This window comes from Esox lucius, chromosome 12, assembly GCF_011004845.1.
Source record: "Esox lucius isolate fEsoLuc1 chromosome 12, fEsoLuc1.pri, whole genome shotgun sequence".
Taxonomy (NCBI): domain Eukaryota; kingdom Metazoa; phylum Chordata; class Actinopteri; order Esociformes; family Esocidae; genus Esox; species Esox lucius.
This window is the reverse complement of record NC_047580.1, coordinates 20,427,392-20,556,700: the sequence shown is the minus strand read 5'-3', so window position 1 is coordinate 20,556,700 and position 129,309 is coordinate 20,427,392. Positions and strand designations below refer to the sequence as shown.

Here is a 129,309-nt window from a genome sequence, read left to right as displayed (position 1 = left end):
AGGCATTGAATACCACCAGAGCATAGTAAAGGTGCCATATTCTCTCAACAAATTGTGAGAATATGGCACAACTGTGAATCTGTCAAGAACTGTCCTTCCTCAAATAGTTGCCAATGGTGCCTCTACCAAATATTTACTGAAGGGGGTGAATATTTGAGCAATACATTTTTGACTGCTTCATTTTTGCAATTTAGCAAAAATAATATTTTTGACTTACACTGTGTTGATCATGTGTTGAAGTCTTGATTAAAAAAAATGTTGACTTAATGTTGTAACACAATAATGTGTGGAGAGGTCCAAGCTGGGTGAATACTTTTGAGAGCCACAGTATACACACTGCAGCCCATAAGAATTTGGACAGTGACAAGGTTTGTTGTTTTGTCTCTGTACTCCAGCACAGTGGAAATGAAAAAATTACTTAGTGGAAGTGGAAGTGAAGGCAGTCATCTTCAACTGAGGGGTATTTACATCCATAAAATGTGAACTGTTGAGTACTCAGTCCTTTTCATACATAGTCCCTCAAATTAAAGATGACAGTCTGCACTTTAACCTCTTAGCCATAAGAACAAAACTTGCATCACTATAAAAAAGTACTAACGGACTGCACTATATATACATATATACATACAAACATACATATATACATGAAAACATTCAATACATGCAGGTTTTAGTGTGATTGTGAATTAGCATACAATAGATTAATCCAATTATAGTTTTCTTTACAATACAAAAACACAGGTTAACATAAACAATATAAAGTACAGAGAGATATAAAAACTATTTTCAAACAAAACAATCAAAGGATGTATTTGATCCTATTGTCCAGCAATGTCCAACATTCATAATAACAATCCCTACTTAAATCTAGATACTTCTCCTTTCTTCAATCAAATATTGACAACAGTTTTCTATACTTAACGTATTGTGAAAAGTTTCTTAGGTCCAGTGTGGATCTAAGAAAATACAGCTCTGGAAAAAATTAAGAGATCACTGCACCTTTTTCTTTCCTTTCCAAAAAAGTCAGAAAGGAAGGTTTTGAGTGAGGAATAGAAGTGTTAAATATAAGAGACCACTGCAAATTGAACGCTTCTGTTCCTCACTAAAAACCTTCCTTTTCAACTTTTTTGGAAAGGAAAGAAAAAGGTGCAGTTGTCTCTTAATCTTTTCCAGAGCTGTATATAAACACTGTTTAGAAAACAATGGGATAAATACCAAAGAAATATGAAAAAAAGGGATGGAAAATGACACAAGTACAATAGAGGACATTTCCTCTGGCATGAGGTGGTGGGACTTTTCTGAAAGAGATCTAGGCTGCTATATTTACATACAGTTCCGGAAGAAATTAAGGGACCACTGCACCTTTTTCTTTACTTTCCAAAAAAAGTTGTAAAGGAAGGTTTTGAGTGTGGAACAGAAGTGTTCAATTTGCAGTGGTCTCTTAATTTTAACCCTTCTGTTCCTCGCTCAAAACCTTCCTTTTCAACTTTTTTGGAAAGGAAAGATAAAGGGGCAGTGGTCTCTTAATTTTGTCCGGAGCTGTATATTTGTACCATTTCTAACCTGAGATGCAAAGTGCTAGGGTGATGGCTTTCCATGCCTACAGAAACACCAGAATAGAGGAAAGAGTAAGTGGCACTAAAATACTGAAGTTCAGACTGAGAAAAAAATAGTAGAAAATGACAGGCACCCTTGATAAATATGAGCACAAATAAAAATACAAATACTTTTGGGATACTGTGAATGAGGGATAGACAGTAAGCAGGTGCATCCACACAGACGAGGTTCCTGAGTTAATTACACAATTAGCAACTCTTCTTGCTTGGGCTCATGTATATAAATCCTGGGAAAGCAAGCGGTGCCATTTACTTTGAAGACAATTGGCTAGCCAAAGAGCTCTCAGCCAAATTGAAAAAGGGCCGATGGTTAAGCTATATTTAGTATGCACTTCAGTGATGAAGATTGCTCAGCTTAGTGAGATTTCACAATAAGCCTTTTTATGGCATTTTAGTGCCATTATCCTTGCAAGTTAAATAATTAAAAAAGGATAATTTTGACAGCTGTCTGTTTCGACCCCCATTACTTTTTAAACAAACACTTTCTGTTAGCAATAACATTAGTATAAACATGTTTATAATTGCTTATAATTTGGCTCAAATTGTTGTTGTTCATCTTTATCAAAGGTGATGATCATTTTGGATTTGATGTTCTATGTCTTTTTACTCTAACGTAAGCTTCAATCTGTATTAAGGCTTGTTAGAGGCCCAATTCAATACCAAAGATGTATCTGTAAATCTTTCTAGAGAGGCCAGCAGCAGTGTAAGGCCACATTAAAGTGTGATGCTTCATTTGGTACAAAAAGGGTCTAAGGCCATAATCTCTAATAAAGGTCATGAAAAAGGCCACATGATTCTAAAGAGAAATGGGTAATAAAGCTGAAAGCAGTGTAGAGAAATTGTGAGAATGAACTTGTAGCAACAACATCATATTTTGATCTAAACTACCATTCAAAAGTTTGAGGTCCCTTAGAAATATCCTTGGTTTTGAAAGAAACTTAGAAATGGCCATTAAAATAACATCAAATTGATCAGAAAAACAGTGTAGACATTGTTAATGTTGAAAATGACAACTGTAGCTGGACATGACAGATTTTAATGGAATATCTACATAGGCGTACAGAGGCCCATTATCAGCAACCATTAGTCTGTGTTCCAATGGCATGTTACGTTTGCTAATCCAAGTTTAGCATTTTAAACGGTTAACTGATCATTAGAAAACCCTTTTGCAATTATGTTAGCACAGCTGACAACTGTTGTGCTGACTAAAGAAGCAATAAAACTGGCCTTCTTTAGACTAGTTGAGTATCTGGAGCATCGGCAGTTGTGGGTGTGTTTACAGGCTCAAAATGGACAGAAATGAAAGAACTTTCTTCTGAAACGTATCAGTCTATTCTTGTTCTGAGAAATGAAGGGCTATTCCATGCGAGAAAATGCCAAGAAACTGAAGATCTCATACAACGATGTGTACTACTTCCTTCACGGAACAATCTCTAACCAAAATAAAAGTGCATGTGTGTTTTCATGGAAAACAAGGACATTTCTAAATGATCCCAAACTTTTTAACGATAGTGTACTAAAATTCTTATTGAGTTCTTATTATTTGTGCAGCCCAAAAGCTTCCCAGAGTGAAACCGAAGATCATTTAATATGACGATACGCAAAAACTGGATACGCCCAAATGTTTCTTTAATCAGGCAGGACAAATTGGTCTGTTTATTGCCTCCATACCACAGAGGACTCGCCCCAAAGCAAGACACGGAATTGGCAAATGTTTAGTATTTGAAGCTATAATAGGGAAGGTTTATTTCTCTTTACCCGTTTTAACACAAACGTTTGGCACACCTACTCAGTGATAATTGCAAAATAAAAATGGGCACAAGGGGGGTCTTTCTTGGGGGTGACAATTATGTATTGCCTTGTAATTTATTGGTCATAATGATATTTCATTAGAAGTATGCACCCATTGATCATTTTACCAGATTTTATCTGAGGTATTGAAATAGAAACATATACTAGGTATGGAAATGGAACTAGGCCTGTGATTATGAGATTTGTGAATTGTTTATTAATTCAAATTATGTATTTTACTTTTGATAACCACAGCTTAAAACTTAAAATAAACAAGCTGTAATTAGCTTTATATTTAAACTATATATTCTGGTCTGCCCCTTTATATCATGCCATTATCATCTTCCTGGATCTAGTCCATTGGTCAGTTGCTTAAAATAAAAAACTAAAGAACTGCAAGAAAACTAAATCAGCAAAATGTTAATTGCCCAGGCCATGATGGGGACCTCCATTTTTTTACACCCACTACCACAGCCTGACTGACTGTCACCACCACTGCTGAAAGAACAAAATCCTACGGGATACACTGAAACATTGACATGTACTACATATTGACCAGGCAACTCTCAACATCTAAAGTGCAAAGAAGGTACACCCACTCAATATCAGTGACTACTATGCAAAAGATAAGATCTTATGAACTAATTTGCTCCCGTTTGTGCTTAAATTAAAAAGCAGCACTGAACATGAACTTCACACACAACCCCAATTAACCTATTAGTACCCTCAAACAAACTCAAACATCATGGCCAAAACCCAACAGCAAAGTGCAATCTTGCATTTGAAAACAATTAAGTCACCCCTCTTATCCTTCTTGTTGACAGTGTATCAATGCTAGGTTAGCCTATTCCAATACTGATATTGACCTGTCAAATCATCATGACTATAAGACTATATTAAACCCAATGTTAAACAAAGATGTGCAACAAAGGCTATTGATGTAACTGTAACAGTCCAAGTGGTAAACGACATCCCTCTAAGTCATTAAAACCTGTGCATTGGAGTGAACAGTTAGGTTTCGAGGTATTTGTTAAAAGACAAAAACAATCTGGAAACTAAAGTAGGTCTGGGTTCAAGGAGAGATGGGCAATGCACATTTGACTATGGATTGATTATAATACAATATAAGTGAATACTTCACAAAGCTGTAAATATACACTATAAATGTAGTGCAGAGGATAAGGTTCAAATAGAAATCTTCCATCTTAGCTGCGTTCAGTTTTTTTTTCTGGGACATACAATTCGAAGGAATGGTGCTGGGGTTGGGGAACGCTGTCAACATGTCCACTGTACTTGAAATATCACACATTGCTTCAAGCCATACATTGGCAAATTCACCAAAAGGGGAAAAATGTATCTAAAAGTATTTTCAAGAACATTTTGTATCATTCAGTACAAATACCTCCAGAAAACAGCGGATTATAAAGCAAAGTGAATGCACCTTCTGTTAGCATACAACCTCTCAATCTAGAGTAAAGAGGGAACTTGAGGGAACTGATGTCTCAACGATATGAGAAAAGTCAAGCAGAATTTACATGCATTTGTGCAAGGTTGAGATTTAAACTGCCATTTGTCCACAACTTCTTGTGATTTAACAACCCCTTGTATACTAAAAGGATACAATTTATAATGTACACAGAAAGAGTGTACCTCTATCTATATGGCTATTATCATATTTACCGTATATGTAACATGCTTGAGGTGTATTCCTTTGAAACTTAGTCAACCAATTAAAATTCAATTGAGTACTTGAAAACGTAACCATCTGGTTATAATGATCCATTTGCTATCTACTTCCATGATGGACCACATTTGAATGTGACCGATCGTAATGGCAGTAGCTTGTTGCCAAATCTGTCCATCCACCTGACACTCTATATGTCCATCAGCACCAGGGCTCTCTCTGGGCACGTCCCCTGGCCAGACTATCGCTCCTCTGCCACGCGCTCCTCATCAAAGCCAAGGCCTCGCCACAACGCTTTTGCACAGATGGCTCCGACACCGTCCTTCGAGGCATACCCACCTGAAACATTACAAAAACGTAAAAAGAAAGAAAGAGGGTGAAAGTGTGAGAGTGAAAGACATACAGGGAAATTATGATGATTTATTACTCTCACTTTAAATTCTTTCCTGGCACATCTCCAATCCTTTCCTCTTCCGTCTTTTGTTCCCTTACCTGGAAAATGTCTCTCCAGGCACTCTCTAGCCCCTCCAACAGGCGATCTCTCTCATCACAGCTGCTGAAGTACAGTACCCAGGGAGGTAAAAACCTAGCCCGGTCTGATGCAAACTCCTTTACAGTGACAGAGCAAGAGGCAGAGAGAATGTTGGAAATGAACAGAGAAAGATACAAAGTTTATTGCAATGCCTGTCAATGACTTTCTACTTTCCTTTCAAGGACTAATAACCTGGTTAAATTCAGAGGAAAACACAACAGGAAGCATTCCTTGTAATTTAAGAGTGCTCTTTTGGTTAACCCTTGAAACTTGTGGAAATTGGCCTGTATCAGAGAGGGCTACTGAAATGTTTCTTAGAGAAGAAATATGAGACGCACATAAAAAAAAAAGGTTCTACCATGGTTATTCAAGTTATTTTTGTAATTATTCTCATGCAAGAAGTTACACAACAGTTCATCTGCCAAAAGACTGAATTAAAACATTAAACTAATGTATTTGTGCATTTTACAGTTTTGTTGATAAAATCTGAACACAACTGTAGCTACACTCAGTAACAACAAAATACTCATGGACAATATGAAATTGGAGCAACATAAGATGAAACAAGAACAAGGGTTTGGGTGAGGCTAACTGGTGTCCAGCCAGTGGACACACTATCCTAATATCAATGCACTGACAGGAAAGACACTTTGAGCTCACCTAGCTATTCTCTTGAGAAACTGAAGCAAGCAGATCTGTAGTTTTTGTATTAAACACGGCCCTGCTCTTAACTGTAATTGCACTGACAAGTCATTAAGGGTAAGTGGCTTGCTCAACCTTGTGTACTCAGGGATGTGATCCAACAGCATTGTATTTTTTACTGGCCCAACTGGGCCTGTAGTTCTCAACCTTGATTCTAGAGACACAGAGTACTTCTGAGTTTGGTAGATCACCACATTCACTCTGCCCCAGGTCTAATCGGTGCCTTATTAGAGGTTTGGAATGAAAAACTGCAGTACTACTATGGGTCCAGAGCTCTGGAGTTGACAAACACAGCACTAATCCCAAAATCTGCACAATGGCTATCTGATCTCACTGACCACTTTCATATTTCAGACAGACCTTGTTTGGCTACATATTTAAAGACCAACCTGACCACAATAGCCTAGGTTCTATCAGTGACTGTGGTGCTAGTTGACGAGTGGGTGGAAAGCCAAATTTGCAGAGTGGGTGTGAGGCATAATTTGCATTGCCCTGGGAAGTGGAGGCATTGTAAATAGGAATAAATTATGAGCAGCATATAACATGCTCAATTTCTTAAAATACCTAATCTCAAAAAAGGTCAGAGACCTTTTATAGAACCTTAGAAGCCTCCTGTGTTGGTAAATATCTGATCGAATAATGCCTGGCTGAGCTTTACGAACTGTGGTCTTTTGGTCAGACGGCTCACAATCCATTTTATTTTATGTTTTATTATGCTTCTTTTGGGCCAGCGGATGGAGTTTTAGGATATTGAATGCATCTAAAAATGTAATAATAAAAATTATTTTGACTTATCCAAGTTTTTGTATACACTGGGAAGGAAAAGGAACGATGAGTGTTATCAAGACCAATTTCAAGATTTTCATGACCTGCGAGGTCAAAGACCTTCAGCGTTTGGTGCTTTCATTGAGATGGACAATATTTAGCCGGGATCACTTTGAGAGTACTCGACAAAATACAGTACTACAATTCCATGGCTCTGCCCAACCCTTCATCACCCTTTGATTTTACCTTCCCCACAAATCTTTTAAAATGTACTTTTTAATATTATTAATCCATCACCATTTTTATCTGCAAATGCTATCCTTTCCTGTTCAATGTTTCTTTTATTTCTTTTGCAAGCCATGGCAAATCAGTTGCTGATTATATGCCATGGGTTGACGAAGACAAAATCATGAATGTAACAACCATTCTATTCCCTCACTTCGCAAAATGTTGCATTTATGGAAACTTGAAACTGATGAAGTACCGATAAACATTCCCACATTACCATTTTTATAATTCCTATCCAAACTACACTAACATATTTTGTGTTTTATTAGGTTTAAAAAAATAAGTAGTATAGAATTCCAGACAAAAATGCTAAATGTCTTTAAAATAATACACTGTGTTAAAAACTCTGGAAAAAACCCATCTAGAATAGATGGCACATAAGGGCTGATCCTGTAAATAATTTTTGAATAATGGAAATGTGAAGTGCACATTTGGACAGGTGTGTAATTAGTTTGTATGATATCTACACCATATTTATTACATATTAAGTCAAACATAACATTTGCCAAAGTAACACAACACTCTTTGCAAATGGTCCTCACCCTTAAAAAAGTTGACACCTGAGCTCTGATGTCTACAGCATACACATTTAGGCACTAACTGACCAAGCCAGTTTTTCCTCCCAAAATTCATGATATCCAATTTCTAAGTCCCTGCTTTGTTGCAGCAACTCCCTGCAGATGTGTCCTCCGAAGCATATCAAATGCCCTTCTCATTCTTATGCGGCTTGCTCAACCAGGACTTACTAAAGCAAGGTAAGGCAACCATACTCAGTAACTACTCTCCAAATCCAGATGGTGCTGGCCAATTACACCACCCTCAATGGGGCCCAGAGGCTAATTCGTAAGCAAGATTCAAATCCTTGCAACGCGATGACGTAGCCAATTACAAAGCATTGACTTTACTGTTGCACAATATAGGGGACAAAACTCTGTCATTTTCAATGTATTTATGGCCTGGAGTGTAAAGGGTTACAGGATTAGATGTTCATCCTAACACAAGGCGTTTTGTAACGCATGTTCTATGGTACAAATTCAGAAAGGAACAAGGACTAGAAGGTGCGGTCACTCACAACAATGCAGTATTCCTTGTCGTCGTCCAGGCTGACTGCCGTGACGTCAGAGAGCTCAACTTCACCCAGCGAGCGGAAGAAGCTGGTTTGACAGTCCTGGTGGCATGTCAGCAGGTTCCTGTCCGTCAGCACCAGACAACAGGGTATACACGGTGTGGGGGCCACACCCTGGGGTATAACCTGCAGAAAGAGGACGTGTTAAAGCTGGAATCCATAGTACTAAAATTGTCATGTCCATTTAAAATATTACAACAAAGATGTTACCTCAAAAAAAAATTGGTAGGTTCTGGTAAAATTTAGCAAAACGTCTCAACAGACTTATATGGGCATCACACTATGAATGCTTTTACACATAACTTGCATGATAAAATAAAGATACTTACCTTAGCTTTGCCTGTGCACAATTTTGGTATGAATTAAACTGAAATCTAATTTAGGATAAAGAACTACATTGCGTGAGAGAGTTCAAGCAAACAAAGCTTTTTAATATAGTACAGTATTTTGCTCTTCGTGCCAATACGGTGAGGAAATCGGCATGGATAGCCATGCTTACACATTTTACCAAAGTAGTTGCAAGTGGTCCTGAGGATTAGAGTGCCTGCCATTTGAATCACATAGCGCTGTAAAGGGAAGACATGAACTCTGACATCATGTTACTGTACTGGATTGGAACTTATCGTTGTTTAAGTACTTTAGAACTAACATTTTATTAAACTATACTAAACCCAAGTTTGGGGGATGAATGACATGGTGTGGGACAGTTAATGAAAACATAAGATTTTAATGTAAATGTATACAGAGGTTTATAATAAAGCAGGGTATTTTGCTCTTTGTGCCAATAGCCTGGCAAAATCAGAGTAGTCAGCCATACCAATCCTTTTTTTCACCAGGATTTTAAACAGGCTTATCAGCCAGAGGTGGGGTTTTCACATGGGATGTGGGTGATGTATGAGTCTCTGCACATAGGCGTCCATAGCTCCAGTTCCAAGACCTTACACCAATAAATAGGGACGTTTAAACGCAGCCCAGCGGAGTTTGAATTTTACAATCTGATAATAGCATACACGAGGCTTTACATTTGAGAATACAATGTGTGCACAAAACGCATTTTTCAATTCAATGCTTTCCTTCGACTCTCCAGTGCATGTTGGGAGTAGTTGCCTCAATTCTTGGTTGTAACTAGGGTTGTAACCACGGAGCAGATATGACAAGGCCGGTACTTGCAGCACGCACTGATGCCCCTCACCCCTTTAGAGACGGACTGACAGAGCACCAGCATCCACTCGGCCATGTCTCCCTCGTTGTCGGCGCTGAGCTCCAGAGGAGGACGCTCGGTCAGGATCACCTGGAAGGCATGTGCCCGCTCTGTGCTGTTGGATCGCCGGCAACCTCCGCAGTGTTCACCTCTGAGACAGAGGGACAAAGAAGATGATCAAACAAAGAAAATATGACATCTACAACAGCCTGCCATTTCTTTTAAATAAAGGCTAAACAAACCCAAGGCAGGCCTTACCCCATAGTGAAGGACATCAGTGGTGTAAATGGCTAAACAAACCCAAGGCAGGCCTAACCCCATAGTGATGGACATCAGTGGTGTAAATGGCTAAACAAACCCAAGGCAGGCCTTACCCCATAGTGATGGACATCAGTGGTGTAAATGGCTAAACAAACCCAAGGCAGGCCTTACCCCATAGTGAAGGACATCAGTGGTGTAAATGGCTAAACAAACCCAAGGCAGGCCTTACCCCATAGTGATGGACATCAGTGGTGTCCCGTTAGTCTTCTCTGAATACAGGTACAGAATCCCATTGCTGCACAATGACACAATAATTCCACTGACATTAATATATCCTTAATGTCGTTGATGGTACACACAAAGAGCTTTTCATGTTATAGGTTCATATGAAATGTATGATTTCATTATATTTTGACATTATATATTTCAGCAGCATCAAAATCAGAAAACTATTTGCATCCAAGCTTTAAAACTTGTTAAAAGCATGTGTACAACAAAGTTAGATAAGTAGCTATGCTGCCTGGAAGGGCATATGTATGAGGGGTACAAAAACACTGATACACAAACACATAACTCATGCGAGTTTCCACTGATCTAGTCACTGTAAATACCTGTCTTAAATATCTAAACCTTAGCTAAAGCTAGAGAGGCCTGCAGATCCTTGGACACTGTTATAGGGTTCTTTGTTATAGGATTCTTTGTGATTTTAAACCTTGCTCTTGGAGAGATTTCAGTAGAATGGCCACTCCTGGGAAGTTTCACTACTGTCCCGAACTTTGTAAACTTAGACATTATGGCTCTGACTGTGGTTCGGGGGAGCCCCAGAGCCTTAGAGGAAGATACACATCAACAACTGTTTTCAGGAGCCGGTCAGAAATGTTTTTTGATGTGCAACTGGAACCCGTGTGCTGACAACTTCCATCATATGACAAGGGTCAGGGTTAGTCAGATGAACAGGGCATTTAGAAAGTATTTAGAACACTTCCCTTTTTCCACATTTCATAACATTACAGATGTATTCTAAAATGAATTCAATAACTGTTTCCCTACATCAGTCTACGCACAATATCTCCCAGAAGGAACTTTCCACCAATCAGGTCTTTATGGGGAGTGGCCAGATGGAGGCCACTCCCCAGTGAAAGCCACATAACAGCTCGCTTGGAGTTTGCCAAAAGCCACCAAAAGGATTCTCAGACCACAAAACAACATTATCTGGCCTGATGAAATCAGGATTGAAGCCAAGAGGCACCTCAGGAGGAAAACAGGCACCGCTCATCACCTGGCCAATAGCATCTCTATGGTGAAGGATGGCGGTGGCAGCATAATGCTGTAGGGATGATTTTCAGGGGCAGGGACTGGGACAATTATCAAGATTAAGGGAACATTTATGGAGCACAGTACACACAGGTCCTTGATGAAAACCTCCAGAGTACACAGACGGGGATGAAAGGTCACCTTATAACAGGACGACAACCCTAAGCACACAGCCAAGACAACGCAGGGTTGTTTCGTTGGTGGCACACATGAATCTGATGAAACATCTCTGAAGAGACCTGAATACGGCTGTGTAGCAATGTTCCCCATCCATACAGAAGCTAAGATTGTAGAGTCATAACCAAGAGGACTCAAGGAATTAAACGCTGCACCTTAGGCATTGTTTTTTTTTATTTTATAAACAAAATAACCTCACAAAGCAATAACCTGTTTTTCGATGTTAGTGACAATTTTTTTTGCTCAATCTTTTTACTTCTCTTGATATTCCAATTCTAAAAGCCTAGGACTTACCTCAGTACGAGGTAACCATACATGCCCTCAGTACGAGGTAACCATACATGCCCTCAGTACGAGGTAACCATACATGCCCTCAGTACGAGGTAACCATACATGCCCTCAGTACGAGGTAACCATACATGCCCTCAGTACGAGGTAACCATACATGCCCTCAGTACGAGGTAACCATACATGCCCTCAGTACGAGGTAACCATACATGCCCTCAGTACGAGGTAACCATACATGCCCTCAGTACGAGGTAACCATACATGCCCTCAGTACGAGGTAACCATACATGCCCTCAGTACGAGGTAACTATACATGCCCTCAGTACGAGGTAACCATACATGCCCTCAGTACGAGGTAACCATACATACCTCAGTACGAGGTAACAGCTCTTCCAAAGCTCTTTGCCAAGGTAGTTGGTCCCAGTTCTGTAGAGTAGGGGGCCCTCTTTGGTGTTGGAGGTCTCCGCAGTACCGACCAGGGCTGTCGAGGGGGTCAGGGTCACTTCCATAGGGTCCTCCCAGTAAACCAAAGAATACAAATGGATGACCACTTCAGACACCTACAGGGGAAGTATATACACATGTATCATATAAATCAATGCTCACTATGTGTTATACAATTGAGTAGGTCTTTGCCTTATTGTGACTCAAAATAGCTATGCCTATTAATGATCTTTTCCTGATCTGGTATTCTTAAGATGAGTAAAGAAACACTTTATTCTGCCTCAGATAGTCACTTTGGAAAACAAGGCAAAAGACCAGGCGTAGGCCTATTCATTCTTTGGAATTCCACTTGATGAAGCTGTCATTCAGCCCTAAATTCAACAGTTTAATAAAACTGCAGTGCTTGCACTAATGCGTGTGCGCAAAACTGATGTCTACACAGCATTACCTGGCGAGAGAAGTGTCAGTGTCAAAGCATCAATTGCTAATTGGGAATAAGAGATAATTGCTCTCATGCCTGAGCACAAACCAAGCAGCTATTTTGTACACAACCCATTAAACTTTAATTGGGACTTTTCCTTTCAAGCACTTGATTATACTTATTTTTTTTAAAGCTGTTGCTGCCTCAGCAACTCACCGCCTTCCTGAAGACAAATCAAACAAATGTCCCAGTCTGGTTTGAAACCCTATCAGTGTACTGAAGCCGCAATCATGGAGGTTGAAAATGATCTCTTAATGGCTTCAGAAAAGAGCCTTTGGACCACATTATTTCGGAGGGATTGGAAACCCACACTGGACAAGTGCCAGCCTGGTTTAGATCTGACCGGTTGAAGATCTGTTGATGACCAGTTGGATCAACAAAGAATCGTGATGGTTGTCAACGTTTGTCTAAGGATGGACAACCATTGAGGTAAGTGTTACTCTGGACCCGAATTTGTCTTTTGACAAACATCTAAAACATTTCAGCAGTTTTATACCCATTTATAACCAAAAAAAATCTGAAGCTTTGTTTATGTAGGAATTTGTTCAGGCGGTCATATCTATACAAACACAAGACCTTCTTAGTGTATCTCAAACTGTTTACAAACAGCTGGATGCAGGGTCTTCTCTTACAGAGCTCACTTTTTGCAATATATTCTGCCTGAATTATGTGGGAAATGCAAATGGTGCTTCATATCATACAAAGATTTTCACCATACCAATTTAAGTGGGTTTACAACAATATGGGAAACCAACAATATTTGATGGAAGTATTCAGATCTAGCTAAAACAGTAAAAGTTTGTGTTCCTAACCTCACAGTGGGACTCCTGGGAAACAAACTTGGTGAGTGCCAGTTTCTCCATGGTGGCATCAGTCAGCACGGAGGGGTAGGGTGGCTCCCTGCACCCCTTAACCATTGCAGACTTCAAGGCTGCCAAAAACCAGCTGGGGATGAGAGATAGAGAAAAAAAAGAATGGTGAGTTAATAGAGAAACATACTTTGTCAGAGGCTGAATGCCCTCACTTGAGGCTTCTTGTGTTTGCCTCAACCAACTTTTCACAACTGGAGTTGGGCAGTTTCTCCCATTCGTCCTTGTAAATGCTTTCAAGCTCTGTCCATTTGGATGGGGAGCGCCTGTGAACTGCTATCTTCCTGTGACCCAACAGATGTTCAACTGTGTTTTAGTCAAGGCTTTGCCTGGGCCACTCAAAAACATTTACAGATTTGTCAATAAACCACTCATTGTCTTGGCTGGGTGCTTTGTGTCCTTGTGGAGCTAAAAGATTAATCTTTACCCCAAGTCCTGTGAATCAGGTTTCCTTCTAAATGGCTCAAACACATTAAGATAAAATTCTACAAATTCACTTTTAACAAGGCACACATGTGAAGTTGGTTGAGAAAATGCCTAGAGTATATCAAGCTCTCATAAAGGCAAAAGGTGGATACTTTGAACAATCTAAAATAAAAATATGTATATGGATTTGTTTAACACTTACTGCTACCGTTACTACATGATTCCATATGTGTCTTTTCATAATTCTGATGTCTTCATTATTACTCTAAAACCGTTAAAAAAATACCCTTGAATGAGTGTGTTCAAACTTTTGACTGGTACAGTACATAACCACACACATACACTGTGGCAGTAAAGTATTTAGGTTTGATTTATAATTTATCCGATCAGTCAGGGAGAAAGTGCAGAGGAGGAGGTACTCACACAGTCAGGGAGAAAGAGCAGGAGGTACTCACACAGTCAGGGAGAAAGAGCAGGAGGTACTCACACAGTCAGGGAGAAAGAGCAGGAGGTACTCACACAGTCAGGGAGAATGAGCAGGAGCAGGAGGTACTCACACAGTCAGGGAGAAAGAGCAGAGGAGGAGGTACTCACACAGTCAGGGAGAAAGTGCAGAAGCAGGAGGAACTCACACAGTCAGGGAGAATGAGCAGGAGCAGGAGGTACTCACACAGTCAGGGAGAAAGAGAAGGAGCAGGAGGTACTCACACAGTCAGGGAGGAGTCAGCCGTGTCCAAGAGGAACTGCCGTCTTCTGTTGGTGCAAACCAGCATGACTGTCTGCTGGTCCAAGCCCACCTGAGAGGTGGACCAGGAAGAGGACAGCTCAGTGGACTAGACACTGACAAACTATTCCATCCAGCAATTTTCCCTCTTCTATCAAATTGTTAGGTGGTGGTAAATAATTAAGAAAGAAAAGGTAAAAGTTGCCATTTTTGGGATTAAAACCTGAAAATGGCCTGAACAGAAATATTTCCATCCTTCTGGAGATTAAGTTTCAGGTGCCTATAGGGTATGAATTACCTATCGACAGTGTTTAAGAAAGGAGAACTGAACCGTCTGCTCTCTGTACCAATGTCAAGAACTGTCTAAAGATGTAAAAAAAAAAAAATAATCCTCACACAGACATTTCCAATGTACCTCAACCAGGTCTTTGGGAATTCCTGTCAGCACATTCTGGAGTATTATCAAACATTTTACAGCCCATTGAACTCCGGTCAACCGCCCAAGACCTACCCAGAAGGTAGTCGACATCAGATGACATTGAAAGTTGGTTTCAGCGGATACGGCAAGCAATCGGTACAGGCCACTTAAAGTCCAAAATGTAATGACGGATAAACTGCTTTAAATTCTGACTATTATTACAGACCAATGCATTTGTTATCAAAAAAAACCCATAGATACTACATTTACAGTAGCAAATGTAGTATCACACACCTAGGCATTCATGGGTCTTTCTTTAGTTTTACTATTTTCCACAGAATAATAACATATACATCAAAACAATGAAATAACAAATGTCATAATCATGTAGAAACCAAAAAAAGTGTTAAACAGATAAAAATAAATGTAATTATGGTAGATTCTTCAAAGTAGCCACCCATTGCCTTGATGACCGCTTTGAACACTTTGCATTCTCCCCACCAGATTCACGAGGTAGTCACCTGGAATGATATTCCAAAAGTCTTGAAGGTGTTCCAACATTTGCTTGAGCACTTGACAACACTAAAGCTATACCCTGAAGATACCTTCAAGTGAAAAACTGCCAGTCACAGACAATACTGACAGTAGACAACATATCCCAGCAGTATATACTCACAGATACATAGTCCAACTCATTGTAAGAGATGGCGTCCTCAACTGTATAGGGCTTTTCCGCTGCGCCTGAAAATGTGAGAAAGAGAGTGTTAATCTGGGCCAATCATGTCAGAGAGAGAGGGAGAGAAGGTGCTAACCTTTTCTCAACAGGTAGATGTAACAGTCAGTCAGCAGCAGGTAGAGAGGCTGTAGGTCCCCCTCCATGTGACCCGTGCTCATCCTCACCATCTGGGAACAGAAAAGACTCAACATCTAGGACTGCCCCGCTTCATATGTATGTTTGAACGGATTGCAGCCACCCACCCAATAATAACAACAACTGCAAAGCCTAATAATCTGACTTGTTATGCACCAAAACATCTGAAATGTATGCATACACTGAGATGTATTCAGATGTTGGTGCAATTTGTTGAAGGAGCAATATTTCCAATTTTGCATTGTACTATCAGCACGTCAATAATATATTAGCAGTAGAAGAAGACAGTGTTTTACAATATCGATTCACCAGAAACGACTTTGTGTGCAAGTAAAGATGCATCCTAAAACGCAGACTACAAGCTGGACCTGTCCCCACCAAAAATAAAATATATAAAAAAATATATAATAATAATAATGACCTTGCTTTTAGTAGATTAACGGCATCCAATGCATCCCTGACCACATCAGCTAGATCTGAACATAATCAGATTAAAATCAGGGCAGTTTTTCCTCACCTTAAAGAGCTGCTCCTCATTCTCTCTGAAGACATGAATCATGAGCAGCAGCAGGTGATTGTTGTCCACCCTGAAACAACCACACAGAGTCAGCACAACAATGTGGCTAAAGAATTAAGTCAAACAAGGGTATCTATAGATCGGTCATACTGATTCATTCACCTCCATAACATTTGATTTGGTTTTCTGTTTGTGCAGAAGAAAAACAAGTATGTACAGTGGATATAAAAAGTCTAAACACCCCTGTTAAAATGCCAGGTTTTTGTGATGGAAAATAATGAGAAAGATCATGTCAGAACTTTTTCCACTTTTAATGTGACCTATAATTTGAACAATTCAATTGAAAAACAAACTGAAATATTCAAGGGGGAAAAATGAAAAATAAAAGTGACTCTGATTAATCACAAATAAAGTTCAGCTGTTCTAGTAGGATTTTCCTGACATTTTCTTAGTTGCATCTCAGAGCAAAAGCCATAGTCCGCAGAGAGCCTCCAAAGCATCAGAGGGATCTCATTGTTGAAAGATAGGGTAGGGTGGCAAGACGGAAGCCTTTTCTTACAAAGAAAAACATCCAAGCCGGCTGAAGTTTGAAAAAACTAAGTCCCTCAAAAGCACTGATGAAACCAAGGTTGAACTTTTTGGCCATAATTCCAAAAGGTATGTTTAGTGCAAAAACAACACTGCACATCACCCAAAGACCACCATACCTACAGTGAAGCATGGTGGTGCCAGCATCATGATTTGGGGCTGGTTTCCTCAGCTGGAACCAGGGCCTTAGTCAGGGTGGAGGGAATTATGAACAGTTCCAAATACCAGGCAATTTTGGCACAAAACCTTCAGGCAGTTAGAAAGCTGAAGATGAAGTTCACCTTTCAGCACGACAACGACCCAAAGCACAAATCCAAATTCACATAAGCATGGTTTCACCGGTCTTTGTGGTGATCTGAAGAGGGCTGTCCACAGGAGATGTCCTCCTGTGCACAAATCTCACAGATTTGGAGCACTTTTGCAAATAAGAGTGGGCAAATATTGCCACGTCAAGATGGGCCATGCTAATAGACTCCTACCCAAAAAGACTGAGTGCTGTAATAAAATCAAAAGGTGCTTCAACAAAGTATTAGTTTAAGGGTGTGCACACTTATGCAACCAGGTTATTGTGAGTTTTTAATTTTTCCCCCTCAAAGATTTCAGTTTGTTTTTCAATTGAATTGTTCACGTTATAGGCCCCATTAAAGGTGGAAAAAGTTCTGACATGATTTATCTTTGTCTCATTCTGTTACATCACAAGAACCTAGCATTTAAACAGGAGTGTGTAGTCTTTTTATATCCACTGTATTTGTGTTCATTGAAAGAAATGCAGTGGCCTCAGTAGGGGACTGAAATACGTTTTCTTTTTTTGTCACCATCTTCTAAAGGTTTGGATGCGAAATAAAACAATTATGAAGTAAAAGTTACTCAGAATATACAACTTTTTTTCTCATCATTTGCAAGTGACAATACTTTTTATACACTACCCCATTACCTCAATAAATTGGCTTCACCAGTGTTTCTGGTTAGTCAAGTTTGTTTTGTCACATTTCTGCAGAATTTAAAGGCTCTCAATGTCTAGCCTTCTTTCTGGCTTTTTGTTTGGATGAGGAAGAAAGCAGTGTTTATGAAGCACCTGAAAATATCAAACAGAAACAGACAAAACTGTAGGGTAGCCAATAACAGCCCCTACATAATTAGCTCAGCAACTGCAAACAGCCAAGGAAGACCACTGCACTGGAAGACGGAAGAACGCTTAACCTAATGAAAATAATTATAATAACCATCCAGGACATAGGCCTGAATGTGTCCACTTCACCACTACCCAGCTCACTTGCCTTCATTTACGATTTACCTGCTGATTGGGATAATCTAACTGAAATCAGAAATATATTGTGCACAGAAATATATTTTCTTCTATCTTTTAAAGTAGAAGTCGATGCCTCCCAGTGCACTGAATTGCTCTTCTTCACACACCAAGACAATGACTGTAAACATACTGACATAGCCACTATGGAGATTTTCCACATCCAAACAACTGAGCAAAGTTCATCTCCAGATTTAAATCCAATTGAAAATTATAGCAAAGATCCTTCAAAACAAACAACTGACATTCACTGCAGTACAGACTAATGCAGAGCATAAAAAAGGGGTAAATAACTAAATGTAATTTAATTTGAACATTATATTAATTTGTCCCTATAATTTGTGGCCTGAAATATAGAAAGATATAAAATATATATATATACACAACCTGAAATAAAAGCTGAGAATCTTTATGTTACCTCATAGCAATTGTTTGATTGCAAATCCAAACTTTAGGAAGCCAAAATAGGAATGGCAATGGTTTAGAACATAGAATAATTATGTTCATTACAAACCTAAATTAGGTGGACATGTAACTACAGTACGTTATAAATCCAGGAAATGGCGTAGCAAAATTCAACATAATGTGGTTAAAACGTGGTTCACCTAGGCAATATATAATACTATTACTTAAGAAAATAATTCTACTGCTCTATTGCTTATATATGACCGTTAATATGCTATCAATATACATCATCTGCCATCAAAATTGTGAATTTCCTCAAGCGATGCAAATATGAGCGTTTCTGCATTTCACCTGTATTAACAGGCTGTCCATGTTTTGAAACATTTACCTTTTTTATAATTAGTCTACCTATCCTGCAATGTCATAAGAAGGGCATTGTTAAGACATGTCCAATAGCTTATTGAACAAAGACAACCTTATCTACCCACCACTACTAAGACTGAGCAATCGGCAAAACACAAAGACCTCAAAACATTACTTAAATCATTTTTAGACAGTAGGCAATCAACCAATGACTTGTTTAAACTAAAATATTCCAGCTGTGCATAGTTATGTCTGAAACACCTCTAACCACTTACAATGCATAAGTGATTGTATGTAGGGAGTGGAAAAACACCCCAAAGTGAGGATTTTCCCTTTAAATAACCAACATCTCACTTGAATTCTGCAAGATGGGAGTTTTCTGTCAGATTGAGTCCTTCCTGTTCCCAATCCTCTTCAGTTTGTCCGGAAGCCACTCCGTTCTCCATAACCACTGCCTGCTCCTGTCCTAATGAGGGCTCCTGTCCTGACCCCGACGTTTCTGCCTGTCTTTCATTTTCATGGCCACCAGGAAGAGCCTGTGGCTGGCCATGCCCTGCAGTGTCATGGTGGCAACCACATGGGGCAGTAGTGTCTGGACTGTTGGGGGTAAAGCAGTAAAAGTCGGCAGGGGCCGGGGGGGCCTGCAAGAAGTTGGGGCTAGGGGCCAGAGCAGGGCGCAGTGGGGGGGGCCCGGCTTCAGGGTCTGGAGGCTCATCCAGTGAATCCCTTTGAAAGGGCTGATGCCCTGGCGGCTGGGAAACGGTCTCCGGGCATGCAGAGGAAGGGTTTCGGGGTAGAGAACACTTCTGGGGTTTCCCCCCATCCACCCTTTCGTCGTCTTCCTCTTTGTCTGGTCTCCCCCAGGCCTCCCCCACATCCAGAGCTCCATTGAGCCGGTCCATTACATCGCGCAGGGGCTGGCCCACGTTATCCATGGATGTGTCTGTCATCTCCGGAAGCCGAAGGATGCCCTCTTCCTCCTCCTGGCCATCCTCTGCCGTCCCCCTCCTTGCCCCCCTCACCTTCTCAGCTCCCAAACCCTGTGGTGGCCCCAAAGAGGGAGGCCACGAGTCTCCATCCTGCTCCTCACACCCAGCCTGGGCTCCGTCATCTCCTTCATCCTGCTCCTCACACCCAGCCTGGGCTCCGTCATCTCCTTCATCCTGCTCAGGAGCCAATATGTTCTGTTTATCGCTTACTGCGGAGTCACTGGAGCCTTTCACACCTCGACGTTTCTTGGCTGGCCTCCTTCGTCTGGCCATCCTGACAGAAAGGGACATGTTAAAATGGTAAGTACATGTGTACCGTCAGTCCCATTTTATAAATTACAATAATATCTCCCTACCCAAAACGTTCAGCCTGTATGAAATGCCAGTCTGTATGAGTTTGAGAATAAATAGAGGGTTTGTTGATCTGAGAACTTTAGCTTACAAACAAGGAGGTAAAGTGAGAATGTGCCATTTGGATTAATTCGAAATTAATTGTGTTAAGACAAAGAAAAGGTGTGGCTAGCAGAAATTTGTTAACTCAAGTTTGTATCCCCAGTTCTACGATACTAGGTTTGGGTGATTTTACAATACGATTGAAGATGATTGAAAGCCATGGCGACAATATCGCAAAACATTTTAATTACAGTGGACATCAAAAGACTACACACCCTTATTGAAAATGTTGCTTCTGTTTGTGTAAAGGCTGAAAATTAAGAGCAATCAACACTGGACCACCAGGACATTGCAAACATCAGGACGTCCCTCCAACATTATAACAAGCAGAAATCTAATTACCAAGAGTCCAATGGCAACCATAACAGAGATGACCTTACACATCACCCATTAAGCCATAACAGAGCTGACCTTACACATCACCCATTAAGCCATAACAGAGCTGACCTTACACATCACCCATTAAGCTATAACGGAGCTGACCTTACACATCACCCATTAAGCACGTTTGGGATGCTCTGCATCAATTACATTAGCTTGTTCCAGTTCCTGATAATATCCAGCAACCTCTCGCAGACACTGAAGAGGTTTATGACAACATTCCACAGGCAATAACGAGTGAGATACCCTTTCAAAGGCCACACTGAACAGCCTGATCAACTCTGCGCAAAGGAGACATTGCGCCCATTTTGCAAACACCTGCCACACCATTAACTGTCTGGTTTGCTGATCCACAGCACATAACCTAGACGATAACCTACATAACCCACGTGATAACCTAGGTGCTGCATTACCCCGGTACACCTACCTTTCAGGTCACGAGTGGTTCACCTGACGCCCCCAGAATTATGTCATAATTGTCATAAGGCAGAATTTATGCCTTTTACTGAAACCATAAATTCTGCCTTGTATCAGAGAATTCTAGGAGGGATCCTTATGAAGCACAGCATCTCCAAAACACTACTACTACCCCCACATTTGACCTTTGATATGGGGTCAATACTACCGGTTGCATATCTCATCTTCGCATCCTTAACTGTATCTGTTAATCACAGTTAAATCAAAAAGGCCTTTAGAAAAACACAAGCGTGTTTTAAAAGCATTTTAAATGCCAGTAAAACTTTACCTCAACTGAGTTTTGTTGAATTATCACTCAGAGCATTTTTCAGAACGATTCTGACGTTATTTCAATCACAGATTGTTCATAGTTTATAAAACCATCGCTTAAGTTACAAAAATGCTAATAAAAATTATTGGCAGCTGACTATTTTTGGACGCTGGTCCCTTTTGAACTTTTGCAAGGGCACAATGTTTTTTATCTAACACCAAGCCTATTCCAAAACATTTGTACAATTTGCATTTGCTTTTACATTTGTAATTTCATCATCTAATCTGTCATTTGGAAAACATTTCAGGCATTAGTAATAATAGAATTCAAGACTTGGTTTAGCTCACAATCCAACAGGTAAATCACTGATAAGTGCCACGCCAAGATAGACTGTTGATCTGTCATCATGTAAATCAATCAGTCATTGAATAGGATTTCTGATAGCAGGACTGCAGCTGAATTTAGTTTACTTCATTCAGGAGAGAGGCAGTCATAACAATAGCACAGATTAGAAAGGTAGGCTGAGCGAGGGAAAGAGTGTCCAGAAACCAACAGGTAAGATAGTGTTTATACACAAGATATAGTATTAATTCAAGGTGGTCTATAGGAACAGATTGGAAAACTTAAAGCTGGACTAACATGCCTGAATGAGATGTTACCAACATCATTGTAGTATTAGTCATTTAAAAAATTCACTTTGGTTATATTATCATCTATCTGAAATGCCTTTCCAGCTGAAAAGTCCCACCATGCCAAAAGGTATAATTTACCAACCTTTTTTTTTTTAACCAGAGTGTGTCTATATCTAATGTAGTCATGGACAAAGAGAATCGAACTAGAAGTGGATTCTAGAAACACACAGAACTACACAAGACATTTTGGTGAATATATTAACATTCAAATGTGTGTCCCCCAATATCAGAGTCACTCCTACACCCTTGTTTGTACGATACCATATTTGGGTCCTGCTCTAGAATGCACTATGAACTATGAGTGGTCAAAACAGACGAGACACCGGTATGGTACCACACAGAGGGGCAGAGCAACAAACGCAATTGAATGAACAAGCGAACATCGAAGCGGGAAGAGTGACAAAGATGAAAAGCAAACATCTTAAAACAATACTACGAATTTAAATGGAGAAATCGCCCCTTACGGGCCAGTGAATGTCTTTGTCTACTGGCCCGACATTACGTCTTACGGGCCCCAGGCCAACGGGCCACGGTTAATGTTGAACCCTGCTCCTGAGACGCTATGTGTGCGCGAATCCACCTGTTAACCTTGCTTTTTAGCATGGTAAGTTACACTTCTTTTTTGCTGTTGCTAGTCTAAGCCAAGCAGTAATGCCACCAGTCAAATTTCCACTTAAACATATTATAATAGCGGAATTAACAACAAATTACAGATCTTTCATGTTTAATGTTTATGAAAACATCTCTAACTACCTTGGCTCCCTTCTGCCTTTGCCTGTTTAAGTAACCTACTTTATTGCATTTGGTTGAATTGGGGAATCATTTAATAAACACTCATATTTGGTTGTGGCCAAAGACTTATTAGAAAAGCTATTTGTTTCCAGGCCCTCACCTGAACCCCATTCTAACCAACTTTTAGTATGAAAATCAAAGGCCAAAACCAGAAAAGGCACAGGTGTGATTCAGTGTTGGTTGACATGCCTGCAGCTTTCCAGAGGGGCTGAAGGGTGTTGTACACAGAATCCTAACATAGTCGTTATTGTACTTGGTGCATTGATCAAGAGCACAATGGTAGAAGATGGTAGAACTATTGGCTCAGAGACAAGCAACTTTCTATTTCAATTTACATGGGCTACAAATAGATTTGGCCAGTCATTGTGGTAATTTGAGGGGAGACATTTAGGGGCCATGACATACCCGGTTCTAAAAGACCAACTTGGAAATAGACAGCTCCTGCACTTATTAATTAGCAACTAAGCTAGTATATTAAGCTTATATTAGTAATAATTAGTGTTGTCAAATGATTAAAGTAACTGATCGCAAAAACCTGTAGTTAATCGCGATTAATCTGCAACATCATCCGTTTTGTATTCAGTACACTAAATAGTGTGGAATGCAATGTTTGGTTTCTGCCTTATGTAACAAGACCAAAAGTAAACTCAAATTTGACAAAACACCTAAAAGCACCTGTCAAGAAGAATTAATGGACAGACTTTGAAAAGTAGAGCCAGCTAATTCCCATGTAGTTTTAGCCTCAGAGGCCAAAGTAATGTCAGGGGTGCGTTCAGTGGTGTACCTGATAACCTCCAGCTCATTGCTGGTGCTCTCAGTGTCATCCCCAGCCGCTGCACTGTGGCAGTGTGGGTGCTGGCTGGCCGTGTGGACCGGCGTCACATCAGCCGAGGTGTTAGTGTCCGAGTCCGAGTTGAAGGGGTTGTGTCTGAAGGTAGGGCTACGGGGCGGTGGTGAAGGCATTCCTCTAGCTGTGATGGCTGCGGCAGCCGCCTGAAGGCTCACGGAGTCGCTGATGACTGTCTGATGGTTAAAGCCAATGGGACGAGGACAGCTGCCCGGGTCAGTGAGGTCACCCTCTATGGTGGTAAGGAAAAGGGATACAAGCGAACAGCCACAATGAAAAAAAATGTAATGTCACACATACAGTATGGCACTGATACTGTACACATTCTTGATTGAAATAAATAATAACGGATACTGGTGGGGCTGGGGTGGGGGAGCACAAGCACACATCTCACAGGAAACATGAGAAAAACATATGCCAGAAGGTAGGCAGAAAGACACAAGCTTATGAAGTGACACATGCCTTGGTTCAACCTTCTCACCATTGATTTTGGGCCACTGGTTGTGAAAGTGGCCTTGTCGAGACAAAACATGTCCTAGAAAATTGTGCACTTGGCTCAACTAAGCCCACACACTCATCATCATACTTTTCTTTTTCTGAGATTGGAGTCAGAGGAGATTTAGAATGAGCATAGCAGCTTATTGACATCCACGGGTGAACCAGAGATCTGCCCCATTCAGCACGAGGAGTCCCCGGTTTAGCGGTCCCAGCATCAGCCAAACATTCGTTCAAGATTTTTCCTGACTTGATAGACGAGGTGAAGGATACCCAGGTGGGTCAGGGGAGACGTAATCCACAGAACTGGATGGCAGGGAGAAGACAGGGCTGGTTGACAAGTGTCTGGTGAACTGAAAGCTCGCTAGCTACCTAACGCCAAGCGAAATACAGTGCAAGCCCCACCCTCCAGTCTTGGAAGACCAACTACAAGAGGTGTATTTGAATCAAAGGGGTGAAGGTGCATTCTCTCAATACTATTACTATACTGCAGGCCAAGGTGGAGAGCTCTAAAATAATTTTATGCCACAGACAACTTTAATCTTCATATGTCCCGAGGTACCATGCTAGAGTCGGTTAGACAAAAATGCTTATACATATCCGTGTGGAAGGCAACCTGTTGAATTGATGGTGACCATGATAGCCAGCATTTTCCTGGGACTGTTTTGGATGCAAACAGTTCAGCGCTGGGAGATTTCCATCTGCTTCGAGCATTAAAAAAGGCATGAAGCATTTTTTCCTATCAACGAACACTGGCCCCAAGGCGAAACCAGGATTTGGAGCCTGTGGATCTTGGGATTCTCCATTTCAAAACCAAAATGCTGATGGCTGTAGTCTAACTTTATGCTGCGCACTGTCATCGCACTCCTCCTGTATTAAATATGCCAATGGCTATTCCACAGTGATACTTAGTCCAAAATTTGACTTTATCCTTAAAGGGGCTTCCAGTCATGCTCGAGTCCATACTGGCCTTAAAATGCAAGATGGTATAGGGGGCCACATCCAAGTAGGGGACATCCCAACCCCCACAAAGAGATTCCGTTTGGATTATGGAAATCAAATTGTGCTTCCAAGTTGGTAAGACAGATCTAAACTATGCTACCTTACATTTAACACGCTTTGACGATGTTACTTGGTAATGTACAAAAGTTGTTATAATATTTATATAGCGATGACATACCAAAATAACAACACAGCTCAAAAATGAAAGGTTTGGATCACTTGGAACTTAAGGTAATAAAACCTTGAATTGGAAATAAAAAAAAATCAATTTCCATATCGAATTGAAAATCATTCAGACAACTTTTCTTTTACTAAAATAACGTAGTTATGGTAAATAATTGTCAGTTACATTATATGAATTGTGTTGTCCCTATCCATAACAAAGTTCAATACAGCAAGTTACCCCTTTTCCTACTCAGACCACTCCCATACACTAGGTAATGTCGAACTATTAGAGTACATATTTTTTTACTGATTTCCTTTATATTTACAGCTGTATTTGCTGTATATTTGCTGGCCTCCCATTAAAAGAAATCAATCAATTTGGTTTCTACCATTTCTTTCTTAGCATTAACTAGCTGCTTGTTCTTCATCAGTATTGACATTGCAGTTAAGGTACTCAAATTAAACCACTGTCTACACACACAAAAGCAGCATGCATTCAGCACACCCTGTGGCACGGAGGACATGCATGATGCAGTGAGCGGGGAGGAAGGTGGGATAAAGGCTGAGGACGGGAGGGAGGACAGGAGGGGTAACCATATCCCACCTTCCCAGTCAGCAGTTGGCTGCAACATGGGGAAGATGTCACCGAAATCATAATCTAAAAAGGAGGGATAAGACTCAACATTAGAACAGGAATGCCCTGGAGACAAAGCAACAATGGCATAAACTGAAAATGTGACATGAGAGAAATTTGATACACATGATGACACAGTTAAGGGAAGGCCGACAGAAAACTAAAACAAAATGGTGACTGAATGGTTTATGGATAGTCAGGGGAGATATGAAAGCATTCACACCATCGAGTTCATAATGTGCTTTGGTGAAGAGAACTTCAACATGAGTGTTAGGCTCTTCTACACACTAAACTCCCGAGTTACTTCAGAATCAATACCCGATTATATCAGCCTATGAATTAGGCTAGGGCCATCATATAAGGCAATAAAGAGACTAGGTAGAGAGAAAAAAAAACAACGTACAAATAAAATGATAAGGAAAGATAAATGGAGAGGTGGAGCCCCTGACCTTCGCTGGATGGGGCGATGGCGCTGTCATCCCACTCCAAGTTGGTGGAGGTGAGCGAGGTAAAGGAGTGCATGGACAGGCTGTCTGAGCTGGGGAGACGCTCTTCGAAGTCCAGCAGGTTCTGCGGCTTGTAGTACTCTGGCATGTAAGGGGCCACATCCAAGTAGGGGACATCCTAAACCCCACAAAAAACATTTGGGGACTGAGAACGTTATTGACATTACATTGCAGATCTATTTGTTTTAATTAGGTAATTCTTTGGTTTTACATGCAAATCAAAGTCTGTTTACTTTTTATTTTGTTTAATCTGATGATACCTTATTTTGTTAAAGTTCAAACTATTCTTATTTTTTTACATTTGTAGATTATTTCTATGAATTGCAATGGATTCAAAGCCCCGTGTCTAACCTAGAAGCTACACTACAGCCACTGAGCGTTTGATGTTGCCATCCGCCAACACCCATTAAGAAATGTCTTATTTGAAATAAATGAAAGTTGCTACACTTCTCGTGTTGCAGCACATCCAATTGCAACGTCCAAGCTTCACGAAACAATGAGGTTCAATTCTCGATGGCTGAGGCATGCGTTTTTAGTCTTAATGAAAGTCTTAATTTCTGTTAATGTGAATGGAAAAAAAGTTGATTTTGAAATGGTACTGGTGTAGCAAGTAGAACATCTCTTTGAGGCTGATAGCAAGCCAATGCAACACTGTATCTGTGTTAAAATACTGACCAACTCCAGATCAAAGCGAATGAACTCAAGTCCAGACACCAACGTGAGGAAGAGCGTGAGGTGATCATGGCTGCACACCAATGCATTTCTGAGGGAGAGATTGAAAGAAGATGGCTCATTTATAATAAGGGGACTAGCTACACATCAGTCAAACGATGTAATGGGAATGGGAATCTGGGTCAAAACACTTACTTGAAGTAATACTTCTGCAGCAATCCTTGGTTCTCTTGGAACAAACGAAGGTAGCTTTCCAAAGAGCTCTCACTGAGAGCTAGGTATAACCAGGCACGACCTGACAGAAACAAGAGAAAGAAATATAAACTGTTAAGTGTTAAGGCCTTGGCATAAATAGTTAATATTTACTAGCAATTTCAGGTACTATTACTTTCTACCCTTAGCTTGCAAATAAGTGAAACAAGTAGGCCTACAAAGAAACCTCTCTGTAAAAGTAGAAACAAACTGTGCAAACCCACAAGGTAATTACTGTAATCCTGACCTAAAGTAACATAGACTTGTAGCATGTGACATAAGAGGAACTCACATTTACTAAACCAGTGACTAACACATGTCATTGGCCTTGTCACATTGAATAAAGTCTGCAAATTGATTAAAACAACAAATTAAAACGTGTACTTTTCACATGCAGTGCCTTGCAAAGGTATTCAAACTGCTGACCGATTTTCTTATATTAATGAATTACGAATGTAAACCTGTTGTTTTATTTGAAACACTGGCACTGAAAATTCATTAATGTATGGTGCCATTGATTTCATGTTGGGTAATATTTGAAACACATTGGTAGCATAAGAATTCAAGATGCACTAAACTTTAAGAAGAGTCACATTTTGCTGCAATAACAGCTTTACGTTTTTTATTAAGTATGTACCAGCATTGCACATGGTGTCAGAGTGATTTTGGGCCATTCATCTTGGTAGATTTGCCAAGGTTGCTCAGGTTTGCTGAAGCAGGTTCTCTTTAAATGTCGCATGAATTTTTCTCCATCCATTCTTTCTTAAAATTCAACAAGATGCACAGTCCCTGCTGATGAGAAGCACCCCTACAATATGATGCTGCCAACACCTTACTTCAATTGTTGGACGGTGTGTTGAGGGATTGGCAGTGTTAGGTTTTTGCCAAGAATAGCACTGAGTATCTTTGGCTCATCTAAACACAAAACCTTTTCCGATGCTTATATGAGCAATATGAGAGAAATCAAACCTATAAAATTAGATGCCACCTCCATGCCAACCAAATATTTGGACTAATTGCCAAAAGAAACATCTACTGGAGGTGAAATCCAGTTGTAGTTTTGCAGGTGTACACTCAGAGACACCAAATTCAACCAACTCTCACCAATTTTCCAAATTTGATCCTTAATTTTATAATTTTGTACCTTTCAAACAATCCTCCTCACTGTGCATGGGGGCAAAATGATCTTGAGTCCACTTTTCCACACAGGTTCCTTATGGGTTAAGTTGACTTATGATAGCCCAAATAGTGAAGATGGATATCTTCAGGCGTGCAGCAATTTTCTACAGCCACTGCCAAGTTTATTAAGGTCAACAACCAAGTTAGGATCATGGATAACCACTTTAGAGTTCCCAATGAAAATGCCTGAACAGACCAAAGGGCTCTAACGTTTTGATCTTTACAAAGGGATCTAATCATTCTCAAAGGCATTGTATGCGGATGAAAAATCTGGAGAAATTATAATTGTGTTCTCACTTCGTCCGAGATTGGTTGCTATGTGCTGAAGCTCTTCTATCTGCTGAACAGCTTCTCTGCGGGTCAAATGTAAAACCAGGACCCAGTAACCTGAGGAGATATCCTGTAAACTGAAATGCACAAAACAATAAAGTTAAAAAAACAAACCAATGTACAGTCAAGAGTTCAAAGCTCTGATCAGATCTGTCTCCCACAGACTTCATACCCATAGAGTAGAGCATGGTCAAGGTGTTCGCACAGCCGCTGTAGGACCCGGTCATGATTTCGAATGGCTGGGGTTTCATCCTCACAGGCAGCAAAGTAACTCTGTAACTGCACCCCGGACACAAAACAAGTGGAGCTGACAAGTTAATCAAAAATATGGTTATATCTTTCCAAAGTCATGAGACATTGAGAGGAGTAGGCAACCACATAATTCATTCAAGATTGACAGTTGTTAACAAACATGATTGTGCAATGTTTGTCCAGGATCTAGGAGACTAAATGTAAGATACGCTACAGTATCTGATCAACTAAATTGTATTATTATGTGAGTAGTTTTAGCATTAATCAGACTTAGGTTTTTCACCTCCAACATGCCATTTCAACAACACTAACTGAATCTAAAGAATGTTGGCTTTTAATAAAGTCCAGTCACCTGACCATCATGTGACTGAGACTCGGAACAGTAAGGAACAAAAAATGATGATTTGATTTTGAATATCATAGGGGGGCAACGTCTATAGCCCTGTCAGTGTGGCACAGTGCAAATACTTGGGAAAATGCGACTCAAAATGATACCAGACTTAGCAGAATTAAGTTGGGTTTGACTAATGTATGAACACACCCCGATTTCAACTGCTAAATGTTAAGGGTTTCACAGTATCCAATCACGCTTATCTCAAGCAACCTAAATGTGATTGGAAAAGTAGTACCAAAATATGCTGTACATTTCAAATATACTTTAAGATACCGTAAGTTTGCCGCTGAACAAAATAATTTTCAGAAACAACAAGGTCTGTTTACATGACAGCATCAATCTGCCGCATTAAGGCAGTAGCAGAGTTACTGTAATAATCCTTTGTCTCTCACCATGGAAGAAGTCTATTGCAATATAACAGTGAATGATAGCTAACTCCCCTGTAAACAAAACACGACATTTGGTTAGTTAGGACATTTTAAAGGATCTTACAGACAGACTGCAACTATGCTAGCCAAGAGGCTAACAGTCATATAACGATAACCATATTAAAAACGTTACATTTGGAAATAACTTGATCACTCATACCATACCTTCTTGACAGACAAAGAAATGTTTTCCAATATTCGGTCCTTGACTTTGAGTTGATCCATCACAGGTCCTGTTTTGCTGCCTGCAACTGTCAGCTGATTTCCAGAAGTCTCAATGTGTTCTGTTCTGAATGTTCTCGATTCAAAGCTATCGAATTAGCTAGATAGCCAAATATTTCCAATGCGAATCGCTATACAGCTTACGTTAACTGGCTGGTAAACATTGCTAGATACTTTGAGACATTAAGCAAGTAGCTGGCTATAACGTTGTGTTGGTTTTAGCTAATTAGTTTGCCACCTTCTATAGCATAGCTAACTAAGTTTAATGGCTGGCTATGGAACCAGCATTGGGTAAGCCCTATAGCTAAGCAGCTAGAATGAATCTCATGCTGTCTTAAGTTGGCTTTATCTGTGTGTCATTTTCGACTTACTAGCTATGTAGTAGTATTTTAATTTCCGAATTGTCTAAAAGTCAACTTGTCTAACTTAGCTACATGTATTGTAGCCACACAATTGTGTGTAAAAAATGAAATCATTAACAAGTTAGCAGTGTACATAGCCCGGCTGAATAAATTCAGTTCGACAATGTTGTTTAGCTAAGATGCTTTCATGAAATCTGGGAACTCGGAAAAGAACGAGGTGAGATCATGACGTCATGAACTTCAATGCGAAAAGTGACGTTTCATTCGCGCGGACAAGATTGCGATTGGGAAGTATTTCTTTTGAAATGGAAATCTATTCATCCCTGTCTGATTTTAAACATTAGCGACACACACATTTTACAATTTAAAACACTAATTGTATTTAAGAGAAAGCACAAGATTTAACATCAAATGCTTCGCATGTGTACACATACCTCGTGAATAAAGCTGATTCTGATGTACATTTGGCTAAGTGTAAGTCCATTGACTGGAATACTATAAATCATAATCCCTGTTCTCAACATTTAAAAAATACAGATCCAAATCGTCAAACTACATTCAGAAAACCCCTGACTCTTCTGTCAAAATCATCAATCATCTGTCATAGACACAGCCAGTCAATATATAAACACTAGGCTTAATCTGTGTCTGCGAAACTGGCCCTGGCTCAAATATAATCAGATGGGCAAATATTGTGCAAAAACTGTATGTCTACAATATATCTATCACTCTTCTCTACCCATCCTCACTACTCACACATCCTCTATATCGACAGGTGAAACCTTAGCTGCTTCTGTAGCCAAATCCCACAGAGTATGTTGTCAGAAATCACCCCCTGCAAAAATGTATGGTAGCCAGACTTTTTTTTTACAGTAGTACTTCTCTGTAAAGCAGCAGGACACTGAGGATACGGAGACTTCTACAGTGGAATGTTTATATTTTAATTGTAGTTTTAGGGATTTGTGTAACTTTCTTGTTGCAAACATGTTTGTCTTACCAATAGAAACAAGTTTTATTTGAAGAAAAGACTATTCAGTGCTTGTACCACATAAACATGTTTTGATCCACATTAAATGGTAAAAAAAAAAAAGGAAAAAAGTACTGAGATTTTTCAAAACAAGTGCTCCACCTGATACACTGACCTCAAAGCAACCACATCCAATTCTTGACTGAATTCAGAGATTTGCACAGATTATTTTTCAAATTTCTCTTATTTTTGTACAAAGACAATCTCAGCCACAGTTGACAATTTGCCTGCAAAGTCCTCAAATACAAGCATACATTCTCACCAACCCTTCCAAGCTCTCTCAGACGATTTCATGCTGACAAGAACGTCACCCTTCACCTCAATAAGGCAAATTCTGTATCTACCATCCATCCCATCTTATTTAATAAACGTTTCTCTACCATTTCCCTAATCAGACTTCTCCTTTTCTTTCATGTGAAGGAAGACTACGCTGAAAACAAAGAGTCCTGCCATCATGGAGAAAACACTGGCGTAGTAAGGGAAAGCTGAGGGGATGAAGCGCTCATACTGGGTGTGCTGCAGCGGACGAACCGATACCTATGGGAAAGGGCATGTAGAATATTCATTATATTCATTTGTTGCAAAACATCTGAACTACACCTGAAATACTAAAACCCTTCCATTTTAAATGAGTCAAAGCATGTAATAGTCCGTCACCTGAGTGGAGGAATACAGGTGTGTATAGCCTAGCCTGTTGTAGTCCACCTTGAACTGGAACACTCCATACACATCAGGCAACTTGAACTGGATGCTATATTTATCTCCTGTTAAGAAACAGATTTAAATGTTTTGAAAATATATATTTTTTTTTTATAAATGTATGACATCTATTCCCTAGTATGAGAATAACAATAAGCTAATAGCCCATATTATAAATTGATTATTATTTATGATCTTAAATTCACCCTTTTTCTTGAGGTAGGTCCTGACAAAGGGGTCAATTCTCACAAACTCCAACTGTATGTCTTCCCCATCAAAAGGAACCCAGCTGCCCTCAGACAGCATCTCAATAACAATGCTGTACTCCTGTTTTGGAGGAAAGGGACAGAAACATAAAATTGGCCACAGTAAAATGTTGGGAATGTCTAGTTAAACAGAAGAATTGCCAAGAAAAAGTGTCATCATGACTTAAACCATGGTAATAAGTGACCCACCACAAGGTCTGTGATAGTGTAGGCTGCAGGAGGGGTGCTTTCCCCAACAGGATGATGGGTAACAGCTCCCACCCGGAGTACGCCAGCCTCCTTGAACACCCAACGGGACAACGCCTCAGCCAACTCCATGTTCCCAGTATGAGCGAACCTACAAGAGAAGCAAGCTAGGCATTTTGTCTGTGTTTTTCTAATTTATTGTACAAGGGTGAATAGTGTACAACGAGAATCAGGAAAAAGACCTGCAGAGCAGATTATTATTAATGAGGGAGGGTTACCTCTGGGAGCCAGGAGTGGCTTTCTGTACAGCAGAGTTGAAGAAGGCATCGCTGAAAAAGTGCAGTGAGCCACTAAATACCACTCGGGCATTGTTCCTGGCCTGGAGCCCAGCAATCAGAAGAGTGTTCTTTCCAACAGCATGGGGGTACTGTCCAAAAAGCAGGAGAGTGTAGAGTCAACGAAAATGAGTTTCAACACACTTTTTTAAAAGGAAAATAAATGACAAATATGGAAACCATGATGATTTACTTGTGTGATAGGTCGGTCTGGAAAGTAGGAGTAGGAGGTTGAGGAGCCAGTCAGAATATCCAGGACCAGAGGGTTATCTGGGTCTGCCACCATGCTGGGAGAAGGAGTGAAGATAGTAATCATTAAATGTAGGAAACCTTGCACACTGGTGAATAGCAAACAAATACTAGTAACTCACTGTTATAAATGACAATAACAGTAAATGGTAGACTCACCCAACACCTTTGAAGAGGATGGGTTTGTCATTGGGGTTCCCAACGATAGTGGGTGCCTTTAGAAGATTCTCTGGATCAGCAACAATCAGCGTATGCTGGGGGACGGAAGAGAGGAAAAACACCTTACCTTTGGTGATCATAACCAACCTAAAATGCTCTGCAATTTAAATAGTAATTTAGTCTTTCCTTATTTACAATTTTAATTGGGAATCCAACATCTGCATGGAAATTATTTTATTTTCTTCAAAGTTCAAACTACAAAATTCTACCTTCTGCTTACCTCACCAGGGTCCGACACATCGTAATGGTGATGGTCAATGACAGCAGTCTTCTCTTCATCAAACTCAATCCCACATTCACTGCCCAGCTCTCTCAGGGGGTCACCTAAGGCAGATCAGTGGACAGTGGTATTAGTACCAGTGTAAATGAGATAGCCAGCAAAGTGCGTTGTTCTCACCAATGTCATTGAAGAATGATCCATTTGACACTAACCAATATCAGAGCTGGCAGCAACCAAGACATTGCCTCCCCCATCGATGAAAGAAGTGATGGTCTCAACATTAATGTTGCCTCCAAAGTCTGAAAGCAAAAAAAGTATTACATATTTTGTACTTTGGACCACCAAGACAAGTTATGAAATGCCATCAAGATTTTAAATGCAACATTAAATAACTAACCTTCAACAGATGGGGAGAAGATGATGAGGTGGTCATAGAGAAATTGTCCATATTTGATCAGGGAGAGAGAAGGATCATCGGCAGTCTTGAACGAAAGGTCAAAGCCACGATCTGTAAAGAGGAACATAGCTTCATCAGCCTGATGGGAATATGTATGGAAATTGGTTTGGAATTTAAAAGTATGCTTAAAACTAAGGCACCTTGTTTGTACAGCATTTTGTATCCATGTTTCCATAGATATGATTAATATACTAGTATATGTGTAGGAAAACAACGCTGTAAGGTAGTAGTATAATCAGTGTAAAATTCGATTTATTTGTTTAAGTGCACAGACCACGCAACGCGGTTTCCTTGTCATCAATATACAATTATGACTAGCTAGCAACTATTTTGGCCGAAATAAATGCCACACATTCAGCAGGGACACCCTTTCCTAATACAACATAACATTAGCAACAAAATGTAGCTAACTAGCGAATATGAGCTAACTTAAGGGACAGACGAGCGCAGTTTGCTTAATGCTAGCTCAAATAAACCCAATAGAAACATCTTGTTAGGGATTAAATGTAACTTATAATTGTTAAATCGCTACTGTAGGTAGATAGCTAGCTAGCTAACAGACAACGAATGACAAATGTATCTGTACTGTACACATATTCCTTCTACCTGCTAAACTGCGGAAGAAGATTGAATGGGTGTCTCTGATGTTGAGGTTGTCCAACAAAACGAGTGTCTTTCCATCAGCCAATGACATGTGCATCATGGACAATATCGTCAAGAAAAAAAAAAGGGATTCCCAAATGTTGGATTTGGTATGAGCCATGCTTACTGTCCGTTTTTTGCACAATAACATAAAACTACAACGGCTCGTTGGCATGTATGCTGTCTGCGTCGCCATTTGGGGTAAGAAGTCGACGTCAGCGTTAGCTGCGGACCAACCTTTGGCATCAGAATTCAGAGGAAGAGGCGGAGCATTCCAGCTGAAGCGTTCTCTCTCCGGGACTTCCTTCTTAAACAAGTATACTGCCTCCTACTGGATACATCTCTCAGAAAAAAACTGGGAAGTGGAATCCGATAAGGCAACGCATTGTTATTGAGCCTGATGTCTATGTTTATTTGTCTGATGTTTATATGTTTTTGACGTGACAAAAACTAAATATGTCTTAAATGTTGAATTGCCAATTATGCTTATTTCTTATAAAACGATAAGAAGCATTTGTAAAAGTTTTTTTTTTTTTTTTTTTTAAATGAAGTGGCCCATTACTTAATTCAAATAACGAGTGTGTCCCGAAATGAGAAGCTGTGTTTATTAAAACCCTAACCACTCTGTGGAAATCACCCTCTAAGTTTTGTCAGCAACATGTGACCATGGAGGGCACTCCAAGCAAGTGTGTAGTGGATAGGGGTTGGTTTGAGTTTCACAGGTAGACTAGACTTATTAGTTCTAGTGGCCAAGAAAATAATATATAGATTATAGGCATAGGCCATAAACCCGAAACTCTATCACCAATTATAGTTTAGATATTTTGGATGCCATGCCAAAACTAATATCATACAGCCATATGGAACTGAAGTGTTCTCAATGTTTCAAGGGGTGGAATGAGGAAAGGGGGTTACAAATCATTTTCCATCCATCCATCTTCTTCCGCTTATCCGGGGCTGGGTCGCGGGGGCAGCAGTCTAAGCAGAGATGCCCAGACTTCCCTCTTCCTAGACACTTCCTCTGGCACTTCCGGGGGGACACCGAGGCGTTCCCAGGCCAGCCGGGAGACATAGTCCCTCCAGCGTGTCCTAGGTCTTCCCCGGGGTCTCCTCCCGGTGGGACGGGACCGGAACACCTTCCCGGGAAGGCGTCCAGGAGGCATCCGGAACAGATGCCCAAGCCACCTCAGCTGACCCCTCTCGATGTGGAGGAGCAGGGGCTCTACTCTGAGCTCCTCCCGGGTGACTGAGCTTTTCACCCTATCTCTAAGGGATCACCCAGCCACCCTGCGGAGAAAGCTCATTTCGGCTGCCTGTAACCGGGATCTTGTCCTTTCGGTCATGACCCAAAGCTCATGACCATAGGTGAGAGTAGGGACGTAGATTGACCGGTAATTCGAGAGCTTCGCCTTTCGGCTCAGCTCTTTCTTCACCACGACAGACCGATACATCGACCCCATAGTTGCCCCGATCCGTCTGTCAATCTCCCGTTCCATCCTTCCCTCACTCGTGAACAAGACCCCTAGATACTTACTCCTCCACTTGAGGCAGGAACTCTCCACCAACCTGAAGTGGGCAAGCCACCCTTTTCCGACTGAGGATCATGGCCTCGGATTTGGAGGTACTGATTTTCATCCCAACCGCTTCACACTCGGCTGCAAATCGTCCCAGTGCATGCTGAAGGTCCTGGTTTGTAGGGGCCAACACAACGACATCACCCGCAAAGAGCAGAGACGAAATTGTGTGGTCCCCAAACCTGACACCCTCCGGCCCCTGGCTGCGCCTAGAAATTCTGTCCATAAAAATTACGAACAGAACCGGCGACAAAGGGCAGCCTTGCCGGAGTCCAACATGCACTGGGAACAAGTCTGACTTACTGCCGGCAATGCGAACCAAGCTCCTGCTTCGGTCGTACAGGGACCTGACAGCCCTTAGCAAAGGACCCATGACCCCATACTCCCGAAGCACCCTCCACAGGATGCTGCGAGGGACACAGTCGAATGCCTTCTCCAAATCCACAAAACACATGTGGATTGTTTGGGCAAACTCCCATGAACCCTCCAGCACCCTGTAGAGGGTATAGAGCTGGTTCAGTGTTCCACGGCCCGGACGAAAACCACACTGTTCCTCCTGAATCCGAGGTTCTACTATCGGCCGTATTCTCCTCTCCAGTACCCTGGCATAGACTTTCCCGGGGAGGCTGAGAAGTGTGATCCCCCTGTAGTTGGAACACACCCTCCAGTCCCCCTTCTTAAAAAGAGGGACCACCACCCCGGTCTGCCATCCCAGAGGCACTGTCCCCGACCGCCACGCGATGCTGCAGAGGCGTGTCAACCAAGACAGCCCCACAACATCCAGAGACTTGAGGTACTCAGGGCGGATCTCATCCACCCCCGGTGCCTTGCCACCGAGGAGTTTCTTGACTACCTCAGTGACTTCAGCCCGGGTGATGGACAAGTCCACCTCTGAGCCCTCAGCCTCTGCTTCCTCAATGGAAGACGTGACGACGGGATTGAGGAGATCCTTGAAGTACTCCTTCCACCGCCCGACGACATCCTCAGTTGAGGTCAACAGCTGCCCACCTCCACTGTAAACAGCGTTGGTAGGGCACTGTTTCCCTCTCCTGAGGCGCCCAATGGTTTTCCAGAATCTCTTCGAGGCCAGCCGATAGTCCTTCTCCATGGCCTCACCGAACTCCTCCCAGGCCCGGGTTTTTGCCTCCACAACCACCCGGGCTGCAGTCCAATTGGCCTGCCGGTACCCGTCAGCTGCCTCAGGAGTCCCACAAGCCAACCAGGCCTGATAGGACTCCTTCAGCTTGACAGCATCCCTTACTTCCGGTGTCCACCACCGGGTTCGGGGATTGCTGCCTCGACAGGCACCGGAGACCTTACGGCCACAGCTCCGAGCGGCCGCTTCGACAATGGAGGTGGAGAACATGGTCCACTCGGACTCAATGTCTCCAGCCTCCCTCGGGATCCAGTCGAAGCTCTGCTGGAGGTGGGAGTTAAAGATCTATCTGACAGGAGACTCGGCCAGACGTTCCCAGCAGACCCTTACAGTACGCTTGGATCTGCCGAGTCTGTCCAGCTTCCTCCCCCGCCATCGGATCCAACTCACCACCAGGTGGTGATCAGTTGACAGCTCTGCCCCTCTCTTCACCCAAGTGTCCAAGACATACGGCCACAGGTCAGATGAAACGACAACAAAGTCGATCATCGACCTATGGGCTAGGGTGTCCTGGTGCCACGTGCACTGATGGACATCCTTATGCTTGAACATCGTGTTCGTTATGGACAAACTGTGACTAGCACAGAAGTCCAATAACTTAACACTGCTTGGGTTCAGATCAGGGGGGCCGTTCCTCCCAATCACGGCCCTCCAGGTGTCACTGTCGTTGCCCACGTGGACGTTGAAGTCCCCCAGTAGAACGATAGAGTCCCCAGTCAGAGCACTTTCCAGCACCCCTCCCAGAGACTCCAAGAAGGTCGGGTACTCTGTACTGCCGTTCGGCCCGTAGGCACAAACAACAGTGAGAGACCTATCCCCGACCCGTAGGCGCAGGGAAACAACCCTCTCGTTCACCGGGGTAAACTCAAACACATGGCGGCAGAGCTGGGGGGCTATAAGCAAACCCACACCAGCCCGCCGCCTCTCACCATGGGCAACTCCAGAGTAGTGAAGAGTCCATTCTCTCTCAAGGAGTGTGGTTCCAGAGCCCAAGCCGTGCGTAGAGGTGATCCCGATCTCGAAAATAATCATTTTCTTTTAGTAGCATAGTCCAGTGGTGTAGTTGGGACTCAGCCTAGGCATTTACTGGCCCAATTTAACCCAGCTATCTAGCTAGGTGTAACAGAAGCTATATGCCAAATGATAACTGATATGTGACTTTCTCTATCAAAATCAATCACTGGTTGTAATTCTGTCAAATATTGCTGCTATTTAAATTAAATGATAATTCACTAGAAAAACATGTTTTCAAGCTAATCCAATTATTGTAGTTGGATTGTCAAATTCAAAGTGTAAAAATACCTTGATATTCTCAGATATTCGCTAAGAAAATATTACTTTGAAAGTCATTGTCTAACATACTGGGTGTGTACCGACAAACACCAAAGTGTTCTTTCACATTCAACCGACAAGCTTGATAGCTAACTAAGTGTATTGCTTGACTCCCACACAATTTTATTTAGACACATTAACCAGCACTAGCTAGCTCACTGTCCTCTTCAACTTTTGAATGAATAGCAAAAAAGCTACAATTTATGCCATATAACTGAAATTATGTTATCTACAGCAGTACTTGGGGATCAACATGGAGAATGTTTAGCTACATTGCTGCACTGAAAACCAACAACAATGTAATTCAGGGTGATTGTCTCTAAACAGCTGATCAGGGTAGCTACCTCCATTATAAATACCAAGCTCAGTTTGGCAAGTTGATACATAGGTTTTACATCATTTTGAAACTTATAACAACTCTAAATATGTTTCTGAGTGAATGTGATGATAGAGCAAGTCAAATAGCTATGATATATAGCTAATAGTTGACATGTCAAATTCCCTGGGTTCTTCAGAATCAGATTCTTCTGAAAACACTGATCCACCTGAGGCTTCTCACATGAGCCAGTACCTTGAATAGTTATTGCAGTAATTACACTCATGGCAGACGAGGACTGCAGGCACAGTTCAGATTTAGAAATAATATTGAAGTGATATTTCCCCAAAGCACTACTATGTACAAATTCTTAATGTTAGCAACAATACATGTGTGTCAAAAAACATAAGATCTATAAGCACAATCTACAACAAGCAAATTTGATTCTCATGGTAGAATCTCCTTCCTCAGAACTGGGCTATTCATAAAATACCATCATTTCCTGAATTCGTAAAAAAAATGTAGAAACCGCCTCCATAAGAAAATAGCAACCAGAGAATAAGACACTTGTTATTCTTGAAACAACTACTTGGATCATGCCCATGGTGTGTCCTGTGCCTGAGTATTTACAAGTAAACATAGAAAAGTGTTCTTTCACAATTTGTTTTCTTGTTGTCAGGAATTCACCCATTAGAAACAACAACACATCCTCATTCATCTCATTTTACACCATATCAACAAACAATAACGTTAAGTAACATTAACAAATTAACCTACCCTGGTTCAAACATTTATGGTTCAATATCATCATGTAAGATGACTTTCAAAAATGTATCCTTCAAATCATTAAGACAAGCCATTATGTTGCATATTGTAAAGTTAACTAGCTATCACTCAATACAATTTATTTATAAAGCCCTTTTTACAACAGCAGTTGTCACAAAGTGCTTTACAGAGACACCCGGCCTTAAACCCCAAGGAGCAAACAACAGTAGTGTTGAATTTCAGATGTTCAAAACCTGTAGTGTTGAAATGATGTTTAAAACCTGTGGAAGAGAGGCGTCAGTAGTATGGCACAGCTGGAAGTAATGCCCTCAAGAGTCGTAGACTTTTAGGAAGAGGAAACATTTTGACACCTTGAAATGTATCAGTGTATCTGTCGATAGGAATATCGCTGAAATACATCCGATGACTATCAATCAAGGAGTACTGGGACTACTCATAACATTTTCTCGTAGCTCAATTGGTATAATGTGGATTTAGTCAAATAAATCAAAACATTAAGACATTTACTATTCAGACCTCGCTCGCTGTTCAATCCACACTGTGATGTAATACTGTGGGATGTTTGGTGCCCAAAAAACATTCCTTGCTCTTTCTGGCCTAGAAATCTTTCAAGCAGGATAGGGTCCCCCCCACCCAGGCTGGTTCTTATTGAGCATTGTAGACATGCTTCTCTGTTCTGAATACATTTAATTCAACCTTTCCCACTGTCTGACTAACATATTTTCTGTATTAACAGACATGTATTCGTTTTTTGTAATTGATTTTAAAGAGCTACTGTAAAATATGGAGTTCTTTAATTTACTGGATTTAGTGGGCTTCCACTGGTCCAGCAGCCATTATTAAAGTCAATGTCATTAGGAACTTTACCCAGTAGCAGGATCTATTATTCAGGCTCTGCCAGGAGGCTGAAATGTATCCGCAATGGATCATACTGAAAGTCAATGACCCCAAACACACATAAACATTTCCAATTCAGCTAAACCAACAGCTGAGCATTCAATCAAATTGGATAGGTGGGAGTACACAGTACATGGACTCTACAAACTTGAGTAGCTTGAAAGATGCCTTGTTGGAAGGTACCGTCATTGGTGTATAGAGTAGACAAGGGCTGAGGGATTGAGTCAGTAATTAAACTTCTCTTTCAATAAGTTACACAATTATTGACTAAAGATTGCATATCTGCACTGTAGAAACTATAAATAGTGGGAAGGGTGCTTGTGTGTTCCATGTGCATTTTCCCTGTAACGGCAGATAAAAAAAACAAATTGCAGACAGGACAGTTAAGATTTAAATTAAATATGCATGTCATAGTCAATCATAATTATAGCCAACGTTTTTGCCTTGACAATGGTGATTTCATGAAAGGAGTTGGGGTAGATTGGTTGGTTGGATTAAGTGGACTCAGCCAGTCACTAGTAGATAAACAGTTATGTTATTCTGTATCTGTCTGCAATTTATCATGGCTCGCTGGTTTAGCTTTCAAGATTGCTGACGAACTACTTCATTTGTGTATAGAGAAACCTTACACAGTTGTTAAAGAAAAGTCTTACTGTGAACATGTGTAGTGAAATAAGTAAATTAGACACAAAGAAAAAAGTTCCTTCAAATGTAGGATATCATTATTATTAGAATTGTTCTATCAGATTAGGAGATGGCATGTTGCCTACAATATGGGCACCCCTGAGGCTGATTGAAATCATGGCCAAACCATCCAATGTAATATTAACCCATTAATTAATTTGAAAATTACCTTCCAAGTCACTGCTACAAATTATTGTGAGAATTACAACGCAGAAATATTCATGCTTAACACAGATTTCAATCAGGAAAGATTTTTCCTGACGTGTAGAATCCAAAACATTTCTCAACACGGAGTTATTTTCACAGTTTCCCCCCACAAAGACTAAGTATCTTCTGTTGGCAGGAAATAGAACAAATGTCAACATGCACAACATTTACATTGTTTGCCTGTCAACCATGGATGTGTTATTGCCAACACAAGAATCTTGTTTGACTGAAAGCAAAAATGTAAAAAAATCATATTAAGGTAAATGAGATGACAATTCTAGCATATAATATCCAAATCCATCTCACAAAAAAAAATGCTAGAAGCAACACACAAATGAGTGTTGCTCTAATTTCTGTACACTTCTGCTTTTAATAAAAAAAAAACATGTAAACTAAGTATATTAAATACTTCAACTAATAGAGTAAAATATACATCATATCTCAGTAAAACAACTACATTTACTACAGAACAGAAAAGCAAAAGTGGTATGACTGATACCGTCATGCCCTAGTATATGCTGTATAAATATTTTTAACATCCCATTTTCTACATTACATATTATAAACCAGGTACTTGGAATCCTGATTGGCTGATACCCGTGATGTATGACCCTATACCACAAGTATGACATCACATCACTTTTTACAGTGGTAATTACATTGGTAACTGGTTTATAATTAGCATAATAAGGAATCTCAAGAGTTTGTGGTATATTGCCAATAAGCGACAGCTAAGTGCTGTGGCTCTGCAATGTATAGTTAGTAGCAACATCTCTCAGCCGTGGTACTATATATTGTCCATACACCACACCCCCTTGTGCCATAATGCTTAACTGTACATGTTTAACATACAGTGCAAAATCCACCAGCATGTCACAAACTACTGCTACCACCTGAAGAGTTTCTAGAATTTAGAAAACTCATCCCAGATGAGGATTAAAAAGCTTTGCTAAATCTCTGCAAATTAACATTTATTATGATTTAGTAAACTTGTGATTACAAATCTCACTGTCGTTTTCCCACACATGGAGGGAAATAGTCATAAAATATGACTAATTACTCAACGCACTGTGACTTGGGGTGTCATGGCACACCAGACATAATCAGTTCTTCCCTATACTCAAGTGACACTTCTTCCCTAAGCCTGACTTTCACACTCCATCTCTTCTCCTTCGGTCACAGCCTTCTCTTTCCCCTGTGGCTGGAGGTCAGCTTGGGCCACTGCATCTCCCCCCCCTTCCTCCTCCAGAATTACCACATCCCCCTCACCCCCCTCCGCCTCCCCCTCCTCTGCCTCACGGGTGTGGAAGACAAGTTCCCCTCCCTGGATGACCTGCTCGGAGGTGGGTTGCCAAGTTGACGCAACGACGTCCCCCCCGACAGTGGGAGCTGTAGAAGCCGTCGCGGTATACTGCTGGTAGAAATCAGAGTCAGACTGGAACATGACCAGTGCCTGGGCCGTGTGGATTCGCACATGTTGGGCCAGTGAACTGGCGTCCAGGAACTTGTCGCCGCACGAATCACACGCGTACAAGATCTGAGTGTTTGGGTCTAGGTAAGAGACAAAAATATGGATGATGAGGATGTATGTGTATCAGAAAGTTATTAATTAAAACCAGTGGTTCCCAAACATTTATCATCCCAACAAAAATTATATCTGGTTTCATACTGAAAATCCTGCAACACTATCTACTTATAGCAGTAACATTCCTCCAAGTAATTAGTTGTGATTCTGAATTTCTTATGCATACCTATCAATGACTAGAGTTTGATTGTTTCTATAGAAATACAAAATAAAAGGTGGTCCTGGAAGAATTCTAAGGTTGAATATTTTATAAAGCGTCATGATTAGTGCCTTTTGGTGTTCAAATTAGTTTCCTAAGATGAGTGGCTGCTAACTGTCAGAGGCTGAAAGATGAGTCTAGAAAGATCACTGGGAAGTTAACAATATTGCCCAGGTTGTCCTTCAAATCAAAATGCAGCCCAATAGAACAGTTAACAATAAAGACTTGTTTTGAGGAATTGTGCTCGACCAAGTGCTATATTTACAAACCCGATTCCAAAAAAGTTGGGACACTGTACAAATTGTGAGTAAAAAAGGAATGGAATAATTGACAAATCTCATAAACTTATATTTGTATATGTAAGGGTCAAGGCCGGAAAACCATACTGGATGCACGTGATCTTCGGGCCCTCCGACGGCACTGCATCACATACAGGAATGATACTGTAATGAAAATCACAACACGGGCTCAGGAATACTTCCAGAAAACATTGTCGGTGAACACAATCCATCGTGCCATTCGCCGTTGCCGGCTAAAACTCTATAGGTCAAAAAAGAAGCCATATCTAAACAGGATCCAGAAGCTCAGGCGTATTCTCTGGGCAAAGTGTGGCAAAGTGGAAAAGTGTTCAGACAAATCAAAATTTGAAGTTCATTTTGGAAAACTGGGACGCCATGTCATCCGGACTAAAGAGGACAAGGACAACCCAAGTTGTTATCAGCGCTCAGTTCAGAAGCCTGCATCTCTGATGGTATGGGGTTGCATGAGTGCGTGTGGCATGGGCAGCCTACACATCTGGAAAGGCACCATCAATGCTGACAGTTATATCCAAGTTCTAGAACAACATATGCTCCCATCCAGACGTCGTCTCTTTCAGGGAAGACCTTGCATTTTCCAACATGACAATGCCAGACCACATACTGCATCAATTACAATGTCATGGCTGCATAGAAGGAGGATCCGGGTACTGAAATGGCCAGCCTGCAGTCCAGATCTTTCACACATAGAAAACATTTGGCACATCATAAAGAGGAAGGTGCGACAAAGAAAACCTAAGACAGTTGAGCAACCAGAAACCTGTATTAGACAAGAATGGGACAACATTCCTATTCATAAACTTGAGCAACATGTCTCCTCAGTCCCCAGACGTTTGCAGTCTGAAGAGGGGATGCCACACAGTGGTAAACATGGCCTTGTCCCAACTACTTTGAGATGTGTTGATGCCATGAAATTTTTCCCTTAAAGTGATACATTTTCTCAGTTCAAACATTTGTTATGTCATCTATGTTGTATTCTGAATAAAATATTGAAATTTGAAACTTCCACATCATTGCATTCTGATTTTATTCACAATTGTACAGTGTCCCAACTTTTTTGGAATCGGGTTAGTACATATTTACAACTTTTATTCAGAAACCTTGACATTTTCTTTTGCTAAAGACTACAATTCTTATTTGTGCTTATTAATGACCCATTTTAGATTTGACTGCATTTTTTCATTTGGTCCAAGGTAGCTCTCAGATTTGATGGTTTGTTATGTAAAGTAAAATGGTTGAATGTGCAACCCTGTTTCCTAAAAAGTTGGGACGCTGTGTAAAATACAAATAAAAACAGAATGCAATGATGTGCAAATCATTTAAACCCTATTTTTATTTGAAAATAATACAAAGACAACATACCAAATGTTGAACCAGAGAAAGGGTATTGCTTTTGGAAAAATTGAATGTTATTCATAAATGGTTGCACTATTTGCCTCACACAGTCTTTCAGAGTGGTGAACCCCCCCGTATCTTTAATTCTGAAAGACTCGTCCTCTATGGGATGCTTTTTTTTATGCCCAATCATGTTACTGATCTGTTGCCGATTCACCTAATTAGTTGTGAGATGTTCCACCAGGTTTGTTTTTTTGTATTACACAACTTTTACAGTCTTATTTTGACCCTGTCCCAGCTTTTTTGAAATGTGTTGCTGGCATCAAATTCCAAGTGGGCATAGATTTTTCAAGAAACAATAACATTATTCAGATTCAACATTTGATATGTTGTCTTTGTACTATTTTACAGCAAATTTTTACACAAAATTAAGAAACCACTGCACCTTTTCCTTTCCTTTCCAAAAGTTGAAAAGGAAAGTTTCGAGTGAGGAACAGAAGCGTTCAATTTGCAGTGGTCTCTTAATTTTAACCCTTGTGTTCCTCATTCAAAACCTTCCTATCCAACTTTTTTGGAAAGGAAAGAAAAAGATGCAGTGGTCTCTTAAGTTTTTACAGAGATGTATATTAAATATAGGTTTAAATGATTTGCACATCTTTACATTCTGTTTTTATTTCCATTTTACACAGCGTCCCAACTTTCTTCAGAACGGGGTTGTAGGCTGAGCAGCCCCCAATGATCCGATCATCAACATTTCCCAATTAGAACTTAACAATTACTGTTGTGAGACACCAATTAGGTTGACAGCGAAATCTGAGGGCTGAAAATGTATAATTTAACCTGTAATCAAATGACCAATGTTCACTGCAACCGCTTATTATAGAGACCTTTAAATATTTTAGTTGCAACTTTTCATTTCCACTTCGACGCTTCAAACCCGACCACTGGGGGTGCACTCTGGGAAAGACAGGCAAAAGCAATTCAAAGCAGCGTGGCCAGTCTTACCCGCTTTCTGCACCTTCTCTACTGCTTTTGTGATCTCTGCTTTCAGAGCCTCGGTCTCATCCACAGACCCCGGCGCAGCAACAGGCACCACTGGAAACAGACCCAGTGACAAAACATAGATGTCATTTATTATTCTGTCCAGTTCCGTTTTACTTTCACACAGCCACATATCCACTGAACACAGCCTTCATCCTAACCCTCTGAATTATATTACCCAGCATGTCGCCTGTCTGACCTGTCAGCTGGGCCACGGCGCTGCCGGCCAAAGCTTCTGTTGCCAGGGTGACAATGTCCTCGGTGGTGACTGTGACGATGTTGATCTCATTTTCATCCATCTCGGAGGCTGACCCGCCGTGGAAACCGTTGCCCTCATCCTCACTGTCTCCTCCGGCCACCACCAGGCGCTTCATCCCAGCCTTACCCTGGTGGACAGTCTTAACGTGCGAGCGCAGGTTGTCGACACGGTTGAACCCACGGCCACACTTGTCACACAAGAAGGGCTTCTCTCCTAGGTTATGCAGGGATAAAATAGTAAAAAGGGATGATGATTTGAAGGGTTAATAGAGAATAATGCAGTTGATGCTATACCGCAGGGGTAGCAGGTTGGAGCGGTACTAAAACTACAGCATTGTTTATATCACTGGAAATATTTTAAAAAGGTACCTTGAAATCAAAACTGTCTATATTACCTATCAATCTATTTTATATAGAATATACACGATACACCCTAAGAGCATTTTTACTATGTTCGTTTTATCTAGATGAACAAGACTTTGCGTTTTTTGGTGTAAACTGGAAAAATCGCATTTGTAGCACGCTACCTTCCAGAGTTTTGGCAGTACACTTTCCTGACAGATACTCCCCACAGTTACTGAGGTGTAAAGAAGATGTCCCACTCATTGTGTATCGGAGGGGAGTGAGGGGTGACATTTGAAGTCTGGTTATGCTGGGACAATTGCTATAGTCAAAACACATTCTTACACCCTTTTAATAAGGAAATCTTTGGAGTAAGGAGTCTGCCATCAGCAATGCTCCAACAGAACAAATGTAATCTTAATAAGGTTTCAATTTGCCTTACAGTCAAGCAGGACTATGCCTGGTTGCTGTCCCGAGGGGCCCCAAACATCATGCTGTGTCGAGCACATTCAAAGGTGTGAAGGCTAAATAAAACTGCGGTATGAAGAAAATGAGTGTGAGGATTTGCCTGTTGTGTTGAAGTTCATTGGTTTCACATCCAAGGACGTGTACACCAATGGTTTGTTGTTCTGTATGGGTTATGGTTCCAATGTCAAAGGTGTGTTTTAGGTGTCTGAGTGGCTAAACACATCAAAAGGATTAGCAAGAAGTATTTATATTATCATTGAAATAATACATTTGTCTGCATTCTCTGAGTAAAATCGTCACTGAATTTGGTCAGATCTTGTCATGATTTAAGAACCTCATACTAACTAAAAATGCAAGGTTTGTGACATGGGACTAGCTCTCTGACTAGACCAGGACAGACATGTTATGGTTTATTAAAACAATCTTATTACAAATTATGAATCTGAAAAATAAGAAAAACACCATACAGAATACAAAGGAATATACAACAGGATCAACATGAAATAAGACTAAATATAGTGAGACATGTTCGACAGACTCAGCAAGTGTATTGACCACATAACAGCTTGTTTCCTTGGTTTTTGAAGGAGTGAAGTGTTAAGAAAGTGTCAACCTTGAAGGTCTTTTCAAATTCGCTCCTGTTATTCCCTGCTCCGAGAGAATCTGAAGGATTCCTGACAGTAGTTCTTCCTACCCGTGTGAATGATGATATGCTTGGAGAGATCGCCGACATTGACAAACGCCTTGTTGCAGATGTGGCACTTGTGCGGCCGGATGTTGTCATGGTGACGGATGTGATTGGCCAACTGGCTGGACTGGACAAACCTGGAGATGGAGAGAGGACATCAATATGAAAAGGCCTCTACATTATATCAGTAGGATTACACTGTGTGTGTGTCTGGGTGGGTGTGTGAGAGAGAGAGAATTTCTACCTTTTGCCACAGCGGTCGCAGACATAGGGCTTCTCACCGGTGTGTTGGCGAACATGAGCAATGAGTGAACTGGCCTGGGTGAACCCCTTACCACAGATCAGACACAGACAGGGTTTCTCCCCTGTAGGACAGACACGCACAAACACACTACATTATTGTCTATGGTCCACTGTACAGGCATTCCATTCAGGCTACACAGTGCAATGTAAGACATCACGTCAGCACAGTCATTTGAATCCGTTTCCAACGCCGTTACCTGTGTGTATGCGCTCGTGTCTCTGCAGTGCTCCAGGATCGGCAAAAGCTCTCTGGCAGTGCATACAGATATAGGGCTTCTCCCCACTGTGCACGCGCAAATGTCTTTTCAAGTTCCCTAGGATTAAGAGGAGTGACTGGTTATAGCAACACAGATAGACTTGAACCTTTATTAATGTCTCCATGCACAGACCACACCTTTAATAAATGACAATTTAGGTTTGGTAAATATGAAGTTAGTAACATCAAAAAAGGTTGGATGTTAGGTGATTGTGGAAGGAAAGCATGACAGAAGGAGACGTCAGAGGTGTCCCAAAATGAGGTACTCTCAATGTTATGTTAGCAAGACAAAAAGTCTTCACTGACCACAAATTATGGAGGGCACTGTTTAAATAAGATAATGTAGGGATGAGTAGTAAATTAGTTGATTAGCAAGAGGGGAGAGTTAGTAAATTGTTTGAGAAGGAGATAAATTGTTTCGGGGTCGTACTTCTTCACCAACACCCATTCTCTCTAATATTTATTTGAATACAAGGCCAGAATTACACCATTTGTGCCTAGTCTGATGTTACCTGAAGTGGTGAACTGTTTGCCACACTCTTTGCACTTCAAAGGGCCATCTGTGATGTGGATCTTCAGGTGAGCCTTAAGATTTCCGGTCTGTCCAAGTAAGATCCAGGTTAGATTACAATTCAACATTTCAACACGGGGAGAGACAGGAACTATACACAGGACAATACAAAAGAAAATCCAGAAAGGCCTCCACAATTTTTACATGTAGGTCAAACTGTCCTTACGATCCCCAATGCAGACGGGTTGACCATGCATGCACGTGCTTGGCTTAGCGCTCAAGAAATCGCCCTAACCTGGTTGAAGCGCTTGTCGCAATGTGGACACCGGTGGCCCTTGTCGGCGTCATGGGTCTCCAGGTGGCGCATCTTGGCGGTGGGGTCTGAGAAGGCCCGGCCACAGTAGTCACAGTGATACGGCTTCTCGCCGCTGTGCACCAGCATGTGGCGCTTCAAATTGCCTGACGTGGTGAAGAGCTTGCCACAGTCCTTGCAGCTGTATCGGGCCTCACCGGTGTGCCGTTTCCGGTGTAAGTTAAGCAGGCTGATCTGCCGGTAGCTCTTTCCACACGAGGAGCAGCAGTAGGGTTTCAGTGGGCTATGGGGGGGGGGGAGAGAAAGAGAGAGAAAAACATTCCATAAGTGGGTTTAGTGAATGCCATTTAAAGGCGTTCAGATGGCATCATGGATACCGTAATTGATGATAATTTCTTGATAATGATTACAGGATGCTATGATTACGAGTTGAATGTTGATTTCAGGAGGCATATGAGAGAACACATCCAAATGTACTTTTCTAAACCAGTTTTGTCAGGATATTCAAGGTCCCTCTCCTTGATTTCTCCCTTGGAAACAAATCAGACATGCGGGGGACATCAACCAAGCCCCGGAAAAGTGGCATTAGTTCTGCATTGGACCCATGAGACAGAACGACAGTGGTATTGATACTGACCTGTGTGTTTTCTCATGAGCCTTGCAGGCAGCAGGGTCTGAGAAAGCTTTATGGCAGTCACGGCAGCTGAAGGGTTTCTCTCCCGTATGAATGCGGATATGTCTTTTGAAGTTCCCTGTGTGGGTGAACTTCTTTCCGCAGTCCTAGCAAATACATGCCAACATAATGAGTTAGATATGCTCTGCCTTGCATGAATATAAGATAAGGATATAAGATAAACACAGGACTTTGGCCAATTGTAAAACTTTGAATTTCTCCAAATAAAAGAAAGCTGGAGCAATGAAACTCACACATAAAATTCCCATTTAGGTTATCTCCTTGTTATAGAGAATGCAGCCAAATCTGTCACATTTTTAGATCCACTTCAGACAAGGACTTGTTTTTTGTGTAGGCTTTTCCTGATTCAGCATTTTGATACCTGTGTGAATCTTGTCAGGAAAAGGAGACGTTTGTCAACATTTTGCATAAACTACATCAATATAAGAGAAGATAAAAGTCACCTTGTCCTACAGATATTTATACAGTAATCAAAATGCCGAGGTAGTGAAAGCCAACACAAAACAGACCTCATTCAAAGTAATGAATGGTGAAATAGCTCGTTTTGTTTTATAGGGATTATGATGTGATGATTATTTCAGTTTATTAGCACATTTATTTTTAGGGAACATTTTTCTATATCATACTGGCCTACAATGGGTGGTCTCTAAATGTATTATGTTTTGTATCTGTTCTGATTATTAATGTCCCATATAATGTCATTTAATGTGTTTTCGAATCCCAGGAGGCATAACTGATGCTTTTACAGTAGCTAATAGAAATACTGATAAAGTATTAAGATAAGATAAAAGTAACACACTAACAGCAGCACAAATACACACTAACAGCAGCATAAAAACACACACTAACAGCAGCATAAAAACACACACTCAGACACACACTAACAGCAGCACAAACACACACACACACACACTAACAGCAGCACAAACACACACACACACACACACACACACACACACACACACACACACTAACAGCAGCACAAACACACACACACACACACACTAACAGCAGCACAAACACACACACACTAACAGCAGCACAAACACACACACACACACACACACACACTAACAGCAGCACAAAGCACAAACACACACACACTAACAGCAGCACAAAGCACAAACACACACACACTAACAGCAGCACAAACACACACACACTAACAGCAGCACAAACACACACACACTAACAGCAGCACAAACACACACACACTAACAGCAGCACAAACACACACACGGTTCTCACCCCACACTTGTGCGTTACAGAGCCATAGGACCGTGACTCGGTGCGGTCGGTCACGGCACCTGGCCCCAGCTGACCCCTGTCCTCTCCGCTGCCTGTGTCCTGACCATCTTCTCCATCGTCCTCATCTTTTTCATCCTCTTCACACTCTCCCTCCTCTTCCTCCTCCTCCTCCTCCTCCTCTTCCCCTTTCATCTCACGCCCTTCAACTTCTGTTTTTTCTTCTTCATTTCCATTCTTTGGTGGGCTGCTCCCCTCATCAGAGTCATTATCTACGAAGAGGAGTTGTAACCATCTGACACTGCAGTCCACAACAATCAAGCCTTTCTTCTTCTTCTCACTGATCCAAAATGACTGGATCGGACAGGGGTTTCCAAACTTATGAGCATTTTGATATTTGCACAATTCTTTCCTATGTCTAATACTTCAACAGATTTATAATATTGCATTTGAGGGAAGGTTTGAAAAGCACCAAAGAATATCACACAATAATACTATATATTACCCACTAAGCACAATATTTCAAAAATAAATACATCAATAATTTCCACATCTTGTGCTAATAGAATATTTTGTGAAGAAAACAACATGTCCATGTTCTGGTTTTGAAGGAAACTGACAGATTTCTAAGAAGAAAACAAACTGCTCTTTTTAATACAACCACATTTCACTGAGGATTACTGGCATAACCGTGGTTCTTTTCATAAAATGGCATTCTTGTTTTTTTTGCACAATCCCATTTTTCTAGCCAACTATGGATGAAAAGGTATATACACTCACCTAAAGGATTATTAGGAACACCTGTTCAATTTCTCATTAATGCAATTATCTAATCAACCAATCACATGGCAGTTGCTTCAATGCATTTAGGGGTGTGGTCCTGGTCAAGACAATCTCCTGAACTCCAAACTGAATGTCAGAATGGGAAAGAAAGGTGATTTAAGCAATTCTGAGCGTGGCATGGTTGTTGGTGCCAGACGGGCAGGTCTGAGTATTTCACAATCTGCTCAGTTACTGGGATTTTCACGCACAACCATTTCTAGGGTTTACAAAGAATGGTGTGAAAAGGGAAAAACATCCAGTATGCGGCAGTCCTGTGGGCGAAAATGCCTAGTTGATGCTAGAGGTCAGAGGAGAATGGGCCGACTGATTCAAGCTGATAGAAGAGCAACTTTGACTGAAATAACCACTCGTTACAACCGAGGTATGCAGCAAACATTTGTGAAGCCACAACACGCACAACCTTGAGGCGGATGGGCTACAACAGTAGAAGACCCCACTGGGTACCACTCATCTTCACTACTAATAGGGAAAAGAGGCTACAATTTGCACGAGCTCACCAAAATTGGACAGTTGAAGACTGGAAGAATGTTGCCTGGTCTGATGAGTCTCGATTTCTGTTGAGACATTCAGATGGTAGAGTCAGAATTTGGCATAAACAGAATGAGAACATGGATCCATCATGCCTTGTTACCACTGTGCAGGCTGGTGGTGGTGGTGTAATGGTGTGGGGGATGTTTTCTTGGCACACTTTAGGCCCTTTAGTGCCAATTGGGCATCGTTTAAATGCCACGGCCTACCTGAGCATTGTTTCTGACCATGTCCATCCCTTTATGACCATCCTCTGATGGCTACTTCCAGCAGGATAATGCACCATGTCACAAAGCTTGAATCATTTCAAATTGGTTTCTTGAACATGACAATGCGTTCACTGTACTGAAATGGCCCCCACAGTCACCAGATCTCAACCCAATAGAGCATCTTTGGGATGTGGTGGAACGGGAGCTTCGTGTCCTGGATGTGCATCCCACAAATCTCCATCAACTGGAAGATGCTATCCTATCAATATGGGTCAACATTTCTAAAGAATGCTTTCAGCACCTTGTTGAATCAATTCCATGTAGAATTAAGGCAGTTCTGAAGGCGAAAGGGGGTCAAACACAGTATTAGTATGGTGTTCCCAATAATCCTTTAGGTGAGTGTATATTGGTAGTAGCAAACCATTTTAAACAGAAGAATACATCAAGTTGCAATTTTAACCATCCATTAAGTGATATTTGTAACATAGGCCTTACAGCTATGTTGCCATATTGCAGCCAGAGTCGCATAGAGAGAACACACTTGACTGCGTATGAGGCAGTGATCATTTAAAAAGGCACCATTATGTGTAGCACATTTATAAGGCAAGTGAGTATTCTGATCATATTATTATTTCTATTCACATTTTCCCACTCCAAACCAGATAAACTTGAATGCTCATTGGACTGAATCATTTTCAGGTGATATGCATTTGTACAATGAGGGAGGGTGTGGCAGCAATGAATAATACCTTATATCAAGGTGTGCATAATTATTAGGTAGCTTCATGACCTCAGGTAAAATGGGCCAAAAAATAGATTTAAGTGACACTGAAAAATCATAAATTGTAATGCCTTTCAGACAGATGCACACTTGAAATGGCTAAATTATTGAGGCGTGACCACCAGACACTCAAACGTTTTGTTGCGAATAGTTTTTGGATCTTTTCGGGTAGAAAAGGTCCAAAAAGGTCAAACTCAACTCCCATACCTACTGCTAGTATCTGGAAGATACTTTCTTCAAGCAGTGGTACAGGAAGAAGTCCTCAGCATTCAAGAAGGCCATGTTCTTTATGCAGGACAATGCTCCATCACAAGTACTCCACTGCTTGGCTAGCAAGCAAGGGCCTCAAAGAGGCCTGAATAATGACCTGGCCCCCTTCCCTACCTGACTTAAATCCTATTGAGAACTTGTGGACCCTTCACAAACGTGAGATTTACAGTCAGGGAAGACAATACACCTCTTTGAACAGCATTTGGGAGGATGTGGTTGCTGCTTCTGCAAAAGTTGATTGTGAACAGATCAAGAAACTGACAGACTCCATGGATGGAAGGCTTATGGCAGTTATTGAAAAGAAAGGTGGCTATATCGGTCACTGAATATTTTTGAAAGGCCAGAAATTTAATTTAATTTTCATTTTGTGTTACTTATTTGTTGCATTTAAATTTTTTTTTTGAATAAACAAGTTGGAGTTGGAGAAATTATTTTAGTAATTTAGTTGCCTAATAATTCTGCACACTAATTGTTGCCTAATAATTGTGCACATTTATGTATTCGCCTGAGAAAGATTTAAAAAAAAAATCCTTTGTTAAACATTCAGGTTTGAGGTTCAATTATATTTTGGATTGACTGAGAGCATTGTGTTTATTCAACAATAAAATAAATCTTGAGGAATACGATTTGCCTAATAATTGTGCACACAGTGAAATTGAAATTAGCCAGAGTTTCATATCTGGACAGCCTCTCCCTAGTGGTGGTTACCAGAGATTGATACTGGGTGATTTTTTTTAGAATTGCCCAGTACCAGCTATAGCCAATGTTTGCAATGATGATAAATGTATGCTGTCTGTCTTTATTGGTTTTGGTAGATATAAAAGATCCACCACAAAGGTTTAGGACCTTGGAGAGGGCTCTCTGGGAGAAAGCATGTGTGGTGAGCAAGGCAGGGAAATGGAAGCTTTGAGAGGCAGCCCAACCCTTCTGCACCTGCCTCTTGTCAAGGCTGATTGGGGCAGCTACATAAAGAGGAAAAGCCACCCAAAGGTGAGAGAAAACTAACTGTGTATGCTTTGTGTCTATAGTCCACAGACACTAGAGGAAGGGCTAATGGAGCTTCATCGCCGGCTGAGCCCGTAAAGGGGAAACGCCAGCTAGAATCCCCAGAAGCAGTGTCCGTGCCTCCGTTGAGCTCCCGTTTTTGTTTTAAGCTACTCAGTCTACTTGTGTTCTGTTTAATAAAACTCCCTTGGGCCAGAACGTTGACCCGTCTTGTGTTGGCTGCTTTGCCACGCTACACTATCTACTTAAGCAGAACCTAGCAGATTTATAGTCTGGAGAGTTAAAGAGCTGAGAAAAGCCACCTGCTCAGCCAAACCAAAACATTTATAATCTATCCAGTCATGGCAGACTAGTGACTACACATAGAAAAGAAGGAAGGTCAGTCCAGTTGTGTATTTACCCTGTGAGATGTGGCATCGTGAAGCTCTCCTTGTCCTTCTTCTCCTGGTGCCCATGTAAGACCTACCAGCTTCAGATCTGATTGGAAACCCTTTGACAATAAAATACGTCTTTAACAGCACAGAAATGTCAAACACACAGAAATATAATCAATGAAAAATATGAATAAAAAACATTTACTGACTGGGCGTGTAGTCCACATCCGAGGGGTCATCCTGAAACTCAGCCACATCTTTAGTGACCATCTGCACTTCCATCTCCTCTTTTTCCACCGCGGCTTTTCTTGATATAGCATGGGTGGAGGTTTTGGGGGGTCTTCCTCTCCCCGAGGTCTGTGTGGGGGTTTGGTCTGGGGTCTTACTGTTGACTCGTCGATCATCTGGGGTGGTCTTCTTCGGGTCCTCTTGAATGCTCTTGGACCCCAAGTCTTCTGCTGAGGTATTTGGAATTGCCCCGTTAGGCGACGTTGTCTTTGATGGCTCCTTCTCGATGTCCTGCTGTCCTTCCTCAATCTTGTCTTTACGTTTAGGAAGACACCACGGGAGAGAAATACATGAAAATAAAAATCTGCTCAAGAAAACTTGTGAGCTAGCTTCAGCTATCAAAATGGTGACATAACATAATTGGTGTATGTGGTATTTCTGTGTATTAATAACCACTGTTTGTGTCTCAATGTGTACTGTACTCACGGTCAGTGAAGTCTTGTGTTGTCTGGGACGATGAAGAGACGGCAAGAGACTGGTAGGCAGAGCAAGCATTGACTATTTCCTGCATCTGAAGGAACGTGGCCACTGCCACCACATCCTCCACATTCTGTGAACTCAAACTCAGCTTGGCCGTGTACATGAACTCAAGGACTTGGCCCAGACCTGCCGAACCCACACACACATGACAACCCAAGCATGACGTTCAACATGGTTACAGATAGCACATTTTCAAACATGGATTTTAGGTGGTTACAGAAAACACATTGGAGGTACCCTCTAATGGCAAAATCTTAACTATATACCGTGGGAATGTCCCATGTACCTGCTGCGTTGCTGATGTCCAGGTGCACCACATCCTTCTGGTCCAAGAAAAGGGTGCGAAAATAGGCGCTACAGGCAGCCAGCACGGCCTTGTGGGCCTTGAAGTCCACCCCATCCACCACAAAGGTACAATCACATAGCAGGCCCAGCTGGCGCTGGTGGTTAAGCTGCTCCAAAACCTTTACACTGTGCCATGGAAAGTCCATCTTGGAGTCAGTGACTTGGAAAGCTGTTCGTGCAGCAGTCTGTGAATTGAAGGATTGGGGAATGATCTTCAATTGCCAGGTACAGTCACACAAAGAAAGTATCACTTCCTATTCTTTCATGGCATATATCAGTAGCAATGTAATTTTCCACCCCAACTACGCCTTAGCTGTTCTGATCAATAGTGCTGTACTGAATGACCAGTTGAAGAAAAGAGGGGACCGCAGATTAGTTGTTTAAGTACCACCACGCAAGTAACGAGTCACAACATTTCAGGCATTGGAGCAAGAGGGGACGGGAAGTTGCTGTGTTCCCACAAAACACATAACTCATACCTTGCTACAGAAGTCCTTTTTGATCTTCTTGAACATGGCCACAATCTAGATTCAATAGCTGGACTCCATTCGCAAAGTCAGACCCAAACCACTTGCCATAGCAACATTCCCTCAGGGAAATCACCATCAGAATGGTTTGCAGTTAATTTATAGGTGACCCAAAACTTTTGAACAGCAGCGTACATCTCTCACAAATACAAGTAACATCTCTGAAAAGTCAAGTAATACTCTCAAGGTTTACATACAAGTCATATACAATCAGATCATGCCTGACGTACCACTCTGGAGGATTACATACATCAGATACCCGTTTTTGAAATAGTTACACAATTTCTCCCACAATTATGTGCATGTTGCTATAACAAAATGTACACTGTTCAATGCATGGCGGTTTTATGCATACTTTTACCGGGGGGGGGGGCTTTAACCCATAGCTTTTAGCCCAGGGACCCACAGACCAGGCACAGAACCCCTCAAAACATATATTTTTTATTTCATGTCTTATTCCTTTCTCAGTTCATGGAATACAAGGCCTAGCATTAACCAAAGCAGTTACAAGCAACACAAAAATAAATCCTCCAATAAATGTTTCAGCAGCAGATTGTTACATTTACACAGAGGTTATTTCCCTGATAGCACTATAACTTGCATTACCCAAAACAGTTAAGAGCAACACAGAAATAAAAATCCTTCAATAACATTTTTAAAATGGGCAAGGGGGACAAGTGTCTCAAGTTTAAGATTGGTCAATAAGTCATTCCATAAGGCGCATAATTGGAAAAGGCAGCCATACCCAATTCTGTGGAGATTTCAAGGGCCTCAAGTGTACTCCAGGCATGAGATCAGGTTATATGAGTTATTTTTCTAATGTTGATGTTATTTCTAAGTGATGATGAATAAGAAAGTAGTTTATTTATAAGTGCTTTAAAGAGAGCATGTTGTTCTCATCTCAAGGACAGCAAATTAGTTTTTATCACAATTTGATATAAACTATAGTGGTGAGTTCTGTAGCTAGCACCCATAATAAACTTAAGAGCGCAGTGATAGGTAAGTGTGGATGACATAGCATGCATATAGATAATATCCCCATAATCTAGAACCTACATAGAGGTAGCTTGCACAGTTTGTTTTCTATTTGTGGAGGACAAAAATGTCCCTTTTGTATAGAGGAAACCTAGCTTGATATTTAGCCTTTTACAGATTTATCATCCATCAATGTCCCTAAGTATTTATATGCAGACATTTCATTAATTCAAGTGCCATCTAAACATAAGGGCAAGTGTATTTTCAACCAGCATTTTGGACCTTTTGAAAATAAAACATTAAAAAGGTATGTATTCATCAATTCTCCCACACTTCTTTTCTCGTCTTCAGATAAAACTATGCTTACTGAGTAAACCTGAGTAAATTAAACAAAGGTTTATTTGTAACCTATTTTCCTAAAAATAATGAATAACAATAATATTTGGTCAATGTCTGTTTAGATTAACCATTCAGTTTCTACAAGTTAACGTTTTGTATGCCTTATTTGTCGTATAAGACATAATTGGTCAAATCATTGCTCGTTAAAATCAGCTACACTAAATGACAGTGTTCAAAATGCACACAGGCGTGACAATAAATTCTAGGAGGTGAGGGTGTAGATTTAGGGGATGTCTACTTTGCGTCCAGGGAGGGTCAAAAGAGCAAGGATATGAATCAGGAAGTATGACTCTTCCGAAGGGTATTACAAAATGTTATTAGAAACGTTGCTTTACTTTACAAATATCTGCAATATTCCACTCAAAGAGAAACAAGCACATGCCTATAGTACACCTCCTTAAATGTACGTTATAGTCCTTTACGCGACAGAATGGGTATAGAAAAAAAAGTTCTGGAATTCATTTAAAACGACAAACTATTTGATAATGTTGTTTTGGGTTGACGATGCAGCGGATTGATTACGAATCCTTTATCCTTCTAACTTCGCTATCCGGGATTAATTTAGCGTGCCTAGACTTGCATGTTTTTTGCCAAACAAAATGGCGTTTGGTAAAAGAAAATCTTTCTGGTGATCCGTGGAACCTCGTGAACTTTAAGCATGCCATATTTTAAAATATCTGCTGTAAAATTACCTGTCTGAAAATGCTGAGTTATCCGGTCGAAACGCTTGTTATTGTGTTGTTTGGTAATAATTTCCACCAGCCGTTTATTATTTTCAATCGAGTTTTTCGGTGATCGATCTAGCTCCAAAGACTCGATTCAGCGCCATCTTCTACTCTCTGATCGATTGATAATGGCCGGGGTGGATGGTTTACAAAATGCGCACGCGCAGTCTTTAGGATGCTCCTTTACGGACACGACTGGTGCTCAAATTGATGACGTATTTGGTGGAGCTGAAAATCTATTGCGAGCGGGGCAGAGCCGAGTGGATGTGAACCCGGTGTGACCGTTTATAGCCGTTCCTATAATATGACGACCGAGAGCAGCGGATGATTGGTGTGTCGCTTTTCGTCATAAAATGAACCCACCAGATACAGTCACAGAACTGAGACATCCCACTCGAAGACCCGCCCAATTCGTCCAGACGGGTTCTCTCCGGTGTCATTTTTGCCCAGAACCCAAAGATGGGGTTTTGTCTCAAAAAGCGAGCCTGCATATTTAGAACAATAAGCAAACAGTGGCCACACCAGGATAAGAAACGTTACTCAGTTTAACGCTAGTTAATGGTGTTTAACAAAATATTCAAACTTGGCGTGATGTTAATGAGTGAAAATAATATAATGCGAAGAGGGTACACTAATGCCTGGCATGTGTGCAGTTTGGTGGCGTAGTGGTTAATGACAACTACCCGGGTTCGATTCTCAAGAGGCCGGCCAAGATGCACACACTTTATTGCGGCCTGGCTGAACTAGGCTTGCCTGTTATTATTTAATCAGTAAAAAACCTCAGTTCAAAATAGATTGCTTCATCAAACAAAATATATTAAAATACTATAATTGAGACAATACAAATATAAGATATATACATTTAAAAAAAAGGAAAAATAACCAAGCATAGAATGGATTAATCTGGAAATTAATTTCATTTTAACATTTAATATTTTTTGTTATTAACAAGGGATAAATATCTATGTCAATAATTACATTTAATTGAACATGACTGTAATTATGGTACCGATATGGAATTTATGTTTGTGTATGAAGTATTTTTCAATAAGAACAAATCAGTTAACAACAAAGGCAATTTTAAGAATGATTACAGTAGCATATAATACCTTTCATATCAAAAACATAACACAAATGTTTACTACACAAAATACCTTGCAACAAGGTATTTCCAAAAATCAATCACATAACCACATTCAACAAACAGATGCACAATATCTTCAGAGTTGCACAGATCTTATGTAGGATCTTCAACTTCTTTGATTTTGTTAGGTATTTGTAAGGCCGTGTTTATAAGTCAACAACCAGGCTTTTTTTCTTAAAATGTCAGAAATAAATGTGTTCCAGGAAAATGTACCTCTGGGTAATTTCCTTAAATACTTGTTACAGCAAAATGTATCCAGCAAACCAAAATCATCAGTACTGGAGTACTGCAAATACTTTGTGATTGTAACCATGGCTGATATGACTTTTCATTAGTCTAATTAGCCCTTTGGGGATGGCCTTTAAAACAAAGTTTAACTCCCTGAAAATTATTGGAAAGTAATTTTTTATTATTCTAGTGAAAATAGATTTTGGATAAAATACCCCTTAACTGTGAAGACCGCATAGAATGGAATTACATGTGTCTATTGGAAAAAAAGAACACTGTATACTTGACTTTTCCACTCTGCATCACCTTCAGCGCAGCTGTCTTCAGAGTCAGACATGTACAACCTAGCTAGAAAGTTACAGAAACAAGTTGAGGAACAAGTAACTTAACAAAAACTGCATCACTATCCCCTTAAAAACAATACATTTCACAAGTCTTGAATGAAATGGTGATTTTTCACTCTTAAAATAAATGTGATGTGAAACATGTTCAACAAGAAGCTTAACGAGATTGTGTAAAAAGGATGTACATCATAATTAAATACACTGTAATTTAGTGTTAGGTGGAATTAATGCATTTTTTTATGAGTCTGAATCCAGCTGTTAGAGAAGGTTTGAATCCTAAGCAACCTGTTTCTGTGTTATTGGAAATACAATAGATTTACATACCAGTACTAATGTAGTGGATCTCTGCTGTGTGCTTGAAAACCTTTGTAGAGCATCAGTGAAGGAGGCATTGGGAAGATGCTCATGAGAATTTCCTTTCAGTATCAGACCAACACCTTAGTTCTCATTTGAATATAGTTTTTGTTTTTTAATAGACCCATGAATTAGTTGGTAAATCATTGTGCTTGCAACCCCAAAGCCAGGGGTTCAATTTCCAGGGCCACCCACACATACAATGTATGCACACCAGACAGTAAGGCCACTTTGCATTAAATAATCTTCTATTAGGCATATATGTACAGGCATGTTCTTCTGCTCAGACATTGCTCATACCAATGCCTGGATAGGTATTTTAAGGATCAGCTAACCTCTTTATATAATATAGTAATATATCAGTGGTGCATGTAACATTTGCATGATGCATGCAAAGTGTGAGATGTGAGATATTATTATTATTATCAAGGCTGCAGATGACTGAAATACTAACTTTTGTATATGTGCCTGTTTCTGCAGTACGCCAATGAGATGGCACACAAAGTTTGGTACAATTGATATCTGTTTATGTCATCATGTTTAGCAGTATAATATTTAGTTATTTCTGATTAATTATTTCTCTCAAAAAGCTATGGGACATAATTCCCCTCCCTAATCTCCTCAAAGATCTGACATTATTGACAAAGATATGCATGTAAACCATTGTCAAAAAGGATGTTTTTTATTTCACATAAACCACAAAAAAACAAGGTATAAATACTGTTGTATGACAGTTTCGTTATTCATCTTTAAAATAGAAAAATGAAATTAATGGAATTTACCATCCTACACCTATGTTATACGTTAACTGGAAACTTGTTTGATCACCAAACACTACAAAATGTAAGAACTTATAGGGGTTCCCCCCAGAAAACAGTGGAACCTTAAAGAAAACACCAGGAACCTTTTGTTAATATTGTAGATTGATGTACACAGCAGGTTATATTCTCAGTAGGGGAAATACCTTTTTCTACTATTTCATTCACACAACTAAGATAATGTTTTGTATTATTATGATAGCAGTACACTACATGTGGAGTTCAACAGAAGAAGTAACACAATTGATGAATGGATAGGACATGTGTGTGTGTATATACATGCATGTATACGTGTATGTCGAGCAGTTGTGTGATAACGTTTAGAAAAAAAAAGAACAGAGTAGGCAAACTACTGTCAAACTACTGACACTATATACTGAAGGATGTGATGTGCGAGGAAGTGGTATAGCAGAAGAAAACATACATAAAAAAGATCCAGCTTCAACGGCAGAACTGACTGGCAAAATAATAAAGAAATGAAATGGGGAAAGAAAATACATTTCAGCATCCCAAAATACAGGCAGTGAGGGAGCGGGCGCATGTGGGAGTCCAGTCTGTCTGGTTAGATCTTTATCTCTGTGCGGAAGGTCTGTGTTAGCTCATGCTTGGATGGGTGTCTGCGGGCCTTGACAGTCAGTGTTCCCTCAGAACCCAGTGATGATGTCACAGAGGTGGGGTCCACATCCTCAGGCAGCTGGCACTTGTGGGTGAACGTGTTCATCACTGTACCGTCCGCCGCCAACTGTTCAAGAGTTGGTAAATATGAGAGAATTATAGAAATAGTTATCATATATAAAATGTTTCTCAGATATCTTAAGTACATATTTTCAAAATTTTAAATTTGGAGATTTGCCAACCTTTTCTGCATGAACTTCAATCTGGTTGTTTGAGGTGGTGACGATGACATCCTCTGGAGAAAAGTCTTGGACATCCACTGTGAACTGATAACTGTCACCCATTGTTTTGATCTTGCCTGTTGTCCCTGTCCGACCTAGAAACACAACCAAGACATTAAGGTTCAGCAGGTAATGTTTTTACTGAAGATATCATGACCTTCAGAAAAACGAATTATTTTCCTAGTAAGTGCAGCTCAAGCCCCCTAACCTTCAGATCATAACTTAGATGCTAACTTAATGTAACTTGATGCATCTTCATTACATGTAAATAAACAATACATTCAGTACTCCTTTGTGTATTGTGTGTTCTGCCTGGGTGCCCTTTCACTGAACATATTATGTCTTCTTTGGTCTTGACACCCGGTGTTACTGTGTGTGTGTGTGTGTGTGTGCTTGTTGCTATGCAACAGTCTGGCCTGTCCTCTCTCAGGTGTCCTCACACTCATTCTCTGTGTGTGAGGTCAGAGCATTGGCAGTGTGTCCAACATTCTCAAATGGTGGACGCCTCGATAGCCTCTAACATCCTGCCCTCTACTCTGTCACCAGCCACCCCTCTTTTTCCCGGAGGAACGGGCATGCCAGTCACAGCACCAAAATACCCTGCTATGCCCTAATGCTACTACCCAACAACCAATTACTTTTTGAATGGTTGGCTTTAATGTGCCAATACATGGTCAAGCCAGCATTCAGAAATATTACATATTACATTATCATCATCAACAGACAAGTTTATTTAGAAATTTCACTTGATTTTGAAATATAATATATTTATAAATGCATTATTAATTGAATTGAGAGAGAGAGTAAGGTTAAATGGATAGATCAGTAGATAGATAGATAAAGACACATATAGACTCATGTAAAATCAACTTACTGGGAAACCCCAAGGCATCAGTTCCAGGACGCATAAAAGAACCAAAGTCCTCTGCAAAGAGTCCCCTGCTTTTCTCCATGTATGGGTTGTTGGAGGAGGAGGCTGAAGAAGAGGTTTGCTGGAAGCTGCGCTCCGATCGGTAGGCAGAGGAGTTTGTCGCACTCATCGATGACTAATTCTGCAGGAGAGGTTGGAAAAGTATCCCCTTTAAAGGGAAAAAGAGAAAGGGAGGAGATCCCTGAAGTTCAGTCCTGGCCAAATCTACTCAGGTTAGATCAGTGAGAAGTTGGATGATGGGCAGATCCAGAAGGATGAATATGTATCCCCTCAGTTCAATATTTACCAATATCCCCTCCTCGTGTGGTTTGTAAGATTCTATTTTCTGTTCCTCTGTGTGAAGACGTGTTTGTGTGTGTGTGTCTGTTTCTGCCTTTCAGTTAACTTTCTTCGTTACTGTGTCCACGAGCATAGTCACACAGTGACAGACACAAGCTCTTATATATGTGGATCCAAGCTATGTTTTGTGATGGTGGGTCACGTGTGCGTTTCTGAAGGATAACAGTGAGCTATATTTATAATTTGAGCAAGAGAGGTTTGGTGTTAAGAGAAGACAAAGTGAGAGAGAGAGAGAATAGAAAGAAAAGAGACGGACAGACGGAGAAGAGAGAGGAGAGAGAGAATAGAGAGAGAGAGAGGGAAGAGAGAGACAGAAGAGAGAGAGACAGACAGAGAAGAGAAGAGAGAGAGAGGGAAGAGAGAGACAGAGAAGAAAGGAGAGAGAGAAGAGAGAGACAGACAGAGAAGAGAGAGAGAGAGAGGGAAGAGAAGGAAGAGAAAGAAGAGAGAGACAGACAGAGAAGAGAGAGGAGAAAAAGAGAGAGAGAGGGAAGCAGCCAGGGAGGCGGAGGAGGCGTTAAGTCAACAGCTGGTATTTAAAACCCAAAATAGATTGTCTGCTATTACTTTCTCTGATCGTTTTTTTCTCAACGGTTTCCCTTTTTGTGATGCATTTTAATTATAACCATTTACTGCTCATATGTAAAGGAAGTGACTAGTGAAATAATTTGTAGTGCACATTTTTCCATTTTTCCATTTCAATTTAACGTATTTACTTCTGATAAGAGTAATGGTGTAAAGACTGCCAAGATAAATAAAATAGGGCACGTTTGTACAGATTACTGGGTGACATTATTTGGGAGTACACTTCCATTATTATCTATAGGGAATGCAGAACATCGATGGAGAATGTTCCTGACTGAGTCTCATTTAGCTGATCGTCAAGGTTCATGATGCTCAGCCCAATCATTTGACTTGGTTGTAAACAACAGTCTGTATTTCATTTACTTAGTGATTTAACATTCTCAGTTTCATGGCACTTTTATCAATCCACAAGAAAATAAAGAATAACAGACGAATTAAGAAAAATAAAAGTAAAGCTCTAAATGCTCCCATGTCTGGTCACAGACAGTTGCATTGTGTATTGCAATGTGTATGTATTGTGTATGTATTGCATTGTGACACACAATATTCCAATCTATCTGTGTAAACCCTGAAGTCAACTGCTAATCATCTAATTCTAGCTCAGCGACTCACCACCCCCTCACAGAGACTGACCGTGTCACCAGTCAAAATCCCTATCTGAGTGGGTTTCTATTCTAGAGGCATGAGAAAGAGGGAGAAATGGGAAGGTCAGGGAAAGGTGATGAGATAGATGAGGGAGGAGTGTGGGTAGAGTAGCAATAAAGAAGAAACGTAAAAGTGAAAGACAACAGAACAATGGGTGGAGAAGATACAGGGTTTGGGAAGAGAATCTAACAGACAGGGCAGAATGCCAGTTAAAGTGTGATTTAATGAAAGGGAAAAAAGACAAGAATATGCTGAGGGAGAGAGTGAGACAGGGAGAGAGAGAGACTGGGAGAAAGGTAGTGATATAATTCCCAGCATGTGTCGTTCTAAGGAACAGAGAGAGTGAATGACGTTGAGTCACCTCTGGAGAGGTCACTGACGCCATTGGACATGACAAGCACAGGGGCGGGACTTTTAGAGAGTGGGAAATGTGGACAACAAACTATAGATACGCATGTGCACTAGCACACGCACACACACAGACTCACGCAGACACACACTAAGACCTGTGCTATTCTTGGGCATGTGCTTGTGTTTGCCTCAGCTGCCCTGCATGATGTAACACTTTTATTCTTACTGTCCAACGTTGGTGTGTGTGAGTCTGTCTGACTGGTCGAAAGGACTGAGGAGAGAACTAGGATCATTTACTTCAGGAGTTGACTGGTGGCGCCCCCCACAGTTGGGAGTTCTGTTATTGTTTTTGTTTTTTTCTCCAGAATTTCTGCTAGATTAATTTAATTTAGGAAATCAAATTATTCCCACAAATAAAATACAAAACATTATATGATTATTTGTCAATGTAATCAAGGTAAAACATTATCTCTATTAGGAATAAAATGCTGAACACCTGGAAAACTGTTGAAATTCTCCTTCTTGGGTGTAGTGGTGATCAACTTGTATCTTGAACTTCACTCCATATCGAGCATACTGACCTTTTTTAGAACAATTTGCAGATTTTAGTTTTCACTTTGACATTTATGGACTTTTTTGTGTTGATCAGTGGCAAAAACTCATAATTGAATCCATTATGGTATCATGTTGTCACATAATAAAATGTGAAAAAGTCCAAGAGGGTGAATACTTGGCACGGTAAATTCATTTTTTGAGTACCTTAGAATATGGGTTCCAATCTGGCACATGTGGCAGGTCAGATCAATGGCAGACACTAGGCCTGAATATGGAGTCCTGGCTATAAAGGGCTGAACATGGGGTCCTGGCTATACAGCCTTTGACCACTTGCTACAATACTAGAATATTATAATTGTATTATTTAGTAATTTAGGCTTTAAGGGTATCAGAGTGATTATTTTATCTATAAGAAAATAAACCATATTTTTGTTGAGTGTGAGTGATTTCTGGGAACTTTAAATGCAGGCTGTGTGTATCTGAAATCACCAGGCTTCTGGCTTGGGCACTGGCTAAACAGGCTTTACAGTATATTTTTTTATTTTTCTGGGAGATTATAAATGTTTCACTTAAATATTGTAGACCTTTGTAATGGCGAAGAAAGGTCTCACAAGATTTTTCTTTGAATTCAGCCTTAAATTAACAAAAAGCTGATTTAGCTTGTGTAGACTTTATTCCCTGTCATTCAAAGCATGTAGCAGATGCTTTAATCCAGAATTGAACCGACAACCCAGGCAACATAGGAACCACGCTCTTCCAACTGACATACAGAAGGTCCCCAAAGTCTCTGCATTTATTTACCATGAGTAGCCCATCTTCAGTGTAAAGACAGTCTCTTATTTGGCAACAGGGCTGTGCCTCGACTGGGGCACTTTCCAAGTCGTCTGGCCATCAATCAAAATGCAAGTTCCTCAGGAGCTGCATCTCACAGTAGAAGCCTGTGACTGTACTCAGCTGTTGCATGACAGTTCCCTCTAGTGGAAACAGCATAAATTACATTCCTGTCTCCGTGGTCATGCTCTTCACGTTTGACCTTCTTTGGTAGCTGTGGATAGTGTGTCTGATATGAACATGTTGTTACCTCCTTAGACTCTGAGTACAGTCGACGTTTCGAAAGAATGAAACGCTAGCTAGACTTAACTTGGTTAGCATAATCATTACTATTTTGAATTTACTCATTCGAGATGTGGTTGTCAGTTGCGTGAAAATTTTGCACACTGCACACTGCACAGAAACTCGGGCAGGTGTTTATCAAAAATGTGGCATAGGCTACCTCAGAAGGTGATGGCTTGAGCTATCAATATCTGCAAGTTTACGCAACAAGGTATTGCCTGTAAATTTGGGTGCCAGTTAGCATCTCTTTTGCTTGTCTGTGTCACTGCACCTATGAACAATGTGTTTAGTATTGTGTACACAGTATTCCTTCACATTGCAGAATAGTTTGCTATCTGCAAACTATTCTGTAGATACAAATATTAAATATGCACTGTGTTGTTGATCAGCAATGCATCTATTCTCATCCTACTAGATCAATCCTTTCCCTTTGATACTGTGAACCATCAGGTCCTTTTCTCCTCCCTCTCAGAGCTGGGTGTCTCAGGGCTGAGTGTCTCAGGGCTGAGTGTCTCAGGGCTAAGTGTCTCAGGGCTGGGTGTCTCAGGGCTGGGTGTCTCAGGGCTAAGTGTCTCAGGGCTGAGTGTCTCAGGGCTGAGTGTCTCAGGGCTAAGTGTCTCAGGGCTAAGTGTCTCAGGGCTAAGTGTCTCAGGGCTGGGTGTCTCAGAGCTAAGTGTCTCAAGGCTGAGTGTCTCAGGGCTATGTGGCTCAGGGCTGGGTGTCTCAGGGCTAAGTGTCTCAGGGCTGGGTGTCTCAGGACTGGGTGTCTCAGGGCTAAGTGTCTCAAGGCTGAGTGTCTCAGGGCTATGTGGCTCAGGGCTGGGTGTCTCAGGGCTAAGTGTCTCAGGGCTGGGTGTCTCAGGACTGGGTGTCTCAGGGCTAAGTGTCTCAAGGCTGAGTGTCTCAGGGCTATGTGGCTCAGGGCTGGGTGTGTCAGGCTCTGCACTTTTTGATTGCTTTCTACCCGGCAGAATGCTCTCACCAAGTGACATGGAACAGATTTGTATCTGCTCTGTGGTCTCTCCCTATTACTGGGCTCAGTTCCAGGCTCAGTCCTCTTCTCTCTTTGAGTTCCTTGGCTCTGTCATATCCTCACACGCTATCACTGCTATTTGGATGACACTCAACTATTTTCCTGCTTCGCTCTTCTGACACCAATGTGGAGACATTTCTGTGAGCTGACATCTCTGATTAGATATTACCCCCACCTCAAGCACAAAACTCAACAAGACAGAGTTGCTCCTCCTCTGGAGGAAGGCCTGTCCACTCATGGTTGACAACTTCATGGCTTCCCCCGTTCTAGAGTGCGAAGAATCTTGGCATGACATGGGACAACAACCAATCGTTTTCTGCAACATCAAAATGGTGTCTTCCTCCTGCAGATTCATGCTATACACATCTGTGGAGTGTTCATAAGTTAAAGTGCATTGTGGGAATGCTCATGTTGTATCATTCGACAATAAAAAATTATCAACAACATTTGCAGAGTATAATTGTCTTTACTCCTTCAGCATTTGGGGCTCCCGGTCCCCACATAAATATGAAAAGAAGGGTAAATGTTGTGTTTTCGTAGTTTGCAGCTGCGTTAAAGGGAAGGACATAGAAAAACATTAACCCTGAAATTATGCTTATCAGATTAATTATTACCTTCACCTTGAGCAGAGGGGATAGAGAGGAAAAATATTGCTCTCTCTCTGTGTTTCCCTGAGGACTTTCACATGAATCACAGTAACTAACCACAAACCACAAACTGTAAAGAACGTATTAATACAAAAAGTTATAATCAAGGTTCCATTACAATCCACATATCTAAGCATACTTCTTGAGCTTCCTATCCTATCCTGTTTAGACTGGTGTAAATAAATTGTAAGCTTCTCTGCATATTTGTTAAAATCCAGGTAAAAGATTGATGGGAATGAGAGTCCTTATGTCTGTCAGCCTTGTAAGTATGCACACCCAGTAAGATAGGCTAGCTACAGAAATGAATTCAAACTCAATAAGCTGAATTGAGTTCTTTGTAGCTCCATACTACCTGGTTAAAGCCAACTTCATAAAATTGATTGGTGGCTGTTATTACAGATAACCAACATAACAATATGTAATAGGCTACATAACTTGATCAAATCAATGTATGAACACACGACAACTGTACCTCTGTCAAGACCAGTCCATCACATTCACGGGCAGCAAAGCCCTAAATAAATAATCATATAATGTGTTTCTCTGTGCCAAATAGGGTGGTCACGCTCTGCTTGGGTCAGTTAGTGTGCCCCCTCAAAATACAACTGACAGATCTTTTAAATGATTATGATAAAAGGAATTCTATTTGAAGGTTATTCATTTATTAATTAACACCTGAAATCTTGTAAAAGCAGGAGTGACCTGAGGGGGCATGTGCCCCAACTCTCACTATCAACCTGTTGCCTCTATTTATAGAAACATCCAAGGCTGGGAACCCAGTATGGCTTGTACATTTTATTTTGAATAATATGTGTGTGCAACTGAACATAACCAAGGAGGAAAGCTGAGAAACTAAAACTCAGGAAAAGGTCTTTCTCCCGTAAATACACACCCTGCAGCAATGGAAAGTGAAGGACATTCTTCACAATAGCCACACGTCCCAAACAGGACCCTTTTCCCCTTGTAGTGCACTCTGGGCCCTGGTTGAAGGTAGAGCAATAGAAAGGGAATAGGGTGTAATTTGGGATGCAGTCATTGAGTTCCTTCAAAGAGTTAAAATTATCCAAATGGTTCCTTATATCCGTGACTGGCTCATTACAGGAACACACCAATACCACATAGTGCAGCTGGCAGGTAAGGCATCATTTGTGTCTTCTGTTCAGTTGATGTGATATACTTGGATTTGGGGTAGTGCATATGCAATTTGTAACCAAGACCAATGCATTTTCTTTCAATTGGTTTAAAGAGATTACTGTCAGTGGCTGTGGCTGTAGCTTGTCTCTGACCTTTAGTAAATGTGTATCTTTCACTAAAGAGCTAGAATATTCTGCTTGTCTATTTATTTTCTGCAGTACATGCTCTTTAGGGTGTAGACTAGTTGCAGCTCCCCCCCAGCTGGTCTGACTTATCCCTAACGGTAACTTTCTTATCTCTAACGTTACCTTTCTTATCCCTAACGTTACCTTTCTTATCCCTAACGTTACCTTTCTTATCCCTAACGTTAACTTTCTTACCCCTAACGTTACCTTTCTTATCCCTAACGTTACCTCAATCAATCAATCAAATGTATTTATAAAGCCCTTTTTACAACAGCAGTTGTCACAAAGTGCTTTACAGAGACACCCGGCTTAAACCCCAAGGAGCAAACAACAGTAGTTTTGGATTTCTTACCATAAACGTTACCTTTCTTATCCCTAACATTACCGTTCCTATCCCTAACGTTACCTTTCTTATCCCTAACATTACCGTTCCTATCCCTAACGTTACCTTTCTTATCCCTAACATTACCGTTCCTATCCCTAACGTTACCTTTCTTATCCCTAACATTACCGTTCCTATCCCTAACGTTACCTTTCTTACCATAAACGTTACCTTTCCTATCCTTCATTTTACCTTTCTTAACCCTAACATTACCTTGCCTATCCCTAACATTACCTTTCTTATCCCTAACGTTTCCTTTCTTGTATGCTGATTTTATCACTCTGATGATGTGGAACACAGCTCTGCATCATACTTCTGAACATATGAGATAAACAGCCACAACAAACATTAAAAAAATAAACAGCCTACATGTCCTGAGGAGACAGGCCATTCAAAGGATTGGTATTTGTCACAATGTGACAAATAGAAGAAGGTTGTTGAATTACTAAGCAAATAGTAATTCAGTCTTCAATAAGAATAGTGAGCCATAAAAAACAAACAGAACGAAAAAGCCCACTGTCAAAATCAAATAACCAGCTACGTTGTGACTTCCCAAAGGTGAAACTCTACAAACGAACAGCTTCAAGAAAATGGACTGCAGTCAACTCACTAACACAGCAAAAGTCAGTGTAGGATACAAGAAGGATGGAGCTGTACAGAATCAGAAGGATATCTCAGTAGAGGAGAAAGAGAGACTCGTCATTCTCACAAATGAGCAGCCGTGGAAACCATGGCAACGTTCCCGCTTCTGGGTCAAAGGTTAGGTGAAAGCATAAAATTATTACTGCTGGATGATTCCAAAACCATCTGTGTAATGTTAAGTGCCTACTTAGCTATTTTTGTCTGCTAGATTAAAACATGCTGCTCTGTGTCTAGAGTGTCTGGTAAAGGTTAGGTGTGTCATGGGCTCCCTGATGGAGATGGAGTGGTACTGTTTTGCTGCTCTCGGGGTGCTGACGGCCTTTCTTAGTTTTCTCATGGACTTGAGTGTGGAAAAGCTGCTTCGAGGTTAGGAAAAAACACAGTACACACAGTGTTATGCATACACACCCTTAGCACAGAGTATAACATGTATGGTACAGTGGATGAGAGATTCTTCTGTCTCTCTCTTCTTCTCCCCATCTGCACCTGTAGCACACCAGTGGTTGTTTAGTCAGCTGGAAGGCCACTCTCTACTGCAGTTCTTGTCCTGGACCCTATATCCAGTCTCGCTTTGCACTCTGTCCACAACATTTTCCCAGAGTGTATCTCCATTCTCAGCAGGTAGGAGGAAAATTCATGAGGCAGCACAAACAGGTTTGACAAATTAGCCCATTGTGGTGTTTTTGGGGGAAATACATTTATGGGTCTGAATAGCAATTTTAAATATTATTTACTATACATATTTTTTTTAATCAAATTTGTCATGGATTGGGAACCCTGTTGTGAGATGCAAGCCTTGCATGGTAAGATGATATACTGTTGTATATGCCATCTACCAAAATAGTCTGCCATGTTTGTCAATTAAATCTAGTCACAGGAGGAAACTGGGAATCTGAAATGTCTGACCTCTTTCAAAAGTCGGATATTGAACATTTGAAGTATGAACGGAGAAATAGACGCAACTGAAAAAGATGACAGCTAATGCAAAATGATATGGAGTGGGTAGGGGAAATTTGAGAAAAATGTAATGCACTGTAGGTCTCAGGTAACTCATTTGTCAAGAGCATGGTGCTTGTAACTCCAAGGTTGTGAATTTGTGTCCCAAGAATGGACGGTTAAAAAAAATCTCAGCTGTTTTCCAGAGTAAGTCACGCTGGATAAGAGCATCTGCTAAATGACAAAACATGAAATCTAAATGTACCATCTAGTTAAAATCAGGGAACGACAGGGATACTAATCCTCGGGACAAACGTTAATCCTGGTATTACATACCTAAAGGATAGTGTTGGGTCAGTCAGTGAAAGCTGTCAGCTTTTATTTAAGGGTATTGTCATCTGTATTGGATAAACCATTTAAAAATGACAGAATATTTTGTACATAGTATGTACCATACAAAATATGAAAAATGTATACCACAAACAGTATGTCCAATGTGAATAAATGTCTCCTTGTTGGCTCTTGTCTTTGCTCTCAGGTTCTGGAGTTCCAGAAGTGAGGACCATGCTGTCCGGTGTGGACATGCCACATTATCTGTCCCTCACCAACCTGTTTGCCAAATACGTGGGTCTAATCTGCACACTGGCAGCAGGTCGCACTGTCTTCCTCGGAAAAGTGGTATGATTCTCTTATTTTTCTCTCGCTTGCATGCTCTTATTCGTGGCAAACACACAAACACACATGATGGTATTTTTCTTCAGTGACCTTTACAATGTTTCTGACCCGGTTCCAAATTCCAGGGTCCATTTGTACACCTCTCGACCATGGTAGGAGGCTATCTGAACCGCCTTTGCACCGTTCTTCGCGGTGAGAGGGAGGTAAAACCTTGTGTTGCAATTAATCAATAGGAATCCACAGGTTCGCTGTGATATGTACTCATGTCCTGTTCTCCATGTTATTTCTCCAGGAGAAAACTGAGGGAGCGATGCTGGTTGTTGCTGCTGCTGTTGGAGTGGCCAGCTGCTTCGGGGCCCCAGTCAGTGGTGTGTATAGAAGTAATCATACAGTATCTTAGACAGTAAGACAGTATCTTTCTCTCACCTTCCTCTTTCTTTTTGCCCCCCCATCCTCTTTTCTACCGGTTCTCCTCCACATCCTTCTCTCTTCTCTCTCCCTCTCTTCTCTTATTGCCTAGGTGTGTTGTTTAGTGTGGAGGTGATGTGCTCTCATTTCGCCCTGAGAGACTACTGCCCCTGCTTCTTTGCAGCAGCCTGCGGAGCGCTCACCTTCCGTATGCTCTCTGTTTGGAGCAGCGATCAAGGTGAAATAGAATTAAACACATCATAGGTTTGGAATGTATCCTTAACACAATGGCTGCCATTAGTGTTACTTATCCGTCTGCATAATCCAGGCCTATGGCCTACATGCAAATGTATTATGTTAATTAGGTGACATGACTGCTGAGCGGAGACAGGAAATGACATTTTCCCCTTCAACCCTGTGCAGTCACATCCGTCTGGATTTTCTGTGGACCATATATCATAATAAACTTTAATTCGGAGGGTCGAAGCCTAGTATTCTATTCTTGGTATTGAATCAATGTGTGCCGTACAAGTGATTTTGTTAGGAAAGCCCAGGGGAGTGTTGTATGTTTTTTCTTCCCCTAGAGACCCTTCAGGCATTGTTTCAAACCAACTTCTCAGATGACTTACCCTTTTATCCAGTGGAGATCCTGGTCTTTACTATTTTGGGGTATGTCTTCTTATGTTTAAGAAATTAGGATATTATTAGGCTCTCCATTAACATCCGCCAAAAGCAACAGTTACTCTTTCTGGGTTACTATTGTACCTATAAGCTTCTTTCCATCACACTTTTGAACTGAGTTTCTTTCTCAGTCTTTACCTGTTCTCACTGACTTTCAACTGCTTGTGCTATGGCAAAAAAAATGCATACTCTGGCAGCTCTAACTGTTTTATTAATCTTCCCAATCAGGATACTGTGTGGAGCATGTAGCTGTGTTTACCTATTCTGTCATCGTTGGATATTGCAATTCATAAAGACAAACAAAATACTGGTCAAAATGTTGTCAACTGAGTGAGCAACCTGCATTAGAAACCCTTCATTGTTATGTGAATCAGCCATTCTATATTACATAACATAATTTAATGTTAATGTAACTCAGTTCTATGAAATAATTTGATGCTGTATGGATGTTTCACTCTAGAAAGGCCCTATACTCAGCTATCTTGGTATTCCTTTTGGCATCTCTGACTTTCCCTCTCTCTGCTGGTCAGTATATGGCTTCCAATGTGAGTATTTATTTTAGGTTACACATCATTTATGATATGAGATTAAACCTTTTTTGTCCCAGGATTGTTTATTTTAAAAGTACAATTGGGTTTGCAGACTCAGCCCAAATTCAAGCATGGTCTTAATAGTTGCTTATTTTTTTTAGGTGAAAACAGTAACAGAAGCAATGCTCTCTGTTTTGTAACCACAGCTCACCATGAAGCAGCTCCTCTCTTCCCTCCTGGAAAACCGGCAATGGACCTCTACAGCTAAAAATGCCTCAGCGGTGTTGCAACCACAGTTGTGTCCCTGGTCAGAGTGGTGTCCGTCAGGAAACCCATGTCTTACTCTGGGATTTTTCCTGGTCATGAAGGTACATAGGAGTAGAAAATTTATGGACAGAAACATAAGAGGAATCTACAGCATATATGGCTGACATGAAAACATCTGTTACTCCTTTATCTTGATTTGATAAGAGATATTAACAAAAGCAATATAAGAAGTTTTTTGGAGGGGTGGAAAGAACATTTCACCTTTGCATATTCAAATGCATACAGATTCCTATGACTTATTCATATAACAGTGATTAAAGTAATTCTCACAGTTGAAATGCACAAGGAAATAAACATTTGTCTTCTGCTGTCTTTCATTGTTTCTGTGGAGCTGTGGATGCTGGTGCTGGCTTGTACCTTGCCTCTGCCTGCTGGTTACTTTATGCCTGTCTTTATCTATGGTGAGTGAAAGGGAGGTAATCCGCCTTGTCCCAGGTATGGTTATGCTGTTTTGCCAATACCTACAGTGTTGCCGTAACTGTCAAACCATTGCATGATAGCACAAACAGATTGGCCCCAATGTGCATTAACATAAAAGTATAATCTTCTTAACCGTTCTTCCGGTATGTGTTGCTTTTGGTTAGGTGCTGCTTTAGGACGTTTAGTTGGGGAAGCATTGGCATACGTGTCCTTAAATGGCATCTATTCAGACCAGGATAAAAATCAAATCAACCCTGGAGGCTATGCACTGGCTGGTAAATGTTGCTTTATAAAAGTTATTGAGAATGTCTGGACATACCTATCACATGGGGATGCAGTCATGAATAACACAATGTTTAACTATATAATTTATGCTGTAGGCGCAGCAGCATTCTCTGGGGCGGTTACACACACGCTGTCCCCCGCTCTCCTAGCTCTGGAGCTGACGGGCCAGTCAACTCATGCCACACCTATCCTCCTGGCCACACTGGTGGCCAATGCCCTAGCACGTTCTGGGCAGCGCCCATCCTTTTACGACGCTCTGTCTATCAGCAAGAAGCTCCCACACTTACCCTCTCTGCTTCTGGTCTGCCCAAAGTGAGTCACACAGAATACGTTACCCAGCTAGAACAGAAGATTCCTGTAGCATACCTCATAGCAAGGGTCAATGGTTCCCGGGATTTCAAATGCCATTTTAGAGTGGCCTTTTATTGTGGCCAGCCTAAGGCACACCTGTGCAATAATCATGCTGTCTAATCAGCATCTTGATATGCCACACCTGTGAGGTGGATGGATTATCTCGGCAAAGGAGAAATGCTCACTAACACAGATTTAGACAGATTTGTGAACAATATTTGAGAGAAATAAGCCTTTTGTGTACATAGAGAAAGTCTTAGATCTTTGAGTTCAGCTCATGATAAATGGGGCAAAAAACAAAAGTGTTTTGTTTATAATTTTGTTCAGTGTTTATTAGGCTTTGTGAGAGAATACAGACCTAGCTAGTGCCTGGATTTCAGTTCCAATTCAACTCCTCTGAACTTCAAGGTGTTCAGAGAGTTGGTGCAGCCCTGAATACTCTTTATGCATTGTTGTGCTCTATAGAGAGTAGAGAGAAAAGTGAAATGTCCACAGGCACAAGCAAAACAGTTATTTCTTCGATATGTTTTGTTGCCACATACTCCATGATGCTCCCAGTGCAGTAGCCTAAAAAACACACTGAGGGTGTTATGACAGTACACTCCCATCCTATGTTTCTTTATTACAACAGCAATGGTTGAATGGAAGTGTATACATTTGATTGAACCATTTCACAACTAAACATTAGTCTCCCCTATTGATGTTTGAACTAAAGCTGTATTTCTTAAGTGAAAATTACAACTCACTAATTACATCAGCTAACTCTTTTATTCTAATATATGGGATGTTCTAACTCTCTCCACAGGCTTTTTTCTGTTGCATTAGGGAAAGTACTAAATTCTACAGGGCCAGTATTGGAGTGGGCAGCTGGACCAATGGAGGTCCAGCAGGTTCTCAATACCAGCACCCAGACACAGATCCCTGTGGTCGAAACACTCGGTGAGTGGACCCACTTTAAAACCCAGTAGAGATAATATATCTCTCTATATATCGTATATATACTATATTGGTCATTCTCTACCAGTAAGGCTACCAAGCTAGCTCAACTCAGGCCAAACAGACAAGGGAAATTGTTTCTTTCATGATGATGCTTTGTTAGAGCTTCTGGTTTGGGGTAACTACTTCACTCTGTTTCAATAACAGTCTGGTTTCACTAACTCAAGACATTATGCATATCATTATTAAACCAATTTTGTGTTCTCTGCATTTCATGCACAGAGTTAATAGTCAAATTCTGATATTACATATTTATGTTACTTGTATGAGGATTCAACCCCTACACATACATTTTTGGTAGCGCTAACGTTCACTGTAATAACAGCTTCAACTGTTTTGGTATCTATATATTTGCATTCCACACAGTGTCGGAGTGTTGAGGTTGGATGGATGATGTTTTTGAACCGTGGTTTTTAAATAGTGCCACAGGTGAATTTCTTCCAAGGCTTCAGTTTTTTAGCAGGTTCTGTTACAGTATTTCCTTGTATTTTGCTCCATTAATTCTTCCTCCAATTTCAAGAAGATACCCAGTCCCTGCTAATGTGAAGCACCCTCACCGCATGATGCTGCCACCACCATACTTTACTATATGGATGGTGTACATTAAGTCATGGTGCAGGGTTGTGCAACACAGAGATTTCTGGACAAAACTCAATCTCTATCTTATTCTCATCTGAACACAATTGATTTTCACATATCACGGTTTGTTTACTTTCATGCTTTTAAATAGCACTTTTTGATTGTCTTCGGGCTTGCCACTCTTCAATGCAGGCACATTTTATACAGAGCTCTTGATATGACTCATTGTGTAATGGCCGGTCACGGCTTGTCCTGTGCCGGTTGCTACATTTCAGTGTTCTGTATGTTTCAGTTCTCGTTTCTTTTTTTTTCTATGTTTGTTTTGGAGTCCTTGTGTTTATTGGTTTCACCTGTTTAGTTCAGTCCTGTCATCTGTGCATTTTTTGCCCCCTTGTTAAGTCCCTATTGAAGTTCCTTCTGCCCTAGTGTTCCTATTCTGTCATTGTTGCTTTTGCTGGTTTCATGTGACGCTTGTGTCCCATGTCTTTGGATGTTTCCTGATTTGCGCTTGTGTCCCGCAACCTTCCTCTAAACATGACACATTAGCGCACCACTCCTCCACACCCAGCCAGTGACCTTTGTAACTGTTTTAAAGTGATTGTTGGTCTCTGTGCCTTCTCTCCAAAGTAATCTTCTTACCTGAATCCTGAGTTTTGAGGGACAGCATTATTTTGCCAGTGCATGTGTGGTGTGATGCAGCTACCACTTTCTGAGTATTGAACCAACTGGGCTGGATTTTCCAAAAACATATTATTTTGTACCCTGTTACAAATCTATGCATTTGGAAAAGGATTTGGAAAATCCTATGCATATAGAATCTCACAGAAGTAAATACACCCCTCACATTTTTGTAAATATTTGATTATATCTTTTCATGTGACAACACTGAAGAAATGACACTTTGCTACAATGTAAAGTAGTCAGTGTACAGCTTTTATAACAGTGTAAATTTGCTGTCCCCTCAAAATAACACAACACACAGCCATTAATGTCCCAAAGTGTTAATATTTTTTGTGGCCACCATTATATTCCAATTGTGCTTTACAGAGACACCCGGCCTTAAACCCCAAGGAGCAAACAACAGTAGTGTTGCATTTTAGTGGCTAGGAAAAACTCCCTAAGAAGGTCGAATTTTAGGAAGAAACCTAGAGAGGACCCAGGCTCAGAGGGGTGACGAGTCCTCTTCTGGCTGTGCCGGGTGAGATATTAAGAGTCCAATTGGAATAATAAATACATTACTCTGGGCTAAATCCAGAGTATATTTGATTTTAGACTAGGTCAGAAGTAAGACCAGGTGGACAAGGACAGGGACAGCAACGACAGGCACAGGTACTGCCTTAACACTCTTGGGCATGGAATTCAACAGAGCTTCACAGGTTGCCACTGGAGTCCTGTTCCACTCCTCCATGACGACATCACAGAGCTGGTGGATGTTAAACACCTTGCGCTCCTCCACCTTCCATTTGAGGATGCCCCACAGATGCTCAATAGGGTTTAGGTCTGGAGACATGCTTGGCCAGTACATCACCTTCACCCTCAGCTTCTTTAGCAAGGCAGTGGTCATCTTGGAGGTGTGTTTGAGGTCGTTATCATGTTGGAATACTGCCCTGCAGCCCAGTCTCCTAAGGGAGGGGATCATGCTTTGCCCTGTCACAGTACATGTTGGCATTCATGGATCCCTCAATGGACTGTTGCTCCCCAGTGCCGGCAGCACTCATGCAGCCTCAGACTATGACACTCCCACCACCATGCTTGACTGTAGGCAAGATACACTTGTCTTTGTACTCCTCATCTGGTTGCCGCCACACACGCTTGACACCATCTGAACCAAATATGTTTATCTTGGTCTCATTAGACCACAGGACATGGTTCCAGTAATCCATGTCCTTAGTCTGCTTGTCTTCAGCAAACTGTTTGCAGGGTTTCTTGTGCATCATCATCAGCGTATGGTCTAAGAAATGACAGGCTGAACCCCCACCCCTTCAACCTCTGCAGCAATGCTGGCAGCACTCATATGTCTATTTCCTAAAGACAACCTCTGGATATGAAGCTGAGCATGTGCACTCAACTTCTTTGGTTGACCATGGTGAGGCCTGGTCTGAGTGGAACCTGTCCTGTTAAACCGCTGTATAGTCTTGGCCACTGTGCTGCAGCTCAGTTTCAGGGTCTTGGCAATCTTCTTATAGCCTAGGCCATCTTTATGTAGAGCAACAATAATATCTTTCAGATCCTCAGAGAGTTCTCAGCCAAGAGGTGCCACGTTGAACTTCCAGTGACCAGCATGAGGGAGTGTGAGATCGATAACACCAAATTGAACCCACCTGCTCCCCATTCACACCTGAGACCTTGTAGCACTAATGAGTCACATGACACCGGGGAGGGAAAATGGCTGCTTGGGTCCAATTTGGACATTTTCACTTAGGGGTGTACTCACTTTTGTTGCCAGCGGTTTAGACATTAATGGCTGTGTGTTGAGTTATTTTGAGGGGACAGCAAATTTACACTGTTATACAAGCTGCACACTAACTACTTTACATTGTAGCAAAGTGTAATTTCCTCAGTGCTGTCACATGAAAAGATATAATAAAATATTTGCAAAAATGTGAGGGGTGTACTCACTTTTGTGGATACTGTATATGCATTCTGCAATGGTAATGTAATGGTGTCCTTGTTTGGGAAATTGATTTCATCTGTATAAACTGTGAGCTTTCACAGCACAGGGGTTGAATACTTATTTCAGTTTCAATTCCTTAACAAATATTTTCCCACACAAAATCAATGTCACCATACAATTGGAGTTTTAGCGTAACAATGTTTTTACGTATCAATTCTAAGGACTTTCATATAGTCATGTCTATGGGCTTAGTCACAACTGATATATGACTAAATAGATTGGTGGCTTTTGTTTGCCTTCATTTGGAAGGGTGCTGTGTTTCTCACAGTTACCCAACACTGCTGTTAATAAGATACTCAAATATATGTTAATATTTCACTTGAGCACATTTTGTCCTTGTCCCCTCCTTCTTGATTTTTAGGCTCAAAGATTCTGCTGGGAACAATTAACAGATCTGACCTGCAGACATTTCTATTCCACAACCACAATATGGTCAGTGGATTCATTAAGGAAATTAAACATTGCTATATTCGGCATTACCACTTTTATGAGTATAGTATAATACCATAACTTTATTTTTCAGATACTCAAGAAACAGTTGGGAGATATATGTCCTATTCAACCTGTTTCTGTCCAAATCTCTCCTGACACAACTGTACAGGAGGTGAGGAGTTTTGGGAGACTCACTTGATGGGGACAAATCTTTGTAGATGTTTTTTTTACACATTAAGCCAGCCTCTGTCTCACTAGTCCCTGGATTACATCCTCTTTCTTTCCCTTTTGTCAGGCTCATAGAGTCCTAAGTGTGCTGTGTGGCCAAAGCCTGTTTGTGACTGAGAAAGGGAGGCTATGTGGTGTTGTCACATGGCCAGAGGTGACCAATGCTCCCTGACACACACGCACATACTGATGCAAATGTACATGCTATCTCCTCCCCCTACCACTTACTCTCTCACAAACACACATGAACACAAACACATTGTTTTTTCTATCATTGCAGAGACCAGAAAAGGAATGCTCCATTTCCCTTATCCCTAATCCTTACCCTTTCCCTAATCCTAACCCTTACCCTAACCTTAACCTAGCTTCAACCTTAATGATCGAACCTTTATGTTTAAATTAACCCCAATTCTAAGTCTAAGCCCAGTTATAAGAGTTACCATAAATAGGGTTTCTCTTTGCGGGGACTGGCTTTAAAACATGTCCAAAATGTCAGGTTTTACTTTGTTGGTGGGGTTGTATAGTAAAACCAGGATTGCACACACATGCAAAACACACATGCACACACAACCTTAACCCTCCAATGTATAAGTATACTAAAATACCTCTCCATCTGGTTTATTTCTTGTTCTTGCTTTCACTCATTCTCTTTCCCTGTCTCTCTTTTATTTTCTGTTAGATGAAAAGAATGATGGAGGATTTGACCAATGACCTCTGAGCTGTGGACATAAAAAAAAATATATTCTATACTCCTAAAAAGAACCCATCATAATGCTAAAAATTATAATCAAAAATATAGTCAGATTTGTAAAGGTTACATTTTTGCCAATCACCAAGCTAGTTCATAACATTCATTTGAGTTTGATGATGTAGGGGTAGGATCTTATGTGGATCCACCTTACTTTTGATCCACCTTAATTAATAAATAAATAAACCTAGTGGAAACAAGCTTTGAAGAGATTCCGGAGAACTTCTAAACAACTCTTTTTTATCCCTCCACTTTGGGCTGGACAGGTCATCTGTCAGAAGCGAGGAATATAACCTGCCCATTTGAGTGTTGGGTCAGTAAATGAAACATTGCTGGTTTGAATTCCTAAGTTGACAAGGTGAAAGTCTGTCATTTGCCCCTGGCAAAACCCAAGGGCCACACCCCCCTGGACTTTGCATGCACCACGTAAAGTGGCTACTGGCCCTTGCAACAACAGGACGCTGAAATAACCTACATGATCCAACAAGATAGACTGCTTGGAAAAGCCCAGGCAGGCGTCAGACCCACACAGGACTGGGAACAACCCAGGTCCGGTCCATGTAGAGGTCATGAGCGGTACAGAGGCTGCTGGTCAGCTGACACAAGCGAGGGGTGGAACGCCACAGCCAGAAAGGCACAACCTTGGGCATAAAAGTAGGTTGAAATATCATTCTGTTTAATATTTCATTTGAAAACACTTGTCACTCCAAATTATTGTATGGTGACTTTGTTTTTATGTTGGGAAATATTTGTAGGGAAAAAAAAAATTATTAAATTTTAGTATACAACTTAAAATTCACTAAAATTAGAGAATTGGTCGTCAGGTTTAAATACATTTTCAAGGCACTGTATATAACTGTGTATTTGTATTTCATGTTGCTGTAGCTGTCAATTCTTACTGACCCAGATATATCTCTAAGGACACTGTTATTCAGCCACCTAATGCTAAAGTCTAGAGAGATAGAGATAGCATTGTTAGCTGATAGCGGATTTAATGATGGAGCAAACCACTTCTCTGTTGTTTCAGACAGTTATTTAATTATCTGTTGCTCCCAGCTATTTTCTTCCTACTGTTTTGTCCTATTTCACAATTAGTGTAAAGAGTGTTGTCACATTTGATTAAATAGCAGCAGGCCGACAAGTGAATAAAAGCACATGCTGGGGATTAAGGATTTTTCAAGGTAGACATTTCATAGTGGTTCAGTTTTCTGATTACCTTACTATGTATATCTTTAGTCCATCCAGTTGAAAATTGTCTTCAATCAAAATTTCCAGAGTAAAAACTGCACCCATGTTGTCCATCATATCTCTCATTGTCCAACAACTGAACAGTGTACACAATAAGTAAACTAAGTGATTCTTGATGTATTCTGATGTATTATTCCACATACAAGTCCATGGTTCACATAAGTTGACAGGTACAATAACGTTGTCGCAGTTAAAGGCTACAGGTGGTTTTAAGTACACAGTATCTGGAAATGGGGATCTAAAAATAGAATTCAGTCTCAGATAGCAAGTCCTTGCTGTGTGATAATTTCTCTCCCAAACAATAAACACAAAACCTTTTAGATTAAAATGATTTTTGTTTGTTATTGGTCCAAGTAGATGCCTTCAATTTGGTTTCCATATTAGGCTTTGATGAGTGTTCACCAAATGCCCCTCCTGTGCCTTTTATCCAAATCCTAGTTGTAAAAAACCTCATCTTCAGATAGTGAACAGCTGTCTGCGTGCCAAACCATGGAGGGGGCATCTACAGGCCCAGTCCTTCCATTCTCCGAGCGCAGTTGCTCACTGTCTGGCTGAGAGGAAGACATGGCGGAAACTGAATAGGCTGTGTGTTGAGGCTCCGGTGAGGCAGAATTGTAGTTGTTGTTGGCCTGTATGTGGATGTTGTACAGATGCTGAGGGAGCCCAACGCTTCCTCCATTTAACAGGAAGTCAGACAGGAAGTTGCTGTCTAGGAAAAGGAGGTAGAAGAAAACATAGTTATTCAAGGGTAATTACTTGACAGAAACCAAATTTGCTTTAACTATCAGTAAAACAAAGAAGGGTAAAGATTTTCTGAGGATTCGTTTGGGTCCGGTCAGTGAATGGTGAGTACCTTGCAGAGGCTCTGTGCTAGAGGATGGCTGTTCTGGATCTTGGTGCGTGGGCCAGATGTTCATTGCTGCTTCAGCTAAGGCAAATTGTTCTGCTACTCCTGAGAAACCAAGGTTCATGGGGGTAAGTTGCTCTGCTACTATTCAGGAGTCACAAGTTTCTCAGATCGAGGAGTGAGACGTTTGCTTGGAAAATTAGAAAACCCAAACAGTACAGGTTAATTGGCCAATGAGTTGAGCCCTTTCTCTCTTTCAATCATGCATGTACTCTTCTCCTCTTGTGAGCCTATGGGAAAGCACCTGGTGTCTTTCAAATACTTATTTATTACTACTTTAATGTGTGAGATATGGCCAAATACCACATTGCGGACATACTCACCAAAGTCAAGTATTCTCAACATCATGTTGGCCCTATGTTGGCTCCATCACAGACAGTATGTGTAACTGAAGCCAAGGTAGGCTCAAGGAACTTGAGTATTTTGGATACACACACACATAGGCGGTATGGGGACTTGACTGAGAGTTGTAGGCATATCATTCATTATTTTATCTTCATTAATGGATTTATTCTAACATAACAAGTAGGTTTACCTATACATCATTCTCTTTCTATTGTGTGTGTGTGTGTGTGTGTGTGTGTATGGGATCCAGGTTTGTGATCAAGCTGATTTTTTTGTAAATATTTTGTTAATTTCCACCAAGGGTGGCAAAAATGATGGAGGGCACTGTATAAGGAATTGGGTGAAACTTGAGATTCACTTAAGGTTTTGTTTCCTCTCTGTTCACCTGCAGCAAAGCGGGCTTCCTTGATCTCATCGGTTAAGTGGGAATAAAGCTGCTCATCTTCCTGAAAGTTTCTCCAGTCTCTTCTGGTCCCCACTCCTTCACCCCCGGCCCCCCAGTCCTTCCACTCTATAAGGTGTGCAACACGTCCCTGGGCCATGGCTGTTGGTTTGGTGATATGCTCCTTGACTGTCACCAGTAGTCCTGATGGACATAGACAAAGATGTGGAAAGGGTTTATTGGAAGAAAAAGAAAGGAGGTGTTGGTTTGTCTGGGAAAATGGGAGAGTATTTATGCCTGTGTAATGGGTGTGTGAAAGTCAGACAGTTTAATACAGCATCCCTGCAAAGTAAATAGTAGGGTTACTCACAATATTTAAAACAAAATGCCAAGAACACTTTCACATCTACTGAAACCCTGGTAATATATAAAAATATATTTTTCAGTTAAGTTTTCTGAAGATGGGTAGTGACTCATTGTGGTCATTCTGTTATCAGTGAGCTATTTTTGTGTGGAACTGGAAGAACGTTTTGGATGACTGTCCGTCTCCAAGATCCAACAACAACACAGTTTCCACTTTCTGGCACAAGCAGAGAGATTTTGTAAGTTCCCTCTGTACAAAGTTCATGATTATATTTATTCTTAGAAGCTTGCCAGGGTCTTTGGAAGCAATACAGCCCCACAACATCAACAAGAGAGGGATGGATATTTCTAGGCGTTAAACGTTTTCAGGCTTTGCCTAATTATTGAATGTTAACACATTTTTATTTAAGTTGTGTTTTCTCTGAACTTTCCCCATACATTTCTAAGGGAGTTTGGTATGTGTCAACCTCATAATTATTTCCCAGTGAAACAAGAAGTTATGGTTGACCACTTCAGAGTTCCTAATGACATAGGTAATATATATCACTGGGAAGTTACACATTTATTATAATACTTCTTTTCCAAGGGGGCCAATAATTCTGGAGGGCATTGTAAGTAAGAAGTCTGAGGGGATTATTATTTTTTCACCATAGCAGTTTTTTGTAAATAAACACTTCAATGGCAGAATTATTTGAGTATAAAAAAATGATATACTTAGATGATGGCCCACACAGCTGGTGTCACCCTGCCTTGCTCAGGTGTCCACAATGCCAGTGGCAAGTGCATATGTGTGTGTGTGTGTGTGTGTGTGTATATATGTGTGTGTGTGTGTGTGTGCGTTGCCTCCATGGAGAGGTACACATGCGGGTAATTGCAATTACATTAGCAATCTCCCACTGAGACTACTTTGACTTTTCCCTGTCAAAGGAACTATTCATTCGGAAAAAAACATTTAAGCACTAGAACAACATCAGGAGACAAGTCTATCTGGGCGTCTCACCCAGCAGTGAGGAAGTTGCCAGCTCCCCAATGTCATAACCACTGCTGCTTTTCTTCTCTGACATACCGCCGCTGAATGGAGGGTGGCTGCCCTGCACACACACACACACACACACACACACACACAAAACACAACACAACACAAGACACTAGAGCAGACACTTAAACACATAGCAGTTCAATATACAGTACACCCTCAGATAGGCCTAGTGACAGACATTGATGGATCCAAATGTGTGCAAAAACACACATGCACACCCATGCAAAGGTGCTACACACAACACAGTTCCAGGTTGTACAGGTGACAATGAGGAGAAAGAATGGCATATTAGATCTGAACTGCTAACAGGTCAATTAAAAAAGGACAACAGAGATCATTATTATTATTATTATAATTTTTTGGTTGAATCAAGATTTTTGAGGCAATATTGGAACTTGGTCTTTATTGAATTATCCCATGGTCAGTCGCCTGTCAACCTTTCAGTACCTTCAATAATCGCAATCAGAGAGTAGTCTCAGAATAATAATACTGTTTAGAGAGAGCACATGTGAAACACAGTGGAGTGAGAACAGACCTTGCCAGACTTGGACGACTGTACCTCCATGTGGTCCTGGGGGCTCTCTGGACCTCTGTAGGGGAACACGCTGGTGTGTCACTTATTTGTAACCATGCAGTGTGTACTCGGGAGGATTACAGTCTCCAATGCCCTCCAGCTGGGCAATAAAGGCAAGGTTCATGGTTGGTCCATAATGGATGTGTGTGTGTGGGTGCATGCGTGCTTGCATATGGACACTAAATCCACATTTCATGATTTAACTATGGCTACATTACATCAACCTAGGTCCCTGTGTGTCGGTGAATTGATGTTGAAGTGAGCGCTATACGACATGCGTACATGAATATGGGTAATCGGACAAGTTGTGGCGGAAACAGGCACACACACACACACGCACACACAGAAACACACACACACATATTGGAAACCCCTTGAGAGGTGTTGTCTAGACAATTGGTTGTTGCTATGGAAACGTAGGAGCATATGAAGGAGAGTAATTGCCACACACTCTTCAGCCACGGGCATGCACACATACACTGCTACCCCCTGCTGGATAAAATATTTACCCAGCCATGCCAAATTCAGACATAGAAAGATGAGCTTTAAAGGGACATTACGTGGATTGTATGCATTGTAAAATCTAAAAAGGTCCATAATGCATCTGCGGTAATAGTGGAACGAGTGTTTCACCAAATGTATTGATCAGAAATTATTTTTGGTACTTTCAATTATTGACTGGTGTTACTGCATTTTACCTATAGCTTTGACATGGAGAACACATTCTAAATATTGCCAATTTAACATGCTCTATTCTGTTCCTATTGGGGAATTGTGCTGTTTTCTCTCTGAACCCAGAAGCCTACTATCCTTGTAAGGTGAAATTGAATCCCCCACCTGTAGTGATGGAAAGTGAATATTGTCTCTGGCAGGTGGTGAGTGTGATAAACAGACTGTAGATTGAATGTCCCCTCGACATGCCAGCTCACGTGCATATAGACAAATATAAGCATGCACATCTTTTATTATCTGTCTAAAACACTGAAAGCCTCTCTTACTCTCCTCACATTAGGCAAAACAAACCCTTCATCTACACAGAATTATTTGGAGGGAAACACATACCAGCACATGGTACTTGTCAACATTAGGGCAAAATGTACATACATACAGGGTGTCTACTGCATTAGGCACATCCATTTCCAGTTCAAATAGGATTTCTTTTCCTAAAATAGTTGTTATGATATTGCAAGGCTCTTCACAAATATTAAGTACACCAAGTCAGGTAAGTCAACACAGACGGCTGGAAGGAGGAGAAGGACAGGGCAAGGGATGGACAGACAGAAAGACAGATGGATAGAAATAGGCACTGACCTTTGTGACTATTGCAGAGGCAGGCACCCATGGTGATGAGACAGACAGTCAACTATCTGTTCACCATCATGTCAGAGTGACAAGCGGATGCAGGGAGAGACAAATAGAACAAACATCCAAGAAGAGGCGAAGAGGGACAGCAAGAATAAAGTAAACTAAAGTGGAATTATTTCCCAGGTCTCATCCTCGCAGAACGCCATAGCATTGCCTGTCAGCTCTCGTGCTGAAGAGAGAGAACGAGAAAGCAAGCAGGAAATGGGAAGAAGTCTGAATATTTGTTGGTTTCCCTCTTTGTGCCCCTCCCCTCTACTCCTCTCCTCTCCTCCTCTATTCTCTCTCCATCGTTGTGCCCCTCCCCTCTACTCCTCTCCTCCTCTATTCCCTCTCCATCTTTGTGGATGCCCCCTTTGCTCGGAGGGCTGGTGAGATGCTGTTAGAGGCTTGAGTTTAGCCTACAATGACCTTCCATACTCCCACCTACACATAGTGAGCACACAGAGACATACTATGGAGATTCTACAGGGTTTCGGACAAATATCTAGTCACTGAAAATATGTTCGATACAGATCTCCAACTCAGTGTCTGATAGGTTAGTGAGCTTAACTAGTTCACTTCACACATGACCATGAACTTACCTTGAATATGAGAGTCAAATGTATCCGTTAGGTATCATAGACATGGAACAGAAGCACCAAACACCGTCGTGAGACCGTCACGGCGCACGTGCCTAATGTATATTACTCTCTGGGGTTGAGATGGCTGGCAATGTGTATTCATGGTAAACACTCATCTGTGAATTAAAGCAACACGATACAGCGTCTTCTAGAAATGCCTTCATTTTGACAGAATTTTTGTTTTGTCTGTAAGATATTCTGGATGGAAATGTGGCTTTTCTGAGTTTGAAGTATGTGAAAAAAACACACAAAATCCTCTGCCATGCTCCAGACCTTGTCACCAGGACAATTCTGTTCTCATGGCAACCCCTACTCTGTGCTTTCTAGCTTTCCTCTGCTAATCCAGTCAACAAGGAAGGTAGTGAATGGGTGATGACAGATAGAAGATGTAGGGCTAGATTACCTTTGATAAATTGGGCAGTCATGTAAAATCTCAACGTCTCCTTACTATGTAGAAATCAGAGTTTGGGAGCATGCATCATTTATGTATAATAGACATGCGTAAGATGGAGGATCCTGACCTCTGCTGGTATTCAACTAGAAGTGCAACATTTCCTGACTTTGGCAAATGTAATCTCCCATTTTGGGCTAGATGTGTAATATGCTTTTAATGTGTTTCAATATGTGCAGAGGAGTTGAAATGATGCGAATACAGATGGTTTACAGCTTGATCACGGCTCATCTACTCATTTAGCCATAAAAAGCACATTTTGAAATCCACTGGTTTTGATGACATCTGGCACAAATGGGGAAGTAGGGCATCATTTTCTGTGACTCTTTTGGCTCGACAACACCCCTTTTAGAGTCACTGGCCAGAAATCACAGACTGCATCCTTAATAAAATAACAGACACACGTACACAGTTTTACTAACATGATTCCTATGTTCCCTAATTCAAAATAATGTCCTAACTTTATAAACCACTATTTTTTAATTTCACCTTATTTTACTGCACACATTCCTTTCCTTCCACATCCACCTGTTCTGTGGATACATTCATAGCAGTGACCCCTTTGGGGTGATTTTTTATTTAAATGTTTTAAACATCATTGCTAATGACACTGTTGCGTTTTGTGCTATAAATGTTTTTATTTCTCTTGTGTGTCTGCCTTCAGTGCTCTACTCTACTTCTTCTCCTTCCCCTCCACTATGCCCAACCTTCCTAACATTTTCTTAAACCCCACCTCAATTTACTCTCCCCCATGCCTGCGCTAGAATAATACTTTCCCCAATCATCTCAGTCAATAAAACTGCTTAAAACATAGTAATAGTCATTATATCTTGCATCTATCTCACCCTACAGTAACATTACAGAACTGCTAATTAATGACATGCTAGCTAACATTTGTATGTCACTAATAATCACTTTATACTCCATTCTCATAACGCCTATTCAAAACATTTCCTATGAGCAAAGGAATCTGACTATTTAAGCTACATTCTGGTATTCGCTCTTACACTCTTATAGCTTTATCTTTACAAGTTGTACTTCTTAGAAATGGAAGTATGATGGGTATATTCCATGTATGGGTCATATTACCCTCCAGCTCCCTCAACAACTAACAGTGAGTTAATAGATTCAGTGGAAGAGGACAGACAAGTACTTTAGATATGGATCTACATTCTGTGGTTCTCTCAAACTGATTCAATTGGCTAGATGGGATCTTTTCTTTATTATTATGTTTATCTTCATGTCAACAGTCTTGGGATTGGATGGAGGGTAACATTCAGCTTCTAGATGTCCTGCTGCTAGCCGGCAATGCCAGGCAAATCCTCAGACTGAACTCTCCATTTTCCACCCTTTTCCCCATAACTTCCATGTTCTTTTGATGGAAACTGGATTGGGGTCTTTCAAACAGTGAGCTGCAATATGGCCATCATCGTCACACTTAAAACACTGAGTGCATATGTGCAGCAGAGCTCACCAGACTCTTGAAGAGTTTCCTCATATGCTGGGTGTCAGGGGCAGAGGTATTACTCAGCAGTAGCTCAAGTTGTGTGCACCAAGTGTTTATTATCAACCTCCATCTTAGGTTTTGGAACATTCCTGGAAAAGGTATAAACCCTAGCTTGATTGTGATAGGACCACTTTCTGTACAATATTATGTACACTGTACATAATACTTTCTCCAAGGTCTCATGTGCCCCTTCATGTGGAGGTCAAAGCCTACAGTACTTCCAGGATAAGTCCCTCGCCCAACAAAAACAATGTGTGGTATAGGTTCTGTCTGTGGTTATATTGGGGCCACATTGACTCCAGACCCCCGTCTCAGTCCCTAGTTTTACGTTTCAATAGTTTATAGCCATGGGACTAGTGGCAATCTGTTCTGTCTCGGTTCCAATTGTTTATTTTGCTTTAGTTATGTGCCAGAGGACTATGGTCAGTCTGAATTATATGCCGAGGTATCCTTTTGGATCCAAGTAATGCTCTCTCTAATTTGTCTGGTGTCCTGTTGAAGCATGGGAATGTGGAGTGTCTGTTGAGTGTGGATGCAGGGCCGGCCCCAGGCATAAGCAACATAAACAATTGCTTTGGGCCCCTGGCCACAAGGGGGCCACCCAACCCAAAAAAAGTAAAACACTTTTTATCTGTCCCCATTGCAAAATTTGTAGAATTACTTTCTTTCAAATACATTTTCTTTCAAATTACAAAATGGTATCCACGGCCTATGGCAAAATATTTTGAATTATAGTTTCAGTTTTAGTTAATTTCAAACAATCCATTCTTCTTTCAAACCAACCCATTTTCATTCGGTTTCCTCCAGACTACACCTTGGGGTCTTCCTTTCAAGGACCGACCAAGTCCAACCCTAATTAGCTTCTGGAGAAAGCCAGCAGTGGGCAGCAGGATGGTATAAAATAATATTTCTCCAAAAGAATAAAATGGAAATTTGTCAAAGAAAGTGTTTGCTCATTATGACAATTCATAATTCAAAACATTGTATATTTAGACCAGAGTTATTTTCTGTAACATCTGCACTCTTTTCAATCTTCACTGACACTTGGCCTAGGAAGACGATATGACCACAAGGAAGACATTTTATTGAAACAATGAAGTGTACAGACATGTGTCCTACACAAGTAATTATACAATACCTTACAGGGAGGTGTCTCTGGCTTTCCCAGTATGTGGATATCTATAGGATTTCTAAAGGTTTTAGTCATTTTGACTCAATGTGCTGCCCAAACATGTGCAATGTTGTGTCTCATGCATTTTGGCCTCTTACAATAGCACAATGAAACCAAAACATTGACTCAACAAATGCAACATGAACAGAAAATGTTGGAAAACCACTGTCTGCAGAATTGATCACTTTCTTTTTTCATTTTTTTTGCTCTAAAACCACAGGTAGCATTTTTTGCTCTGTACATCATGTTTCAATGACACCAACCTAAATGGCTACCTTGTCCTCAAAAGCGTGGGATTTGGGCTATGATACCTTGCCTGCAGCTAAGTTGGCAATGTTTTTCCAAGGGCCGCACTGACAGGAAATTGCAAAACTGGGTTGAGGTAATTTTCCTTGGTTCAGAGTTGTGGGGACCACCACTGCCGAGCTTCAGTCTTGAGTTGGATAACAGGGCTAGGAAGCCTCGGGGCCAGACAAAGTCTCCTCATTCATCTGCTCCTAATTGGTTTAATGACTGTAATTATCTGCTGGGACTCATATTGTGAACCAACAATTAATGGCCACGAAAACATATGTAGGCAGGATGACAAGAAGGGGGGCAAAATAGCATCAGTAAAGTAATAGTTTGACTAAAAGGGTTATCAATTTGGGAAAGACGTTTCATGTTGTTTTGTTGTTTTGGGCCAAGAGAAATGAAACAATAATCTCATCTTAACTTTTTTCTGTGAAATGTGTTAAACTCTGAATGTTAGTTTGTCGGGATGAGGTAGCAGTACTGAACAGAGTGAGTTTTACTGTGACTTAAATGACTAATCCAAATAGAGAATGTTGTACACCCAACCTGGCGCCCACATGTACAAGTACTTTAGACTGTACCACCCAGGATGAGTGTAAAAAACACATTTTGGAGAGCAGATTTTTAGCTATACCTTTCCATATCAGGGATGGTGCTAGAAAAAATATAGTATTTTGTCTCTGCATTGCAAGATGGTTGAAGTGCATACTTCAGCTTTGAACCATTAAAATAACAATGAATTCACATTTTGTACATAGTCCCTCCAAAAAGTATGTGAAGAGATAAACATATGATGATCTGCCAAGCCTGTACTGTAGCCATCTTTTCTGCTTTTTTCGGGGCCTCTTTACCTTCAGGCATGCTCAGTTCGATTCAGGATGGCTGATTGACTCGGCCAGTCAAAAATTTTCCACATTTTGCAGCTACGGCAGTGTGATTCGGGTCAGTGTCTGGCTGCATGATTAGGTGCTGTCCAATGGGTTTAGTGGAATTTGATTGTATTTGAGCAGACAGCCTGTTTCTGTACAGTACACTTCTGAATTTATCCAACTTCTGCCATCATCTATGAAGAGAAGTGAGTAAGTTCTCGTGACAGTCATACATGTCCAAATCATTACATCCTTATCTCCACTGTTATTCACAGGTGAGATGTTACGCCAGTTCCTTTTTTCACTGGGGCATTTTTATCTCCCCTTCACACTGGTACTTTATATTATATTCATATTTTATTTCATCTTTCCTCTGTAGTGTTGGAATACAGAGCAAAATAAGTGATATTGTCCAAATAATTTTGAAGTTCTCTGTATGTGCATTGTTTTGGACTAGTCATTTCTCTTACAAGATTCTGAAACCTTGTCAAAATCGTTACGTTGCAATATTTTTGTTACATCTAGGATGAAAACATTTTCAGTCCATGCAATGAAAACAGGAAAAGGCGGAGAAAGACTTAAGAATGTAATTATTTCAAAAAGCATGAGAGTAAGGGATAGAAGGACAGCTGAAATACGAAGCAAGACCAATATAGTCCCAAATTGGAGGATGTGTTTTTGGTCAGGAACCCATCTCTAAAATTAGCATGGATGTAAATTCCAGTGTTGCTGGTTTTGAATCCACACAGGAAAATGAGAGCTACCCAAAACAAAAAAGGAGTGGACCATAGAAGTCATACATGAACAGTAGCATAGTCGTTTCTTTTCCCCAATGGCCTTTCTAGGAGAACAGAGACATATTTAAAGCCACAAAAATGAGGAAAGCTAAAACAGTGAAAGCCACAGCAGGCCCCCACACAGAGGAATCCACAGGGTAGGCTTTACTCTAACCATGTGTCTCAGACACAAGCACCAACTCACAGTCCTCAACACAATCCTCACATGCTGAAGTCGCCTGCAGCTCAGCCCCGAACGACATGTGCTCAAATGCATGTACGCATACACGCATTGAAGCACATAGAGACATAAACAAATACACAGACACACACATATCAGTGCACACATGCTCAAACACACACGCACGCACGCGCGCACACACACACACACACACACACACACACACACACACACACACACACACACACACACACACACACACACACACACACACACACACACACACACACACACACACACACACACACACACACACACACACACAGCGAAAAGACACAAAGACACTAACAATATTTAAAGTCTGTTGACTTATATTCTGACACAGATTCCCACACAAACATGAATACACACATTTAGCAAGGAATAGCTTGTTGTGGTTCTGCTCTTGTTTTTCCCTCTAGGACCATAGAAAAGAGGTTCCACCACATATGAGACAAACTGGGAGGGTGGAAACTCCAGTATGGAAAATGTATTCTGCTCACACAAAGCTGTGACTATTTCAAGACATTGCATTCACCTCAAAGAGTTCTAGAATACACACTGGAGTTCTTTGTGAAGTACAAAGACGATGACAAAGTTATGCTAACATACTATGATTGTTCATGCTTTTTCAACTGTACTACCTTCTTGGTTTTTGTTGTCCCAATTTTCCAGCTTAATTTTTTTGTCTATTTATCTTATCTATGGAATGCATTAAAGGCTTTGTTACCTTCATTAATTAACTCCAGCAAATACATTCTAAATTGCCGGCGCCAGTTCCAATACAAGGTCGCATTCAATACAAGGTCAGCTTGAAGGCATGAAGAGATTATGAGAGGTTTGGTCAACACCAAGTTGAACTTAAATCAAAGGGCAGGTCTAGGCTTGATAGACTGCATAGTAACGTGGTTTCCATTTTTGCATGTTGACCATTAGCATTTCGTATTTTATTAGAATCCCCATAATGTCAATAACAGTAGCTACTCTTTACACCAATACAAAATACGATATACTATACAACATATAAATCACAACATGACCAATAATGCACACATTTAAGGGCATACACAGCATCAATATGAAAAGAACTACACACATTTAAAACAAGATGCATTCCATGCAAACATCCACATTAAGTACAATCATTCATTTTCTTCATACACAACAATTCTGTTTCAATGGCTTCATTTAAACATGTCCTGATATCCCAAGAATAGCATAACATTTTAATCTTGAAAAGCCAATAACACCAGTTGAGTAAATGGATAATGATCTGTCTTATTATGGGTTTTCAAAAAGTTCATGGGAGAAGTTCTGAAACTAAGTTGATGATTTCCCAAAAGCGATTTATTTTTTATTGCAGATCATGACAGTCTATTTTGATACCAAAAGTAAACATAACCCTCGAGAATTTTTAAACCCCCAGCCCCTCGCCAATTTTGTTTCCTGAAAAAAAAAAAGAACACTCACAGAAAGGGAGCACTGCATGATGATGTTGAATCATGCACTGAATGAATGGAGCTTCGCAGCATGTAATTCGCAGTGCCACCATAAGCTAGCAGCTTATTGGGAGAATGCTCTTGTGTTCACTTACAAATGTGAGGATGTGTTTGTAATTCATTTCATGTCTGACTACTGCTGGACTGCTTGTACATGTGCTCGCAGCACTTGCAGCCCTAATTTACAGCACCAGAGGAAACAGAGCTTGTCAGCTATGCTAGACTAGGCCCCAACTATCAGTACCCTGCATGTCGGGCCCTGCAAGCTCTGACATTGGATCATTTTTCTTTACCATTATTTTTCTAGGTATATTTGATAAGAATACATTCTTATATACAGCAACCGCTTCCCTCACAATAACACTAATGTGGGAAACCAGAGCCAAATGACCAAGGTTTATTGTCCCAGGGGCAAACTAACATAAGCTGTGGCATTTCAAAATACAGTAAGTCAAGAGGGTCCCTGGATCAGTGTTTCTCAACCCTGCCCTGCGTGTTTTAGATCTCTCCCTGCTCTGTCACACCTGATTCAAATGATCAGCTCATTATCAAGTCTCATGAGCTACATCAGGCATGTAAGGGCAGAGAGAGAACTAAAACATGTAGGGCAGGGGGGCGTCCAGGAACAGGGTTGAGAAACACGGCCCCTAGATCACGATAGTTCAGATAGTGTAATGTTTTATAATTACTCGGGAATTCAGGCAGTATACCAATTCATAATTATGCATATTTGGTTTCAATGCATGTGATAAACCCTTTTAAGAGTAAATAAATATACTTTCTGGAAATCAATACAATTTCCTGAATTTAATCATTGCAACATACCCTGTACAGCCTCAGGATGTTATGTATAATCATATCTGAAGTGGGATTTCAATGTCTGGACAAACTCTAAGAAGTTATTGTAGTCTAACTTTTATATTGCTGATAGTGAATATCCTATAACAATATATTGTCCTTATCAACACAAATTATTTAAATGATGTTGACACAAACTGAATTCATCCGCATCCAATAATTGAATTCAGTTAATGCAAATCAAGCTTGTACAATAACCAGAAGGATTATAGACACATACCAGACACACTCACGACCACTGATATTGCTGATTATGAAAAGCAGCCATCACTAGAGCAATGTTATGCTTGAAACTAGATATGCTTGCTAATATTGGTTATTGCTGCTGTGACACTTGAAATATGACATTCAACTGACTACTACTAATAGACTCATATGGTATATGATCACACAAAATTCATGTTTCTTGGCCATTTATTATTATTATATGCATTTCTGTCCATCTCATCCAGCTCTATAAGCAAACATTTTTGTGGCACTAAAATTACATTGACATTGATTGAATATCCCTTATACCCTGTCTAGAGAAAAAGAGTTGAGAGAAAATATGTAATCATTAGTACTGTTGGAACTACATCAACAAGCGGACAATGCAAAAGGGAAATACAATTTGAGGCATTATAAGAACTGGAGGCAATTATTACATGAATTGAAGGCAATTAAATATGAAAGGCAAGATGTTTGTGATTGAAAACCAATCCTTAATTATGAATAAATCCCAACTCAGTTTTATTATGACAATAAATAAAAGTATCAAATAAATAGACTATTAAATAAAAAATTAGAGTTATGCTACGTTGTCAAGGAGAAAGCTAAACTGTGTTGGACATCCATTTGATAAACGGTACTCAAACTGAACATCATGTTTTTAAAGAAATAGATGTGAGAAAGACAAAAAAAAAAAGAAAATGATCCTGTTTCCAAATGGAAATCTAGTAAACAAATAAAATGTACATATACTTTGTGTATTTATGAAACAAGGAGCATCAAGTCCAAAAAGACAATCCAAAAAAACATCACACAAAAAATTCAAGTAGTTAAAGATGGAGTCAGTAACAAACCGATTTGCAGTCATCTTTTAAGACAGTTTGCTAAATATAAAGTATGCACATTCTTTTGAACATTGTATGGGGAAAATTGTATTTGGACAATAAAGACTGTAAATTGATTGGTTTTTGGCCATAACAGAAATATAACCTTTATCAACAGAATGCATTGACAGAAAAAAAAGCTTAAAAGTAAACCAGCACTGTTAAAGCAAAACATTTTATCATATACCATCTAAGAAATCTGGATTAACCACCCGGAATATGAATGTAATCCAAATCTAAATATTGAGAAAAAAAACATACTGAGCTATATTATGGTCACATTCAAATTGCATATCAACCTACACTCTTCATAGTATGAAATCACTGAAACAACCATTGGTAATCCTTTATGAATTATGAATTTCCAATTTGTTATCAAAAAATTTGAATAAAAACAGTATCATAATGTATTAATGACATGATGAAGGTCAGCAAGTTATATTGCGATAAACATATTTTCAAATAAAAGCCATTGTTAAGTGTAATTTTATAATGCTTGATTGTTACAAATGTGATCATCCTATGACATTAAGGTAATCATAATTACATGATATGCATTTCAGATTATACAACTCAAACCAATTGTTACTTAAGTGCTGCATTTACTAAGGTTCTTGGTCCCATTAATTAACAAGCCTTTGGACAATTGCATTTTACATGGCAAGTACCGCATATTTCATATTATTTTAATTAACAAAAATGAATATGACAGCTTTATATCTAAATCAGGACCTGATAAGGCTTAACAGCAGCCAAAATGTGCCAACCTTAGGACTGTGGTTTGAATGTCAAATCATGTTAATGTATGGCCAGTCCAGGCCCTTTGAGGTGGACTCTCTGCTTCAGGTCCATTTTCACCAAGAATTGGTTGTAGCAAGAATTGGTTGTACTACGTTTTAAATGGCTTTACCTATTTTCATGTTCTTTTCTCAACACTGGGTGCGACAGAATCCAAGAGAACTTCCGTACAATCCATTTAGCGACTTAAAGACTGAGTCTATCACTTGATTATTTTATTGAAGGAAGAAAATATGAAGACATTTTCAGTAAAGAAAATTCTGTACAACAGACATGGATAATAAGAAATATATACAGCATATACTATACACTATCTAATCTTCCTATTATATGAATTGTCATCCTTTTTAGGATATACTTTACAAATCGGTTACAAAAATGTACAGTAAATGTCAGTCCCTTTTGGGTGTCTCATGTCTCTTTGATGTGTTCAGTTTTGTTGTCTGTCCAAAGCCGTCCCTGCAGCTCAGCTCCAGTCCAGTCCAGTCCCACACAGAGTTCAAAGTTTTGCCCACTTAAGTGCCCAACTCAGTCTTCCGGCACTAGTATGGAATCACATTGGAAATACACTTAGGGTGCTGGTCTGGTCTTTTAAGCCCAGGATACTGTATGCAATTCTCTTCAGGTGGCCAGGCAATCTTACTCCAATGTTCTTGATATCCCTGTGAAAAGTTACAAGGGAGCAATTGAGATATAGAACCAGGGAACAGCAACAGGTGAATTCATGTCTTGACCTGGTTTGGATACGTTTTCCAATAAATTACTGTGGCTTCCATTCCTGTTGGTATACTATATGATAACTGGATAACAGAGCAAGGCACCAAACTATGGAGACTAACCTTTAGGGGCTAGCCAGGAGGATGGAAGTAAAGAAGAAAGAAATTAATTGAAAGGGAAAACTTGAAGCAAACCCCTCACATAGCCACATGTGACAGAATCTGCCAAAGAGGTGTGAAATCCAAGTCCCTCATTACCAAGTTTAATTAGTCTTAATTACTTAATTAAGATTCTTCATCTCACCCAGGAATCACTTGTCTGGCTAGCACAGGGAGCGTAAACATTTCCTGGATCGGTTGAGTGCTACCAGATGACACGAAACGGAGCATAGGACTGTAAAATCTCACCAGGGGAAAAAAACGTCTAAGACTTTCTTCTGTCTCTGCACAGTGATCATTCTAAGGGTTAAGAGAAAAGCCTTGTTTCCAGACAACTTCTATAGGTTCTCCTTTGTTTGCCATTGAATCAATTTATCATAAAATGATAAGAGTTCTGGGCTGTCAAAGGTAGGACTGGTGCAATTACTGGATGTAATCGGCAGTTACAGACCAAAACATTAACAAACTACAACCATCATTATTATTATAAAAATATCCCTACATAAGCACAATGTGACCTGTTAATGGAGTACACCTATCTAGTCCCGGGTCAGAATCCTTTGTCTCAAGAACAGCTTTGTTCAGAGCACACTAAAAAATAACTTATATTTCCATCCGATTGTCCAGTGTTGCTGATCACATACCTACTGGAAGTGCTGCTTCTGGTTTTTAGTCGATAGGAATGGAACCCAGTGTGACGGATTCGTGACAAGGAACGAGAAGTTGTGTATTCTGTGACGCCATGTGGCATGCCACTCTGTGCCATTATTTTCCGGTTTGTTTGCTTGCCATTGTCCTTTGACCTGTCTGATCAACAAGCAGTTTTCACTCTCAGGACTGTTATTATAGCACAGACAATCATACCACACTCAGAATTGCTTAAGTCACTTGTTGTGCCCCTTCTAACATCCAATCACGCAGTAACAATGTCTTGGGGCCTGTCCGCCTGCTTTATATAGCAAGCCACAGCCACTGTCTGTAGGAGCCATAACCTTTTACAGAACGGTGTGGTGTACCTAATGAACAGGCCACTGAACATTTGACAAAAATACACACACTGTGTGTGGAATGAAAAGCAAACTGAAGATGAGACAGGCAGGCATTTGTGCGCAAAAGTCCATTAATATTGTAATGGACTTAAAAATTGCTCCTTGCTGAAACCATAGAATTAGAAGGTTGACAACCAAGGTGTTGTCAGCAAATCCAGTCAGAAGCAGAGCAGAAAATGGGCGCTATATCTTTTTTTTCCTATTCAAACTGTTATTATGCTGACCACAGTCGTTTGGATGACCAATAATCACCATCCAAAATTCCTGGACTGTCACAGCCATATTCAAGGGTGAACATGTAATTTGTTGGAAGAATGAGAGGTTAAGTTTGAATTAGTTTAGCTCATTACTGTAAATATTTAAATTTTGCATACATTTACAAGGATGTGATGTTAGTATGAAATATTATCAAAATATTAACCTAGAAAGGAATCTTTCTAAAATTGCATTTTAATGTTGGTAAGTATGATAGTGGTTTTATATACAGGTTGTCTGCTCATTAAAAATACTTTAGCGACAGACCCTAACCCTAGCGACAGGTTTTTGCTGTAGGGTCCACTAGGTCGCACTGCCAAAAAATATAATTTAAATAGGCTATGTGTTTTTGTACCTCCAATCTCAATTGTCACTTTTTCAAGCTAGTGCTGGGCAAGCATGGTATGCTCCTTTTGAAGCATATCAATCTAGGGCACTGTGACATGCAGAAGTCCCCAAATGCATCAATACAGGTTTTCTAGATTATCAAATCTAAAGCTTAACTTCTATAACCGTTTTGCAGGTTGCGATTCAGATAATGGTTTGTTATTGCAATCTAGCCTGCTCAAATTATAACAGAAAAATATCACAACATCAGACTGTTTAACCGTCAGGTTCCTTACCCAGTCTGATGTTCGTTGGTCATCCCTAGTATGCAGGTGCAAATCCACCCACCACTCCTGGGGGGGTCCTGCGTACCTTGCTTATCGCCTATTGGGATTGATGTTTCTAATAAATGGTTAAACTAAAACGGGCCGTTCTGTCCAAACTCATATTCGTGAACCAGAACACATAATTGGCAGACCATACTATCATGTATACACGCACGTTCACATTTAGGAGACTGTTGTTCAGTATACAACGACTTGTGTCCAGGTATCTTGTTAACTTTTTGGTGAATGCGGCGATACAAATTCCTTGCCTAATCTACAACGGCACATATGCCTTCATCTCCCTTATCTCCACATTGCCCTTCTGCTCTAAAGGCTGTTTTCACTCATGTCCTCCCCCTCCTTTCCTATAAAGTTGCATAATCCACAAGGGCCTAGGCCCTACCCAGCCAGGGCCAGTGGTTTCAGACTGCCCTAGGCAGCTGGTGAGGGACAAAGATGAATGAGGGAAATTATTGAAAAAAGGATGGAGCAAGGGAAGGCAGGGGGCATACCACAAGCCACCACAGCTACAGCTCATCTTTCTTTGCCATCTCACTTGTTTTCTCTTGTTGCAGAAAAGACAGATTTTATAATATGCGCAAACTGTAAAGTGTCGGTTGTTCAACAAAAAAACTAAAAGAAACTCAGAAGTCACATCCATAAAATGGTTTGGAAAATGTTTCAAAGGACTGTACTAGCTTGGGAACAAGTTGTCAGGGTTAGAGTCAACCCTACCCTAATTCCTTTGTTGTCACCAAATCTTATTATTTCAAGCACCTACTTTAGGCATTAGGCAGGAATGTTGCGGCAGTAACTAAAAGGTCAAAAGGTTAATGTTCCCATTTAACCCTAACCGCTCCTGTAAATTGCTCTGCTAAGTACAAATATTAACCGTTAATGGTGCTATATAAATGCAATCAAATACTACACATCAACTGCTTCTCAGAAATGTAATTTTCCTAGAAAATCTAACTTGGGCTTCTCAACTAAACAGTGACAACCAAAAATAAAATATAAATGGGGTTCGGTAAAGACACTCGTGGGCTGTCTACAAAAAATTTGTCAAATGACAAGAAAATTGCAGTTTAAGAGACCTAAAATGAGCCCACTAAATTCGCTAGAGAGAAGGCAGAACATAATAAATAACACAAAAAAATGCAGAATGGCAATTAAAATGAGTGGAGCAAAACGAATAAGCAAAAGGAAAAACAAAACATTTTATGCATTTAGACTCCTTCGGATCCAAGCTCTGAAATACTGGTGAAGTAGGATGAGGGACTGGTAGGCAAAAGTCAGCATGGGGTAAGAAGCAAAGTCAGTCCCTAGCAAAGGGCATTGGTTTCGTTACCCATACATAGTCAACGTTGTTTGATGGAGTCTTGTGACAATTAGCTTAGCAACTGTGTTACACAGGCTTTGAGGATATAATGAATGACTTTCTATCAGGGGGATACGGTCCCTCTAAAAACAACATGATCACAATGATGCTCACTGGAGCTTCCATCATATAAACGTGTAGAGTTCAAGAAATGTTGCAAATTCATCCAGGCACACCCACAACTTTAGGCAATGCTAGCATGTATATCCAGATTTGTGTGTTATACAAAAACAACCTTAGGCTTCCAATTGTCTAGAGAATCAAGTGGGAGAGAGTAGTGAGGCCCTTTCTGGTCTCTGAATGTCACTTTAAAAATATTGCGTTTTCATCCTAAACATTAGATAGGCCCATACAGGGGAACAACATCCTGACTAATGAGTGAGTCTAACAAGCAACTGTCTAGAACAAAATGACCGGCTATAACGGATAATGCCTTTAATTATCCACAGACCGTGACACATTAGATTTTAAATGATGAACTTAATCTCATCCGGTGAGTCAAAATGTCCAACAGAAATAAAAAAATTTAAAAGTACATATATTTTTAACAACAACTCACTCGTTCTTCATCTGCAGCACCTGATCCATAGTGACCACACCAGCACTGGTGAAGTTCTCGCTGTACTGATTCATCTTGATGGACTCCAGCCACTCGGACACCGACCTGAAGGGTGAGCCATCTGATCCACTTGTGCTGGGCAGGCGGATCGATATGCTGGAGGAAGGAATTAAGAGATGGGTGAAAATATAAAAAGAGTACATCATTTTTTCTTAAACTCAGGGGGTAATTTTCTTTTAAATAAGACTACAGTAAATGCCAATAAAGCGCCATTAACAGTACCATTAACCCTGATGTACTGCACCTAGTCATAATATTTTTCCATTTCAGTTTTGTTATTGTAGCATTTGTAGCACTAGGCAACTGGCCACTCATCTAATTCCATACTGATCCTCTACACAATTACATGTATGTGCATGACTTGCAGTGCTTCCCTGCCTTCCCTAAGACAAATTATGTAAAAATATAAAAAAATAAAGGCTTTTACAATTATGCCTACTTTGGCAATGTTTTTTATTATTACTTATTTACTGCATTTTCTATGTGATCTTTTCTCGTTTACTGTTTCAAGGATCTCCTTTGCTATGAAAATCCACACCAGAGCGTAAAGGACTCCTACCGGGGATCAAAGTCTGCGATAGTTTTCAGGGACTCTGGGCTCCTGAGAAGCTTGTCCAGGAGGCTGACAATATCCGTGAATTTGGGCCTCTTGGAGCGGTCCTGCAGCCAGCACTGCAACATGAGCTGGTAGACTGCGGACGGGCAGTCCATGGGCGCCGGCAGCCTGAATGCCTCATTGATGGCTTTCATTACCTAACGACCAGAGGCTAGAAGTTACCCAGAGGTCGCACATTGGAACAGAGCTTCAATGAGATGTTACAATAGTTAGCACTGGTTCACTGTTAGCAAGAACTCAGTGGGTTTCCAATGGTTTCTGTTAACATTAGTAATAGCTTCAACAATACCATTAGCAGTGTGTCACTGAGTTGAAAGAGATTTTTCATCCCAAATCAATATTGGGGTCAAATTCACAATTACCCGGAGTTGTGACTGAAGGTAACAAAACAATAATCCATTATTTTCCTTTGGATACAGCTTGGAGTTAGAAGATTAGATTGGAAACAAACCAGTGTTAGCAAAGCCACACTGCACCTCAACACCTCCAAAAATACAAACTAAATTCCGTAGTTAGAGTAATCCTTTTTTTTTTTTTTACATGCATACTACTGAAAAAGACACGCTGGATTTATATATGTCGCTGCATCTTTCCTGACGTAAACAAAACTCTTAACACAGGAAGTTTCAGAACATCTGACCATAATTGCAAAAATATATTGTGGCGGAAAAGAAAACATGGATAGGTTCTTTGGAGTATCCATGCTACCAAACTTACTATAAAGTGTTTGAGGAAGATTTGGCTTACAGTTAGGACTGGGAGATATGACCTAAAAATAGTACATAATACAGTATATTTGGAATTTTGGATGTTAACGGTATGTCATAGTATTAATTGTTTCCTTAAAACGTTATAAAAACATGAATAAGAAGGTTTAAGGTGTCTTACTAATGTCTTCCATCATGTCAGATTATGATTAAGTTGGTTCCATCAAAAGTTCCTTTTTGGTCCACCAATTCATCCACAAATTATAACTAACTAGAAAAGCTGATAGTATTTGTAAATTATATGAAAGTTCAATGCTATAAAGAATATTGTAATATTTATTTTAATTTAGTTGTTATTTCCCTGAGAATAAACTGCATACAAAGGTGCTATGTTCAAGACTTCCAAGAAATGCTGCAAAATCCCCCAGGCACACTCACAAGCAAGCATACTTAGATGATACTAATGTGGCTATCTAGATTTATTAATACAAACACAGCCGATTCTTCATAATTTCATAACATTTCTACTGTCAATACCGCCCACCCTTAGCCTGACACGACCACATGACTACACAGTGAAGAGCTATCAACTCACTGATTTCAATTTGTGTGCTTACCATGCTTTAATAATACTACCTCCAGACATAAACCAAAAGTAAATAATGCATTATCGTAGGCATACTAACTCATGGTAAGGGTAATTTGACCCAAATATAGAGGTTGCTTATTTTATCCCTTTAACTATTAGGCTTTCTGCTTCCTTTGGTTTTATTTGCATAGCATTATAGTATACCTCGCAGTTGCTCATGTCCCAGTATGGCCGCTCGCCAAAGGCCATGACTTCCCACATAACAATGCCAAAGCTCCACACGTCACTGGCCGAGGTGAACTTCCGATAGGCAATGGCCTCTGGGGCTGTCCAGCGGATGGGTATCTTACCTCCCTGTTGGAAGGGAATAAAGAAGACGCCATTTAGGTTAGAGCCCCATTTAATTATATGATAGTCCTGGGAGCAGTTTAAACCGGACGGGAGGAGCCATCTAAAAGGTTTTGTCATAGCAACATGCAATATTTTATACTAACATAACATAAATCCTCAATGATTTAAAATTCCAGAGGAAGACATGACTGACGGACAAATCATTTTCATTGACCAGTAACCAGTGACACTGACCTATCAAATCTAGTTTCACGCTTTGTTCTAAAATGGGCCAATCACTTGAAGCATCAGTATAAAAAGATATTCAAACGTTAGAAAAAAGTAGTTAACTAACATTAGCTAGCACTAAATACATATTTTTCTAAAGCAGTGTGTAATGAACACAGGGCAGACACAGACAAACTCCAGTGTCTTCTGTCTGTGTCTTCTAGGATGAAGACCTGGTGTAGCTCGATGACTAGTCCTGCTTAAGCAGAGGAGAGGCGACAGTGTAATGATGCATGCAAGCTTTATAGCTATATATTTTAATTGCTTTAACAATGTGTGTGCAGCTAGCTCCTCTGATGTCAGACCACCCCATGCGGGGCTGGAACAAGCGACCACATAATGAGAGCTTGGTCAAATTTAAACAACATTACTGTCGCCATACAACTACTTCAAGAGTCTCATAACGAGTGATGACAACTATTGAAATGCTATCAGCAACGACCGCTAACTGATTAGCCATTTTACAATTACAGGTGTAAAATCTGATATTGTGTCACGGGCCATCAACCACTCAGGGTTCCTGGCAGAACTGGCTATGCTAATGTTTTTACACCAGTCGTTTTACTTCTACTTGAGTGACATTTCACTAAAGTAACAGTACTTCTACTTGAGTAGGTTATTTCAGAATTCATTCTACCTCTGGGCAAAGCCAACTATTCTAACTTCCAATATTCACTTACACTGGTGGTGTAGGTCCCCTCTGGGTCATCTTCCAGCACTCGAGACAGGCCGAAATCAGACACCTTACACTCAAGGATGTGGTTTACCAGGATGTTGCGGGCAGCAAGGTCCCGATGAACGTAGCTCATATCAGACAAATATTTCATGCCTGCGGCGATGCCACGCATCATGCCCACAAGCTGGAAGGAGGGCAGCTCACCATCATGATCCTGGACACACGGTTACACACAAACTGTTAGGGAGTCATGCTGTGACGCTAGAAGAAGCTCAGTCGTCATTAACTCAGTGTCCTTCCTTTAGAATGGCAACTTTCAATCAATGTATTGTAGACCTACTCACCTTTAGGTACTTGTCTAGTGCGCCGTTCTCCATATACTCAGTCACAATCATGGCATGCTTGACTGAAAAACAAAACGAGCATAGCTACTGTTTACAACTGCCCAAAAGAGGCAGGAAACAGACATTTAGAAAATGTATAGACGGGTAAATGCAGAATAACAATCTTGGTACGGATAGCACCCTGTTTTGTCTAAAAGAGCCTTCTTACATTTAGTGACAACTCCCTCCAGGCGAATTATGTTCTGGTGGGAGAACTGTCCCATGATGCTTGCCTCTGAGAGGAAGTCCTGCCTCTGCTTCTCAGAGTAGCCTGGCTTCAGCGTCTTAATAGCCACTGCAGTCTCCTTCCTCCCTGATGCTTTCAGAATACCGCGGTACACCTCTCCAAACTCCCCTAGAGACACAGAAGAAGGGGGTGTTGGGGCTTCAAAGGGCTGATGTGGTCACACTGCAATAAACCCATCATCTGAGAAGGGTTTGAGCCCAAGGAGGGAAAGCCTCGGAAATATTTTCAGATCCAGTTGTTGATCTGAAATATCCTTGTGGATTTCAGGGTATTTAGAGACAAAGCACTGGTCCTTGAAGCCAAGCAGTGTTACCACACTGAAAATGTCTAAACATGCAGGATGAGGATGCAATCCATCAATACTAATCTAGTCTTAATGCTGTCTTTCAGGCCTCAAGCTGTGGCACTCACACAGAACTACAGGGTGGAAAACCCCTCAATACTAAACTACTCACCAGCTCCAATCACTTTCTGCTTGGTCACATGGCTGGGATGAATCTCACTGGCATACATATGGACAGCTGTGTTCGGGTCTTCATATGTATGTGGATCCACATAGGTTTTCAGCGGCTTCAGTTGCTCTGGAAAATAATGAGAATAGATGGCAATTGTGTCAGAACTATAAAATAAATAAAAAAGGAGAAGAGAGAGAGAGGCAGAAAGACATGTAACAGTCTACCTGAGCTAGAAAAGTAGGCATCTTCTGGTCCTTGTCTTGTATGGCAGTTCCTTTTCCTTGATTAACAGAAAATAAATATCGTCAATGATTATTTTGTTCCCAAATGCTATAACCTGTTACTATTATCCTTTCATTTGTAGCTAGTTTCAAAAGCCCCTAGACATTGGTGCACGCTGCCGCAATTCACTGTGGGAAAGACTGGAACATCTGTATTCACTAAGTCCTCATAAAGACAGATAAACCACAGATGGTGTTGTGCTGCTGTGCTGTAGAAGCACAGTCACCTTTAACTGCTACAGTGTGTCATGCAGCTCTTACGATAAAACAATGCTCAATATTGTTAGAGCAGGGAATGGCACTACTCAGCGTGGATGCCACATAAACTCTGAATTCATTATGCACCAGAGTAAGGGCAAGTGAGTTTATGCACCAACATCATACAGCTAGCTGGTTGGTGAAGAAAGATACATTCTAATCAAAAGTAAAACTACTAGCATGAGCAAACTGTCACTTTAATATTGCTGATTCACAACTAAACACGTTTCTAAATACGTAAACGTATAGGCCTGCAGTTATCTTTTGTTGCCCATTCCTGTTGCCTCTCTCTTTAAGGTAATAAATAATGACAAGCCATGCCAATAATCCTGTATTAAGTGCTGGAAAATGGAGTGTTATATGCTTAACAAAAAGGGCGAGACACAAGGAGGTTGTTGCTGACCGCTTGCGTACGAGAATGACGACCACCACGATGAACAACATGGCACCTCCACCAACCAACACTCCGAAGATGACAGCGGCGTTGCTCTGGGCCGGCGGCACTGTAGCACATCAACAAACACTTACTGTCTGAGACACAAGAAACCCCTCTTCATTTTAAAGCCCTGGGACATCTAAAATTGCATGCCGTTTTCTCCCATCACTTTGAGATATTGATATTTTAGGATTTTTTTTTCTTTTCGTCAATGACCCCAAATAGAGCGGAATACCTTTACAGTTACTAAACATATGTTTGGTATTTTGTTTGTGCATCTTTAGACCTATATTATTACAGTACTACAGCCTATATAAAATAAGTGATACAGGGTTAAAAAAAATGCCCCAAACAGTATGCACAACATGGTGGTTTTAATATTATGTTGCTGAAGCAAGTATTTTTCCCCCCCATCATTAATATTTCTTAAGACCACAAACACACTAACCACTAGGCTATTGGGTCTGTATATTGTTTGTTCATTGGTTAAATGAAAAGAAAAATGCTTTCAAATTCTAATTGAATGTTGCATAACAGAAACAATATAATGATTTAATAATTACATTTTATACAGCCCAAATCATGAAGTGAACTACCCAGCTGCATGCACACATTTAGCTGAATTATCAAAATGCATAGGGATTGTGTAGTTTGGAGAGTGTTTCAAATTGGCAAGATATTGCTGAGATATTGGGATGGTATGTTTTAACTTGTGTGTGTGTTTTCAGTGCATCCGCTTATGTCTGAACATTCATTTAAAAAAAGGACATGAAGCAAATTTCATCAGTTAATTAAACAGATTTTGTGACTGAATAGTTAGAGTTAACCCTAACTCAGTAGTTTAATATGAGGAGAATAAATTAGTTAATGTCTGGCAACTTGACACTGATGATTGTAAAGCAACTTCAATCCTGTTTACAGTGTATATGGACAGAATGTGACAGTGGAGGGATGATTTATCTTCAGTCAGAGGGACGCCATACTCTGACATACTGGTAACTATTATCCTTATGCGAACACCAAGTCTGAGATACAACATAAGAATGTGTCTAGAAGACGTCTATAGATAATATTACAGCACATGACGAATACAATGTGTTAGAGCACTGTGCTCATCAGGATGTGTAGCAGCTTTACTTAAAGGACAGGGAGGTGGGTCTCAGCTGTGGTCCAAGTATTCTGATATGTTCTGTCCAGTCCTCCATCTTACAACCCTCCATGATTTCCAGAGGAATATCAGACTGGCTCTGTATCATTGACTGATTTAATGACGGACTGTAACAAAAAGAAAATCTAGCCTACAACTGACTTTCTGATATCAGTAATGGATGGTTATAAAGACCACTCATACCAATAAAAAGGCTGACTAACTTACTGTATAGGCTCAGTTGATGATCTGCTTTAATGGGATTACATTACTGTGGGAACATTCAGAACAAACACACGCCATATCAGCATTGACTATGGCTTTTGTGGATTCTGAATTGAATGTGTAAATAAGTGCCTTTGATAAGTAACGGTTAACAGAAACTGCATTTAAATATTACTATGTGAAAAATCACCAGGTCTAGGTAAATAAGTTAGATACAGAAAGTAGCTAGCCAATGGAGAAAATACACCTTTCTGTAGCAGGTACTTCTTGCTGAACAGCTTTTTGTAACTAGCTGAGTGACAAATGTCCATAGTCCAATAGCTACTAAGACCTAACGTGAGTCATGACTACTGACACCAAGTGAGCCTACTAGCTATATAGCAGCCTACATTTTGACAGCCACAGCAGTAGCATTAAGCCAGCAAATGTTAATGCAAGACAACTTTGTTTACTTTTTGCATTTGTTCTGTTCATAAACAGTAATTTATATCCAAAAGGCGAATCCTTTCACTGTGCTGTTAAAGCCATCGTTACAGTTAACCCAGTTTATAAACTCCCCTATCAATGTACAATGAATATTGTACTTTTGGTATAAATGAAACAAAAGATGACAAAAGAAAAACATATCTAGTTATCTGCCTCCTGTTTTTTGACAGCCAATTTGAAGACCATGAACAAAAAATTACTTGATATTAAAATGTATTCTAAAACATTCTGAAACCAAACACCTTAAACAAGCCATTTATTGTTTTTCCACTTCTTAATTTGAATTAAATAAATTACCAAAAGAAAGAAAATAGTTGATCATTATTAGATTTCCGTTATTCAACATCCTATTTGGAAAATAATTAAATAAATTTTCGTATAATTACGTATAATTTCTGTTCACACAAAAATTTTACCTAAACACAGCAAATTACTCATTTCCTGTTCTGTGTCTCCACTTCCTAATATGAAGGAATTAACCAATGAAGAAATGTTACACAGAGCCTATTAACCTGAAATGGTCTGTCTTCCTTACCTTCAGGCAGGGTTTCAAATTCATCCTCCATGCTGGATCCTCCAGGGCCGCCCTCAGGGCTCAGAGCCTGTACCCTGAATAGGTAGGCGGTGCCCGGGGACAATTCACTGATCAGCACAGAGCTCTTCTCCAGAAGCAGGACAGTGTACGTGGTCACATCCAGATTGTCATCCTGGAAACGTTGGAGAGGGGGAAGAGAGAATTGAAAGATTAGAGCAAATATGCTGGTTTACGGTGTTTCAGTAATGATGGATGATGACGATGATGATTTACACGGTTTTGTAAAGAAGCACTGGTATGCTACCTGGTGTTTATCTCTGAAAAATCTAATTTACTCACTTTCATTCATGCGTTATCATCAAATTAAATATTTATGTAATTTTATGCATGAAAAGACATACAGAACTATTTGTAATGAGAGCATACCTTAGGAAAGAGACCAAACAGAAAACCACATGCTTGTTTTCATATCCTTGTGTTCATTATCCCATAACCTTAACCCCAACATTTGCCCCGAAGCCTAACATTAACTAACGTTTATGCCTAAACTTCATTCATTATTTAACCCTAAAATGGTATCTCTTAAGCTGTTTAAGGCAGAGATACGACACCAAATCCCTTTCATAGAGACCTGAAATGCAGAATTCCATGATCCGTACCTCATAACCCTAACCGAAACCAAGTATTATGGAGACAAAACCAGCATTGTGTTACATGTTAAGTTTGTTGACGGCCTGCTGTTTTTGTTTTGTTTATTCCTGACAACGTAAACAACACTAGTGGCACCACCATACCTTCCTGCGGTACGTAAGTTCGTAGCGTGTGGACCGGGGCAGGGGCCTGCGGGGCGCTACAGCCCAGGACAGGGAGATGCTAGTGGCGCTCCGATCTTCCAGGCGCATGGACGTCACCTTGGGTGGGTCTGAGGAGGGAACGGGGTGGAGAGGAGATGTGACGAATACGACCCAAGACAAGGCAGCTTTCGAAACGACAACGGCCCTTGTGGCTACAGCCCACCTGTGTAGTGCAGGGCAGTGGTTAGCGTGCTGCTGGACGGGGGCCTGCTGGCGCGTGGCATCAGCGGCCCGGTGAACAGGGACACCCCGTTGTGGGCCTCCACGGTGAAGGTGTAGTTAATATGGGGCTCCAGCTCGCCCACGGTCACCGCGGTGTCCGTCAGGCCCGAGGAGGCCGGCTCCACGCGCACCTTCTCCCCGCACGGCTGGCACGCGCCACCGTCACAGCATCTGCACTCCACGCTGTAGGTGATGTCCCTGCGGCCTCCTGTGTCCTCTGGCGGGCTCCACGTCAGCTGCAACTTGCCCGCCGCCAGCTGGGTGGTCGTGGCAACTAGTTCTCGCGGTGCTGAAGGCAGGCCTGAGTATAGGTGGGGAGGAAAACGGAAGGACGGTTGGTTAGTTCATTAATTATGAATTGTCATGGTCATCATCAAGTTTACCACTGTCTCTGCGCATTCTGGGCAAATAAAGGCATAGTAGGTTAGTTTGTGATTGATGAACGTCATTATAATCGCGTTTACCACGGAATCTATACTCACTCTTATCTTCATATTTTCTTTTGGTTTAGAGTGCAATTAAAGTGCAATGACAATCCATGAACACAAGCCCTCCTTCTCACCTGTGCATGGCCCGGTCGGGTTGTCAGTGGGAGCACGGTAGTAGCCATCAGTGCACGGACAGAGCAGTGCCCCGGGATCACGCTTCTGTGTGTTAGCAGGACACCGCTCACACACATTGCTGGACGCAGACTCTTTGAAAAAGCCTGGCTGACACTCTGAAAAACACAATGCACAGAGGGGAAACTTTCATGAGGAACCAGCTGAGAAAAATCAAAGAAAGCCCAGCCTGAAAACCCAAATGGCACTTCACTACCCATATGATGCACTAGTTTTGACCAGTGCCCCATAGGTGCTAGTTAAGTGCCTTTTGAAGCAAAACCAGCTGCCATGTGGGATGATGACTACAGTGTGGGGACAACTTCCCGGACTACCCAACCGCTCGTCTTTCTGCACTAACATTTTAGTACTGAATTTACATTCTCACACATTTGTCCCCTAACGTTCTGAAAAGGAGTAAATCAAATCCACCCAAACAACATATTGCCATGATTGACACTTAAATGAGGGTGTCTGAAGAACTGCTTTGTGTCACAGTAGTTGAAGGGAAAAAAAAGGACATTAATGTGACAGCGCAGTGAGTACTTTGTGGCCGATTTGGCTGATTTGTTCATGCAAGTAACTATTTAAAAAGCACTATGAAATCTCATAACTAAGCGCGTTATACACAATTCAGGGATTTCACAGACAGACCACTTAGTGAACAGACCATTATGGGGAACATTATTTGACCCACTGATGTACGATGTGATTCATGTGTCGATATTTGCCCCATGTCATCAATACCGCTCGCTTTCAAACTTGGAATTTCATTGCTAACAGATGTATAAATAAACAACATATTACACATCAAGCCCAAAATGGGCATTGGTAATAGCCCTGGACTGCCGCTTTCCTAAGCTCTACATGTTGTTTTTGTGTATACTTATTGTCATGCGTCCATTGTGTTTTTACTATGTGCTGCAAAAAGTATTGCCTCCCTTAATAAAAGGATTATGAAAGGGGTCACTCACACATACACAATCTCACAGCACATTACAGAAATGTTTCTTTCTTTAAAAAAAACACACACACACACACAACCTGTCGTTCCACATTCCATAACAGTAATTCAAGAAGGAGAAAAAAAATAGAGATCAAGCCAGAATCGGGTGGGTAAAGAACGCAGAAACAATAAAAATAATCTGCGGAACCATCTCAAACCCCACGCATGCTTCAGATGCCCCTGTGCAGATACGAAACCATATCACTTAGATGTCTGCTCATTGCACACAAGGGAAAACAGATACAGGTACACTCCAGCTCTGAACCCCAGTGGAGGAATGAGAGGAGGATGGCATGAAATCTCTGAAGGCGTTATTGAGGAGTGAAAATGAGAAGGCCATCTTTAAATGCTTGGAAAACATTCCAATGCATGACGATCATTTCCTTGCTCTATCCCCTTACATGATCACCCACACAGGAAGGAAAATCTGACTTCAGAAGATGGATTACTGTCCCCTTCACCTGCGATAGAGAAACTGTCTGTTTTCTGTCTTCTATCATATAGCTCTGGGTTATGGGGTTGTGTCCCAATAATCTGAAATAGAATCCTTTCCTCAGGAAGGCCTCACCAAGTTCTATCAGACATAAAAATCAGTGTGCACTAATTCAATCAGATGAATACTAGGACACTGGCTTGAAAGATAGGACAACATAGTCATGTTTGTTGTGAGCCATCATTCGCAAAGTAGGGACTGGATGCAGAAATGTAACTGGGTGTGTGTGATTGCGAGAGATTGATTAAGTAAAGAAAGGGAGATTACAGGCAACGGAGGAATGTGTAATATGTAAAGAATCACTTACAGCTGACTTCAGTGTCATCAAGGCAAGACAGGAACAAGTCAAGAAGGAAACATGTCTATTCTCAGATAAATATCAGTTTTGTTCATTCGGCAAAGTTGACCTCGAAACCACGAGTAACCTCACACCCGGGCTGAAAGAAACCGCCTTTCATTTTGAGGGGGCTTTACTTAAGTGGCAATAAGACATTCCCCTTCCTTTGCTCCATTTGTCATTTGTCTCATGGCCTCAGACTTGTGGTCAAGCAATTTGTCTGCAGTAGAGGTGAACAAATGTTGTCAGATTTTTCTGTAATAATACAACAGCGCCTTTTCTCTTTTTCAAGAAAAATGCATGAAAATAATGTGTATTATGACTGCCCGCATGTTGTTGATTCTTTCCAGAACATTCAAGACAACTCATTGATAAAACCTTGACGGCAAAAATAAATGTAAAGAAACAGAAGGGCAGCAGATAGAAAAAAAGAGAGGTATCAAATCCTACTAAGGAGAAAGAGAAGACAGAATATCATTAGAGTGTGTAAATGAAACAGCTGCCATCCCAAACCCCAACTCATAAGCCTCCATCTCCCCTACCTTCCCACTCGTAATCCCCAAATTCCTCTCTCCACTCCCTTCGTCTATGTCCCAGCCTAAGCAAAGGCTCCCAGCTAACCCATTAGCATCCCCTTTCACTGGGGACCAGCAGGCAGGAGGATGCCATGCCATTCAACTCCAGGGAGGGGAAAGAAACACTTAATACATGAAACACCACATGGCAAATGTATAGAGAGGACTAGGCTTTTTATACGCTGCAGCAGTTGCGGGAACAGAGCGTGGGTGCAGCGCATCTGTTCAGGGCCATGGGGAGATGGCCTTACACTAAGAGGCAGACCGTAATCAACAGGCATTCCAAAATAAACGACCCAATGGGAGATGTTGGCCTAGTGAGTTCAGGTCTTTCCCCCTTACAGCTAGGAGGGCAGCTGTGTATGCTGCAGTCTCCGACTCAAATCTATCAAGAAGAAATCAAATCTACCAACGTGGTTATTAGGAATCAGTGACCACTAGCAGAGTCATTTTTTAAAGGACAAAGAAACAAAAGGGTCTTCGTCTTAGCTACTGGACACAACAGGAAACAGGAAGCATGAGGCTGACGCTGAGATTCCTTCCTCCAGCAGCCAATCAAAGCATGCAAGGGAAGAAGGCCACAGCTACAGATAGAGACCAGGGAAAGATTAAGGAAGAGAGCAGCAATGTTTTTGACAAAGACAACAGAACATGCAGTACATCTGCGGTTTGGAGACGTAGTGCAATTCTCGAGAAAAACGTAGTGCAATTCTCAAAGTAAATATGTCTGTCAACCTTTTTAAGAGTCAGACAGCTGAGAATGTGTCCTTTTTTCCTTTCACGGTCCCCTGGGATGTCAGCCCTGTTTGTCATTTCAGAGGCACTGAGCCTAAAGAGCCTGGGCCTTTGTTTATAGTAAGTGACAGGCAGGACCTGGTGGATTCTGAGAGTTAAGGGGGCTGTGGGTGCCGGTTTGTCAGCCAGAGTTGAGATGGATGGAGGGGGAGACAGGGATGAATGCATGGATGAATGGGTACATGGCAGAAGGAGAACAGGAAATCCCACAAGGACTGGTGTTAAGTGGGGGTGCTCCAGTGAAGGGGGGGGGGGGGGGGGGATCAAGTCCTAGTCTCAAGCGCAGGAGGGTCATGTCTGCCCCAGGGTAGTATTGAGTTAAACTGTCCTCAAGTAGATTGAGTCGATGGCCAACTAAAACAAACACAGGGAAGAATGGGGGAGAGAGTCAGGGGGAGGGAAGGAGGGAAATTCAGATACAGTTCTGCAAATAAAAAAAGAAAGGGAAGAAAAATAAAACTAATAACTGTTGAGATCATTATCATTAATAATGGTAGATATCCAAGAACAAGTTCACTTTTCCAACACTCAACGTTTCAAATGTGTGTTTGGCTGCCATTTCCATCGGAGTTGTGTTGAATCTCCATCATTTCTGTTGGCATGTGTAGGACCACATGTCATTGTTTTATTGGGTGTTTGGGGGAGAAGTACAAAGTGTCTTTGATGGGGGAGGTGTGGTGGTAACTTGAAGCCAGAGGGTCAGATCCAAACACGGGGGTTAAGGTGTGGGGGGACATTAGTCAAAAGGATTAGCCGACCGATAGAGCAGCTGTAAGGGAATTACATCTGTTTTACAATTCCACTTAGGCTTTCATGTGGTTGTTAACAATAAAGTCCCTAATCCCTTTCTCTTCACACTCCTCTCCTCTTCATACTGCTCACAGAAAACATGGGTGTGAGAAGACTGCAAATGGAAGCAATAGAGCGATACAAACAGGAAGACAGCAGCCATGCAGGCATTAAAACAACCATTACACAAACCAAGAAGTAATGGTCTAACACTAAATAAAAGTCATGCTCTAATTTCCATCATATTCCTCAAAGCATTCTAACCTTGTTCCATCCTTCGACAACAAGCCATGGTCATCAAGGACACACTTCCTTTGCTTTTCCTAAAAGTTCAGGCCAGACATCCAGCTGGCAGCACAAGCTGGATTCCAACAACGTGTCTGCATCCTCTTTAAAGCGGAAACATTTGCTAATATGCACAATTGATCATCAACGGGGCAAATAAACAAAAGGGGTGAGGTAAAGACATTTACTGGGGTGATCCAAAATGGGGGAGGGTGGTCAAGAAAGCATTTTCTTAGTGTGTTGTATGTGTGATTTTTGTTTAATTGGTAACAGGGGGAGGGAAGCGGTCTGGTTTACAGTCACCTTTTTGTAGATTTTACCATATCATATCTTCCATCCTAACCAAATATAATCATCTGCAACTCTGCCGTCAAGTTGTTACACAACATTCCTTGTGCATTATGATTTCCTGCACCTACTAAACAGTGATGATTAGTACCATCCAGAAGTTTTGGGACAGAAAAGGCAAAATTGACATTCTTGCTGTCTACCCAAGGTATGTGAAAATATTAATAAAATATGTTTTGGGGATTTTCTGACTTCAGTCTCCTCTTCAGCAAGTGAATTTCATGTTCAGTCAGATATATAAGCAGATTGTCTTGGCCAATTTAAAACTTTCTACTGTTGTCCCCTGATGACTTCCTTGGTTGTGTTGGCAGTGCGTTTTGTGCACTTGTCGTGTTCTGGGAAGCATTGCTCAAAGAGTCTGGTGGCTTTTTTTTACATTAGTAACCAAGAAGCTTCTGTACACTTGAATAATTTCTGCATCCATCATTTCTTACACTGTCAATGAAGCCCATTACATTCCGGCATGCCCATGCCCTATGTCAACCTAGCCATTTAAATTCTGTTGCCCAGGTCTTCTACGAACAGTAGATTGTGACACTTTCACCCAAGCATTCCAGAGGTTGTTGGTGATTTTTATTGTTTTATTGACACCAGTGGTTTTCTTTATTTTTCAGCATATTCTAAACTGATGATCTGGCTATACCCAAATTTTGTCGTATGGTTCTAATTGAGTTCCTCTTTTCAGTTAACATCCAAATCCCCTGCTTTTCATTCACAGACCTAAAAACAGACTCCAAAGGCAAAAGCAAAAGATAGAACTCAAGACTACAGATTCATAGCACTTTTGTGTGTGAACAATAAATGTAACAGGAAACACCTTATCAATTAAAAACACCTCACAGGCCAATTGTTCAAATTCTTATGCTCACATACAATGGGGGGGGTCAGTGCTCTTATTCTTATATGGTAAAACATATAAAGTCAGTTATCGTCCCCTATATTGATAGTTATTGTATCAATGTCATTCACAAATGAAAGTTTTATTTTTTGTGCCATGAAATGAAACAGCTTTGGCATGGAAAAGTTCATGTTCAGTCTTGCTAGCAATTGCTCAATAATCATGACTAATCATTAATGGCTAATAAACTTAAAATGGCCAGCAGCAAAAGCCATACAGTTCATAGATGCTATTTGTGGTGAAGGCAAACTTAATAAGAACTGTTTGTCGGATTGACACAAAACTTGATGGTGTTTAGTGGCTGGGCGAATGTATATCACCTCGGTGTAGTAGTTAAAGATGGGAGACCCGGTTCGAATCCAGTGAGGGCAACATTTATCACTTTTAATTGTGGGCCGGCTGAACTAGGTTTGCCTGTTTCATTTTCTGATTACTATGTGATCACGTTATTTCATAGTTTTGATATCTTTGCTATTATTCTACAATGTGGAAAATAGTAAAAATAAAGAAATACCCTTGAATGAGTAGGTGTCCAAACCTTTGACTTGTAATGTAGATCTACCTTAACACACCATTTAACATCTGCTACTCTAACAGTAACTTGGGCTCTAGAAGATATGCCACTCCTAAAGCCTTCTTCCTTTGGTTGATACTCAGTTAAGTTTGCTGCTGCCAATGCCAAGAACAAGTTCTAAAAGACCCTTAAGACATTTTTACTTTTGCAATGGCCTGTCTAAGGCCCCCTCAAAAGAAAAAGGTTCAAAGCCATTTATCAGAGCAGTAAGTGTTAATTTAAAAACAATAAAACTCAAATATTTCTAGAAACCAACTGTGTTTTTTGTGGAATTGTTTTAGAAAATAATTTGGTAGGCCTACTATTTCTCTGGTCATTGTTTATACAGCATGTGCATTTTTCTTCCAGTCATTGTGGTACACGGAAGTGCATTTACCACCATCCATTCAGGAAAGTTACCCACCGCTTTGGGTTTGAGTTAGCTAACATTTGTCGGCTTGCTACAAGCATATATTATAACATTGCATCTTAACTATTAACTTAATTAGCTAAACGGCCTGCTATGCAAGAATTAGGAGCACTGACCATCTTTCAAGTTTTTAACGTTAAGTTTACAGCCTCGTTGAACTAAACATGCATTAGGGTTTTGAGTAAACTTTGGTAGTTAAATGTGCTTTTTCAAGAAAACAATGAATATACTGCATGATGCTAATGTCCAGGTTTAATCAAAGCATGGACCACTTAGATATTGGATTATTATTAGCATGTATTTTATACTGTGAAGTAAAAACCAGCCAGCTATAAAAGAATGAGGAACACTGATTGGCTTTTGGGAGTTACATTTAGAGCCCCTTTGGCTGAGCTTGGCAAATGTTTTTCTGATGTCAAACAAAGCACATTTTAAGTAACTATAATATATTCTGGGCATACATGCATGCTTGCATGACTGCTTTAACTATTAGTTTAGGAAATAAGCAAAAAGAACAAGGAGTACTGTCCATTAACAGCTTGTCCACTCAGCTAATAACATTAATAGTTGATTTTCTACTTTCCCTGTCCAGGAATGTCACCAGGAATGTTCAGCCCAGTGAGCCTCCTGCATCAAAGACAAAACATGTAGACAAAAGTATGGAAAAAACGCAGCCGCTACATTACTACTCCATTCATACTAAGCAGGAACCAATAAAATAAAAAATCATGATGGTGAAGCTCCCAGTCTGCAATTAATTTAGAATACATTTTTACACCTTTAGTTGGAAGCGCCCCCGCCACCCCGAGTATACTTCAAACTGTCCCTGACAGCAGGGGCAACAATGGAAATCCCTGAGCCAACGAGTTGGAGTTGCATGAGGATTAGGTGGCGTCCGGTTTCCGCTGGAGCTTGTCCGGGGGGAAGGGGGGGGTACAAACTGATATGGGGAAGGAAAGTGCTGAGCTCACACACCGGCAGCACAATACATAAACCACCATCACGTTGCACAGGAATGCCATACAGAGGAAATATGCACCCAAAACATGTCTTCTCTGTGCCAACTTATAGGGAACTGTAGCTGCATGGCAACCAAGAGTAATGGTATGAAAAGATATTAGAATAAAGGGAAGAATTTAACATTGAGACAAAATGCATTTTGTTCTAATTTATCCCTTTGGCCTTCATATGCACAGATAAGAGCCATCTATACTCATACTCAGAACTACAATGATTTCATGTTTCTCATTTACTTATGAAGATAGTAAAATTAGGATCCAGTGTTACAGTTAATCTAAGACATTATGAACACAAAATATAAAACAATCTGTAATGAGAGAATTTGTCAGGGGTCTGAATTATTTTGCAAGGCACTATATTTCCTCATTGAATTCAAAAGGAAAAACTTAAATAAAATGCTAACTAAACCAAATTAAAATCAGTTAAAATCCACAATTTTGACACAACATTGGCCATGACTCCATTCCTGGTAATCTCTAGGAAATTAGAGTGAATTATAATGGGCACTAAATTAATTCCAAATGTAGCCACAAGACGATAGAGCATGGCACTGTCAACAGCCAATTTACTCAGTCTCTCCATTATCTAGGCCTATTAGTTTCTTTCTGAAAAGGATCAACCACAGACTGCAGCACTAGTCTCTACTGGTAATATATTCAGAAAAACAAATAAACTAACAAAATGTTATGAGTACATTGGGGGGAATCCTTTGTCACATTCATTGCTTGTGCAATATACAAAGGATATAAAAAGTCTACACACCCCTGTTAAAATGCCAAGTTCTTGTGATGTAAAAGAATGAGAAAGATAAATAAAACTGTTTCCACCTTTAATGTGACATAACGCAAACAATTCAATTGAAAATAAAATAAATAACCTTTGAGGGGGGAAGATAAGAAAATAAAAAAAATGCAATAACCTGGTTGCATAAGTGTGTACACCCTTAAACTAATACTTTGTTGATGCACCTCTTGATTTTATTACAGCACTCAGTCTTTTTGGGTAAGAGTCTATTAGCATTTCACATCTTGATGTGGCTTTCTAACAGATGCCTGAAGGTTTTGTGCCAAAAATGCCTGGTATTAAGAACTGTCCATAATTCCCTCCACCCTGACTAAGGCCCTGGTTCCAGCTGAAGAAAAACAGCCCCAAAGCATGATGCTGCCACCACCATGCTTCACTGTGGGTATGGTGTTCTTTGGGTGATGTGCAGTGATGTTTTGACACCAAACATACCTTTTGGAATTATGGTCAAAAAGTTCAACCTTGGTTTTATCAGACCATAACATTTTCCTGCATGCGTTTGGGAGACATGATGTTTGTTTTTGCACACTTCAGCCAGGCTTGGATGTTTTTCTTTGTAAGAAAAGGCTTCCGTCTTGCCACCCTACCCCATAGCCCATTCATGTGAAGAATACCGGAGATTGTGGTCACATGTAGCACACAGCCAGTACTTGCCAGAAATTCCTGCAGCTCCTTTAATGTTGATGTAGGCCTCTTGGAAGTTTTCTTTTTGTCTTTTCATCAATTTTGGAGGAACGTCCAGTTCATGATAATGTCACTGTTGTGCCTTATTTTCGCAACTTGATGATGACTGTCTTCACTGTGTTCCATGGTATATCTAATGCTTTGGAAATTCTTTTGAACCCTTCTCCTGACAGATATCTTTCAACAATGAGATTCTTCTGATGCTTTGGAAGCTCTCTGCGGACCATGGCTTTTGCTCTGAGATGCAAATAAGAAGATGTCAGGAGAATCCTACTAGAACAGCTGAACTTTGTGATTAATCAGAGTCACTTTAAATTAAGTGTGTAATGACTTCTATTTAACATGAGTTTGAATGTGATTGGTTAATTTTGAACACAGCCACATCCCCAGTTATTAGAGGGTGTGCACACTTATGCAACCAGGTTATTGTAAGGTTTTTATTTTTAATTTTTCCCCCTCAAAGATTTCAGTTTGTTTTTCAATTGAATTGTTCACATTAAAAGTAGAAAAAGTTCTGACATTATTAATCTTTGTCTCATTCTTTTACATCGCAAAAACCTGGCATTTTAACAGGGGTGTGTAGACTTTTTATATCAACTGTACGGTATCAATGCTGTGATCCCATTAGAGATGTTCGGAAACATTTCGATTTACATTTCATATGGATTGAATTATGTTTCTTGGACAATATATATAGAACTGGAACTTTCTTTACTGCTTTAATGTGTATCTCCACCAAATGATGGTACACAGATCAGAATACAGTTCACTGGTCGGGTAGTGTCTGTTTATATTTTTTGGAAACCGTTGCCAAATAAATAAAAATACTTGCTTATGTAAAGCCTAAATAGTCACATAATGGTTATTTGAAATGGGATATTGTGATTAAATTGGTGTCACAATCAGAAAATGCACTCCGGCCAACCATAATAAAATCTTCACCAGAAAAACTTTTTTTTTTTTAATTGTTGTCGCCTTGGGGCTGGTTACATGAAGAAAAACACAGTAATATTGCTTCTTATCATAAACTCACAGGAGAGTTAAAACTCTAGAAATAGAGGGGAGCAGTGGGGGAGAGCCTGGGAACAATATGAGATTGAGTGCGTGCCAGAGAAAGTTAAAGACAGAAAGACAGCAGGAGAGAAAAAGAAAGAAATATAAAAGATTAACAGGAGATGGAAGAAGACAGAAAGGGAGCAAAGAAATATGGGGACCGGAAGACTAAGACTCTGACACAACCAGGCAGGTACAAAAAGCACACCAAACCGAAGTCAATTATTACCCATACACGCCACTTACCACACCGCATGCAGAATCATACAGCCTAAAACTAAGTTCCCAACATTTCACCGGACATTACTGGAAAATACCCATTCCAGAACTAGTTTACAGGATTCATCAGGATGTATTGTTAAAAGAAAGGTAACATTGAGACTGTGACACAACCATTTAGAGAAAAAAAACATGAGTCCCAAATGGCCCCCTTAATCCCTATACAGGGAAATCATTTTTAAAGTCTTACCCCTCCTCCTGCCATTACTAAGTAATATTTGACCAACTCTAAGATGAGTGTGCATGGTTGGATTAAGAGTGATAGGGTGTGGGCCTGGACAGCTCAACACAATCCAAAGTGCAGTCCAGCCAAATGTATTTGTATGGTAACACGGTAACAAGGTATGCTTTTTTGTTTGAGCCAAAGAGCATGTGGAAGGAAGGGCGTTCTTAAAGAAGGAAAACTGTGTCTATGTCAACAGTGAGTCAACTGGAACACACAGCATGGAAATGTGCGCCTGTGCAAGAAAGAAAGATAGAAAGGAGTGACCTCTTTATTAATAAAGGGATGCTATGAATTGTCTTGCACATAGTAAAAACAAAATGGACACTGACAATAAATATACACAAAACATATACAACAATATGGAATTAGGCCTCAAAAGCAGGAATGGATAGACGATCAGCCCAAAATGAATACTAAACAATACTACAGCTTACTGAGGAGAGCTCACCTGTTAGTTCATATGAGTGACAATACTCAACCTAGGGACCAGATGCAAATGTGTGACAAAAGGAGTACAGCATTGTGTGTGTGTTCAGTTGTGAGCATATGCACTTGTATGTTTCCATTCATAATGCCCAGATCAGTAACGTCCACCTCCCTTTGAACATCTCCTTGTTCATCTTACTCTTCTCAATCCATTTCCTTGTAAGGTGTGAGCAAGAGTGCATCCGAAATAGCATTGTATTCTCTTGGTGGAGGAAGCTGATCAAAGGTTACTTTATAGAGAATAGGGGCCATTTGTGGCACATGCCAGGAGTTCTCTCTAAGGAATATCTTAGACCTGCAGTAATCTGGGAGGCTCCTCAGTAAATGGAAAAGGAATGCAATGGTGAGGGGGAAAGGGAGGGTGAGAGGAGCTAATGCCTACAGCTCAAAAAGGCACTTCATTGTTCTCCTACCTTTACATTCCTTTCCTCACCTTTTTTAATCACACACAAACACACATTATTTCTGCGCATTTCTGCACAGGCTTTTCTATTGATCTCTCACTCACTCAACCACCCAACTATTTCTTCCTTTGCTATAAACTAAGAAAAACTGAAACCAAAATCGTTAAGTACCAGTGAAAGGGAAAGTGTGTTTGTGAGTTTCAGAATCAGTGGATCAGTAACATGCCTAGTTCTCAGGGGATGTGAGTGTTGTGGTGCTCTGTCACAGCTTATAACAGGCCTAAGCATGCCAGTACTCTCATACTATCGGCTGCAATTCACCACATAAAAGCACATGGTGAAACGTTGTCCGTCAAAGAAGAATTCCAATGCAATTATAACCAAGGTATTTTTACCAATATAAAATTAAGAAAACAGAAGTCACAGACACTCAATTTAGAGGAACAGAGACCAGCCTTAAGACAGGCCAGCTAAAAGAGAGGCAATATATCAAAGGACCATAAGCCTTACCTTCACATGTCTCGTTGACCGCTTCAAACCCAGGTTTGCATTGGCACTGTCCAACAGGCACCACCCACTCTCCATCCACTGTGCAGTAGATACGAGGCAGCTCCTCACTCACTGCATTCTTCACACAGGCCCCTACCACCTCCCTCAGAGCCTGATTTTCCCCTCCACCTGCCACTGTCTCTGGGAAGGCAGCCAGGCTTTTGACAGTGGCCGGACATGTCTTGTAGTAGACCCTGACAGAGAGCAAAGCCACGCAAGCCCCAATGTCCTGGAATGCCAAGTAGAAGCCTTTCCTGCTTAGGCTTTCTACCACCCGTGTCTCTTTGTTGATGCGCAGATCGTGTCTGGTGGTGATCTCGTCTGGCGCAATGGTGGCCACCTTCTTGAAATGGCTCTTGCGGAAGCTGGTGCCGATATCAGCGTCTGACTCGGAGGAGAAAAGGTTGAAGGTTTCTTTGCAGGTGAGGGACGAGCCACCAAATGAGTTGCAGTCGCGCACAATGAACTGCAGCTCCACAAAGACCCGAGAGGCTGACGGGCGGCGCTGTATGAAGGTGCTGCGCAGCCAGTTGTCCTGCTCGCGCTCACCCACATTACACACAGAGTAGGTATAAAACTGGGAGCCATTCAGGCTCCTCTGGACCACTTCCCACTGAAACACAACCACACAGACAAACCATTAGGGATCCATTCACATACTGAGGGATGAATGACTAATAGCAGGTGTAAAGATAAAATGTTCAATGCTTGGGTGCGCCCAACTGCCAGGTTGATTTCTTAATTGCTTGCTGATATTGACAATACTATCATTCTAAAGTCTTTAGTCCATGAGAAGCACCAAACCCTTTGCAAAACGCCAGAAGTCATTAATTCACAATGGAGCAGTCTGAAACACTACGTTGGGAATATCGCACTTAACTGCATTGCATTTCAGGTGCGGAATGCATTCCACATTTTCCCTTGCGCCTTTTAATAGGGCAGGGAACTCCGTGCTGACACCCATTCTACAGCCTTGTAAAGAACATGTACAATAAATGTGGAATATCCAGGACTACAGATCAAGCAAAAATAATGTAGGGCAAAATGCATCTGATGGACATGCAGCATGTGGTCTGTCTGTTTCTCTACATTCTGTTGATTTATAGACTTAATACATAATTGTTTAAATATATTTATTTTGCTATCAATCGACACACAACACCCCAGAACAAAAAAGTTTAAACATGTTTTTAGGAATTTGTGGAACTTTATGGAAAATTAAGAACACTGGAGCGGATTCTGGGCAAGTCCACACATTGGAGTGTGAAGACCCAAAAATCACAGTTCACCAATCTTACAGAGCTTGAGGATCTGCAAGGAAAAATGGGAGAATTTTCCCAAATCCAAGTGTGCAAACCTGGGAAAGGCATAGCATAGGACACTCGTAGCTGTGATCACTACCGAAACGGTACAAAAGTCTGAAAATGTATGTACCTAAGATTTCAAGTTTAACTGTTCAAGCTTTTTTTGCCAATAAATGGGCACACATTTCTAAAAATATATATTTTCATTATGGCGTTTTGTATGCAGATTGACAGCAAAGGTTTTATAAGATCAATTATGAATCAAGTCTATAAATTGCACATATTTACACACTATTTATTTGAACAGTGACACAACTGTACTCCAGTTCTGTACTTTTGAAATGATACATTAACAAAGGGATGAAAATACTCAGCTTTGATTGTAGGATGACATTGCTAGGCCTTACAATTTTTTGCAATAATCTACGCGAGAGGTCATAGTTCACTTCGACTGCAACTGAAGGAGTATTCCTAACGTTGCTGTCGAAGCATTAGCTTTCCTTCATTTAAGCCTGTCAGAAAAGTTCATTATATAAAGTTCGGCAAAATCACATTTCTCGTCGAGAAAGGCATTTTTATAGGCTAATCTCTACTCTATCTTGCATCCGGGAGTTTGCATTTGTTTCTTGCTATTAACAAAAATGTTGAAGTATTTTTTCCTTACATGCTCTTGAAGCCTTTATGTCTGCCGACACGTGATAAAAAAGAAAGGTCTCTACAATACAGCCACTAACACCTGACAATGTTAAATATATAGTGCGCTCTGAACGAAACAGTTTTTTGTGTCATTAAAAAATATGAATATATTCTGGAACAAGGTATCGTGTTAAGATGAAACAAACATTAACGTGCCAGAGTGTCATGGCAAGAGGAAAGTACAGAGAAAATGAAGGAATGGCATACCAACTTCAAGTCATCACTTCTCCTTTAGTCCACCAGTCTTAAACAGCTGTATAAACCATTTATGTTTAGTTAAATTAAATAGATTTCAGATAGATTTGGATGGTTACATGATAACCTACACTAAATAGTTTAAGTATTCTCACAACACATCATTCACCAGAAACTCTTATCCACAGAAACTAACAGTTGAGTGCACACTGAATTTTTGTACTGGCCATTTGTGGGAATCAAACTCACAACCCTGGCATTGTAAGGGCCACGCTCTACAAGTCGAGTGGCATCTAGATGAATGTATCATTGGTTGATCATGTTTGAGTAAAAGGTAGCTCCAATGCTTGAATTCAAACCAAAAACCTATTCTGCAGTGTGTCAAACCAGCTGGATAAAACCAATCAGTTCATCAAAGTACTCAACCATGCCAGCCACATTCATTTCTGTTTAGTTTGACTCACCATAAATGTCACAAACTTTGCATACGTTACCTGCATTATGAGTATTAACTACACTCTACAGCTGACATAAGGATACAACTTTCAGATTCATACAGTGGCTAGCCATACTACAAACTTAACTGTACCCAGCTCATATGATGCAATTGTAAAATAGTCCTAAAATAAATCAAATAGTTTACTGATTAGCCAATGTGGATGAAAACAGAGTATGAGAATTGTGAAATTATTTCTGCAATAAAATGGGGATTTCTGCAGTAGTATTTGCCAAATAGTGTATGGATACTTACCCCTTGCTTGTCTGCTTGTTCATAGGGCCAGGTCAACCAGCCTAGCTCACTCCCTGATGCCCTCATATCCAATAACACCTCTGCAGAGAGGAAAAAGTCAAATTTAAGAAAATATGTCTTAACCTTGTGAAATGTGACAGGCTTAAATGTGCATTCCGGGATTACTGACCACTGGTTGTAAAAGCTAAAACTAAAAACAGATCCCTAAACATTTTATATTATGACATATGTGCCGACATGTGCCCCATGTCATCAAAACCACCCACTTTCAAACTTGGAATTTAATGGCTTGGTGAGATATCATAATTCTACTTATAAATCATATCACACAAACAACATATTACACATCCAGCCCAAAATGACAGGTTTAAAATAGTTTTTTTACATAAACTCCCTGAATGCATCTTTAACAGAGAAAGCTGGGACAAGTATAATTTAAAGTGAATTTGCTTGTTGCTAAAAGGCATTATCATGTGCAGTAATTAAAGGGCATAGGAGCAGGAGGAACAGGGGGACATGTTCTCCCTAATGTTTGAAGCAGATAAATTTGTCCCCCCACAATAATAAGAACTTTGCAAACATTGTGTGTCCCCCAATGAAACTCACTCATACACCCCTGCACTAATATTTTACTCCACAAATAGTAATTCAACATTTTAAGACCTTACACTGCCTGAAGTTAGGCTTGTCAGTGACTTTATAAAGGACACTTGCAATAACTAAAATATCCTAACTGCATTACTTATCATTAAACAGAAGAAGACGAAGCAGTTGTAAGCAGATAATGTTTAGGCAGATCATTATGCTATGTAGATTGTAGGCTAACTTGCACTGACTGTGTGCTTGTTATTAAGAAGTAAAACAGGGATCTCCATTTATTCATTTTAAGTAATTTGGATGGGCAAGACTGACACAGTAACAGAGCTATTGTTTTTGCCTAAATGACCCGCTCTTCTGTGTCATTTCATAGCTCATAATATCGTACTGCTTATTGATCTGGAAATATAACCAAAAAAGTTACAAATACAACAGGTACAGCCCTATATAATCTATGTAGATTACTATCAGCACATGCTAATTTTGATTACGATATTTAAAAGACAGCTAATACTGTCGGATGTGGTGCTATATAAATCCCCCAAAAAAATGTAGTGGAAATGAAACAAAATGTTAAAGTTATACAGTTGTGCTCTGTTCCACTTCCTCGTGGTCCCATAACCTGAACATTGGAGGATAGGCTATTGCAACAGAATGTGGTTCAAAATAGTCACCAAAGTGGTAAAAGTAGTCAAGATTGATTTTACTTACCCTCTTTAGTTTGCAACGTAATAAAAATACCGTTAATAAACACATAGGAAAATAACAAGCGCTTAATCCCACGGGAATCCATTTGGGAAGTATATTTCTATGGTAGGTTGGTTACTTCCACACTCAAATAAGTAGTCCAACTGCACAGTCCGTGAGCTCGCGGAAGCCTCATTCACAAATGAGGACGTCATCAACTCCGCCTGTTGGAATGCAATCAATTTCAGGGGGTGTGGCAAAACCAGAAGATACATTGGCATTTATGGGGTCTTTACTCTATCGATAATCATTTTTATATTTCTCATGTCGAAAATTCTGATCTGAGAATACTGTGTAAAACTCATGATAAACGTTTATAAAGTTGATGGGGATCCTAATCCAAATAAAATATATCCACATTGAATACAAAATAACATATGGG

General features: G+C 40.6%; 7 protein-coding genes across 14 annotated transcripts; 1 reads left to right on the top strand and 6 right to left on the bottom strand.

Moving 5' to 3' along the window:
- Positions 1 to 2,943: 2,943 nt before the first annotated feature.
- plekhm2 (pleckstrin homology domain containing, family M (with RUN domain) member 2) lies at positions 2,944 to 31,180 on the bottom strand. Of its 2 annotated transcripts, XM_010875410.3 has the most exons (20): positions 30,513 to 31,179; positions 29,446 to 29,552; positions 29,241 to 29,350; positions 27,708 to 27,807; positions 27,516 to 27,603; positions 26,784 to 26,958; positions 26,305 to 26,358; positions 23,976 to 24,270; positions 19,512 to 20,420; positions 16,496 to 16,565; positions 15,920 to 16,010; positions 15,784 to 15,848; positions 14,674 to 14,762; positions 13,483 to 13,615; positions 12,115 to 12,305; positions 10,196 to 10,261; positions 9,697 to 9,856; positions 8,451 to 8,630; positions 5,584 to 5,700; positions 2,944 to 5,430 (listed from the first exon to the last, which is right to left on the bottom strand). In XM_010875410.3, the coding sequence occupies exons 1-20, from the start codon at positions 30,570 to 30,572 to the stop codon at positions 5,293 to 5,295; spliced, it is 3,198 nt and encodes a 1,065-aa protein (XP_010873712.2). In that variant the 5' UTR covers positions 30,573 to 31,179; the 3' UTR covers positions 2,944 to 5,292. The 2 variants fall into 2 exon arrangements, with proteins under 2 accessions (XP_010873712.2, XP_019907599.2); XM_020052040.2 differs by lacking the exon at positions 26,305 to 26,358 and having other exon boundaries at positions 30,513 to 31,180.
- Positions 31,181 to 31,851: 671 nt separating this feature from the next.
- ddost (dolichyl-diphosphooligosaccharide--protein glycosyltransferase subunit (non-catalytic)) lies at positions 31,852 to 35,464 on the bottom strand. The gene is made up of 11 exons (XM_010875413.3): positions 35,196 to 35,464; positions 34,530 to 34,640; positions 34,345 to 34,431; positions 34,133 to 34,236; positions 33,853 to 33,947; positions 33,638 to 33,731; positions 33,388 to 33,536; positions 33,113 to 33,260; positions 32,864 to 32,984; positions 32,616 to 32,722; positions 31,852 to 32,495 (listed from the first exon to the last, which is right to left on the bottom strand). Exons 1-11 carry the CDS (start codon positions 35,425 to 35,427, stop codon positions 32,346 to 32,348), a joined length of 1,398 nt encoding a protein of 465 aa, XP_010873715.1. The 5' UTR covers positions 35,428 to 35,464; the 3' UTR covers positions 31,852 to 32,345.
- Positions 35,465 to 40,195: 4,731 nt separating this feature from the next.
- Positions 40,196 to 59,725, bottom strand: zbtb17 (zinc finger and BTB domain containing 17). Of its 3 annotated transcripts, none has more exons than XM_013136521.4 (16): positions 59,455 to 59,725; positions 56,803 to 57,046; positions 56,463 to 56,642; positions 55,958 to 56,290; positions 55,775 to 55,864; positions 53,079 to 53,135; positions 51,742 to 52,010; positions 50,437 to 50,579; positions 49,782 to 50,082; positions 49,488 to 49,575; positions 48,917 to 49,033; positions 48,661 to 48,781; positions 48,423 to 48,553; positions 46,839 to 47,132; positions 46,625 to 46,714; positions 40,196 to 43,734 (listed from the first exon to the last, which is right to left on the bottom strand). In XM_013136521.4, the coding sequence occupies exons 2-16, from the start codon at positions 57,005 to 57,007 to the stop codon at positions 43,322 to 43,324; spliced, it is 2,832 nt and encodes a 943-aa protein (XP_012991975.1). In that variant the 5' UTR covers positions 57,008 to 57,046; positions 59,455 to 59,725; the 3' UTR covers positions 40,196 to 43,321. The 3 variants fall into 3 exon arrangements, with proteins under 3 accessions (XP_012991975.1, XP_012991976.1, XP_012991977.1); XM_013136522.4 differs by having other exon boundaries at positions 46,860 to 47,132; XM_013136523.4 differs by lacking the exon at positions 53,079 to 53,135.
- A 2,488-nt stretch (positions 59,726 to 62,213) lies between these two features.
- On the bottom strand, positions 62,214 to 64,626 carry hspb7 (heat shock protein family, member 7 (cardiovascular)). Its single transcript, XM_010875414.3, has 4 exons — positions 64,489 to 64,626; positions 64,146 to 64,350; positions 63,233 to 63,366; positions 62,214 to 63,117 (listed from the first exon to the last, which is right to left on the bottom strand). Exons 2-4 carry the CDS (start codon positions 64,309 to 64,311, stop codon positions 62,938 to 62,940), a joined length of 480 nt encoding a protein of 159 aa, XP_010873716.1. The 5' UTR covers positions 64,312 to 64,350; positions 64,489 to 64,626; the 3' UTR covers positions 62,214 to 62,937.
- A 5,924-nt stretch (positions 64,627 to 70,550) lies between these two features.
- On the top strand, positions 70,551 to 82,088 carry clcnk (chloride channel K). Its single transcript, XM_010875415.2, has 20 exons — positions 70,551 to 70,604; positions 71,730 to 71,930; positions 72,048 to 72,179; positions 72,306 to 72,434; positions 73,288 to 73,427; positions 73,550 to 73,627; positions 73,717 to 73,792; positions 73,945 to 74,070; positions 74,417 to 74,501; positions 74,742 to 74,843; positions 74,974 to 75,058; positions 75,250 to 75,411; positions 75,702 to 75,771; positions 75,955 to 76,065; positions 76,171 to 76,387; positions 77,232 to 77,365; positions 81,037 to 81,107; positions 81,199 to 81,279; positions 81,403 to 81,489; positions 82,015 to 82,088. The coding sequence occupies exons 2-20, from the start codon at positions 71,762 to 71,764 to the stop codon at positions 82,051 to 82,053; spliced, it is 2,094 nt and encodes a 697-aa protein (XP_010873717.2). The 5' UTR covers positions 70,551 to 70,604; positions 71,730 to 71,761; the 3' UTR covers positions 82,054 to 82,088.
- Positions 82,089 to 82,743: 655 nt separating this feature from the next.
- On the bottom strand, positions 82,744 to 88,551 carry fam131c (family with sequence similarity 131 member C). 5 transcript variants are annotated; one of them, XM_020051853.3, is made up of 6 exons: positions 88,253 to 88,551; positions 87,949 to 87,971; positions 86,329 to 86,419; positions 84,969 to 85,169; positions 84,185 to 84,283; positions 82,744 to 84,040 (listed from the first exon to the last, which is right to left on the bottom strand). In XM_020051853.3, exons 1-6 carry the CDS (start codon positions 88,281 to 88,283, stop codon positions 83,766 to 83,768), a joined length of 720 nt encoding a protein of 239 aa, XP_019907412.2. In that variant the 5' UTR covers positions 88,284 to 88,551; the 3' UTR covers positions 82,744 to 83,765. The 5 variants fall into 5 exon arrangements, with proteins under 5 accessions (XP_019907412.2, XP_034151795.1, XP_034151794.1 ...); XM_034295904.1 differs by lacking the exon at positions 87,949 to 87,971 and adding an exon at positions 86,903 to 86,957; XM_034295903.1 differs by lacking the exon at positions 87,949 to 87,971 and having other exon boundaries at positions 88,046 to 88,551.
- An 8,416-nt stretch (positions 88,552 to 96,967) lies between these two features.
- epha2b (eph receptor A2 b) lies at positions 96,968 to 129,075 on the bottom strand. Its single transcript, XM_010875416.5, has 17 exons — positions 128,892 to 129,075; positions 127,584 to 127,663; positions 124,599 to 125,250; positions 112,587 to 112,742; positions 111,966 to 112,325; positions 111,743 to 111,870; positions 110,949 to 111,120; positions 108,523 to 108,622; positions 107,805 to 107,860; positions 107,581 to 107,706; positions 107,048 to 107,233; positions 106,840 to 106,901; positions 106,500 to 106,709; positions 105,406 to 105,555; positions 103,849 to 104,042; positions 103,230 to 103,385; positions 96,968 to 99,122 (listed from the first exon to the last, which is right to left on the bottom strand). The coding sequence occupies exons 1-17, from the start codon at positions 128,971 to 128,973 to the stop codon at positions 99,014 to 99,016; spliced, it is 2,979 nt and encodes a 992-aa protein (XP_010873718.3). The 5' UTR covers positions 128,974 to 129,075; the 3' UTR covers positions 96,968 to 99,013.
- Between the last annotated feature and the right edge of the window lie 234 nt (positions 129,076 to 129,309).

Coding starts and splice junctions, on each gene's coding strand:
- zbtb17 (XM_013136521.4), bottom strand. CDS start 57,007: ATGGACTTTCCATGGCACAGTGTAAAGGTTTTGGAGCAGCTTAACCAC. Junction 48,782..48,916: donor ACACGAGCGCATACACACAG/GTAACGGCGTTG, acceptor TCTGTCCTACAG/GGGAGAAACCCTGTCTGTGT. Junction 48,554..48,660: donor TGCGACCGCTGTGGCAAAAG/GTAGAAATTCTC, acceptor CTCCATCTCCAG/GTTTGTCCAGTCCAGCCAGT.
- fam131c (XM_020051853.3), bottom strand. CDS start 88,283: ATGGGTGCCTGCCTCTGCAATAGTCACAAAG. Junction 85,170..86,328: donor GGCAACTTCCTCACTGCTGG/GTGAGACGCCCA, acceptor TATGTCCATCAG/GACTACTGGTGACAGTCAAG. Junction 84,284..84,968: donor GGAAGCCCGCTTTGCTGCAG/GTGAACAGAGAG, acceptor TTGGTTTCTCAG/GAGTAGCAGAACAATTTGCC.
- ddost (XM_010875413.3), bottom strand. CDS start 35,427: ATGGCGACGCAGACAGCATACATGCCAACGAGCCGTTGTAGTTTTATG. Junction 32,723..32,863: donor GACCTACCTCAAGAAAAAGG/GTGAATTTAAGA, acceptor GTTTCTTAACAG/GAGATAAATATAGCATCCAG. Junction 32,496..32,615: donor ACCTGTATTCCTCCACTCAG/GTGACGGACTAT, acceptor CCTTTCCCATAG/GTATCGGTTCGTCCGCTGCA.
- epha2b (XM_010875416.5), bottom strand. CDS start 128,973: ATGGATTCCCGTGGGATTAAGCGCTTGTTATTTTCCTATGTGTTTATT. Junction 111,871..111,965: donor CACTGCCCTGCACTACACAG/GTGGGCTGTAGC, acceptor TTCCCTCCTCAG/ACCCACCCAAGGTGACGTCC. Junction 107,861..108,522: donor GTCATTCTCGTACGCAAGCG/GTCAGCAACAAC, acceptor CTGTTAATCAAG/GAAAAGGAACTGCCATACAA.
- hspb7 (XM_010875414.3), bottom strand. CDS start 64,311: ATGAGTGCGACAAACTCCTCTGCCTACCGATCGGAGCGCAGCTTCCAG. Junction 63,367..64,145: donor TGATGCCTTGGGGTTTCCCA/GTAAGTTGATTT, acceptor TTGTGTTTCTAG/GTCGGACAGGGACAACAGGC. Junction 63,118..63,232: donor TTGAAGTTCATGCAGAAAAG/GTTGGCAAATCT, acceptor ACTCTTGAACAG/TTGGCGGCGGACGGTACAGT.
- clcnk (XM_010875415.2), top strand. CDS start 71,762: ATGGACTGCAGTCAACTCACTAACACAGCAAAAGTCAGTGTAGGATAC. Junction 81,280..81,402: donor CTGACACAACTGTACAGGAG/GTGAGGAGTTTT, acceptor CCCTTTTGTCAG/GCTCATAGAGTCCTAAGTGT. Junction 81,490..82,014: donor GTGTTGTCACATGGCCAGAG/GTGACCAATGCT, acceptor ATTTTCTGTTAG/ATGAAAAGAATGATGGAGGA.
- plekhm2 (XM_010875410.3), bottom strand. CDS start 30,572: ATGGATCAACTCAAAGTCAAGGACCGAATATTGGAAAACATTTCTTTG. Junction 27,604..27,707: donor CTGCAGAAGTATTACTTCAA/GTAAGTGTTTTG, acceptor TCTCTCCCTCAG/AAATGCATTGGTGTGCAGCC. Junction 8,631..9,696: donor GTCAGTCCGTCTCTAAAGGG/GTGAGGGGCATC, acceptor CTCTTTCTGCAG/GTTATACCCCAGGGTGTGGC.